We start from the raw sequence: 144179 nt of genomic DNA, 5'->3' as shown, positions 1-144179 counted from the left end.
GAATGGTACTATTGCTATACAGTTCAGTTCAATTCAGATTTGTACTGACTGCCCCTACTAGTAGAGGGGGTGGGAGATGGATAGTCGATGTGACTTTTAGTGTAGAGTTATAGGTGTCCACCGGACAGTCTGGGATAGGGTGTGGCGGGCCCATCGTATTTATAGACATTTTTGACTTGGCAGTGATCGGCCAGCCATTGTCAGGTCCCGTCTTCGGGCTGCACAACCCGTCATAGGGGGTAATACATGACATCAGTTAGCTATTCATCCTGGATAAATTTCAAAATTACTAGTTATATCAAATGATTTTATGAACAGTTAGATACAGTATGATTTAGAAAAATTATGAAATTATATGCTTACTCATTATGATATTATCAGTGTTTTCAAGCATGTGACATGTACTGTATATTTATTATAGCATGCAAATATTCATGTTAACCCACAGCTGTATTTAGTTTATTTCCCTTACTGAGAGGTGTCTCACCGTAGCTTAACCATTTTAGGGAACCTAGGAAGACAGGCGGACCAAGCCTACCGTTGAGACAGTCTATACTACCCCGCTAGGTGGGTGAGTTTTTTAGCTAGGTTAAGTAGGTTTTTGTTGTAAGATCCTAGATGTATATTTTGATGTTTTGGGGATTGTACACATACAGTATTATGGTGGAATGTAGGTAACTCTGGTATAATGTACTTTATGGTTTAGTGAATGAAATTTATAATTACTAGCTGCTTAGGTTTCCGCTGTGTATGACAGGTGTGTCCCCGTTACCCATGGGTTCGGGTAGACTTTATTATGTTTCAAATTAATGATAATTAATATGGTTGATATGTGGTAAATTAAGTAGGTCGTTACACTAGATCCTCCAATACTAGAATAGTGCACCAATGGACATCCACTCAAAACCGAGTAGTCTACTGCAAAACCAACCCACAATTCACTTGCAACTTTCCCATGTAGCGATACTTTTGGCAATCGATCACACAAGAAATGCGTCATACTCACTAACTTCACCAAGAAGTACCTTGCAAACCTTGCATATAGTCTGCACTGCTCACAAACTTCTTGAATGAAACCAATGTACTCAACCTCAATGTAACGCCCCAACCAAGGTCTGCCAGGGAGCACTACGTCTCTCCTCCTCCACCTGGACCAGACAACAGGGGGCGGACCTTATCGAACTAATGACTGGTCCCACAAACCAACACATGTCCTTTTCAGTGTGTTCTTGTCCTCACTCACACACTTCCTAAGAAAACTTCCCAGGAGGTCACCCATCCCAAGATTGCTCCAAGCCAAGCATGCTTAACTATGAAGTTCTTATGAGAAGGCTCCCGAAAAGAAAGGTGCACCTTGTTGATATGGGTAGTAACATCTAATCTTTTAAGTCTTTCATCCATAGGGTATCACATTCTCCCCCACTTATAGAACGCAACATCCTCGTTGCGAACCCACATTTCCAAACCTAGGCGATGTGAATCTCATCACATTTCCAACTGACACCATTTGTAACGCCCCAACCTGGGTCTTCCAGGGAGCACTGCGTCTCTCCTCCTCCACCTGGACCAGACAACAGGGGGCTGACCTTATCGGACTAATGACTGGCCCCACAAACCAACACATGTCCTTTTTAGTATGTTTTTGTCCTTACTCACACACTTCCTGAGAAAACTTCTCAGGTGGTCACTCATCCCAAGATTGCTCCAAACCAAGCACGCTTAACTAATAAGTTCTTATGGGAAGGCTCCCGAAAAGAAAAGTGCACCTTGTTGATATGGGTAGTAACATCTAATCTTTTAATCCTTTCATCCATGGGGTATCCCACTCAATGTTAGACTTGAGAATCTCTTTCTCGGTCTGGTTCTCCGCCTCAGCTATTGCATAAAGTACACCAAGACCCTTCGAGATAAATCCACACAATACATATTTCTATCCTCTAATGCTTTCATCATTTGTTCCAAATATCTAAATAAATGTAGTCACCCATATACTTTAACCACATATGCCAGAGGATACCTGACTCAGATTCAATAGTTGCAACCCCACCTACAACCGTAACACCCTCTAGTGCATAAATATTTACCGCTACTTTTTCCCTTTTTCATCACTATCAAGTTACCTTCACACACTTTCATTTCTCCACATTTAGACTAGTAACAATATCCATTACAGTCTAAAGTTCCCAATGAAATGTCATTCTTCCTTAGACCCAATTCATGCTTTACATCACATACGGTTCTTACGACACCATTATACATTTTTATTTTTGACATTTCCAATAACAAACATTTTGCATGAAATATCATTTTTCCATCAAAATACAATTGGTATAAATTGACTTGTAGATGTCAAACTAATTTTTCTAGGATAAAAGCATCTGATATCTAAGATCCAAGAATCACCCATGAGGCACCCCGAACCTGATGAAACACGTAGCATATCTTTATCACTACATTCTGAGTCTTCCTCCACTACACTTTCTCATTTTGACGAACTCTTTGACATATATCGTCATTCTCGTTTTAGCCAAACTAATGCCAAAGAATTCTTATCCATGACATGATGCAACACGTCCTTAGCCAAATAAAAACAAATGATTGCTCCCAATTCATTCCAAGTCGTTGCATCCATGTTATCCGGTTGAATTCTGTATAAACCTTTCACCAAACCTTATTGCACCACTAGATCCTTTAATTTAGGGGTCATACAACACACGCTCTGATACCAATTTGTTGTGAAAATAATGCCTCTTCCAATAATGCACAGCGAAATAAACGTTGTAAAGGATCAAACAATACCATATGCAACAATCTCAATGGTGAAATACAGAATTATTCCACAACCATAGCAACATAAAGAAAGTAAAGATAAGAGCAACGATACCTAGAATTAAGTGGTTCGGAAAATCCTATATCCACAGAAGCAATTGGTAAGAGATTTCACTATGAAAATCAAAGATACACACTCAATGATCTTCTCTCCTTCTCTTACCTCTCTCTGACTCTCTTACATGTCAAAATATGCCCAAAAGAGCATATATAACAAGCCCTCAAAGGTTTCCCTTTGAATCCCCAACTGTCACAACGTTCAAATTCAAAATTCAAATAACTTCTCGCAGCCCAAATGCACTCGTCGACGAGAACAAGGGATTCATCGACGAGTCCAAGAAGCCCACTCGTCGACTAGTCTATTCTCTCGTTGACGAGTCTTCTACCCAAAGATTTTCTAGCTCTCGGTATCTACTCATCGACAGGCACAGGGCCCTCGTCGACAAGTAGTTGCTGCTGCACCAACATATGTTTTTCTCCCTTTGTTCATAAGCCCCTACGAAGTATAAAAGCCACACCATAAACAACAAAATATAATGCCCCTAGTGACTCCTAATGATGGTTGATTCAAACTAGTAAAGAAACATAATGCAACTTGCTATTTGTAGTTTTAAAACATAAAATAAAGGTTATTTGGTGAGTAATTTGTTGTGGCACATGTCACATCTAGCATCAGTAGTTAGCTCAATTCTTTGTGGAAAAATATTAATTTTATCTTAAAAATAGAAAAAGTCATGTAAGCATTCAAATACTTACGCTTGTGACACAAACAAAAAAAAGGCATGAATCTTACTTACAAGTAGAAACACAAGTATTAGAATGTTTTCCAATCTTTATTCCTAACAACCAGCAATTAAAAACATGATAACCTTTGAGGAAAAAAAACAATATCATATATCGAAGTAGACATTTTACATGGGAATGAAGAAAAGCATAAGATAAAAGCATCTACTATAAGATAAAAGCATCCCCAACTGTCTCACAAATTGTAAGCATGATAGCTAAAGTTTTACAAAATTCAAATGAGTAACACTTAAATCTAAGGGGTTCCTTTGTCAACGATGCTGCCACAATGCAACAATCCATACCTATTTGTTAGGAAATCTTAGGCTTGCTTTTCTCCATAGACTTGAAGCAGTCGATTACATAATAAGTACAGTCAAAAATCCATTAAGCAAAGCATCTCTAAGTTTAATATTCTTCTTAAATAAACATACAAAATTAGCAAAAACTAACACAAAATTATGTCTAGCAACATAAACAATGGCATTTTTTATTATAAAAGAGAGAGAGAGAGAGAGAGAGAGAGAGAGGAAAAGATCCCATCATTTTGATTCCCTAACATATGCAAATGAAGAAAACAAGAACCCCTGCTTGCTTATTGAATTTTCCTATCAAGTTCATTGAAATCGAAAAAAGAGGACTCTCGACAAGTCTAAGAAAAATGGGAAAGTTAAAATGAATAAAATGAATAAGTCCTTTATTGTACTAAACTTGAAGTATAAGGACTAAAAAAAAGTAGAAAACCCCAAAATGAGTGGGTTTTGCCTCAATTTTTGTGTCCAAAGTTAAAATCACTGTCAAACCTCTTCTTACCCTTCTAGAATGTCCCTAATCAGTTGACGCAGTCAGAATTGGTAGAAAGAGGGTAAAAAATCTTAGAATGATTAAAGTTTGTCTCAATTTGCATGCACAAGACCAAAATCGATATTGGACTCTACCTTACATTTAGGAAAGTTTCGGATCACTTGGTGCATTTAACAATAACAAAAATGAAGTAAAAAAAATGTCAAAAAAAGCAAGTAAAAGCTAGAAAAATGCAAAAAAACATGTCAATCTCCATTTTGGTCATTTGGTCAAAATGACCATTGACAGTTACGTTGGATGTTTATCGCCCTTTGTGTTAGATAAGTTTTTAGTATCTCTTAATATTGCAATCCTTTCTGGAATAACTTTGGTTAATAGCATAGTCTTCTAATTTACTATAAAACAAGTTGGTATGCTTTTGATGCTTTTTTTTTTTTTTTTTTTTTGTTTTGAGTAAGTAAGTTTTGTATAACCTAAAGGGTTTGCCCTTAATAAATTTTGAATTAAAAATGTGCTTTTAATGGTCTAAAATTAAGGGACCTAGATTATAAGGCTAACCTATGAATGTCTTTTTAATGCCCTCTAATCAAACTAGCAAATTCCTAATGTTTATTTGGATAAAAAGTGATTTAGAGGTCATTTATGAAAGATTTGCCCTTAAAATAACACAAACTACAAAAAATTTCCATCTACCATGAGGATTTCTTCCTTTTTAAAAAAAATTCCCATGCATCACTTCTTTTCCCTTCTCTTAATCCTTCAAATTCCTCCCATATTAACCATAAGGCTCCGTTAAACTGATTTTTGATGACAACAAACTATTATGTACTAATGACTTTGTGCTTAAGTTATTTTCTATAGGGGTTAAGCCATTGAAGTTTAAGAATTGAGAGAAGATTTGAAGAGCTAAATTCTTATTTATTTGCATTGTTACTCTCAAATGTAATGTTCTTTAACTTGTAAAACTAAAAAAGAATGTAAGGCATAACATAATTGGACTTAAACTTGAAAATTGGAATCAAAGGAAGACTAAACCTGACCTTTGAGCTAGAAGTGGTCGACCGATCTAGGTAGAAGCTAGAGGTAGTCAACCAGTGCATGAACGTGGTTGACCAGTCTAGTAAGCTTTGCCTAAATCGATCATTTCTTTCTCTTAAACAACTAGTAACCGGTTGACCAGGTCCAATAAATCATCGACTGGTCTAACTAAAAAAAAGGCTCCAACTAACAGAAGACAACTAGGTTTTCTCTTTTATATATATATATATATATATATATATATATGTGTGTGTGTGTGTGTGTGTGTGTGTGTGTGAGTGTGTGTGTGTGTGTGTGTGTGTGTGTTAAACGTCGTAGCTCGGGAGTATATACATGTGCTCCGTAGCGGATGTACAATGTAGAGTCAGAGGGGGGGGTGAATGACTCTTTTTGCATATTAAAAATTTCTCTCTACAAAACAATAGTCTTAGCAAGATGGCAAGCCATTATATCACAATGTACAAAATAAATCATGCACAAGACAAATAATAAAGAGTGTAGGGAGAGAAAAACTTAACGCCGGGTTTTAACGTGGTTTGGAACCAAGCCTACGTTCGCGCCTTAACACCAAGCCAAGGATTCCACAATCCACTATAAACTCTCCTTCCCCGGTGGAGCAGGCCTTAAAAATTCGAGAACAAATCCCTACACGCTCACAAAGAGCTTTCACCACGCAGTTCACAAAGAACCTTCCAAAAAATCAGTTCACAAAGAACCTTACAACCAAGAAGATGACATACAACGAAATGCTTCCCAAATGAGCTAGTATGAAATATAATCAAATCCTTACTGTTATCTCTCAAGGAATAATTCACACAAGATCAATGAGCAAGAGAGAATGAGCAATTTTGAATGATTGACTAAGATGCAAAGTGCAAAGTGCATTCACTTGGTCTGTGAGGAAAAATGGCTATTGGAATTGCTGGTCGACCATTCCCTTGTAGTGGTCGACCATTCCCCTGTTTTGGTCAACTGTAACCCTAAATCAAAAGAAGTCATCAACACAAAGTTGTGGGATTTTTTCTTAACTTTCCATAGATATCAAGATTGTCCTATGTGAATTCTTCTAGAAAAAGTTATGCCCCAAATACCGAAAGGTATTTAGGACTCGAGACCACACAACGTTAAACGACGATTGCTCAATTTTTCCTTGTCAAAAAGCCTTTTAATGACTTAAAACATTATTAGACAAAAGTATATGAAATATATTAAGTCTAATAAATTTTAATGCTTGTCCAAATGAGTTTTTCCTTGAATATAAGATATCTTGATAATAAAAACACATTTGAAAATTTGTTTTGATATCTTATATGCTTAATATGTCCTTTATAAAATATTCTTGAATTTCTTAACACTTTAGGACAAAAGCTCATTTTAACACAAATGGGACCAAGTATGAAAATGTTTATAAAACCGAGATGTTTGAAAACTTTTTCCCTTTGAAAACTTATTTGAGTTTAGGATTCATTTGACCCACTCGTAAGTTTAATTTTGAAAATCATGAAAGTTGAGTTTGTGATTTTAGTCTAATCCTACAAACTCATGTGTCCTAGTATGCATGCATTTGCTCAACTCTTACTCGGAAATCAGGCAAGAAACACACCCGCAAGAGTTACAGCATTGACTACCTCAAACACTCCCCAAAAACATATAAGACTACATTAAGCTTCCTTTGGTTATGCTTGGGTCCTTCCGAGTACGTGTTCTTTTGATCTTTCCTATTTGATGTCTAATCGGTCTGATCTTTGCTTCTCATTTGTCACCTCCATGTATTCGACACTTTGTACATGTACTAGATAAGATCTGCAAAGAAGGAAAATACTAGGAACAACAAATAGGTTAATATCATCAAAACATATAAACCAAGATAGTGTAGCTATCAGGACTAACATTCTCCCCCTTTTTGATGATGTCTAACCTATTAAGAATCTACTTAATCTTTGCATTTGTGTTTGTTCTTACTAAAGCTTATTGTTCAAAAATAACCTTTCTTAGAACCACTAATGATTTGTTGTCATCAAAACAAGACAAATGAGATCATGTAGCCACTAAGGCTAACACTCTCCCCCCTTTTGATGATGGCAAACCATTGGTGCTCTATATGGTGTACGTTTTAAAGCTCCCCCTTAATTTATGTATATTGTTAAATTATATTTATAATTTGCTCCCCCTTACCATATGCATATGAGGCATAAAAACAATTCATGTTCATTTGAGCTTTAAACATGCATTCCATAAAATAGAAAATTTATTTAAGATAGACAATTAAATAAACCAAACTTTCATAACATTATATGCATATTTTCCCCCACGCATACATCATGTTTTCCCTCACATATATAACACCATAAATCTTATCCCCCATTAATCATCATCAAAAAGAGAGGTGCTAATCATTTATCTTTAAAATACTGTAAGAGCCTATTAAGACTAGTTTCCATGGTGGTGAGGTGAGTATGTGCTAAATATATAAAGACCAATTTATTGGTGCTAAATTATAATAGTTGAAGTGCCTAGATTGGCTTACTTACTCACTCACGAATGATGATCTCTCAGGTTTATTACCATTTGTTAAAGATTGAGAGTTGATACTTAAGTATGGTAGTATACTCTTATATTAAGGGATAATTCAACAATGGATGAATAAAAGTATTAGAAGAAACTTTCTTCTTTTTCAGTCAACCAAAAAATTTGTGAATGATTGAAACCAAATTGCATATCACAAACACATTGATGCTCATGTTTGGGTGTGGGTTTCTTAAATAAGAATGAATGTTCATTTTGAGAATCCATTATTGCTTTGAGATAATGATAAGATGAATTCCCAGTTTATTCAAAAAAATTCTTTTCATCCTATTGACTTGGATATATATGTAGTTCATATTCTCAAAGCGATGCTTGACCTAATTCAAGTGAGTTAACGATAAGATCTATTCAGTTCATCACTTGTCAATCAGAAGCTTCCATTATTGCCACTGTAGAGGACAAATTTTCCTTTTAAAGGTAAGGGACATTGAATTATGTGGCAATTTAGCAGTTCTAATATATGATATTGAATTTTCCTAAGAATTTTGTTGAGCGCAACTTTTGTTGAGCAAATATCTCAACAAAGTAAATCTAAGATAATAGGTAGATAATTACAATGTCAAGATAACCTCTTCTTGAATTACTTTGGCTTTATTTGCATCCAAAAAATGAGTCATACATTCCTTGGTAGGGGATGCTAATCAAATTTGAGTATAGCTCGAGAGCTATTTTGCCAATTCAGTAAATTGTTCCAAGTAATCAAAATTGACATTTTTCCTATGAAGACTTCATGCTTATGATTTAAGCATGGTAAGTATGTCATTTGGTCCTAGAGTATTTTTCTATGGTAGCATTTTGTCGAGGAAGGGAATGCTCTTGCATTAATAAAGGTTAAGAAGTTTCCCTTAAATCAACCATAAAGGGAATACTCTATCTTCGAGTCAATATAACTAAGAATCCCTAGGTATATATTTCTAAATGATCATGATGGGATATCTTTTGGTAAGCACTAAAGATTATTTCTAGAAACTTTTTACTAGTTTGATTTCTCAGTGATGACTTATATTCAAAGATGAGTTTAGGATTGGATGGTCTGTAGTGCCCATGTTGTTATAATTAATTTTCCTAAGACTCAACTTCTTATGGAGGGATAAACTATGCTTATACTCTAGATGTACTTACTATGTTTCAAAATTTTAAGCATATATCATTAAAAAAATAGATTAATAACTAAGGAATATCTCTTGTCCATAAGAGATGGATCTACCCACCATTGCATGCTCCTAAACCTTTATTTAACACGTAAGTTTTTCATATCAGAAATTAAAAGTTTCTACCTTTTTCCCAAAAATAGGCTTTTTCAGTTCCTTTGCCTTGCATTTTGGAGGAATAATGTCTAATGTTTCACAATAGCAAATATTGTTTCATTCCTTACGAATCCTATAGGACAAGCCTAACTACAGAGCTTGTGAGGGTGTGCATGCTACTTTATCCCAAGTAGAGGTAATTAGTCCTAAGTCCAAGATGACCTCTACGTGAATTACTTTGGCATTGCTCTCTAGATTTAAGAATAGCTATAGAGTTATCTTACAATTAATCAAAAATGGACATTTTCAAAAATAAGCACAAAAAAAAAAAAAAAAATTCATGCTTGTACTTTAAGCAAAACAGGTATGTCCTTACTACTTGGCAAAGAGCATTAGGGGAATACTAGACTTAACTTAATAATGCTCTAGGAGACATATTCTCCTAAATTGCCACTAAAGGGAAGGTATTCAAAATATAATTTATAAAGATATTGCATGTTAGTACTTCATTTGAATACCGCTTCTTGTTATGATGATTTTTACTAAAAATTAATTTCATGAATGCTATGGTCTAGGTATTCTAACTATATATCCAAGCAATCATATATCATCAAAACAAGTTATGTGACTAAGAAAATAACTCTTCTTCATAAGAGATGGACTTATCTAACATGCAAGCTTTAGAAATTTTATATTTAAAACCTTAGTAATTCACATGAGAAGAACAAGGTTTTGTCATTTATCACAAAAAATTTATTTCTAAATAACAAGCTGTGCATGCTATTTCATCCCATAAGCAATAGCCAATATTTAAAAATGAAATAAACCAAACAAATGAGGATATATGCAGTTAAAGCATTATATTGGTTTTCAAATTTGAAGATCAATATTGGCATGGATATCAAAAGTTCCCAGCAAAGTAATTTAAACAGTTTAAAATGCATAAGCTAGGATTTTTAGATTTTAAGCACAAACTTAGTCACCATATCCCTTTTAACTTTTAACTTAGGTCAACTTAAATTCTAATTCCTAATCCTAGGTTCTAAAGAAGCGGTGTTTAATCGGACTAGGTAACTTTGGGTACCCACTCTTCTTTGGGTCTAAATGGGTTTCTTTTCTTGACAACCCATTTCATCTTCCTCTCTTTGCCTCTGTTTCCTCTAAAAGGGCAAAAATACCATATGTGACCCTTTCTCTCACAATATAGACAAATTTTATTTGTATGTGAGGGTTTTGACTTATTTGCACTATTTTTGCTTGTTGAGGCATAAGTATGTGATTTACAATAGGGTTTTAAATTTCTTTTCAAAGGATTATTTTTCTTGATTTCCAAAACATTATTTAAGTTTTCTTTTCCTCTTATCACCATGCCATGATTTTCATTTTGCTTTTTCAATATAGTATTTTCATTTGAAATAGTTGCAATTTGATTTTTCAATTTTCCAACCTCTTCTTGAGAAATCTCATGGTCTTTTTGAGCAATTTTTAAAAGCTTCTCATTTTCCCTTTTAAGGGAAGCATTTTCATCTTTTAAGGAGGAACAAAGACAAGGTTCCTTATCTTTACATTTTAACAATTTTTCCTCCAAGTTTTTTGTTTTTATATGCTCTTTTTGAGAATTTGAAATAAGCTCCTCATTTTCTTCTTTTAATGAGGATTCCCTTTGTTTGACTATGGCAAGCTCTTTCTAAAAAGTTTTGCTCTTTTTCTTTACTAAAACCAATTCATCCATTAATTTAGTACAACTATCCACTAATTGATCATATGAGGGAGCATCATCCTCATCATCATCAAAACTAATTTCTTCTTGTGTTTTTGCTAAGAAGCAAGAATGTGCTTTGCCTAAGGTGACTTGGTGAATAGTACTAGATGTATCTAAGGTGAGGTCTATTTCTTTCTTAGGATCCTTATGGGTGCTTTGAATCAAATTCCACATTTCTTTCGCGATTCTACATCCGCAAATACGACTATTTTCCGTACTATTTAAAGTGCAAAAAATAAAATATTTTGCTTTAAAATTTAATTCAACAAACCTCTTTTCATTTGTTGAGAGCTCCTCTATTTCTATTAGTTCCCCTTCTCCATTTTTGAAGGTGAAGTCCCCTTTTGCAATGACCCACTGATTACGCACTTAAACTGCGTAATTAGGCATTTTAATCCGAGCATTAGGGCTTATATTTTTAATTAAATACTTAATTACTCTCAATATTTTAACAAAGTGTCTTATTTATAATCTCTGGATTTTATTGAGCAATTTATGAATTTTTGGCATTTTTTATCGCAGAAAAATTATCGGGAGCTAAAACCGACATCAATTCGTAATTCACGGATAACTTTTCCGTCCGAGCTCCGATTGAGACAACTCAAAATCTTGGAGAATGATAAAAATATTGCATACAACTTTTATGTTTTTAGCTTTGATAGAAACAGACTCCAGAAGAGTCAAAATGGGGATTAAATAAAAAGAAGAAGAAAGAAAAAAATATATAGTTGATATGACCCGGCCATACAGTCGGGTTGGGTAATCCTGTTCGTAGGTCACAGGTCTCCTTCCCCATCCCTATTTATCCTTCCCCTTTTCTATCAGCAACCCTAGTGCACCCCCACGGCCCTCTCCTTTTCCCCTACTCTCTTTCCCCCTAACTCTCTCTTCTCGGCCTCCCTCTCTTGTTCTTTCCCTCTCCTTCTCTCAAACTCTTTCAGCCCCTTTTCTACTTCTCCCCTTCTCTTTCTCGGCTTCCCCTTCCTTCTACTCTCTCCATCTCCTTTCCTCTCTCTCTCTCTCCCTCGGTCTCTCTCTCCCGTGAGCTCTCCTTCTGCACCACCCGGAAGCTACTGCAACTTAGCACCCTACTACGGCCAGCTGAAGACCTCCACACCAAAAGCTCCACTCCAGACCACCACCAGCACCTGAGAAGCCACTCCAAGGGTTCTCTCTGCACCAGCCACGACCAGATGTCCTGCTATTCTAGCCTCACTAGAAGTCATGTTGTTCGATAGCCCTCTGCTTCGGCCATCGTTCCTACCACCTTGCCGTCGTCAGGAGACCTCCAACACCAAACAGCCACCACTGTGCTGCTCCACAGACCCGAGAATCCTCTCTTCTGCAGAAGCTGCCAAGCACACCCGAACACCAACCATCTCCATGGCCACCACAACACCTTCACCCACAGTTTTTGTTTTATCTCTCTCTCTCTCTCTCTCTCTCTCTCTCTCTCTCTCTCTCTCTCTCTCTCTCTCTCTCTCTCATCTGTTCCTTTTTATTATTATTACTTAGTCGAGTATTGTTAGATTTGTATTGAAATTTATTTTAGACTTTGAATATTGTTTACTTTCTCTCAATTAATTTCGCGATAGATTTAATTAATGCTTTGATTTATTTGATTAGTTAAGTGAGGTCTGGTTTTGTTCTTAAAAAAATAGAATAAAATCCAAAAAGAAAACAAATTGTTTTTGTTTTTAGAAATTAAATTAGTTGTATTTTTAAAAAAAAATTAATTTTTAATTGAAGCTCGATTTAGTTTAGGGTCCATCTTATTAAAGTTCGTATTTTTATCTTGTTCAATTTAGTTTAGGTCGTTAAAGGTTTAATTTTTGTTCGAGTTCTTCGTTGCCTTTTAATTTTGATTTTGGTTTAAGTTTTAAATTTTATTAAAGATTCTAATTTTATCGTTTGCGTTTGTGTTTGTGTGAGTTTCATTATTACGTGTTTCAATTATGTGTTAAACTTACCGTTTTTTCTATTCCAAAATTTAACGCATGTTTCAATGTCTATCTGATTAGACGTAGGGTTTCCGTTCTTACTATTTAATTCAGTGCATGCCAGGATTAGGGTTTAATTTGCGTGTTCATTTAATTTGTCAAAAATAAATTTGAAACAATCCTGAAAACCCCGAATTTGAACTGAGTTCAATAATTGTATAATTTTGATTGGAAAAACATAAAATTTGAGATTAAACTGCATTCCCTTAGGAGATGATCTAGCCTTTGGGTTGAATATTACACAACAGAACTCCTATACCTGGGATAGCTTCCGAACTGCTCATTTTTCGAGTGAGTCGAGTGTTTGGCGCCGTTGCCAGGGAATGTCAGTCTTAGTCTCAAATTAGTGTTTTTCCGGTTATTTTAATTAGTCTCATGAAAAATAAAACAAAGAAGAAAATTAAAAAAAATAAAAAATTTGAGTTTTAAAAAAATAAACAAATAAATATGGCTACACCTGCACCACGCACGCTTATGGACTTTTTGCAGCTTCAATACACCATTGCACCATCTTCCACTGTTTTACCTACTAAAGAACTTGATTTTATGGTGCAGTGCGGAAGGACGTCATTGCTACCTTAGTTCTACGGGACGGAATCTGGGTGCCCTTATCGGCATCTGTCAGAGTTCGAGTTAAATTGCAATATTTTTTTCTCTTGTGCTAGAACTGATGAATTTACTAGACTGCGTTTATTTCTTACCTCTTTGACGGATAGGGTGCAAATGTGGTTTAATTCCTTGAGACCTCACTCTATCACAAATTGGGCTAATATGGAGCGTGAATTTCTACATATGTTTTGTTCCTCACAGAGAACTCAATTTTTGCAAGAACAGATTATTCAGTTTATGCAAAAGGGTGACGAGACTTTTTAGGCTTGTTGGGAGAGATTCAAGGATCTACTAACTACTTGTCCACATCACGTGTTTGAATCATGGAGGTTAGTTAATTGTTTTTATACTGCTCTTACCCCTGATTGCAAGCACTTTGTCCAGACTGTGTGCAATGGAGAACCCTTCAGCGAGGATCCGAATCAAGTACTATCATTCTTTGATTACCTAACTGAAAGTGTCCCACAGTGGAATACACGATATAATCAGGCACCCATGACAGTACACCCTATCAGCACAATCAGTGGTGGAGATGCATATGAGCTAACATATTACCCAGACACTCTGTCGCCTTAGTATCAACCACAATAGACCCCTCAGAGTTGTGCGCCGTTAGGATTTCCTAATGACAGCATGACGCAGATGGCAAATATACTCCAGCAGTTCATGCAAATTCAAATCAATCAGTATACTCAGTATACTCAGGACTTAGATGAATTTCGGGACACCATTAATACGATGAGCAGTCAGTTGGATATCTTAGAAAAAGAGGAATTTCCCGTGGAACCTTAGCCTAGTCCTCAAGAATACCAGTAGCAACAACAAATACATAATGTTTCTCTTGAGATAGTGGAGGCCGCCATGACTTTGAGAAGCGGGGAAGAAGTTTCTCAACCTGAAATGCTCATTGACAGACAACCAGTTGTCTCGGCTCCAAAAGTTACGACTAAAACAGATGAAGTCAAAGAAAAATCAGAGGAATCGGGCCTAGAAGTGGAGTAGACAGTTAATGAGGAGGCTGATACTAATAAGGAATACCAACCTGTGGTACCTTACCCTCAGAGCTTGGTCACCATGGAACCATCACTCCCGACTAGATTAAATGTAAAGGAGCCCAATGCTGAAGCAAATCCCCGCGGTGGTAAGATGATTGGTACACCCGATAAAGAGGGTTTTATCGGGTGTGCAGAATGGTGAATGTTTAATTTCCAAAGAACCAGGTAAAAATTTTAATGCGAATGCTTCTGAAGAACTAAAGGTAACTGTTCCAACAATTTTTTCTCAAACACCAGTTCGTAAAGAAGTAAATTTCCTAGAAAATATGCTGAATAAAGACCCTTTCTTGTTAAAACAAGAAAGTCGATCTGCTCACGTATTGTCTGGTATTTTGACGAGTATTAATTCATTTTAGGCTGATTTTCGTGCAGGTATAAAGACTGATTCATTGTGGCGGCTCAAATTTGGAGACCCACTAGTTCAATTTATAGACCTGCACCCATTAGACGAAATTCCTCCAGAGCCTCCATCAGACAACTGCGATGTTTTTCTTTCCCTTCTTTTCCTTTTTTTTTACCTTATTTTATTTTTAGTTAATTTTTAGGTACATTTTCTTATAGTTCAGTTTTCCTTTTCCATTACTTCTCCACCTAGGTATGCCCTATTTTTCTCGTGCACAGTTTTTCTATTTCCCCTATGCTTTTATATTGAGGACAATGTTTCATTTTAGTTAGGGGGGTGAGCATTTGCATGTGACATTGTACACGTATACTTGCTGAGTTTCATATATTAATTTGGAAAAAAAAATAAAAACAAAAAAATAAAAAAAAAAATTCAAAGAAAGACAGAAAGGAAGAGTAGTGAGGATAAACGATTATGTCATGATTAATACTGACTTATACCCTTCACATACTTGCATATAACCTAAGAATTACACACTTGAGTCATTTATGTGTAATTTCTCCTTATATGACTTTGTAACTCCATGAAGAATTGATTGGTAGTACACTAGTGTTAATCTGGCTATATAATCTCTTGTATTTATACGGCATCTCATGAGGCTGAATAGACACATTTCTTGATTCATTGCACTTAGGGTTCCCTATGAGCACTAAGAGAACACACGTGGCGACTGTGACACCATGTGAGATATCCTTGAGCTATTTATTCTTTGTACACCAGTCTCTGTTTTTTACTTGCTAGCTTAGAGGTGACATCTAGTTGGGAGATAGAAACCTAGGTCTTGTAGCCTACTCAAGATGTGAAGGCTGAGTCACCCCTAGAAATAGACTTAGTTCATGAACCATTATTCGAGCTTAATTCCCATTGATGGTTGAAGATAACAAAAGAAGTGTAATAATTGTCCTAATTGACCAAGAAAATATAGAAATTAAAGAATGAGCAGAAGAAAGAATAAGAAATAGAAATGCACATGAAATAAAATGCTAATGCCTGCTCCACAGAAATATCGCAAAAAAGTCAAGGGCGCGACACATATTCTCCACGTATGAAGATTCTTCAACCGTTTAATACCTCAAATGTATTCATGTCAAGTTTGTGAATAAGTTGATCTAGGGTGGTCTCGATTGGACATGGCGAGTAGGTGAGAATATGCTAAAGTGAAGGACCCGACACCTCATAGATAGGTTAGATTCTTCTCAGACTAGTCCACTCCATATACTTAGCGTTTATTCCTTTCAATATATGGGATGTTTGATCACGACACTCCTCCTCACATATGGCGAGTGAACCCATTATTTTTTACTGTTCTTGAGGACATACCAATTAGGCCGAGTCAAAACAACCGTTCTGTAGGTGATGTAATGAGTCACACACATCACACACACCTCGAGATTTCATCTATTTATACTCAAACTTATATGACCGTATTAACTCTGAATTGTACCGCTGGTTAACTTCATGAGGGTATACTGTTCTTAAATGCTATATAATGATGAAACTGTGACGTGCTTTGGAGTTGCATGTATTAAATATGAACAAGCTTGTGTGAAATTCAGTTATATTCCTGTATGTGAAACGATATGATTTCGTTGCATAGGCATCAATTTCATGTTCGCTAGAATTAGTGTTTGTGGACACCGCCCTGAAATTCATTCACGTTATTTGCTAGAGACTAGAAAAACGTTAGTTGGGGGGGTGTGATTACGCTCTTAAACTGCGTAATTAGGCGTTTTAATCCGAGCATTAGGCTTATATTTTTAATTAAATGCCTAATTACTCTCAATATTTTAACAAAGTGTCCTATTTATAATATCTTGGTTTTATTGAGCAATTTATGAATTTTTGGAATTTTTTTTATCGCAGAAAAATTATCTTGAGCTAAAACTAGCATCAGTTCGTAATTCGCATATAACTTTTTGTCTGTGCTCCGATCGAGACAATTCAAAATCTTGAAGAAAGATGAAAACATTACCTACAACTTTTCTGTTTTTGAGTTTCGAGATAAATGAACTCCAGAAGAGTCAAAATGGGGATCAAATAAAAAGAAGAAGAAAAAAAAATAGAGTTGATGTGACCCGACCATGCAGCCGGGTCGGGTAATCATGTTCGCAAGTCGTAAGTCTCCTTCCCCCTCCCTATTTATCCTTCCCCTTTTCCTTCAGCAACCTTGGCGCACCCCCACAACCCTCTCCTTTTCCCATACTCTCTCTCTCTCCCTAACTCTCTCTTCTCGTCCTCCCTCTCTTGTTCTCTCCCTCTCTTTCTCTCAAACTCTCTCAGCCCCTTTTCTGCTTTTCCCCTTCTCTTTCTTGGCTTCCCCTTCCTCCTGCTCTCTCCCTCTCTCTCTCCCTCAGTATCTCTCTCCTGTGAGCTCTCCTTCTACACCACCCAAAAGCTGTTGCAGCTCAGCACCTTGCTACGGTCAACCGAAGACCTCCACACTAGAAGCTCCACTCCAGACCACCAGCAGCACATGAGAAGCCACCCCGAGGGTTCTCTCTACACCAGCCACAGCCGGATGTCCTGCTATTCAAGCCTCACCAAAAGCCGCTGCTGTTCCACAGCCCTCTGCTCCGGCCACTATTCTAGCCACCTTGCCATCGTGAAGAGACCTCCAACACCAGACAACCACCACCGTGCTGCTCCACAAACCCGAGAATCCTCCGTTCTACAGAAGCTACCAAGCACACCCGAACACCAACCATCTCCACGGCCACCGCAGCACCTTTACCCACAATTTCTGTTTTATCTCTTTCTCTCTCTCTCTCATTTGTTCCTTTTTTTTATTATTACTTAGTCGAGTATTGTTAGATTTGTATTGAAATTTATTTTAGAATTTGAATATTGTTTACTTTCTCTCAATTAATTTCACGATAGATTTAATTAATGCTTCAATTTATTTTATTAGTTAAGTAAGGTCTGATTTTTTTCTAAAAAAAAAAAAGAAAAAAAATTGTTTTTATTTTTAGAAATTAAATTTATTATTTTTTTTAAAATTTAATTTTTGATTGAAGCTCGATTTAGTTTAGGGTCCATCTTATTAAGGTTCGTATTTTTATCGTGTTCAGTTTAGTTTAGGTCATTAAAGGTTTAATTTTTGTTCGAGTTCTAGGTTGCCTTTTAATTTTGATTTTGGTTTAAGTTTTTAATTTTGTTAAAGATTCGGTTTTTATCATTTGCATTTGTGTTTGTGTGAGTTTCATTATTGCGTGTTTCAATTATGTGTTAAAGTTATCGTCTTTTCTATTCCGAAGTTTAACGCATGTTTCAATGTCTGTCTGATTAGACATAGGGTTTCCGTTCTTGCTATTTAATTCAATGCATGCTAGGATTAGGGTTTAATTTGCGTGTTCATTTAATTTGTCAAAAGTAAATCTGAAACAATCATGAAATGCCCGAATCTAAGCTGAGTTCAGTAACTGTTTAATTTCGATTGGAAAAACGTAAAATTTGAGATTAAATTGCATTCTCTGAGGAGACGATCTAGCCTTTTGACTGAATATTACATGATAAAACTCCCATACTTGGGATAGCTTCCAAGTTGCTCATTTTTTAAGTGAGTCACCCACCACAAATTCAGGTCGCACGATTGAATGAACGTCGCCATATGATTTTTCCATGTCGGGTAGTCCCCATCAAATTTGGGTGGTTGATAGATGGATTGTCCTAGGGTGGTGGATGCCGAAAATGTCAATGGATCTTTGCGCTCTAGAAATTACTCCGAAATAATGCAAACGACCCCCTCTGATACCACTTGTTAAACATCATAGCACAGGAGTATATACGTGTGGCCTACAGAGGATATACAGTGTAAAGTCATAGGGGGAATGAATGACTCTTTTCGCGTATTAAAATTTTCTCTCTACAAAACAATAGTCTTGGCAAGATGGCAAGCAATTGTATCACAATATACAAAATAAATTATGCACAAGACAAATAATAAAGAGTGTAAGGAGAGAAAAACTTAACACCGAGTTTTAACGTGGTTTGCCACCAAGCCTACGTCCACGCCTTAGCACTAAGCAGAGGATTCCACAATCCACTATAAATTCTCCTTCCCTGGTGGAGCAAGCCTTACAACTTCGGGAACAAATCCCTACACTCGAGAACAAATCCCTACACGCTCACAAAGAGCCTTCACCACGCGGTTCACAAAGAACCTTAAAACCAAGAAGATAATATACAACGAAATACTCCTCAAATGAGCTAATATGAAATACAATCAAATCCTCACTATTATCTCTCAAGGAATGATTCACTCAAGATCAATGAGCAAAAGAGAATGAGCACTTTTGAATGATTGACTAAGATGCAAAGTGCAAAGTGTTTGGTTTTTGGATTCAAGGATATTTTTCACAAATATGATAAAAAACAATCAAAAACCATGCTAAACAAGTTTAGGAATTTGTATAAATAGCCCAAAGACCCAACTAGCCGTTGGGAGCAATCCCCAAACAGAAATGGTCGTTTTCTGCTCGTTGGGACACTGAGCTCGAGGTCTCTAGACGACCATTCACTTTCTATGGTCGACCATTCCCCCAATGGTCAACCATTGCTTTGCACCAGTCGACCATTCACCTGGTCTATGAAGAAAAATGGCTACTGGAATTGCTAGTTGACCATTCCCCTGTAGTGGTCGATCATTCCCCTGTTTTGGTTAAATGTAACCCTAAATCAGAAAAAGTCATCAACAAAAAAGTTATGGGATTTTTTCTTAACTTTTCATATACATCAAGATCGTCCTATTTGGATTCTTCTAGTGAAAGTTATGCCCCAAATACCGAAAGGTGTTTAGAACTCGAGACCACACTACATTAAACGACGATTGCTCGATTTTTCCTTGTCAAAAAGCCTTTTGATGACTTAAAACATTCTTAGACAAAAGTATATGAAATATATTAAGTCTAATAAAGTTTAATACTTATCCAAATGAGTTTTCCCTTGAATATAAGATATCTTGATAATAAAAACACATTTGAAAAATTGTTTTGATACCTTATATGCTTAACATGTCTTTTATAAAATATTCTTGACTTTCTTAACACTTTAGGACAAAAGCTCATTTTGACACAAATGGGAACAAGCATGAAAATGTTTATAAAACTGAGATGTTTGAAAATTTTGTCCCTTTGAAAATGTATTTGAGTTTAGGATTCATTTGACCCACTCTTAAGTTTAACTTTGAAAACCAGGAAAGTTGAGTCTGTGATTTTAGTGCAATTCTATAAACTTATGTGTCCTAGTATGCATGCATCTGCTCAACTCTTGCTCAAAAATCATTCCAGAAACACACCCGCAAGAGTTACAACATTGATTATCTCAAACACTCCCCAAAAACATATAAGACTACATTAAGCTTCCTTTGGTCATGCTTGGGTCCGTCCAAGTACGTGTTCTTTTGATCTTTCCTATTTGACGTCTAATCGGTCCGATCTTTGCTTCTCATTTGGTACCTCCGTGTATTCGACACTTTGTACCATTACAAGATAAGATCTACAAAGAAGGAAAATATTAGGAACAACAAATAGGTTAATATCATTAAAACATAAAAACCAAGATAGTGTAGCTGTTAGGGCTAACAATATGCCATCTAAAGCATAGACAATGTTAGAGACGATATCCATACTGAATATCTAAATGTTCTTACTTTCAATTCTCTCTCAATCTAGCTTTATGCTCTAATTGCTCGTCTTTAAGAGATACATTTAGAAAACTTTTGAGCCATAATTTTGATTGTTTTTAAAGAGTTTCTTATGTGAGCATTAAATTGTATATCCTTCCCTGTGAGGAAATTTTCTATTGTAAGCTCTCTTGTATTATTTCCTTGGTCTCTAAAAAACAAGGATTGTATTTTGGTTGCCTTTCCTCATAAGAAAAGGGGTGTAAATGAGTTGTCTTGATCTCCTTTAAAATAAAGGGAATAGGGGAACCTCAATGCGATTAGCCTTGTGGGAGTGCATGTAGGTGGGGACAGTTTGTGATGACCTAAAAATTTGCCTTGACACCAACTATAGTAACCCGAACCTGCAATTAATTTTATACTACAGAAGGCCTCAAATTCATTATACCAGAGTACTAAATAACCTCATTATCACAATATTTCCAATATCAAATTTAACACATCCCTAGAAATTCTAAAATATACAAAAATAACAAATTTACTATTTAATCTAAACTGCGCTTTCTAACCCCACCCACGCATCCGCTATGCTACTCTGATTTTCGACTATGCTCCTCAAGGTATCTAAAATGTTTGATAAAAATTGGGATAAGACACCTCTCAGTAAGTAAGGATTATATTATTATCAGTGTGTGGTTAATATGAGCTTCAGTGTAAAAATAATTTAATAATTTCTCTTTAAAAATTGCATTATTAACCTGTAGGTCACATATATAATGGAATATACGTACTTTTCCCCTAACATCGTTTAAGCCTATTAAATGTCCATAGTCACATAAATATATAAATATGTATAAAAGACTCCATTTTGGCCTATGCATGTCATGTTTAACCCCCATGATCGAATTATGCAGTCCAAAGACTGGACTTAGTATGGCTGGCCGACCAGACTAAATCAAGTTATTATGTCTATAAGTATGATTTTCCTATCACATCTCATACTCATACCCAGGCCAAATCCACTATTCACCACCAACACTTCCACAACAATGTGGCTGCACTAATATTTATCTATAGTTACATTCAGGCCATCAGGGTTTTTAACACATAATTAAAATTTATGCAAATAAACAGTATTATAACTTGATCAATTTCCCAACATAAAATTCATAATAAAATAAACTCATCACTTTTCCTAATATAAAATTTGTACATAAATATCATCATTATTCACAATAAATCAAGTAATAAGCATAACATCGCAAAACTCCCAAATTCACTCAATTATGCAATAAAATAAAATAAACCCATGCCACAAAATTCGTATAATAATTATAATTTCATAAATTATTTGAGAAATTCTGATAAATATATATTTGGTAAATTTAAATAAAAACTTGATATGATCAAATCCACGCAATTTAATCTAACCCAGGCATATATTTAAATAACATGGATATAAATAAATTCACGTACACAAATTTTATCAGAATTATTTTAAAATAAGACCAGACATAATCAAGTCCACTTATTGTTGACCCTATGGGTCATTCCTTGTTTTGATTATGACAAATACTCTGGTATTAATGTCTATCTAGTTTATGTGCAGGTTTATGCAATTAAACAATATTATAACCTGATCAATTCCCAACATAAAATTCATAATAAAATAAACTCATCACTTTTCCTAATATAAAATTTGTACATAAATATCATCGTTATTCACAATAAATCAAGTAATAAGCATAACATCGCAAAACTCCCAAATTCGTTTAATTATGCAATAAAATAAAATAAACTCATGCCACACAATTCGTATAATAATTATAATTTCATAAATTACCTAAGAAATTATGATAAATATATATTTGGTAAATTTAAATAAAAACCCGATATGATCAAATCCACGCAATTTAATCTAACCCAGGCATATATTTAAATAACATGGATATAAATAAATTCACGTACACAAATTTTATCGGAATTATTTTAAAATAAGACCAGACATAATCAAGTCCACTTACTGTTGACCCTATGGGTCATTCCCTGTTTTGATTATGACAAATACTCTGGTATTAATGTCTATCTAGTTTGTGTGCATGTTTATATTAACAAACCACTTGATGGCACATGAAGAGTTGAAGACTAAAGACCCTAAAGACTTATTGTAATTTATATTTTGTGTAATTTAGGTCTGTAATAGTAACTAGGTATATCGGTCTGTAATAATCTCTGCATGTCATGCATATAGGTTTTGTAAGCTCAAAATGATCCTAGAATGACCATAGGGGCTGAATGACCTTAGGGCACGATTGACCGACACCAGGTTTTTGGCGTACTTAGTAAGACCTTAGAAAAGACCGTAGGTCACAGCACTTGCACAAAAAAAAGTCCCCAATATCACTTATAATATTTGGGAAATCAATTGAAGTGAAAATAAACCTAATAGGTATCAAATGAGAGAGGTCGGGCGACCGAACCCCAATAGTTCAAAACTCCTTGGGCGCCCGAACCGCAGGGAAGTTAGCGGATTGACTTGGTTTCGAGCGACCGAACCTTTTTGAACGTATCTTCCTCGGGTACCCAAACCCATGCCAGAGTGCTTTTCACCAACCCAGGTGACCGAACTATACAGTTCAAAATGAGTTCGGGCGACCGAACCTAAGATCAAGCACCCGAAGTCACGAACAAAGCCTACTGACTTTGTTTCGGGTTGTCGAAGCATGACACGAGCGACCAAACTTATTTAAATAACTTTTAAAGTTGTGTCTATTCAGGCGACCGAACCACGGTTCAGCCACCCGAACCTCGATAGGTTAAAATTATTTTAACTACAGTAAATCGGGTTAAGTTGGGTTAATTATGTTTAAACATTTTGAATCTTTTCTAATAATACCCAAACGGTTATATTTTTTACCTTGTCTATAAATATGGGTTCATTTGTGAGGATTTGTGTGAGATTAGCCAAAATATTTAGCAAAAATCCTCTCAATCTCAAAATCTCATTTTGCCCAAAATACTCTCAAATATTTATTGCCTTGATACATTTTAGCATTGTGAGAGCATATTAGTTGTGCTAGTGTATATTAAGTATTGCTCATACTCCCATTGTTTTGCTTGATTGTTTGATATTATTTTTGGGGAGTCAAGTAAGAGTTTTCCCACAAATTTTTATTTTATAAATTTAGTGTTGGGAAAAACTCATTAGCTTAAGGATCTTTGCATTGTCATTGCAAAGATTCCTATAACTTGATTTTGTTGTGCAAAAACATTTTCTACAAGTTATAATATTTTTCAAACTACTATTGAGCATATTACATTGAAGAAAATATTTTGAATTGTTTTGAATATTTGCAGCATCTTTGAAACCCTGATTATTATTGAGACTTGATATATACTATTTCAAAGAAATAGCTTGATTAGAAAACTCTTGAGCATATTAATGATCATATCTTGTTGAGTGTAGCTTGCACAAAAAAAAATACACATCACTGAGCTTACATGACCTACATTGTCGATGTGTATGTGATTGATTGAGTATACTGTGCGTATTGGGGTACATATCTTCTTTACTTGAGAAGCATAATCACTGTACCAGTCATATTGTGAAAAATACTGTTGTATTTCCAGGTGTGGCCTGAGGGGGTTTGATCTAGCCCGAAAGGATTAGGTTGGGGTCAGCCCTGTGAATTTGACCTAGGGTCTTCTCCGCCCTGCAAGGAGAATTTGTAAAGGTTGAGGTCAGCCCTGTGTTAATTGACCTGGTTGTATTAGGTACCGCTCCACTTGTTAAGTGAGCATTAGTGGAATCCTCAGACTTGCGAGCTAGAGGCAGGGACGTAGGCATAGTTGGCCGAACCCCGATAACATATCGTGTGTCTGTTTATATTTCCGCACTTTATATTTATTGTAAATGTATTTTGTAGTGTGAATGATGCGCATGATTTAAATTTCAATATATTATATTTATCGATGCATTTGGGATTGCATAGAAAGACCCTAAGTTGTGATATTCCGCTGACATCTGATTTAACCTAGGAATAAGTTTTAAAAATTCCAATTCACCCCCCTCTTGTGAATACATCAAAGCTAACACTTACCCTAACCCTAAAAAAGTGCCTACGGCGTTCAAAAGTCAAAATCTCCCTGGTCAAATCTTTGAAGATTATAATTGAGATCCGGGAATGATGTTCGCTTTTTAATTTGGCCGAGAAATGGCAGAGAAATTAAAAAAGAGAGAGAGAGAGAGAGAGAGAGAGAGAGAGAGAGAGAGAGAGAGAGAGAGAGAGAGAGCGTGAAATTGCTTAGGGTGGGTTGAAATGTTTCCTAAAGCTTTCTGAAGCTTTAGGAACATATATATATATATATATATATATATATATAATATTATATTATTATATTACATTATATATTTATTTAATAATTATTATTTTTTATTTTTTTATTTTTTATTTTTTTATTTTTTATTTTTTTATTTTTTATTTTTTTTACACTTACATGCATATTATTTTTGGGGTTGTTACATTCTCCCCTCCTTATAAAATTTTTTTCCTCGAAATTCGCTAAATATCTAGGAGCGAAGAATTTCCCTAACGAGAGTCTACTAATAAGTAGAGGACTAAGAGTACTTGTGCTTTAAAGTAGAACAAGAGATTAGGAGGTAATACACTATAACCCTAAATAAAATATATTGTTAGCGCATAACACTAGAATATGTTTAAAATATCCTAACCTATCCATTCCTACCCTTATCCTAAATAATGCATATACTCTGGTAAAAATCATTCTTAAAGTCTATAGAATTTATATCTTGGTGCTCTGATTCCAACTGTGATGACCCAAAAATTTGTTTTGATACTAACTGTAGTAACCCAAACCTGCAATTAATTTTATACTGCGGAAGACCTCAAATTAATTATACCAGAGTACTAAATAACCTCATTATCACAATATTTCCAATATCAAATTTAATACATCCCTAGAAATTCTAAAATATACAAAAATAACAAATTTACTATTTAATCTAAATTGCGCTTTCTAACCCCACCCAAGCTTTCGCTATGCTACTCTGATTTTTGGTTATGCTCCTCAAGGTATCTGAAATGTTCGATAAAAATTGGGATAAGACACCTTCCAGTAAGTAAAGATTAGATTATTATCAGCGTGTGGCTAAAATAAGTTTCAGTGTAAAAAAAAATTTAATAATTTCTCTTTAATAAAAATTGCATTATTAACCTGATGGGGATCAACATGCCTTATGTATCCCTTTTACTGATATGATGACACATAGACGGTCTCCTAATGTCCAGTCCTTTTCAGACATGGTGACACGTGGACGACCTCCAGATGTCCACTATTGTTTATATCGGTTTTGCAAGAACACATGGGATCAATTGAAGATCTTCTACTTCTTTGATAGAAAACTTTTTTTTTTATGTGAAGACTTTGTTATTGTGTTAATTTATATTTTTCGTGGATATGTTATTTCAAGATTATTAGGTGCTTAAAGACCATGCTTGAAGACCCAAGTGAAGTATTGAAGCAAAGTTCAACTCAAAACCCGTATGGGCCCTACATGGCTTCTGGGCCCCACATGGCTCCAATGGGCCCCACACGAATTTGGCCTTCCTTTTGGAATATGTTTAAATTTCAAATTTGAATTGTAATAATGCAAGACAATTAAGCTTGACTTGTGTGCTTATAAGTTGGAGTTCCTTATTTTTTAGTAAGTATTGATTGTGTTGAGTTAATAGTTGTTGAAAGTTGTTGAGAGTTGTTGTTGAAAGTTGTTGAGAGTTATTAAGTGTTTAATGTTTTGTCTCCAAGGCTATGCCTATAAATGGCCTTCTTATTGTATGAACGTGATATGAAGTTGAAGTTGAATATAGAAAAAATATTTCTTTACTTAAGCTTGTAAAGCTTGTCCCTCTCCTTGTGAGTGAGTAGTGTGAGACTACGACGTTCTCTCCAGAGATCAAGTGGTGAGAGACCACTAAACTATCCAATGACTCCATCAACCCCTCCTCCATCTAATACTCTCACAGCCCCCATCAACACCACACGGCTAGCACCTTCATACACCCACACGACGATCATCATCTACACTTCATTGCTGCGTTCATCTTGTGATTCAAAGCTTTTACGAAGGACTTACGATGTGACCTAACTACGTGTGGAACAATGTCAAGTCATCCAAATCAATCTCTTGGTAACTTCAGTACTTGTGTTTGAATCATTTGCTATATCTTGTGAACCCTTGCTAGTAGATTAAAATCGCATCTTTGAATAACTCATTTGATCCATAGATTGTAATATTGGTACTTGATAGTTAATGTTAATTGTATGAATATTAGTTTGCTAACATAGAACTTATATTCTTGAATCTTTGAAATAGAAACTTTTTAGCATATAACTTGATTCATTTGTGAAAGAACCAATTGAGACTTAATTACTATACAAGTCATACACCTTTTCAAGATCCTTGAACATGTGAAATAAAACATGATTTATTGTGTTTATGTTCGGATAATTAAATTCTTAATTTAAAGTGTTTAAGTATATGTGTTTGTGTGAGGGTTGAATCATAGGACATAGGTCGACCATTCCCGTCCTACATCATAACCTGTAGGTCATATATAAAAATGAATATACGTACTTTTCCCTAAACATCATTTAAGCCTATTAAATGTCCACAGTCACATAAATATATAAATATGTATAAAAGACTCCCTTTTGGCCTATACATGTCATGTGTAACTCCCATGACTAGGTTGTGCGGTCCGAAGATTGGACTTAGCTTGGCTAGCCGAACAGACTAAATCAAAGTACCATGTTTGTAAGTACGATTTGCCTATCACATCTCATACTCGTACCCATGCCAAATCCACTATTTACCGCCAACACTTCAACAACAGTGTGATTGCACTAATATTCAGTTGTAGTTTCATTCGGGCAATCAAGGTTCTTAACAATTAATTAAAATTTATGCAATTAAACAATATTATAACCTGATCAATTTCCCAACATAAAATTCATAATAAAATAAACTCATCACTTTTCCCAATATAAAATTTGTCAATAAATTTCATCATTATTCACAATAAATCAGTTAGGGCGCTAAGTTTGCCAGGGAGTACATCGTAAAACTCCCAAATTTTCTCAATTATGCAATAAAATAAAATAAACTCATACCACACAATTCGTATAATAATTATAAGTTCATAAATTACCTGAGAAATACTAATAAATATATATTCGGTAAATTTAAATAAAACCCCGATATGATCAAATCCACGTGATTTAATCCAACCCAAACATAAAGAACATAGATATAAATAAATGCACGTACTCAAATTTAATCGAGAATATTTTAAAATAAAACCTGACATAATCAAATCCACCTACCCTAACCTTGGAATGGTGTTTATAGTGTGCAGAAATCGAAATCTCCCGAGTCAAATCTTTGAAGATCAGAATTGGGACCCGAGAATGATGTTCTTTTTTCAATTTGGCCGAGAAATGGCATAGAAATTGTGTGTGTGTGTGTGTGAGAGAGAGAGAGAGAGAGAACAGAGAGAGAGAGAGAACAGAGAGAGAAATTGTGAAATTGCTTTGGGAGGGTTGAAATGTTTCCTGAAGCTTAGAAAGCTTTAGGAACACACACACACACACACACGTAGGGGGTGAGCAAACGGTCGGTTCAGCCAAATTCAAGTAATTAACCGAATTAACTGAAAATTTTAGTTAATAGATGTTGTTAACCGAACCAAGCAAACTAATGAACCGAACCAAATCGAACCCAACCGAATTACCTTTTTCGAGTAATTCGGTTAACCGAAATTATTTGTAATTAATTGCTAAAAAACATAATACAATTACAAATTTTTTATTACCAAATCTAGCTTAATTAAACACCTTCTTTTGGTTGTCTACTCTCCCCTCTCCAGTCTGCCCCCATCTTTTTCCCATATATGTTTTGTGAAATTTGTGGTTCACCAAAAATATCAAGCAACTATGGTGTGGACACTAGACTTAGAGTAGGTTCTTCCATGACCAAAACAGAGCACCTCTGCAGTAAAAGGAATTTAGATTCTTTATGGCTTTATCTAGACTGAAATGAGGGAAGAGGAGAAGGTCGTCGAAGGTACCAAAGTGGCTGAGTCACTGAGTGAAGAGTCGTTGCCACGCCCACGCAAGGGAAGAGCCGAAAAGGGATTCGCGAAACCAGGAGAGCCGAAGAGGGGATTCGCCATCCGCGAAGAACTGAGGTCTAAGAGTGAGAACTTAGAAGTGAGAAGTGGAGAATGGAGTTATAGAGATGGTCCGATGGAGAGTTGTGGCGTAGAGGAACAGTGAAGTCACTGAAGTGTGAACAAATGAAACCCTAGCCCTCCACTAAGTCCACTCCGCCCTTTTCCCCCCCTAAGCTGAGCGTCATCCCTAACAAATTAACATATCATAACTTATATTTAAATTTTAATTAAATAATAAATTAGTTAACCGAATTAATATTTACTGTTAACCGAATCGAAATCTGATTCACCGAATTTTGGTGAAGCCCAACCGAACCGACCAAACTGGTTTTTTTACTCGAACCGAACCGACAAATTTCGGCCAGTTAAATTGGTTAATTCGATTTTCCCTAAATTATGCTCACCCCTACACACACACATGCACGCACGCACGTGCACACACACACACACACACACACACACACACACATATATATAATTATATTATATTAATATATTATTAATTAATTATATTATTTATTTAATAATTATTATTTAATTAATTGTTTTTTATTTTATTTTTTTATTTTTTATTGTTATTTTTTATTAATTAATTAATTTTATTATTTAATTAATTTCTTGACCTCAAAAATATTTTTTCTAATTTTTCCCTAATTTTTCTGATTTTTTCATATTTTCCAAAATTTTCAAATAAATAAAATAATAAGAAAATACAAGATACCGATTCGAAACTGGTTCAATGGGTCAACTGATTCACAGAGCAACAAACCGTGTTTGCCTTTCAAATATATAGATGCAAATGATATTATACAAAGGATATTAATAGGCATTTCAAACAGCTCAACATGAAAATAAGAACAAAAAGGGAGCAATGAAATAAAATGATAACCACCTCTTCAAAGCTCTAAATAACAATCCAATCGGTCATAATTGAGATGAATGTGTCATGAAGTATTTTCAAAAATTTCAGTGTGATCAGACGAGTAATGGTCGTCCGATCATCTACATCAAGAGGACTGCGCAGGCGCCGGTAAACCTGCTGCTGCAACGTCGAGACGACTATCCAATAAATTAAAATAAAGTTGTAAAGCTCAAAATCATGATATGAATTGTGAAATTTAAGAAAAAGGGGTCAGAAATGACCTAGTGAAATTTTAGCATCATCTGACAAGAAATTGCTCTTCGATTGGCTTCATCAAATTGATTGCACAGGCGTCAATGACTCCACTGCTGCAGTGGTGAGACGGCTGTCCAAGAAATTAAAATGAAGCTATAAAGTCTAAAATCATAATCTGAATGGTTAAAATTAAGACGAAAGGTTCAAAAACGACTTGGTAAAATTTTGCCTTGATCGGATAAGAAATCATTGTTCGATTGACTTCATCAAATTGATTGCGCAGGCGCCAACAACTCCACTGCTGCAGTGGTGAGACGACTTAAAACTGTCCTCTTTTCCTGGCAACTCTCAACTCATCTACTAATGAGACAAGTTTTGAAACTTCTAAGGCATCAAATAACCCTTCATACAATTTCAGTCCATCAACCACATTAACCGCTTTTCGGTCAAATATCTCATTAGCAACAAAGGTTTTTGGAATACAAGTGAGATTCAGCTTCCAATTCTAATTTTGGATGGAATGTGAATCTTTCCCAACAGGCATATTACTGGATCCTTTAGAGCCCGTGGTGCATCCATCATTTGCCTCCTTGGCCCTAGTATCTGAATTGCCATTCATAGTTCCTTTAGCACTCCCTGAATTCTTCAAGCAGCTATCAGAATGAGCTTTTGCAGCATCATCTACTTTAGTGCCTTTAACAGTAGGTGTTAAAGGAGTGTGTAACAGTGTGTGAATGAGGTGTATGAGTTAGTGTGTGTTAAGGTGTGTGATTTAGTGTGTGTAATAGTAGGTGTTAAAGATGTGTGCATGAGTGTGTGTAACAATGCATACATAAGTGTGTGTGTGTGTGTTTAAAGTGCATGCATGGGTGTGTGTGTGTGTTTTTAAAGTGTGTGTAAATGTGCGTGTTGCCGTGTGTGTGTGTAACGACCTGCTTATCTTGTCATATAATAAAACATATTTAGTAATAAAGTCAACTTGAACCCATGGGTAACAGGGACACACTTGACATTCACAACGGAAACCTAAGCAGTAGTAAATAAAAATCACATTCTCCAAACCATAAAATACATAATACCAGAGTCAATAACATTCCCAAAATACTTTGTTTATATGCAATCTCCAAAAACACAAAATATTTACATATCTAGAAACCCACAACATAAATTTCTAGTCCCTAGATCAAAACTTACCCTCCTATCAGGGTAATATCACACTATCTCAGTGGCAGCCTCGATTCATTGGTCTTTCTAGGTTTCCTAAAAATTAATTAATGTTAGGGGTGAGACACCTCTCAGTAAGGGAAAATAAACTAAATACAGTTGTGTGACAACATGAATATTTAGTGTTATAACACATATATAGTACATTTCATATGCTAGAAAACATTCATCATAACATACTGAATAATCATATACTTTTATAATTTGCAATAATTCATACTGATCATGAAATGTCTTATATAACTGATAATACTGAAATTTACCCAAAATAGAGCCAACAATGGCTGGCCGACCACTGTTGAGTCAAAAATGTCTGTAAGTACGATGGGTCTGCCACACCCTGGTCCAGATTATCAGGTGGACGTCTACAACTCTACACTAAAAGCCACATCGACTATCCATCTCCCACTCCCTCTACTTACAGGGGCGGTTAGCACAAGTCTGAACATAATAATCTGATATGTATAATTACGGTACCGTGCTCCTGTAACTGAACTAAACTAATATCTGGGTTATGATAACATATAATACATGATAATATATTGTTTAACGTAAATAGATTGATAGCATTTTTTATAATAACATAAATACATATGTACATACGACCTTGTGTCGATTTCTTTTATATCTGTGGCCTTGCGCCGAATATTTCATAAATACGGCCTTGCGCCAAAATCATACATAATACACAGTCTTGCGCCGGCTATCAATCACGGCCTTGCGCGAACATTTCATACATATCATTCTAAATAAATAATTCATTTATCATGTATTTTGAAATTGTAATGTATTGCATTATTCCATAATTTCTAAAACATGTTTTATTCGTAAAATTGTCATAACATAATACTTTCCACATAAAATAATATTCATGCCACACAATACTGAATAAAACTATACATTTCACTCTGAAATCATATTTCCTGTATATCAGCAATATTTTCCCAAATATGCATTTTTACTGATCTACTCATATATATATATATATATATATATATATAATACATGCTTCCTAAAAATTAATTTGCTGATAAATAATAATAATTTGCATGAAAAATGACTGCTTTAGTTTATTCCCTTACCTATTTTCTGAAAGGAAACCCCCTTAAAATTCACTGGTCCTGTACTCGCAGGGTTCCCCACTTAACAGCCTGAAAATGATATCTCCTAAAACTAAATTTCAATATTTTTCTGTGAATAACATTTCCTATAACCATGGGAAGACCAAATTTTGAATAAAAAGCTTTACCTCGACTCTGGGATGAATTTCAAACTAAGCCTACCGACGATCCACTCTAGCAGATATGCAGAGAACTTCCCTAAGAGTGTCGTGGTGGCTTTAGATAATCGAATCGACGTAAATTTAGCCCATAAATTTAGAGAGAAGGGATGAAAACCGAAGAGGAGAGAGAAGGGAGGGTTTTTGTGCGAGAAATGACCTAAAAATCGCATTTAGGGCTATTTATACACTGGTCTTCGTCGACGAGCCACGTCATCTCATCGATGAGGTCAAAAAGGCAACGCGTCGATGAATGTTACTCCTCTTTGACGAAATTCAGAGCTGCGATATATATCCTTTCGGTATCTTCTTGTCGACGAAGCACACCCTCATCGACATGCCCAAAATGCCATGTCTGTTGCTGCCATTTTTTTTTATTTCCATTTTCCTCTCTCTTTATTATTTAAATACCATTATTCTTAGGGTCATTACAGTGTGAGTGTGTAAATTTGTGTGCAAATGGTGTGTGCAAACAGTGTGTGTGGAGTGTGTGTGAGTTAGTGTGTGTGCAGGTGCGTGTGAGTGTTGTGTTAACAGTGGGCACAAATGTGTGTGTGATAGCATGTGTAGGTGTGTGTGTTTTGGTACTGTGTGAGGGGAGAGTTGTTTGGCTCGCATGTACTTGGATTTTCTCCACAATGGCCAGGGCATTCTCTCTTCTTCAAGCTTTATTTCGAACCCATCACTCTATGCACTTCTGCCTTGACTGCTGCCTAATTACACTCAACTAAAGCACGCCGTCAGTTCTACTCCATTTTCAGAGCTTAAACCGAACACTTGCTGAAGGTCACAGATTCAAATTGACAAATCAAAAAAATAATGAACTGAAACAAGCAATCAATGTTGCACATGCCAGATTAACAAAACACAGGAGTACAAATTCCCGCACATCTTATCTACTCCCCGCTTCAACTACGAAAGCTTTTCAAAAGTGAACAAAAACCATTCACGCAATCTCCACCATTAGTCACGATGATCACCACATCCGATCACACAGATACTAATTCAAATAAACCCTACCAAAATCTACACATGAACAAAACTAGATACCTACCTCTCCCTCAACAATGTCTATAGCTTCGAAAATCTGCAATAGAATCGCTCCTGGTTATGGATTTTCGTGTAAAATGTGACGGCGATGGCCAGTGACACGACCATTGCATTTTCCAGAAGCAGTAGAATTCTTACCAGCCGGAATCTTCATATCTACGACCTATGATCGCCAGCGGCTTTGTGGTGGTCTGTTGTAAACTTGCGAATTCGATGAGGGAGAAAATACTGAAACTGCTACGGTGGATTGGTTGCGTGTACCTAGTTTAGTTTATCAGCTTTGAGACCTCATTGGAGCTTGCGTGAGGTGGTTGTTGGACGAAGGAACTACTGAAGAACTATCTACGAGAGAGAGGCAACAAGGATGGTGGTCAGAGGGAGCGTGAGAGTGGGAGGGTTAGTGAGACCTAGTGTGTGAGTGATAGACATCTACGAGTATTAGAGAAATATCTACACTTTCCATTTTTCAATTATTGTGTAACTATTATAGAGCAGATATTTAGGAGTAATTTGGGATCTTGTCTCCCATCTCTATCTGTTTTTTTTTTTCAATGGTATCTTGTCTTCTTCGGCGTGTTATCGTCGTAGCTCTCATATGCACGTAGTCCTCGACTACATCTCTATTTTTCGGCATCTCTCTTGGCTCTCAGTATCTCAGTCGCCAACCATCATTCATCCCTCTGATGGATTCCCATCTCTCTCAGTTTGCAACACTCGTTGTCTCTTAGTCATGGCCCTCATATATCTGGCTCATCAGTTCATCTTCTCCGATTGTCTCTCTTAGCTCACCAATTTCTCATCTCCGGCGCTTGCTATTTTTCAGTCTATATTTTTTGGTCATATTTTCCAGTTTCTCTAGCTCATTCCATTCCAGTGTCGCTCCCTACTCTCTCTGCTCTCTATCTTTTGACTCCCTATTTTTTTTCGACATCTCTCGGAGTTGTCTCAGTCCGGTTGTCTTCTCCGGCTAAACCCCTTCGCTCGACATCTTCCACCTTCTCCGACCTCATCTCACTGCACCATTAAGTCACCGGCGTCACATCTCTCCTCCCAGCTCAGTTGCAGCTCTCAGTTTTGGTACCCACAGCAGCTTTGGCATCGTCTCCATCGTACCTCAGTTATCTGGTAGTTCTTCCCTATCTTTGGTGCAGTCTCTCTCAGTTCCAGTTCGTCGTCTCAGCTAGATCTGTTCATAGTTTTTCCGACGATCCATTTTAGCTCTGTTTTTCTAATGATCTAGCCATCTCAGATCCTGCGGCAATTTTTTGGTTGATTATCTCCGGGTATCCCTCAAGCCTTGGGTTGCCTTCTCCGATGACATCTTTGCTTGTTGCTCCAACTCCGGCATCATTCTTTTTCTCGGATAGTTTTTCGGCAGCAGATCCTCAAGCTCACAGCCTCTCTGTTTCTCCGCATCTCCACCTAGAAAAGAGATCAGATCTAACCCGATTCGATGGTTTGCTTCGCCTCAACTAATTTGTAATATGACTAACATCACATTTGGTTCTTCAATGGCTGCAAATACTGTTACAGTTTCTTCAACTTCTTCTGAGATTGCTATCCCTAGAATCATCAGCAAACAATACCGTCAACTCTTGGATCTTTTATCGCCCTTGAACAACAATTCTGCCAATTTTTCTAGTAACCTTGGCTCTTTTCACTCTACTTCTTTTTCTATTACTAAATGGATTGTTGATTCAGGTGTGTCCGATCATATGACTTCCAATTTGTCTTCTCTTGATAATATTAAACTTCTTAATCAGTTATGCCCCATTAAGCTTTCAAATGGTGACATTGTTCCTGTAACTCATACCGACACTATGCATTTTTCTCCTAATTTCTCTCTTTCTAATGTTCTTTATGTGCCTTCATTTAAATTTAATTTATTGTCCATCAGCAAACTTACCACTGATCTCAATTGTGTTGCTATATTTTTTCCTACCTTTTTTTTTTTCAAGACCTATCAACGAGGAGGTTAATTGGAACGTGTGAAGTACTTTACCATTATAAACCTCCCTCCGCCTCAATTTTACACTCTCAACGCATTTCTAACACTACTCTTTGGCATCAACATCTTGGTCACCCTTCTATCTCATGCATTCCGAAAACCTTATATATTTCTTCTCCTCATTTGCCTTATGATGTTTGTGCTAGAGCAAAGCACACTCGTTTACCTTTTTCTTTGAATACAAATAAGAGCACATTTTGTTTTAATCGGATTTATTATGACATATGGGGTGGTTATCCTACAGCTTCACTTTCTGGTGCACATTATTTTTTAACAATCGTGGATGACTACTCACGTGTACATGGGTCTATGTTATGCGCATGAAATCTGATACTTTCTTTTGCCTTAAAATTTTTTGCACCATGGTTAAAAATCAATTCAATTGCACCATTAAACACGTGCGCACTGATAATGGAAGATAATTTCTATTCACTCGACTTCAAACTTTTTTCCATGATCAAGACATTTTTCATAAGCGCACATGTGTGGATACATCTCAACAGAATGGTGTTGCCAAGCGTAAACATTGTCATGTTCTTAATGTGGCTCAGTGTTTATATTTTCAAGTTAATCTTCTCATCTCCTTTTGGGGTGAATGCATTTTCACAGCCACTTATTTAATTAACTACACTCCTTCACCCAACCGTAATCATAAGTCCCCTTATGAACTTCTTTTTCATAAACCACCATCGTATAAACACTTGCGAGTGTTTGGGTGCTTGTGCTATGCCCAAACCGCTCACCACATCGTGATAAATTCTCTCATTGTGCTCTTTGATGTGTTTTCTTAGGTTATCCTACTCATCATTAGGCTTATCGTGTATACGATCTTGACAACAAAAAAATTTTCATCTCCCATGATGTCAGTTTTGAAGAAAATGTTTTTCCTTATCATCTCATACCTCCAACTTCTACATCCTCTCCAGTCTTTCCCCTTCCTATTCCTGATATACACCCTTCCTACCTTTTACCTACCCAACCATCCACACCTATACCCTCACCCTCACCCCTTTCCCCACCACCCCCTCCACCCATCTCTTCACGGCCCAAATGAGCTATCACACATCCCTCTTACTTGGATGATTATATCTGCCATGTTTTACCAAAGTCTTCCATGGGTTCACACGTTTCATGATCTTCCTCAGGTACAGTTCATTGTCTCTGCTCCTTTTTATCTTATCATCGTTTTTCTTATAAGCATTTGGTTTTTCTTTCTATTATGTCCCAACATCCCGAACTCGCCTCATATTCTCAAGTTGTGCTACACCTATATTGGCGTGATGTCATGGCTTCTAAAATCCAAGACTTAGAAGCCAATCATACATGAGTTCTTCAACACCTTCCACCTGGAAAAAAAAACCAATTGGCTGTAAATGAGTGTTGAAAACAAAAATTTGGGTCGATGGATCCATAGAGCGACACAAAGCTTGCTTGGTGGCCAAGGGCTACACTAAGGTAGAAGGTTTGGATTATCATGACACTTTTGCTCATGTTGCTAAACTAGTTACTGTTAGGTGTGTTCTTGCAGTGGCTGCAGCTCGAAATTAGCATCTCCTTCAATTGGACGTCAATAACGCTTCTGTCCATGGTGACCTCGATGAAGAGGTTTATATGATCCCTCCACCGGGTTATTACAAATTGGGGGAGACTCGTGTTTGTCATCTTCAGAAATCCCTTTGTGGCCTTAAACAAGTCTCTCGCAATTGGTTCTCTAAATTATCTTCTGTTTTATTTGCTGAGGAATTTTAAAATTTCTTTGCTTCTTTGTATTACAAAATCCTTAATTGAGTTTTAACTTCAGCAAAATTTACTTTAAGTAATTAATCAACCTTCAACAATTACTTGAATAATGTAATATTGATTAATCAACCAAGTTTAGTCAATATTCAATCCAAATTCAATTCATTGATGTTAAAGCCCAACTGATAAATTCTGAGTATCAATTTAGAATTGTTAGAAACAAATCTCATAATCTTTTGAATTAAAATTCAGATTTAATGAAATATAATTTTAGAGATTTGATTTTAAACTTGCAACTTAAAATACCTTTTAGCAGTTGATATTCAAAATCATAATTTTAATTGAATATATCAAATCAACCAACAACCAATATTATAGTATACTGATTTCAAATATGGATTAAAATCAAAAGTCCAGCAATTCCCAAAATCCAACAAGAGTTAAAGATCATACACGCAGAGTATATTCTTGCAGAAAATTAAAGAAACTAGGGAGAAGAACTGAGAACCAGATTTTTTACAAGGTTTGACTAGTAGCGTACGTCGTTGCCCTAAGCAACCGCTGTGAGGATTTTTCTTTCCAATTTTATTTAATGGGCAAAGTTACAACCTCTCTCATTCTTAGGTGGAGACCCCTCTCTAACAAGAATACCCCTTCTTGCTAGGCAACGGTCCAATACCCCTGCATCGTCAAAAATAATAACAAAGAAACAAACTTTGTGTCGTACAAAAAAACTCTCTGTTAGAGCATATTTGTGCGATTTAAAGAACAATATACTTCAACAATATAACAATATAAAGATTAAAGCTTAAGTAAATATTACCGTGGTTCTATCTTAGATGAAAAATCTCAGTGAAAGATCAAAGAACCGTGAGCTTTTATCAGCAAGAACACATCAGGTACTTCAGCAAAAGTATTAGCAAGATAGTTTTGAAGAATAGAATAATTTGCTTGAATGCTGATTGTTATTGTTTAATTCTTGGGATTAACATGTATTTATAGATATAAAAAGTAAGTTTTCGTATTCCCAAGTTACTTGCAGTGTTTCACAAGTTTTCTCGAAGTTTGGGGGCCAAGCAATCAATTTTGGAAACTCTCCCTCGCTGTTTTAAAATTTAAAATACGATAGTTAGTTGACTGTGACTTGAGGTTAGTCGCCTATGCCTCTTAGGTTCGGAACATTTTTCAAACACAGAATGAGGTCAATCGCCTGTCTCAATTTTGTTTGTTCAGTTTTTAATAGTACAAAAATGTTAGTCGCCTGTACTGGTTCATTTGCTCAATTTTATTAGCATAATTATGTCAGTCGCCTGATGATAACGCATCAGCCACCTGTCCTTATAACTTGTATGCTTTCAAGAAATTTGTTTCCAAAACTCTATTAACTTTTAAAGTTGAAATATTGAAATGAGACTTTAAGTCTCAAATGGAGGCTTTAAGTCTTCCACACTTCTCTTTCTTATTCCCCATTCTCCTTGCCCTAGACAAATAATAAATAGGTACTGTTTTATTTTTTTTTAATTTTAACTTATATTTTTTAGGAAAAATAATAAATAGCCAAATAGATATATATATATATATATATAAAATAAAATTCTAACTCACATTTATTGAAAAAATGAAAAAAAAATTAATAATACGTGTTGTATTTTTAAATTTTAGTTCATATTTGTTGGAATATTAAAGAGAAAATTTGTAGAGTGTAAAAATTACATATTATTTTTTTTAAAAAAATAAATCTAATTCACATTTGTTAAATTATTAAAAGGAAAAACGATTAAATTCATTATATATTTATTATGGACTATAAATTATTTATAACATATATTATATTAGAAGGAGTTTGAATTCATGTTTATTCATCCTGTCGGGATGAAATTAATATAACCCATTTAAATTGTACCCATTAAACATTATGAAATCATGATCCAAGTCATGCGTGAGACTTGTTTTCCCATCCGTAATTTGTCCCAAAAATAATTATACCATTCACAATTTTATATAATGCAGAGATAGATATGAAATTCACATAATTACTTACACCGACATTTGGTTTGGAGGAGTAGGACAGGTGGTATAATCTCCAACACAGAAGGTTCCTATCGCGAAGACAATTCAATATGAGCGAAAGGTATAAGCGATCACACCGTAGCCTCCCTCTCCTAAAGCTCTTCACGTTCGAGCTTCACCCCCTGCCCTGTTTCTGTTCCCGTCTCCTCACTGCAACATTCCATTCTATTCAAAATCATCATTAATTGTAATCATCACTCGCCAGATCTGAACTCCCAATTACCCAACCAAAAAGAAAAGTGTAATCAACAAGAAATTTGAACATATTCAATTGAGAAATGTCGAGCGACAGCGACGACATGGACGAGGACGAGCTCCTCCAGATCGCGTTGAGAGAGCAAGCGCAGCGCGATCTGAACTACCACAAGCCCCAGTCTTCGCGGCCGTCGAAGCCGGTGGTCAACTACGTCCAGCCGCCTCCGCCGCCTCCGTCGCAGTCTCGCTTCGCTAAAGAGCATCAGAGGGGCAGTGCAGCGCAGAAGAACCCTAGCTCCATGCAGAAAGCGCGGCGTGTTGTGGATGAGGACGATGATTCGGAAGTGGAGATGCTCAGCATTTCTTCTGGGGACGACGACGACTCGTCCAAGGACCGAGGGTATGCGGGGAAGAGTAGACCCGGGAGGGCAGGGAGGGAGGACAGTATCGGGGATAAGGGGTGGGATGGGGACGAGCCGAATTGTTGGAAGCGGGTTGATGAAGCTGAGGTACGTCTGCGGGCTGGTTTAACTTTTTGTTGATTTTCTATTTTGCGGATTTTTTTTGTTGCTCAGATTTTGAGATTAATTGCTGGATTGATCCGAGGATTAGGGACTTACCGAATCTGATTAATTGCTCCTAAGTTTGAATAGCAAAATGGTACATAATTGGAAAGGGTGTGCTTGGTTTTTTGTATATCTTAAGGTGGATGTTTATTTGTATTTTCTTTTTTACTTGTGAAATCTGCGTGCAGCTTTATGTTCAAAATGTTTACTTTTAAGTTAGTGTGTTCAGTCTTCAGGGCTTTTGTTGGCAGAATATAATTGGGAACTTTAAATTTGGTAACTGTCTGTTGAAATTTTCAGTTAGAGCTGAGAACATAGAATAACAGTTCAGGTTAGTTTATCAAGCTCAAAAATGACCTCGAAGAAGCATTTAGTTTGGAATTATATTGCCCAATTCGAACTTTAAATTTTTCCCGGTAGTAACTTGGATGCTTTCCTCTTTTTTGTTTTTGATCTGAAAATTATAATTATATTAGACCAAATGGATATGTTCAGATACTCTGGGCATTCCAGGAGAAGGATCCCAAAGCTCACACACAACCAGAAAAAAGTGTGTACACCTCAAAGACTAAATACATCAAACCTGGGCATTACCAGGGGCCAAGTAACCCAAATAACTACACCTCAAGTACAAAGAAAGGGGAATTTGTCAAAAATTATTCTAAAAGTGTGCGTTTGGATCACTTTTATAATAGCTTGAGGTTGATTAACAATTCCTTCAAACCTCTTTTTGTTCCAAAAGTGCCATATCTAGTAGACACTAAATGCAAAACATGCCCGCTTAGCCACAGCCTGCATACCTGTGCCCTTTACCTCTTTAATCAGCCACTTGATGCTAGCCTTGATGGTATACATCAACCTGAACTGGCCAAGCCATCCCTTTAGGAACTCCTAGACAGTGCTAGAAAATCTACACTTGAAGAATAAGTGATCTGCAGTTTCTCTTTCAACCCCACACAACACACAAGTTTCATCTAGGTCCTCCATATTATATCTATCACAAGTTAGTAATTTGCCCTTTAGCTGCCAACCAAAGCAGAAAACAATATGTTGAATAAACTTACACTATGCAGTTTGTATTACAAACTGGCCCCAACCAAAAGCTTGAGACTACGGGAAATGACAATACATGTTTCAAATATCTTGGCTTTGTTTCCTTCTGTATTCAGCGAAATAATTAAAATACAAATCCTCCACATTGTATTGCATTGTCTCCTTTTCTGTTTTTTTGGTTTAATGTCCCTTGATTCAGCAGAAAATGAACCAAGTGGAACAAGAAAACTCACAGGTGTTTCTCATCTGTTATGCAATTCATGGTTCTTTGTTTAGTTTGATTTGTGTCCATTTAGGAGTTAGGTCGACCATCTGTTAGAAATGATTTCATAGTGCGAAATCTTGTCTAGGCTAGCCTTCAATAAAGCAGCTGCTGAATCATGTTTTGGGAGCTGGCTAGCAAAGCAACTTTGCTGCAAATATTTACTTCCCGTGTTCTATTTTCTCCGTTTGGTGTTATTTTTATTCTGTATATTTTTTTTATCATTATTGCTCTATTTTTATTATTATTATTTATGTTCAGCTTGTTCTATTTTCAGAAGTAAGTGTTTATGGATGAAATACTCATTTATTGTAGTTTTGCTTTTCTGATAGCTTGGTCGTAGGGTTCGTGAGATGCGGGAGACAAAGGCAGTGCCTGTGGCTCAAAAGTTTGAGCGTAAGACATCTTTGCCTGGTAGAAAGGGCCTTAACAATTTACAGTCCTTCCCTCGGGGTATGGAGTGCGTCGATCCACTAGGATTGGGGTAATTTTCTCTTTGTTTGTATTGACTGTATAAAATATCTTGCTCATGGATATTTTGTTACAGTGATCAAACAAACTTGTTTATTTGATACTGTCATTGTTTACCATGCTATTTCAGTTACTAACTGATTCTTATATTTATAGATGGATTTTGTGAGTTAACCCCTTTGATGTCTTGATAAGAGACATAACTATCTTTTTGTTGCTGAAATTGCTGCTTATTTATTCTTGTTTTCATGACAAGAAAGCTTTAGATTTGGCACTTCTTACTTGTGGAAGAATTATGTGCTGATATTTAGATTTGACACTTAATATTTTGCTTGAAGTAATAATTATGTATTAATATTATAGAAGTGTGAAGTCAATGTTCATTGTTCATTCTTTCTAAATTGATCATCTCTCATTATCCTTTACACTGTTTTGTGGAAACAGGATAATAGACAACAAATCATTAAGGTTGATCACTGATACATCTGAAAGCTCTCCATCTAAGCTTGATAGAGATGTTCAAGATAGCAATCTTCGCGGTATCCCTTTTCCTTATTTTATTGAATTTATTTAGTGGATGTCATGAATTTCCTCATTTTTTTTTTTTGGGGTCCACATTGAAGGAATGTTTTCTTTGTTGACATTTGTTGCTAGTCCTTATAATATTGCTATTTTTTCTGACTGAGTTAATGAAAAAAACTTAGAAATGCTTAAGTGGCTCTATTTTTTTAAAAAAAAATTTTAATTTTAATTTTTTTTTTTAAGTTAGCAGCTCTCAAAAACAGTTAATGATGGATATAATTAAGAATTGGCCTTGAAATATGTAGAATGTTTTTCCCATTTTTTTATTTGCTTGTTAAATGTCCTTATTTGATGTTTAGCTGACAGAATTAATCAGACGAGACCGAGGACTATTCCACTTTTTTTTTTTCCCTAGGTAAATATGTGAGAGCAATTGTTAAGAGGCTGTATAAATAAAAAAAAAAGAAAAAGATGCTAGAGGGTTGTGAACTATAATTTTCAGAAACTATTAGGTGGTTGCCAGTTGTGGGATCCTTCAGCATTGAATTTGTGAGCGTGCAATTTTTAAATACAAAGTGAAAGAGCTTTCAATATGTTGTTTCTAGTGAGGTAAAATGTATTATCACTGAGAAGAAATTAATGTGATCGTTGATGCTGCCATGCAGTTGCCTTTTTGATTTTTCATGGTACTTCAGATTTTCCAGAATATTTCTGCTTGTAAATTTTCCTGTTGGTTCGTATGTTGAATTCATACAGGCATTCTTAGAATCCTCAAGGTTCTCTTTTGAAGTGTTTAAATTTGATTTGGTTGATAAAGGTTGTAGACTTTTGAAGAAAATATATGTTTTGCTGTTCTTCATGGCTAACAACAATCTTTATGTGCTTTTTCATAGAGAAATTGATATATTTCTCGGAGAAATTTGATGCGAAGCTATTTCTGTCCCGAATACACCAAGATACAACTGCAGCAGACCTGGAGGCTGGTGCTCTTGCTTTGAAAACTGATCTTAAAGGGCGAACACAGCAGAAAAAACAATTGGTGAAAGAAAACTTTGATTGCTTTGTCTCTTGCAAAACTACAATTGATGGTATGCAACCATCACATTTAATGTGCTTTTGCAGTGTATTTTATTTTTACAAGCTTGCTAGCTTTTCTCTGGTTGATAATTGATACGTGGCTTCTTTTTTGTTAAAATCTTGCTAGACATCTTTCTGTGGTGATTTTTTTTTTCCCCATAGAAAGAAAATCGCTAGAGAGGAAAGAAGTACATGAGGGGGCAAGAAGTCCTAAAAAAAATAAAAATATAAAAAAAAATTAAGAAATTACAAACCCCATCATGTAAATCTCTTCTGTAATAATTAAATTGAACTCTTTAAACTATCTCCCTGTGCCAGTTACTCTTCCTAGAGTTATTCTCCAGCCACTGCCTAATTAAGCTTCCTGCCTACTGCAAGCTGTCAATTTCAGTTGCATCTTAGCTAAGAGATCTCTAGTATATTCATCATGAGTAGGCTTCCTCAAAGACACCTCTTCTTATCACATGGTTAATATCTGATCCCCTTAATAACAATTCTGCTCACCCCAGTTGCCCACAGTATCATAACTGGAGCTGACACCTTTTTACCTTTCTTGTGCTTCACCTCCATTCCCCTACCCCCCTCCCCCTCGCCCTCCCCCACCATTTGGTTTCTTCTAAGTCAATGGTAGTAGTCTCTAGAACATTTATCTCATCTATTTGTAGATTTAAGCCCGTATTTTTAATTATGATGGATAATATTGATATTGATGTTTTGTGCAGATATTGAATCGAAGTTGAGACGAATTGAAGAGGACCCTGAAGGTTCAGGAACTTCTCACTTGTTCAACTGTATTCAAGAAGTTAGTTCCTTGGCAAATCGTGCTTTTGAGCCTTTATTTGAGAGACAGGTTGGTAAGATCCTAATTTCTGATAAGTTATAAAGTTCATGCCTATTGGAAATGCATTGGTCATGTTGGTTTATCTCTTCAATCATGCCTTGTAGGCTCAAGCTGAGAAGATCCGGTCTGTCCAAGGAATGCTTCAGAGGTTCCGAACACTATTTAACTTGCCTAGCACAATTCGTGGGAGCATTAGCAAGGGCGAGTACGATTTGGCTGTTAGGGAGTACAGAAAAGCAAAATCAATTGCCTTGCCTTCTCATGTGAGCAGCAGTTTACTTTTGCCGTTTAATGTTTGGTTGGATTACATCATTTCCAGCCTTACTTTTAAGCATTGAATGATGTATTGATTAACAAATTGACAGTTACACACAATCATACTTGAGGGATGTTTTAATTAATTAATTATATTTATTTATTTATTTCGGTGGGGAGGAGGTTTGGTATCAAGAACTTGCTCTACCACAATTTGAAGTTATTTGTTTTTAGCCATGGTATTGTCAAAGGGATTTATGTTCTGTTTATGTAAGCTTTTTTGTTTTTGGGTGATTTTAGTGGTTCCCATTGCCTCCATATTGTGTTAAGCATAGGTGCAGACACCAGGGAATGAGTTATACATGACATAGGCATGGGTACAATGAATTCCAAAAACGCCAAGCGCAACATTGCAGGACACACATAAATATTAGGTTTATACCATTTGTATAGTGCATTATTTCCAATTAGTGTCAAACAAAATTTTTGAGATGCAGCGAGGTGCCAATATTAAATTTAAATTATAGTAATAAATTTCTAGGGTGAGGGAGGCGAATCACATTTTCTGTCCTTCATAAAGATTTTAGATTTTGAATAATTAAATAATTTGCTTGTTAGCTTTAAATTTTATCCATAAAACTTTATGAGATGATGTGTTTCATATTTTTCTCAAAAAAAAAAGTTGTATAACATGAATTTCAAGATATATATATATATAAACAACTTAAAAATAACAAAGTAATGCTATTTGTTATGTTATGTAAACGTTGAAATTTTTTGACCCAAGGGTGCAATTGACTCCAATGGAATCCCCTATAGTTGATTGCTGTACCTGAAGAAATTCGCAATATATGACTTTATGTATTTAAATGTGCTAAGTTTATTATTGTTTCATAGAGGCACTCATTATAACTTATTTTATGAATAAACTAAAATAGAAGTCTAGTTACAATATGCTATCATTGTCTTGGGTGTGTTCAAGATATACTAGGAGGTGTAGGAGGATTGACCTATGTCTAACATTGACATGGCTCCCTTATGCAAGTGTCCATGCCACATGGCACGCCTCATGTCTTTCACCAAAATTATTAAGTTAAAAAATGTATTGGAATGGAATTCTGATTTTCTCTGAAATAGGTGGCTCATATTTGGCTTTTTTCACCCATAAAGGTTTTGCCAGTATTTATCAGTGTTATGCTCGGTTTTTTTCCACTGGCATGTTGAGTGTTTAAATTAATGAATGGGTACCTTATTCACTAATCTTTGCTCAAATTGGGTTTTTTGCATTGAATATTTCTTTCTTTGTCCCATGGTCTTTAATTTCCATGAAATTGTTGAAATTTCCGTTGAAATTTCTGATTTCTGTCACCCTCGAAATCGAAATGACAGTCGATTTCCATCTTGCATAATTTCTGTCGAAATCTCAACGAATCATCCGAAATTCATCAAAATCTCGAAATTTTAGCGAAACTTGTCGAAATTTTAACTATACAATGAAATTTCGTAGGAATTCAAATGAGAGATTTAGGAGTGAAGTGAAATTTCTCTCTTAATTTATTTTATCGAAACAAAAGATTATTACAAGTGCTTTTGAAATTATATGAAAAAATAAACTTATAGTAACATTTTATTTAACCATTCATGTCTAAATTATCATTATTTGTATAATAAATAATATTTAAATAATTTATGGATTTCATTTGTATTAACTGAATATGTTTAATGTACATTATCTTACAAATATGTTTGATACACATACTACTATTTTACAGCTTTTCCACCTTGTACAAAACATAGATCTATTTAATTTGTAATATATTAGTCCTAAAACTTATATTATTATGTTTGTTGACCATTTCTAAAGTTTCACAAAGAACTGCATGCTTTACTACTAATTTCTGTTTTTTTTGTTCAAATCAAAATCGAAATTGACATTGAAATCGAAATTTCCGTTCTTTTAGAGCTTCGAAATTTGAGTCAAAATCGAAATTTAAGACCTTGCTTTGTCCTATGTGTTGTTCAACTATTCATCTGTACATATGGACGTCTCATCTTAGACCATCATTCATTTAATTTCACATTGTTTCTTTTGATTTTTCCTTCTTCTTCTTCTTCTTCTTCTTATGACGACTTCTTCTTTTTATTTTATTCTATTACTATACCTAGATCTGTTGTATAGGTAGCTACCTTTATTTGTGGGGTAGATTAGTGTTCAATAAAATAATTAGGTTTTAGTATTTTTTAAAATTTATTTCCAGTATTTAATGATTGCATTTTGAGTATACTTCTAAGTAATTTGCAGTATGTAGTGATTACATTTTAAATGCTAGATTGTGGAACAAATTTCTAGATTTGAAGTTCTGTAGTTTCATTAAGTACAGCTGTTGGTTCTTGCTTTCTTAAGCAAATGAACTAATTGTAAAACGTCACTTCCAGGTGGGAATATTGAAACGTGTTCTTGAGGAGGTTGAAAAAGTAATGCACGAGTTCAAAGGCACGCTTTACAAGTCTATGGAAGATCCTCAAATAGATCTTACTAGTGTAAGCTTGTTATATGCTTCTTTAATACTTCAAGTCAGTGAGCTATCATGCTAAACCAGAATTCATATAACCAATGTTGAACCACAACATATTATTGTGACTATTTTCATTTTTCCCTTTGTAGAGTTATAGATATTATAACTTAAAAGTATAAATTTATGGTAGCAAGAGTTTACCTAGCAAAGTGTCAGTAACTGCCTTGGAATTTTTTTTAAAAAATAAAATAGGAGAAATATAAGTACAGCATTAATAGAACAATAGCATTTCTGAATGTTTGTTTTTGTTTTTTATTTTTTTAATCTTTCAAATGGTTAGAGAAAAGTGATCATATAATAAAGTCCTGAAGTTACCTAGCAAAAATGTCGGTAGATGAGAATAAACAATGTTTGCCTTGGAAAAGAATTAGAAAAAGAGTTCATAACATGGTTTCTTCTGAAGTGACTGTTGCAGTGATGTTTGGAAATTTCTTTTTATTTATTGCAGTGTTGTTTGGGAGCTGCTTCTTTCACTGCCAATAGTTTGCTTTTTGTTGAACTTTTGAGTGATATGGCTTTCTATATGTATTAATAATTTATGTGTGTATAAGAATGTTTTTTGCTGTTCAAATTTTTGGAGAAAAGAAAGATATTATTTTTTGGAGGATATGTATGCAAAACCATGTGCTTTGTGTATTTGTGTGCATGTGCAGCTGTGTGAACACACACATGCGCGCTGCTCGGTAAATATTTTGTGTGCGCAAATTCTGGATAAAAAAAAGGTGCTCCATAAATTAAAATATGTGAAAGAAAAGCTAAAAGTGTTGAATGCTAAAATCTTTGGGGATCTGTGGGTTTGGAAGAGGGATATTTTACACTTTACAGGAAGTTGATACCTAAGAGGGATATTTTATCGGAGGTGGGTACTTAAGATTGGTTGGTTGAGGAGGGCTCTCTCTTGGAGGACTTTGCTAGGAGAAGAATCACTTGCCAAATGAGTTTGAAGTTATGAGGAAGGGCACTTGGCTGGAGACAAAAGATTAGGGTTGAGGGGAGTAGTTGTACTAGATTCTTCGATGAGTGGCTAGTGGCAGGAAATGGATTAGTTATATTAAAAAGCTGGATAACATGGGCGTGGTTAATGGTTATTAAAAATCCAGAGTTGATTGCAAAGTTCTGTGGGGTTCTTTTCTGAGGGAGGTTAAGGAGAAAGCATCATGGTTGAGGAGATTGATGCTCAATTCCTGAAGATAGAGCTTTATGGTTACGGTTAGAGTTGAGGGCTGTGTTTAAGATGGAGAAAGATAAGGCCCTAGGCCTGATGATTTCACTAGGGCTTTTCTTAGTGTTACCAGGATATTTTAAAATCTGATTTCTTTATAAGGAATTTCCTGAATTCTTTAGAAAATTGTGTGTTAGTCCACTTTCATAGACCCTTGTTCCTAAGAAAGATGAACACTTTAAGATTATGGATTTTGTTCCCATTAGCTTGGTGATTAGTGTCAATAAAATTTGATGTTCCCATTAGCTTGGTGATTAGTGTCAATAAAATTTGACTAAGGTTCTTTCTTGAGTGGAGAGTTGGTGGATACAATTTTCTCATATTTGAGCACTTTGATTCAGGTGGATGGTGTTAGATTTTGAATGTAATGTTGGTGGCTAATGAGGTTATTTAGTATGCTAGAAGTCAGGAGGAAATTGTTTTCTAATTAGCTATTGAGTGGAAATATGATTGAGTTTGTTGGATTTTTCTTGATGAAATTCTAGTTCTAGAGGTGAAACATTTTGGGCGAAGTGAAGAAATGGATTAGAGATTTTCTTTCTTTTGTGATTGCGACTGGGAAGTGTTAAGGCTTGATATACATTGTTGGTCCACAACCTAACAGCTTAAGCTTTTAGGTAAAGTGGTAATCTGACATAGTATTAGAGCTATGGTTGCCAGGAGGTCTTGGGTTCTAGTCTTATTTCCCGTGTTTATTGATAAATTGTTAAGAATTATCTTATGCTCTGTAATGGGTGTTCTTTATTGTTTGTTCATCTCTCCATGTGCAATTTTGGCTGCACGTGTGGGGAGTGTTAAGACTTGATATACATTGTTGCCCCACAACCTAACAGCTTAAGTTCTAAGGTAAAGTGTTAATCTAACAGGAAGCAAAATCATGGATTAAATCATCTAGGGGATGTTAAATAGGGGATCCTTCTTCACTGTTTCTTTTCATGCTTGTATTTGATATTATGATAGAACAAGAAAAAATTATATTGAAGATAAGGGAAAATACACTAAGGAGCATAGGAAATCTTCCTTTTAAGATGATAAAAGCAGAAGGTAAAAACATAAAAAACATCAAAACAGTGCTGCCACCAATTACGCTGAAAATTAGAAAAGCTAACTCTTTAAAGCCCACAACAAAGCCAAAAGATTCCTATCCTAGATCATAGGACAAGATTTCCTTGAGAAAATATGGGCATTCCTCTTCAACCAAATGCTCCACGAGACAGCAAAAAACCTGCACCTCCACAAAGCTGAATCATCTTTACTCCTTCAAAAACCTTTAAACAAAATAGATAACAACTCCTCAATTGAATCTGGACAAGCTCAATTCTCTCCAAAACCTCCAAGTAATCCATTCCAAAACACTCCAAAAGATAGTGATGGATTAACTCTTGTGATAGTTCTCATCCTCACCTTTGTCTGCCTCCCTTCACCAAGCTTGTGATCGTTGCTGCTCTCTCCTTGAACTCTAAACTAAACTTCGTCCAGGTTTTCCACACAACCTTGTCTCCTTTCCTCGTTTTCTTTTGCCCTTTCGCCGTGTTGCAGAAAACCCTAAACCTCATCCAAAATCTTTCATCTCCTCCCCTCATTCCCTTCTCCCTCTCTCCTACTCACAGAAAACCTAAATTTTACCCAAAAATTTTCACTAATTCTCGTCAAGCAGACATCCCTTCTTCCCCTTAGTTTCATACACAGAAAGCTTTTTGCCCTTAACTGAACTTTCTCTCTGCTCATCTCTAGCTCCCTTATAGACCTCATTATCTTGATCCATAAAAAATGATTTTCCTTCAAGGAGAAAGGAGGTACTTGTCTTGTCATGAAGACAATTCTCAATCTCCATCTTTGAAGATGATCGAAGATGGCTGCAGCAGGAACTTCATCTTTTCCTCTTCATGATGGGCGAGAATTTGGAGAGCTCCAAACCCTATTGTGCTGCTTCAACTAAGGGTGAATGCCTGCAGGAGATTCATCTTGCTAGAGAAAATACCTCACAAAGGGGCAATGAGTTCAATTTGGATTCCAGATGGTGAGGAGTCCTTCGGATGGGTAGTTTTCTTGGAAACAGCAAAAAGAAAGGTGTTCAAAGGCTGAGAATAACAACCTAGAGACCACAGAATGAGTGCCTAGCCTGTGGTTCTACCAACATTGGCTACACCACAAATTTACCCACCATAAAATATGTGTTCTCTAGGCTGAAACCATTGGAAATTCCTTAGGGAAAATCTTCCAACGAGACTAATTGGATGTGTTTTGGGTACGTTGTAAGGTCAAGGGAGACATGAGGCTTGGATTTTCTATATGAGGGAAAAATTCAAGTTTGAATGGAGAAGAAGTTTCAAGGAAAGGGCCATCTTTTGGACCATTCGTTGAACCCAAGGCAACCAAAGAGTGGTGCGAAGCTAGAACATACCAAAATATTGGGTCCATTTCAAGACAAAGCCCACAAAGCCCTTGCCTAGTTCGAAAATTGTTTCCCACTTTCAAGTGTTTCAGTTCTACAAGGAATTGCTTGCTTGAGGCCAATGAATGACTCTTTTGTGTGTTGCTAAAAACACCAACGCAGATGGTCACACATCAGTGTTTGAGGGGAGCTAGTTGCCCTTTCCTCAACCAGAATTAGCTTGAAAGGGGATGTTTTGATGAGGCTTTCGGCAGCTTGCAAAAAGATTAGGTCTCAATAGGAGTGGGAGGACGAGGGTAAATAGATTGCCCTATTAGAGGAAGAAGATTTGGAGGTTGAAGAAGAGGATTCAGCCTTATTTCGTCAGTGTACAAAGAGCTCCTTATCGATTGCCTTCATAGGAAAAGCGATTTCAAGGACCACCATCAATACCCCAATTTTGAGATCCCACTTGGGGCTGTCTTTTGATAGAGCTTGCATTTCTTTCTTCCAAGGAGAAGTGAGTTCAGACTAGGTTCATCTTCCCAAGTGCCAAAGCCCTAGACCCCACCTTAACCCATACTATCTCTATTGACAACTTATAGTATCCTTTGGTACCAAGCTCATTCCCAATTCATCCACCTTTCGACCTAGGACACGAGGCTCAAGAAGATATGCAAGTCAAGCATGTTGTTGATGATTGTATCCTTCCTGTTCTATTGGAATCAACTTGGATACACCTCTGTGCCATTGGGGCCTATTGGAGGAGGGATCATCCTTGTCCTTACCTATTAGAAGATCAGACTCGGAAGTTCATGAACTCTTGGAAGAGATGAATTTAGCCTTGGTTAGCTCTCGAAGTGAGAGAAACAGGTTGAGGAAAGCAGATTCAAGGGATGGTTAAATGCCTAAGAAACTTAGGAGAGTTTGGGAAGTTGAATTTTTTTCTTAAAATGACAAAGGTGGTAGGTCCTCTAGGGCCCTTTTGTGTGCAAAATGAAGATCCTTTCTTGGAACGTTAGAGGTCTAGGTAGTTGAGCCAAGGGCAGAGTGATTAAGGAACTTGTATTAAAGGCCACCCTTGATATTTTGTTCCTCTAGGAAACTAAGCTAAGGGAAGTTGACTTCTTTATAATTAGAAGTTTCTGGGATAGAAGACATAAAAATTGGGGTTGTCTTTCGTTGTCAAGGGTATCTTGGGTTCAAATTATCATTTGCGATACTAGGGTAGCATCTTTTAAGAAAATCCTTGAGGAGTCCTATTCTCTATCTATCCTCCTTGACATTAAAATATTAGAGGTGTAGGAGGTTGGTGGTTCACTTTTGTGTATGGACTGAATGGGGGGAGGGCTTTAATGTGTTTCACATTTCTTGAAAGATCCAAGGAACCCTAGGACCTCCATGAGTATGAAAAATAATTGATGTCTTTATTGAGGATTGTGGGCTTAGAGATGTCCCTATTGATAATGGCATTTTCACTTGGGGGCTTTTGGGTTAAGACGGGTATGCTCCCGCATTGATAGATTTTGCTTTACAAATGAGTGGGAGGACAAGTTCTCTCATCTTATTTAGCGAATTCTCCCTAGACCTATGTCCAATTGTTGCCCTCTCCTTTTAGAGTCTAACCATATGAAGTGGGGGCCCAACCCCTCCCGTTTTAAGAACATGTGGTTAGCTCATCCTCCCTTTAAGGAGAGGGTTAGAGGTTGGTGGAGCTAGCATAGGGGTAGGAAGGCTTTAAATTCATGAAAGCTGAAACTACTGAAGTCTAAGTTGAAAGAGTAAAGAAATTTTTGGAAATGCTAGAGATGCTAAAAACATTATCCTCTTTGAAAATTGCTGGACTGGATGGGTTAGAAGAGTGCGGACTTCACGAGGACGAGGATATGAGTAGGAGGGTCAATCTTAGTAACAAGTTAGAAGTCTAGTTATTGAGATAGAACATCTGTTGGCGTCAAAATCGAGGGCGAAATGGGTGAAAGAGTGGGACTGTTATTCTGGTTATTTTCACAAGGTGGTGAATGGGAGAAGGAAAGGATACATCAAGGAGCTAGTCTTTCTTAGACTCAAGCCAAGTGGTGAGGGGCCAATCTCATATTGGAGTTGAGATTACAAACTTCTGTAAAACTCTATTTTTTGAGAACCCAAATAGATTGATGGTGGAAGGCGCCTGGATTGGAGTCCGATACGAGAGAGTTTTTTTTGGTGGATGGAAAGGCCTTTTGAGGTTGAAAAAATTAGAAATTTTGTTTTTGACATGTGCAAAGATAAGGCTCCCAGCCTAAATGGTTTCTTGATGTTATTTTTTAGGATAATTGGGGAGTGTTGGAAGTTGATATCATAGTAGTCGAAGGCACAAGGCACACTGAGGCGCATAGGGTACTTGGAGCCGAGGCGTGAGGTGAAGGCGCACGCCTCACGAAGGTGAGGCACACAATTATTAAAATTGTGTACAATGCCTATTTGGTGGGTAATTGATATAAAAACACATCAATAGTAATATTAGAATTTAAAATTCCAAAATATTCAATAGTAATTATGACAACCAAGTTCCAAGTGAAACAAACATAGTTCAACATAAGTAATTAGGCATGCAAGATTTCAAGCGTCAAATTTGAAATGAAATAAAATAAAATTGCTAGGCTGAAGGCCCAAAAGCATCTTCAATATCAAAAGAAAAGAGTACAATAAAACAATAGCTAAATTCAGTAAAAGATACAACAAAAACAAAAAAACCAAGCCTTAGTCCCACTAGGTGGTGTTGGCTATATGAATCATTTTCTGCCAATTTATGCGACCATGTACCATTTCTTTTGATAGATTCAGGGATATTAAATCCTTACTCACTATCTCCTTCCAAGTTATTTTAGGTCTACCCCTACCCCTTCTACTGCCCCTCCACGCTAACTAATTCACTCTCTCACTGGTGCACTATGCAGCCTATGTTGCAAGTGTCCATACCATTTGAGTCGTTACTCCTTTATCTCATCTTCTATAGGAGCTACACCCTACACTTAACTTACCGCGAATATGTTCAGTCCTTAATTTATCTTTCAATGTTATACCACTCATCCATCTAAGCATTCTCATTTACTTTTTGGATATTTTGTTTCTTCGTCGCCCAACATGCTGATCCATATAGCATAGTTGGTCTTACAGCTGTCCTATAAAACTTCTCTTTCAATTTTAAGGGAAGATGTTATATATTAATATATTTCAGAGAAATGTAAAAGATTTTATATATTAATATATTTTAGAAATATGTATAATTTGTATATTGCATTTCCAAACAAATTACAAAGCAACAACAAAATTCAGTAAAAAAATGTTATATATTAATTATAAAGTATAAACTTGCATTAAACTACATAATTAATTACACATTATATAACATTAACTTAGAGGCTTCATGCAACTTAATATTATAAGAGGAAGCAGTCGGCAGGAGGCAGCAAAACTGAAGAAGAACTAAAGAAGAAGAAGTAGGAGAAGAAGAAGAAGGACTGAAGAACTGAAAAAAAAAGAAGAAGTGAAGAAGAAGAAGACTACTTACTAGTTTGAAAATTGAAGCAGCTTGACGACTCACGAAGGCTCGATCCTCGAAGACGAAGGGCTCTTGCTGGTTTGAAGGCTCGAAGACGAACTGAGGAAGGGCTCCTACTAGTTCAAAGGCTTGAAGGTGAGCTCGCGAAGGGCTCTAGCTGGTTTGAAGGCTGGAAGACGAGCTTGCGTAGGGCTCCTGTTGGTTCGAAGGCTCGAAGACAAACTCACGAAGGGCTCCTGCTGGCTTGAAGGCTTGAAGACGAGCTTGTGAAGGGCTCCAGCTGGTTCGAAGGCTGGAAGACGAGCTCGCGTAGGGCTCTTGTTGGTACGAAGGCTCGAAGACAAACTTACAAAGGGCTCTTGCTGGCGAAGCAGAAGGGTTCCGGATGGTGTCGTGTTGGCTCGAAGAGTTGCGGATGAATCCTGTTGGTTCGAGTCAAATGAGGGTTAGGGCTCGTTCTGGCCTTTTTTCTTTATTAATAGGCTAACAGCATTAAAACTTTCAAGGCGCAACTCACGGTGCCAAGCGCATCAATGCGCCCCTATGCGCCTTTTAAAGGTAGCCTTGCCTCACCAGTGATGAGGCGCTGGCCTTGTCACCCCTATGCGCCTTGCACCTGCAGGCGCGCTTTTGGCTACTATGGTTGATATTCTAAATTTTTTGATGAATTCCATCGCAAGGGTGTGGTCAAATCAGTGCAAAGTCCGCTTTTCATCACCCTCATTACCAAAAAAAGAGAGAGCTAGGAGAGTCAATGACTTTAGATCGATAAGCCTGGTTACTAGCCTGCCAAAGTCCTATCTTAAGTTCTTGCCAACATACTTAAAATTGTCTTGGAGGACACTATAATCATGGCACACTTTGCATTTCTTGAGATTTTGATAAAAATGAGTGACCTAACTGGAGGATAGGTCTCTCTATTTATATACAAATCGAATACAATCTAATGATAATAATACCCTTACTAACTCTCACTAATAAACATACTAACACATTTAATAAATAATACTAAAAGACATAAATAACCTCTTAACACTTACCCTCAAGCTGGAGCATAAATGTCATATGCTCATAGCTTGTTACAAATAAATTTAACGCGAGCACCCCCCTCCTCCCAAATGCTTTGGTAAACAAATCAGCAAGCTGTATATTTGACTTCGCATAAGCGGTAGTAGTGAGCTTCTACACAAGTCTCTCCAAAACAAGTAGCAATCAACTTCAATGTGCTTTGTCCACTCATGAAAGACCGGGTTGGAGGCAATATGAAGAGCAACTTGATTGTCACACATCAACTTCATAGATTGAGAATGCAAAATACCCAATTTGTCCAACATGTTCTTCACCCAGACAAGTTCACAAGTAGTGTGAACCATAGCTCTATATTCTAATTCAACACTTGACTTGACCACCAAAATTTGTTTCTTACTTTTCCAAGAAACCAAATTACCACCAACCAAGATATAGTACCCGATTGTGGATCTCGGTCGGAAGGCGACCCAACCCAATCTACATCAGTATATTCATGGATATAAGTGACCCTGATCATGATATAAAAGACCTCTCCTAGATGCATCTTTGAGATATCTCAAGATGCAAATTATTGCATGCCAATGACTTGTCCTTGGAGAATCTAGAAATTGACTCACAACACTTATTGCAAAAGATATATCTGGTTGAGTGACTATGAGATAATTCAACTTTTCAATAAGTCTCCGGTACTGTCCAAGATTAGGTTGCAAATCACCCATATCCGACACTAGCTTGCTGTTAGGATCCATGGGTGTATCAACTAGTTTATATCTCAGCAATAAAATTTTATCCAACAGATGAAGAACATACTTCCTTTTTGTGACAAAACAATTCCCATACGAGATCTAGATACTTCTATACCCAAGACGTATTTTAACAGTCCCAAATCTTTGGTTTGAAATTTAGTCTGTAGAAAAATTTTGAGACTCTTAATGCCTTTATCATCACCTATAATAACAATATCATCCATATAAACCACAAGAAGGATCTTACCCGATGAAATATGATGATAAAACACGAAATGATTCACTACACACAATCGAAGTCTAAACTCAAGTACTGAAGCATTGAAATGACCAAACCATGCTTTGGGAGATTGTTTTAAACCATATAGAGCCTTCTTGAGCCGACACACTAAGCCTGACTTCCCCCTAGCAACCCATGTGACTGCTCCATATAGCCCTCCTCCTCTAGGTCAACATGCAGGAAGGCGTTCTTCACATCTAAATGATGCAGAGGCTAGTGACTAGTAGTAGCCAAGGAGATGAGTAGATGCACTAATGTAAGTTCTGAAACTAGAGAAAAAGTATCAGAATAATCTAGACCATACACCTGAGTACATCCCTTAGCAACAAAAAAGTCCTTTAGATGAGCCACATAATCATTAGGGTTGACTTTCACAATGTAAACCTAGCGACAACCAACCATAGACTTGTTTGGAGGAAGAGGTACCAAGTCCCAAGTGCCATTGTCATGTAAAGCATTCATCCCTTCAACCATAGCATTCCTCCACCTAGAGTGGGCTAAGGCTTCCAAAATAGATTTAGGAAGGGTAGTAGATGATAGAGCAATAACAAAACAATAATAGGAGGGTGATAAGAAGTCATAACAAACATAGTTGGAAATGGGATGTTGAGTACATGTGCATTTAACTTTCTGAACAATAATGAGAGGATCAACATCATAGGGAATATAATCATTAGACGAGAAAACCAAAGACGTGGTAGTATAAGTTGGAGGAGACTCTCTTCCTTGGAGCCACCGTTGTGAATACACCTGCAAATTAGGATGATCAAGGCGATGAGAAGGACTCGAACTACATGGGGACTTAGATGGTTGGTTGGGCAAGGACAACAAAGTTGAATTTGGAAGATTAGGCAAAGGAAGAGACTCATTGAGCTTAGAAGCACTTAGGGATTGGGTTTAGCTAGGTGTAGACTCAAAGAAGGTAACATCGGCAGAAACAAAGAAGCGATGCAACACAAGACTATAACAACGATATCCCTTTTAAGTATTTGAGTAGCCTAGAAATACACATTTTATAGCATGATGATCCAACTTGTCCACCCCAAGAGTTAGTTGATGAACAAAAGACACACACCCAAATATATAAGGAGGGAGAGAGAATAAAGGTGAATTAGGAGAAAGAATGGAGTAGGGAATTTTACCACTAAGAACAGAGGGCATCATGTTCATTAGATAACAAGAAATGAGTACAACATCACTCCAAAACACTTTAGGTACATGCATTTGATAAAGTAAGGTGCGAGTGGTTTCAAGAATATGTCTATTTTTCCTCTTTGCAACTCCATTTCGTTGAGTGTGGGCATAGGATGATTGGTGGACAATACCAAATTGAGTCATATAAGTAGTGAATTGTGCACTGAAATACTCTTTAGCATTATTACTTCAAAGTATTCGAATTGGCAGGCCAAATTGAGTCATTATTTTAGAACAAAAGGCACAAAGTACATGAAATAACTTGGAACAATCTTTTGTTAAATATAACCAGGTACTTGAATACTCATCCACAAAGGTTACAAAGTATTGGAAACCCAACTTGGACACAACTCTACTAGGACTCTAAACTTCAAAATGAACTAACATAAAAGGGCTTGCAGGCCGTTTATTAACTTGGGAAGCGAAATGGACCCGATGGTGCTTCTCTGATTGACAATACTCACAATCTAGACTAGGCACAAAATTCAAACTAAGAACAAGACATTTTAACTTTTCCAGTGAAGGATGACCAGGGTGACAATGAACAAGAAAGATAAAAACAAATCAAGAACACAGCAATACCACTGTTTCAGGCCTCAATGAACTCTATAAGCATTGACCAACAGCTTCAGGCATTAGCAAGCAGTCATTCTTGAAATGCCGCACATGGACAACTAAAAAAGGTAATATCTTTGGACAATAAAGATGACAAACAGCTTGGTATAATGGTGGTCAATACATTTGGGAGGAAATCGGAGCAAAATGGCTGCTCAAAAATGTATCGTGCGCCGGTGAGTGGGGTCAGCACTGCCGGATTTTGGCTGGCATGTGCCTGCTTGTGAAGGCTCCTTTGTTTATGAAATTTTGAGGGCTGGCAGATCGGCAGGTTCTGTGGCTTGCTATGTGGTTAGTTGTGCAAAATATGAGGTATTTCTTGAGGTGTTGAAGAGGACAGCAGCGTCCAGGATTTTTCCGGCAACTGCAGCTTTTTCTGGCAACTGCTGACCTGCTCCTGGACTTTGGTGATGCTGATGACCCTTCTACTGCAGCAGGTTGCATGGTATTAAGATGCTTAGGGTTTGATTTAGCAGCAATCATGCAATTAGGGTATAGGTCGGATCTTGCTCTGATTTCATGTTGAAGAATTGGGAAAATGGAAGACCTTACCTCGATAATAGGTCTCTACCTCTATTTATAATATATGTCAAATACTATGCCAATGACCAAAATACCCTTACTAACTCCCACTTACTAACATAACTCTTAACACATGCTAATAATGCTAAATGGCTAAATAGACATTAGCACTTGCAATGCAAGAAAAGATGAGAAATAGATTCTGAACAATCAAAACAAAGCATACCTATATCAGAAGAGAGAGCCTTTATAGGTCCCCATATATGTGGCAACTCATCAGTATTTATCCTATTAAGCACAACCAACCAAAGAGACACTTTGATTTTAGGGGGGATTTTGACCTTCCATATTACTTTGTAGAGTGGAAGGGAGAAATTGGTACCAACCAAGAAATCACAAAAAAATTTACAAGAAAAAAACACTTGAGGAATCCAACAACCAAGATCGACTATCATCCTTGGAAGATACCCTACAATTGTTCAACATAACCAACAAAGAAGTTAATTCAATAGTTTCCTTATCATTCAAGGCTCTCCTAAAATGAAAATCCCAAGAAGGTAATGGACCGCCTGAATCAGCACTAAAGGAAGAAATAGGATCATTTTTCCGTTGACCTTGAACAAAATAGGCAAGGACAAAAGGTGGCTAGAGCAACATTCCCGAACCAATGGCCTTTCCAAAAAAAGGATATTATAGTCCTAACCCATAACTAATTTTGTATAGGGAATAAAGAAAGGTTAAATCTTGGAAATACCTTTCCACAGGCTTTGAGGAGAATATCTAGAACCCACCCATTCCCATCAAGTTCAAATTTACTTTGGATAACTTTATGCCACGAGGAAGAAACCTCTAATGGGAACTGCCAAAGCCATTTAGCCAAAAGAGTCATATTCTTAGACATGAAATTTCCAAGACCCAAACCACCCTCCCTTTTGGTCCTACAAACCACTTCCACCTCAAAAAATGATCCTTAAAACCCCCTACCCTTGACCAAAGAAAATCTCACATAATCCTCTCAATCTTACTAGCAACTCCCGTTGGAACTTTAAAAATAAACAAAAAATACAATGGAATACTAGAAAGACAAGCCTGAATTAGAGTAATCCTCCCTACCAAAGAAAAAGGGCTCCCTTCCACTCATCTAAATGCTTGGACACTCTCTCCACCAGCAGATCCCAAAAGCTAGCTACTCTAGGATTGCCTCCCAAAGGAATCCCTAGATAGGACATCGCCCATCGCAACTCAGCACACCCAACTTCTAAGGCTAATTCCCTAACACTCTCTGCAGGCATGTTAATAGCCACGATACCACTCTTTCCCATATTAATCTTAAACCCTGAGACTCTTTCAAAAATTTAAAATTGAAGAAGCCCCACTATATTTAGGAAAAAAGGCCAATGTTGCTCCAGGTAAAAAGATAGTATCATCTGCAAATTGAAGGTGTGACACCATGATCTACTCCTTGCTCACTTTAAGACCTTTCACTAAATCTCTATCCACTGCCCTATCAACCAACCTGCTCAAAACATCAGTCACTAACATGAAAAAAATAAAAAATTAAAAAAACAACAGCAACTACAAAACCCCGCCTTAAGTCCCACTTGGTGGGGTGGGCTTATTGATTCCTTTTTTGTCAATTTATGTGATCATGGACTATTTCCTTTGACCAAAAAAAAAAAAAAAAACAATGGAGGATCTCCTTGTCTAATTCCCCTCGTGGCCCTAAACCAAGATTTAGCCTTGTTATTCACTATTGCCACAAAATTCATGTTAGACATACAACCTTTCATCCATCTATGCCATCTTTCTCCAAACCCCTTCCTCACTAAAATCTTATCCAAAAAGTTTCGGCTCACCCTATTATAAGCTTTTCCAAAGTCCAACTTAAAAACAAGCCTATTCTTCTCCTCCTCCTAGTATCCTCAACAGTTTCATTGCAATCAGGATTGCATCCACGATTTATCTCTCCCCCCAAAAATGCACTTTGGGCCTTAGAAATAGTCTTATCGAGCACCACTTTTATTCTGTTAGCTCGCATTTTAGTGATTATTTTATAAACACTAGAAACTAAGCTAATCAGTCTATAGTTGGAAACCTTGATAGACCTACTTTTCTTTGGCACCAAAACAATAAAAGTAGAATTAATACTCCATTCCAATAGAATTAATTTAAAACTTTCATTAGGTCATTCTTCACCACCATCCAACAATCTTGATAAAAGTTTAAATTAAAACCATCGGGCCTAAGAGCTTTATCCCTCTTCATCTCAAAAAACTGTAGTCCTAACTTCCTCTTCCTCAAAAGGTCTCTCTTACTAGGCCATTCTATCAACAAGCAGAGGATCCTACTCTAATCCTTCCACCATTGGTCTACTCTCATCCTCCTCAGAATATAGATTATAATAACAATCAGTGATCTTAGAGGCAATTCTACTAGAATCCATCATAATAACCCCTTATCCACCTCCATCTCCTTTATCAAATTCTTTCTCATTTTTCCATTGGCTATTCTACAAAAAAATTTAGAATTACAATCACCATCTCTAACCTATTTAAACTTTGTATTTTGTCTCTAGCTTCTCATTTCCTTAAAGATTAGCTCTTCACGGATAGAGTGACAATTGACTTCAATATGCTTCGTGCGCTCATGATAGATAGGATTGGCCGTGATTTGGATAGCACTTGTATTATCCGCATGTAGAGGTGTAGGATCGGTCTCAGAAAAATCTAGCTCAGCAAGCAAGCCTCGAAGCCAAATAATTTTAGAACAAGCAAGAGACATCGCTTGGTATTCAGATTCCGTTGATGACTTAGAATCTCTGTCTTGCTTCTTACTCTTCCAAGAGATCAATGCATCACCTAAGAACGCACACCAACCAGTGATGGAGCGACGTGTATCCTCACAACCAGCCCAATCAACATCGTTATAAGTAGCAAGGCGAGTGGAATTGCCTACAGGGAAGAATAAACCACGGGTAGAAATGCCCTAAACATAGCGTATGATCCTATAGACAGCAGCCAAATGAAGATGACGAGGAGTCTAAAGAAATAGGCTGACTTGCTGTACAACAAAAGAAATGTCTAGTCTAGTAATGGTGAGATAGACAAGACCCTTCTGAAGGCCAGCTGTGGCCACCAAGTCACTAGCATACTTATGTTGATTGAGTGAAATACCCGAGGGGCTACGATTCACCTCAAGACCAAGAAAATATGTGAGAGACCCAAGATCTTTCATATGAAATGACTTTGAGAGATGAGTCTTAAGTTGAGCAAGTAAAGCACAATCGGAACCAATAATCACAATATCATCAACATAAGCCAAAAGAACAACAATACCCATGTATGATTTCCGAAGAAACAATGAAGTGTCATACTTGCTCTGCTTGAATGAAAATTGTAATAAAGTGGTGCGGAATTTATCAAACCAGGCCCTCAGAGCTTGTTTGAGACCATAAAGAGAACAACGAAGCTTACACACATGTGAAGTCGGAGAGGGAAACAAGCTCGGGGGTGGCTTCATATTAAAACACTCTTTAAGATCCCCGTGAAGAGAAGCATTCTTGACATCCATTTGATGTAGTGGCCACTCACTAGAAGCAGCAATAGCCAGAATCGTACGAACAATAGTCATCTTAGCCATAGGAGCAAAGGTCTCTTCGTAATTGACACCATATTCTTGATTATTCCCAAGTGCAACAAGGAGATCTTTGTAACGATCCAGACTTCCATCAGATTGGACCTTGACTGAATAAACCCATTTACAACCTAGAGGAGCAATGGTGGGAGGACAAGGCTCAATGTCTCAGGTGTGATTGGCCTCTAGAGTGGCAATTTCTTCCTGCATAGCTAGTCGCCAACAATCATGCTTGGTAGCGTGTGAGTAGGAAGTGGGAATATCTAAATTGGACAATGCAACAGTAAGAGCTGAAACAAAGTTACCACAACTTGAAGAGGGAAACCCATAACTGTCTGGGGGTATAAACACTCAAGAAGTGTGATGTACCAAAGGCTCTAGAGGTGCTGCAACTTACTGAATCTAGAGCGTGGTAAGATTAGATATTGGATGAGCTATCGGAAGAGACTGTGGGCGGGGGCGCCGCGTATACACAATACTTGGTTTAAAACAAGAACTGATTGGATGAGGATCTGAGAACTGCTCTTCAAAGGAGGGGAGAATCACAGTAGGAGAGGAGGGTATAGAGGACACATGAAAGAAATGTTGATTTTCAAAGAAAATAACATTTCTAGAAATGCGTGTACGATGTAATGTAGGATCATGGCAGTAAAATCCCTTTTGACACAATGTATCCTAAGAATGCACATCAAATAGATTGACCAGATAATTTATGTCGCTCATGAGGAGGTAAATGAACAAAACATACACAACCAAAGGTACGGAGGTTATCGTAACTAGGTTGCTTAGCAAATAAATGGAAATAGGGAGACTCCATGAGTAGGACTTGAGAAGGTAAACGATTAATAAAGTAGCAGTTTTTAGAGCCTCAACCCAAAACAAGGATGGAACAGAAAATTCTAGCAGGAGAGTATGGACCACATCTAGGAGATGATGATTTTTTCGTTTGGCTACTCCATTCTGTTAGGGAGTAGCTAGACATGAACGTTGATGAATAATGCTTTTAGAAGCCAAAAAATGCTTGAAACTCAGTAGACACATGTTCACCACTAGAATTTGTGCATAGTGTCTTAATAAAAGCAGAAAATTGATTGTCATCATACGCTAAAAACTCCGTGAGAGTACGAACAACCTCAGATTTAGAGCGAAGAAAGTAGACCCAAGTAAATCTACTATGACCATCAATGAAAGTCACATAGTATTTAAATTTTTCATGTGAACTAATCGGGGAAGGTGCCCAAACATCACTATGGATAAGCTCAAAACACTGAGAAGCTCTACTACCATGCAAAGGGAAGGGAAGAGTTTTGCTTTTATCAAGTTTGCAAGAGGCACACTCAAGAGATAAAGAAGAACATTCTTTATTACCAATTAAACCAGAGTTCAATACATGAGATATGATCTGAGTATTGGGATGGCCTAAACGATGATGCCACACCATACTAAGATTTGAAACATTATTACAAGCAAAAGACTTAATAGAAGAAACTGGAGAACGTGCTGGAATAGGAAAAAGTAGTGGAAACAAGTGCCTCATTTTAGGTCCCTTCGCGATCGGCTCCCCCGTTACCTAGTCCTGCACGATATAACCATTACTAGAAAAATTAACAGCACGATCGTTATCAACTAATTGACCAACAGAAATAAGATTCGTGGAAAGCTGAGGAGCAAGAAACACATTAGTGAGGTTAGAACTTAGAAGAGGCATCTCCGATAGTAGCTATTGGCAAAGAATTGCCATTGGCAGTTTGAATAGCGAATTGACCAGCGTTGGGCCGAACATGACACAAGGTAGTGGGATTATTCGTCATGTGATTTGAGGCACCCAAGTCCACATACCAGAGATTAGTAGAATTGTTACCTTGGAGCCCCATTGTTGATAATGCCGAAATTAGCATCTGTTGCACCATTTTGGGTGTGCAATAATTCGCTTGAGGAGGTGTAGGAACAGAGAAGTCACCTGAAGAAGAACCAGGAGCTGCAACTGTCACTGTGGGGGGTGCACTAACAGAAGTCTGGAATGCCTAGGCCTGACGATTCTACGGGCGGATACGACATTCTTTGATAATGTGACCCTTCTTCTTGCAATAAAAGTAGGATTTATTGGAACAATTAGCAGCGATATTTCCAAATTCTTTGTAGCAAAAACACTGCAAAGTGCTAGAATGCGCAGGCGGTCCTCGTCATTGAGTAGCATAAGCCACAGGGACAGACTCGGAACTATTATGAGATTGTGCCAGAGTAACTTGAGTACTAAGCCGTTGTTCTTCACGAAGTAAATCACCAAAACAAACATCCAGAGAAGGAACAGGAGATCGATTTAGCAGAGACGAGTGAACAAATTCGTACTAAGGGCAGTGTTTCATAAGCGACTGATCACGACGACTAGTCTTGTGAAGACGTTGAATAATGGGAAGAGAAGCCACAGGAACATCCGCAATAACCAGATCAGAATATTCATTCCAAAGAGTCAGAAACCCCGAATAATAGTCTTGGATGGAAAGATTGTCATGTTGAAACATGGCAATCACATGCTCTAACTGAAAACGACGGACACTGGTATCTTGATGATATACTGTTTTTAAATAAGTCCACATGGATTGAGCGGTGCGATAAGGTCGCAAGTTGGGGACAATATGTGGCTTAACCGAGCCAAGAAGCCAAGACATAATCCGAGCATCAAGCACAACCCATGATGGACAAGCTGTGGACTCCTTGGATTTATCAGGATTGGGTGCACAATTTGGGTCATCAATATGACCCCAAAGATCTTTTCCCTTCAGGAAAAGTTCAAACTGAAAAGCCCACGTAGAATAATTGTTGCCCGTAAACTTGGCACACACAGGTGCGGAGTCCATTCTAAATAATGGAGAAAATCGAGAAGACCCAAAAAAAAAAAAAAAAAAGAAAAAAAAAACTGTGCCGAAAGAAACAGACCACCAGAAAATCTTGAAGCCCAAAATAAACAATGCAGGTACAAATTAAAACCAATAACAACCTCCCTGCACTAAAAAATTAAATCTTGAACCATAAAACTGCACTAAAAATTAAATCTTGAACCAAAAGCCTGCTCTGCCGAGAAGATAAGTGCCAGAAACAGCAACAGAAAGCTGTTGCCTGCTTGCCGAGAGTCACAAACAGGAACAGAAACTGGAGAAATAAGTGGCAAACCAGAAACTTGCTGTGCCTGCTTGCCGAGAGTAACAAACAGCAACAGAAATTGGAGAAATAAGTGGCAAACCAGAAACCTACTGTGCCTACTTGCCGAAAGTCACACAAAGCAACAGAAAACTGTTGCCTGCTTGCTGAGAATCACAAGGACATAAACTGGAGGAATAAATGACAGCCCAGAAACCTGTTGTGTCGACAGCCACGCAGCCACAGAAGTACCGAAAGAACAGAGAAAAAATTCTGGAAGAGAAAACAAAGCCCCAGCAGCCACGAAACTGTGAAGACCAAAAATAGAAGGGGGAAAAAAAAAAATCCTAGCATTCGGCTGGCTCTGATACCATGTCAAATATTTTGTAAATGGCCGAATCAATTGGCCTTGAGTTCTGTATATTATATAGACTTTACAAGAATGCTATACATGGAAAGTATATAAGGTCTAGCATGATTCTAGCCCTATACAAGTAAACTATATTCTGTCAGGCCCTATGCATGTAAACTAAATATATGCTAACTGTACAAAATAATGAATTGAAATAGAAGGAAATAAATGCAGGCTGAAGAAAGGAAAGAAATCTTTTGCTTTGCTGTTTGCTGTTTGCTGTTCGGTTGACAATTTCATGTGGAAAGGCTTTGTTATAAGTAGTGTGTGAAAGCCATGTAATAGAAATTTGATGCTTTCTTATAAATAGTGTGTGAAAGACATGTAATAGACATTTGATGTTGAATTTGGATTGAGTTGTGAATGTGAATTCCCCCCCTCGTATCTCCTCTCTCCACCCTTCCCCTTCCTCTCTTCAATCTCTTCTAATTTCTCCCATGGCTTCAAATCCTTGATGCTGTACCTACATCATTACTCTCCCCTAGTTAGACGACATTTAGCTTTGAATTTTGAAATGTTGGACGATCAGAAGTAAGAAGCAAACTCGGACTCCTTGAAAGCTAGCAGTTGAATGAGACAAGAAACCACGTTCCACTGGCAATACCATAGAATTGACTTGAGAATTTGCATCAATGAACATATTGATGATGACAAACTCAACTATAGGAATGTCTGAATGACTTTGGAGGCCGTTAGACACTTGCATTTCCTTGCTTGTAGTGTCTTCAGATTGTTACTGTGGCTGATTCTTTGTGTTGGTTGATTGGTTGAGCGGGCTTCAAAATGATTTTCTTTCCATTATGGTGGAAGACGTGTGTTCTCAAATCCTTGAGTCATAGCCAAACCATCCAATCAAGGGGAACCAAGGAGTCCATGGCCAATGTTCATGGGTATGATATCACACCAAATATTGTCTAAGTAGTCACCCATTTGGATGGGAGCCACACATCTTTCACAAACATATAAGGTAGTGTTATCAGTCCAAGATATGTTATAAGGCTTTAGATGGGGTTCCATATGAAGTTGCATAAGAATGATGCCATTTCTAGAAATCACATTCATAGGACATCTTCCTTAAAAAATGAATTTGCATACTTTTTCCCCAATCTTGAAAATGGTGTGGAATGGCTTAATAGTATGCTCAGAGTATGATAAATCCACGCTCCAAAGTGCTGATGGGTACAATAATTCTTCAATTGCTAGTGTTTCATGTCAAATTATTGCGCTTGCTTGCAATATGTTGTGTCAGCAATCAAGATATCTCCTTTAGGTCAAAATATTGCGGAAGAAAACCCAAAATATTGTGGCTGGGCAATTTCTCTCGAGATTGGAAATAGGAGGAGATTCTAGTAAGTTTTCATTCCTCGTCTTTGGTGCGAGCGGTAGACTTGGCAAAGTGGATTGGTTCGGATAATCTATAGCAGACTAGACGGATTATTAGATGAGGAAGTTACAATCCATATCCGACTTAATTAAATGGTGGATTGATAACAGTTTGGATCGGATACTATGTAGCATATGGTGGATAATCCATCATTCCCATCCAAGTATACCTTTTTTTTTACCATCCAATGAATAATTCATTTCGTAACATAACAAACGAAGTTATTTTTAAAATTATAATTTGGTAAATTGTTAAACATTTAATTACCCACAAAAGTAGAAACCTCTATTACCTAATGACTGTCAAATTGTTAAAAAATAACCAATGGCAAAATTATAATCTTTTTTTTTTTTTTTTCAAATGAAGAATTGAAGGCTTTTGTTTTGATCACGAGAATTGGGCATTTGGGCTTGCGTTTAAGTGCGGTGTGGGGCAAATTAAGAGGCGCAAACATTAGTTTGGGAGTCACAGACGAGGTGAACAACTCACCGATGGATATAGCACTGCCACAGCATCACAACTGAACATATGAGTGCTGCCATGGCTCCAAAAAAACTCACAAAGAAGCCTTCACTAGCCTTGAACAGACATTAACAGAAAGCCGCAAGTGCATAGTTGGAAAAAGGTTGAATTTTTGAGCAAAAAACTGACCTAACAGCTTGATAATATAGTCTAGTGAAGGAATCAGAGCATGGCAGAGGGTAAAAAAGAAAAAAGATGGCCTGAAATTCACTTGCATGCCAGCATGTGGGGTCGACCCTGCTGGAATTTGGCTGGTTAATGGGGGCACGTCGGGGCTCCTCCGACGATGGGGTTTTGTGGGGTGAGTCGTTGGCGGGGTCTGTTTATGGGTCTATGGTTGGTTTTGTGAAATAATATGGGATTGAGGTGAATCTAGGAAGGACAGCTGCGGGAATGGTATTTTCCGGCGACTGCTGAGGAGAGTAGGGTTTAATTTGAATCATGCTCTGATACCATGTTAAGTAATTGGGTAAAATGAGAGACCTAAAATCAATGATAGGTCCCTCCCTCTATTTATAATGTATGCAAGTACAAAAGGAACTTACTAATTCACTCTTATTACTAACAAAACTCTTAACACATAATAATAATAATGCTAAAAGACTAAATAACCATTAACATATATTGGTGAAAAACATTCACTTCACAGCCTTTTCCTATTAAAAAAAAAATTACTTCACTTGCATATTTTTGGGAGGATGTTGAAGTGTTTTGAAATCCAAAAGATATTTTCTTTTGTGAAATAGGTTAATAATGACTGAAAATAGAAATATATTGCAATAATTCTTTAACTAATAAAACATATGTTTTGTGAAAAATATTGGATTAAAACTTTGGATTGTTTGATTTAGCGTTCCAAAACAAAATTGTATCATATTTTGGAATGTTTGTACCAATATTTGGTTTTCTTAGTGTTAGCGTTTTATGTAACTATGGGTAGCACTAATGTTAAATTCCCATGCATATCAGATGAATTAGGAACATACCCGTAGTATTCCCCTATATTGTCAAAAGCAATTTCAGCTCACAATGAAAATCACTATAACCCACACTATCATTGTTCCAAGATATCCCCCCAATTCTTTTTTTCCTTGCAAATACTAACCCTCTCCCCTATATCATCCTCTAGACAATTGTCTCTATTTTAATTCTTGAACTTTCTCCTAGAACTTTATTTTTTATTATCTCACTGTAATAAACTCGCTTGTCTTCAAACTTTTTCCTTATTTCAACCCTCCATTGTCTTTCATGACATTAAGCCTTTGACTCCTTAGCTTATCATAATTAGCTACCTTATTAGTCGAGCTTCTAGGTGTTATCGACGCCCTTGCTTGGTTTGCCTTTTGAGCTGGGATGAGTCAACATTCACATGCCTATAACGAAGCAATCAGCCGGGTGTGGGCGAGATTTTCCACAACAAGAATATTTCCCTGAATCTCATCCTGGCAAGAATTTTATTTCTTTTTAGAAACCCTACTTTATCATCTAATGCAAAAGGCCCACTGAAAGTCCTCTCCTCTACATGAATTTCATTCCTAGTAAAATAATAAAATCATCAACTAAACCTTAGGATTTAATTGAGACGTGCCATTCTTTTTGTTAAAGAGTATTATGCTAATTGGAGGATTTAATCACAATGATAGGCCTATCTCTCTATTTATAATATAAAAATCAAGTGCATGACAATGACTATACTATCCTTACTAATACAATAACTCACGCGTACTGACATTGCAATAACACGCCAATAATACTAAAGTAACATGTAATACTCTTTGCAGCATAGATATCATATCCTTGGAGCTTGTTACAAATCGATTTAACGCGAGCAATGAGCATACCCCAAGGCTTTAGTGAGTAAATCCATGTTCTTAAATTTCCACGAAACTGTCAAAATTTTCGTTGACATTTGGGATTTCCGTCACCCTCGAAATCGAAATGGCAGTCGATTTCCGTCTTGCATAATTTCCGTCAAAATCTCAACGAATCATCCGAAATTTATCGAAACCTCGAAATTTTAGCGAAATTTATCGAAACCTCGAGAGTGAAGTGAAATTTCTATTTTAATTTATTTTATTGAAACAAAAGGTAATCACAAGTGCTTTTGAAATTATATGAAAAAAATAAACTTATAGTAATATTTTATTTAACCATTCATGTCTAAATTATCAATATTTGTATAATAAATAATATTTAAATGATTTATGAATTTCATTTGCATTAACTGAATATGTTTAATGTACATTGTCTTACAAACATGTTTGATACACGTATTATTTTACAACTTTTCCACCTCATACAAAACATAGATGTATTTAAATTGTAATATATTAGTCTTAAAACTTATATTTTTATGTTTCTTAACCATTTCTAAAGTTTCACAAAGAATTCCATGCTTTACTACTAGTTTCCGTTATTTTTTCAAATTGAAATCGAAATTTCCGTCGAAATTTCTGTACTTTTGGAGCTTCAAATTTGAGTCGAAATCGAAATTTAAGGCCTTGAGTAAATCTGCAAGTTGGAATTTAGATTTCTCATTCGTGGTTGTAATGAGCTTATCCACAAGTTTCTCCCAAACAAAGTGACAATCAATTTCAATGTGTTTCATCTTCTCATGGAAGATTGGTTTGGAGGCAATATGGATAGATTATCATTTATCATACATTAACTCTGTAGGTTGAGAATGCAGTATACCAAGTTCTTCCAACATGTTCTTTAGCCAAACTAGCTCACATGTAGTGTGGGCTATGGCCTGATACTCTAACTTAGCACTTGACCAGCTTTGTTTTTCACTCTTCCAGGAAACAAGTGTTTTTTTTTTTTTGGATAAAAAAAAACTATATTAGATAGAAAGAAGGGAAGATACAATATGCAGGGACAAAAAAAAAAAAAAAAAACTTCCAAACAAAAATAAAAATGAAAAAACAAAGACAAAAAACACTAGAAAACCCCTTTTCACATGACATTAGAAAATGCTAACCAATGAGAGCCCTTTTCAACCCCTTCTCGTCACAATTTACCGATTAAAATTTGCTAATCCCCTTTGTCCCTTCAACTTTCAACTTTTGCCACCATCCATTTCCTCCAAAATCAGTCAACTTTAAGGCCATGTTAGTAAAAAGATTTGGAGCTTTTAAATCCTCCTTAGGAACCTCGTCCACCGGGGTGGGCAAAATTCCAGCCCTTCTTTATAAATTGTTAAGCAAACCATAATTATCGAAAATAGAAACTCTCTCAAGTCCTAATGGGGGTGGATGGACAGATAAACCCCATATCTATTCACAAGAATTTGAAGCGTACCTATATTTTTCTCGAATCTCATCCAAAAATAGCCCCCCGCCACTATCAAACTCACTAATATCATCACTTTCTGAATTTGATAAGTTCCCCATTTCTTTTCCTCCTTTTCTTTACTTTCCTTTACTAAACCCAACCTCCTTCTTTGCATGGGAATTTGCCACTATACTAAGCTCTCCTTTAGAATCTCTCTTTAATATCTTTGCCTCTGACTCGCCAGATTTTTCTCTCTTATCTTACACCGTCCTCATTTCAACACCCATACAAGCCGTACTTCGGTGAACATAAATCTTATTTCCCCCAAATTTGTTATAATTTAGACAAAAAACATTGGACTTCCACCCTCACAGAGCACCTTCTAATTTTTATTCTTTTCCACATAATTTTCTAATCCCTTCTCAAAACTTGTTGCATTTTTCTCACCACAATCTTGTTTCAAATATTCTCTGCTGCTATTTTGAGTTTGTTCCAAAACTTGAGCAATTCAACTCGTAGCTTGGAAATCTATTGACTTGGAATGGAATATACTATCAAGGGGTATAATGTTCTCCTTCAAAGTACTCGGGTTCTGGGTTTTAGGTACGTTATTTTGGGCCTGCTCATTTTTGGTTTCCAACAAGGAAGTACTTGATCACTATTATCCAAACCATAAGCTGGGCTACCACCTTGGCCCATCTACATGGAACCCAAAGGATGAGAACCTCCCTTTAACTGCTTCTGTGAAGATTGTTGCTCTTGCTGAAACCCTAGCTTCCTTGCCATTCTAATCTAACGATTCTGGTTAGTCTACAATGGATCCTAACTTTGAAACCCTGGATCCTTCGATTGCATCACACCTCCACACCGACAACACTGGTATTCTCGACTAACCACCAGACCCTAATTTCCTTAACAAAATTGACTACCACACCTATGCCTTCGCCCTTTTTACCTTCTAGCATCACTTGACTCCACAATCGGGGGCGTGACGAGTCATCTGCAACTACAACTTCATATTCCTTCCAAAATTCCTTCACAATATTGTAGAATTCGCTCGCAAAGTTTCACCACTCCTCCCCCTTTGCACCGCTGGGAATGAACACTAAAAATTTCTTTCCTTTCCATCCGAATCCTTACTCCATTAACTTTCCCACCTTCATTCACCTAACTGACATCCAATATTGCGTGATACCCTTATGAGTATTCTAATACCGCTTTTCCATACGGCCTGACAACCCATTATTAAATCAAGAAACTTCCTTTTTAGAAAACCTAACCCATATGTTATGCACCATGTTAGTCTCGACCTTGAGCAAAGAAGAGAACTCCTTGACCTTGTTTGAGCACAAATTGAAGGATTTTCCTTTGTTTTGGAAAGGTCAATTCAACATAGCTTATTGCGTAAGACTCCATATCTCTGTAAATTTGAGAGTGAGATAGGATCTTAGAGAGAAAGGGGAGAAGTTAGTGTGTGTGTGAGAGAAAGTGAGACATTTTGTAGATTTTTAAATTTATTAATGTGCAAAAGGACTCCGGGAAACAAGTTATAATAAAAAAAAACACAGTGCCGATTGTGGATCTTCTGTTGAAAGGTGACCTAGCCCAATCTGCATTTGTATATCCTTGAATGTGAATATGACCCCGATCTTAATTTAAGAGACCTTTCCTAGGTGCGCCTTTAAGGTATCTTAAGATACTGACTGCATCATGGTAACTTGTTGTCGAAGAAACAAGAAGTTGACTCACAAAACTTCTTGTGAAAGGTGTATTTGGTTGAGTGACTGTGAGATAGTTCAACTTTTCAATAAATATTACTGCATCATAGTGACTTGTTGTCAAAGAAACAAGAAGTTGACTCACAAAACTTGTTGTGAAAGGTATATTTGGTTGAGTGACTGTGAGATGGTTCAAATATTCAATAAATATTGGGTATTGTATAGGGTCAGCCAACAAAATACCAGCATTTGGCACTAATTTTCTGTTAGGATTCTTGAGTGACAAGTTTGGATCCTAATGGCCCAATGTCATCTAAAAGGTCCAAAACATGCCTTCTCTATGACAAAACGGTCATGATAGGAGATTTGGAAACTTTATACCCAAGAAATATTTAAATGATCCGAAATATTTGATTTGAAAATTAGTTAGAAAATGCTTCAAGCTCCGGATACCTTGATCATCATCACTGGTGATCACAACATCATCCTCATACACAATGAGAAAAATCCTACTACAAGCAATTACAATTATAGAGTGATGGGTGATCTACCAAATTCAAGTATTATGGCATTGAAATCGACTAAGCCATGCTCTTGAGATATCTTCATACCATACTAGGATTTCATGAGTTGACACACTAATCTTGATTTCCACTGAGCAATAAACCCTGGTAGTTGCTCCATATAGACCTCCTATCAAAGATCACTGTTAGAATACCACTTCACTTAAAAGCTTAAGCTATTAGGTTGTGGCCAACAATGTATATGGAGCCTAACACTTCCCGCATGTGCAGCCCAACAGCACGTGGGAAGATAAAACACGACGGGCAGTACAATAATTTTTTAAACACCACACAATAAACACGGGCAACGATACTAAAACCAAAGACCTCTTCGTAACCTGGATACTACGTTATAATACCACTTCACCTAAAAGACTAAGCTATTAGGTTGTGGGTGAGCAATTTATATGAACGTTTAACCATCACCATGAAAGAAGGCATTCTTCACATCTTATTAATGCAGTGGCCAATGAGATGTGGTGGCTAAGCAGATGAAAACAAATGAACTGAGGTGATTTTGGAAATCGAGGGGAATGTGTCAAAATATTCCAAATTGTACACTTGAGTATATCCTTTAGCAACATGACAGGCTTTCAAACAAGCCACGAAACCACTAGGATTGACCTTCATCGTGTACAGCCATCGACAGCCAACTTTATACTTATTAGGAGGTACCATTACCCAAGCGTCATTATCCTGTAATGCACATTTCTCTTCAAGCATTGAAATCCTCCATCTAGAATGGGATAAGACCTCAAAGATAGACTCAGGAAAAGCAACGTTTGATAGAGTACTAACCAAACAAAAAATATATGATTTATTTATTTGTATAAAAAAATTTTTTTTTTCCTTAAAGCATTGTTTTCTGTATTGCCATCCAGGCCCTCCAAAAAGGAGTCACCAAACTTGGTGACATTTAAGTTTTATGAGCACTAAATTGTATTTATCACATTATATTTTAGTACTTCTGTATTTTTCCTTGCATCATGGAGTCTCCATGCTTTACCCTTTGGCCATTTTCTTTGTCAAGTGAATATGAACTGTGCTGTACAGTCCAACAATGTTGTTTAGTCACCTGGTGCTACATGGGGTTGTGTGCTTTCCTGGCTACACAACTTAGGCAAAAAATGTTTCTTATATATTTTTCTTTTATAGACATATGAACGTAGTTCTATAACAAAATTCCATAAGAATTGCTTTATGTGAAAATATATGTGGCAGACATTAAATATGTCCATTATAATTAAGGGCTTGCATGACATTAGATCATGGGTTTTATACCATTACAAGGAACAAATGGTTATGGTGTTTTAAAATGGAACATATGTACATTTGTGCATGTGGACACGTTTATATAACGCATTGCATTGTTTTGATGTTCTTGTTTATGGGCCTCATCACTTAGTTTACCAAAAGAAGGGTCTCACCAACAAATCTCGATGACTAATTTACAAGTCTAGCTTGGTTTATTATTACATTAGTCATTCAAATCTTCAAATGCAGTGCCTTGTGGAATCGATAGTTCAGATGATATGAGTTGTCTGATAGAACTGTCCTCAGTTTACATTTTCTTGGTAAGGATGTGCTTGAATAGAGTGTTTAAAGGTCTCTAGAACAAATAACATGTCAAGGAAATAACTTTAGAAATATGTCATTTTTCAGGACTTTTGTGGAGAAGTGAGCTTTTGAGTATTTCTTTTGTTGGTTTTGGGAAGGGTAAGGATGTTGGGAAGCTGTAGAGATGTGATCTCTGTGCTATTTTGTGGGGAATTTGGATGGAAATGAATGCTAGAATACTTCTTGTAAAGGCTTCATTTCAGGCTTATGGTGCTGGCTGTTTTAAGGGCTGCTGTTTTCCAAATGTTTAACCGAGACTGAGTGGCATTGCTTTTATTTTTTCTCTTCTTTTGTTTGACGATTTCTTGTTCCTCCTTAATTTTAATTGTTCCTCTTTTCTTGCCTTATAAAGCTTCTTTTTTTATCCCAAAAAATTAAGAAAAAAGAAATTGTCATTTTTTTCACTGGTTGTTGACTAATTGTCATCTAGTTATCACCACCACCTAGTACTTGATTCTTTGTTGCGAGTTTGTTAGCAAGCGAGGTGATACCTAGTCAGTCTTGTAGGCAACACTTGTTCCCAATATCTAATTCATTTGTCTTTCTCCTCACCACACCCACCCACACCCCCCCCCCCCCCCAAAAAAAAAAAAATCTTTAATGTCTAGTGTTCTTATGCGACCATCAATATTCATGAGCAGCTTTCTTTGACTGCATATTTGGGAATTACTTGTACATACTAATTAAAATTCTTATGCTTCATGTAGCTTGAAAACACCGTGAGGCTGTTGTTGGAGCTGGAGCCTGAATCTGATCCTGTGTGGCACTATTTAAATATACAGGTTAGAAATTTGATACACACACACACTGTAGTTGTGTTTTGATATTAGCCACTTTGGTAATAGATCTGTTGGAGGTTGTGCCATGATCTATTGTTAACTTTTTCCTTCATTCTGAGCATCATCACCCTTTGACTTTTGTAACCATCATAAAACCTCACATTTTTTGCTTTCCTACCAAAATTGGAGAAAGGCTTTATGATTTTATTTTTATCCAATCAACGTTAACCACTAATGGAAGTCACCTTGTTGTCACTTGCCACAAAATTCAAATTGTTGAGTTCATCAGGCTTGTCTCTTTGACAGAATCACAGAATCCGAGGTTTGCTCGAAAAATGCACCTTGGATCATGAGGCAAGGATGGAAACCTTGCATAATGAAATACATGAAAAAGCCTTGTCTGATGCAAAGTGGAGGCAAATTCAACAAGATTCAAGTCAATCTGTAAGTCCTACAATTAAGAAGGATCATTTTTTACTGTGAGATCTGATTGATAGATTAGTAATTAATAATGCATTGAACCCTTGTTCTTATGTGTTACCTTGGCAGTCAGATGCTGACTATTCTACACTTGGGAACTCCCATCTGCTGGTAGATTCACAGCCAGTAGACTTGACTGGTGAAGATGTTGATGCTCTTCGGGGAAGGTATATCCGGAGGTTGACTTCTGTTATTATCCATCACATACCAGCCTTCTGGAAAGTAGCGTTGTCTGTTTTCAGTGGGAAATTTGCCAAGGTACTTTAAACAATTTGTCTAATCTAAATTTTATGCTATAGTGAACATTAGGCATATTCTAAAGATAGGTTGGAATTATTGCACATGGATAAAATCCTTTATAATGCTCATAAATTTTGGTTACTTATGCTTGCTTCTTTGCGCTTTTGAATATCTTTTCAATATTCATAGACATGGTACTGTAGGAAAGCCATTCTCATATCTTCAATATGGTCTCAATCTCTCTGCATGCGTGTACGCCTGTCTTTTTCTGTTTGTGGCTGTGTGCGTATGGGTGTGTTTTTTAAAAAAAACACTTGCTTGTGTGGGTTTATAATGCTTCTCAAGATGAAAAATTGGTTCATGCGTTGGATTGACCATGCAATGGGAGAAAAAGAAAACGAACTCTTTATGATGCATGGAAATTGTGGACATTTTTTTACCATGCAATTATAAATGCAAAGAATAAAAATATAAAATTCGTTGTTGCAGTTGGTAAATCCAGTAGAACAGTCAATGAGTAATATAGGTTCTTTAACAAATTAAATAAAACTATAAATTTGTGAAATGGGTTCATTTTTTTTCCCCTTCTCTTTTTTTTGGGGCCAGTAAAGAAAGATTTAAAGGAACCATGGAGGCACTGCCACCTAGGACAAGAAAAAGAGATGGATAGATACAAAAAGAATGAAGGTTTTTAGTTGTGTGACAGAGTACCCAAAAGATAAAGAATAGTGTTGGCTTCAAGCATTTACATTTGACTAAACCAGCTAGTAAGACTTGTAAGCCATCAATTCGTGAGGGTTGTGAGAGAAGTAGCTATTCCTTAGAAGGCTTTTGTGTTTCTCTACCCCCACATGCCAAAACACTGGCAAGAGGGATCAAAGATGAGGCTCTTATCCTTTCACTGTTCATAGGGTGAAATGGATTCTCTGTCACTGCCCAGCCTGCCCCCTATTTTCTGACTGATTTGATTTGGAATCAATTATTCTAATGGGATTGAGAGTTTATCCAGTGCCGTTGCTAGTATGATTGTGCTAAAGATAATGGAAAGCAAAATCATCTGGCTGGATGGCTGTTGGTTGTGTGGCTGTAGCAGGTCGACGGTGGTTCTGTATTAATGCAGAACTGAATATTATCTGCACTTTCAATGGATCCACCTATATTTACCACATATGAAATAAACAATTATGCAAATACTTGCCCTTGAATTTAAGAACCTGTAAGGATATTTGAGGCTTTATTTTTTTGTGTGGGAGGCAACTCTTGGGAAGATTCTCTCAAAAGACAACCTGCAGAAATGCGGACTGCCACTTGTCAACAGGTGTTTTTCATGCAAGGAAAATGCTGTGACATTCGAGCATATTTTCTTGTGTTGTTCTTGGACCAAAATTTTTTAGGTCTGGCCACTACTCTGATTTGGTAGCAGCAAGTTATTTCCAGAATAGTGGAGGGAGAAGTATGGGCTTTGGAAAGGCATTCACTCAAGTAAGGAAAGAAGGAGATCTTTGGTTCTTATTCCCCTTGCTGTTTTCGGATTGTGTGGAGGGGAGGAATTAAAGAAATAAAAGAGCATTCAAATGACCAACTACATCTTTACATATTATCAAAGACTGTTGGAGTACTATCGTGACTAGTTGGCATAATAGCTTGTCCATGAAGGCACTATTACAGTTCCTTATTTGTTTTTAACACCCTTTATTACAGGTGATTTTTCTTGTCACTGTTTTGCACATGGGCAGCACCCCCTTGGTGATCTGTATGAATCTTAGCTTTGCTGATATAAAATATTAATTGTTGCTTGTTTTAAATAAACATTATTAGCTGTTTTTTGAATTTATAGTTTGACTTAGCAAAATAAATTTGAAAGTGTTAGTATCCTCCTTTTGCACGCACTGTGGATTCTCTTTAGTTAAAAATAATTTATGATTGCATTTATTTGTGCCCAGTACTATGGGTGGACATCATTCTTCATCTCGTTTAGTTAAAAGCTACAAATGCAAGCATATATAATAATTGCACTTGTATTAACAGGCCTGTTGATTCAGTTACTTCATGTGTTAATATCACTCAAACCAGTTGAAACAATTTATTAGATTGAGGAAGCTTCTGTATTGATTTACAGTTAAGGTTCAAAACTGAAGCTTCTATAACATTTTGGTGTTCAGTTTTAGGAAACCAAACTGGAGAGCAAGGTATTGTTACCCATTCATATGTATGCTTCACAAAATTAGAGTTTTCCGTAACATGTTGGTCTAGGTACTCATTTGCACCTGGGCACATTCAGGACATTGGCTTGCTTGTGCTACTTGAATTTACAGATCTAGCCTGTTTCCTTAGAAAATCGGTCTCTATTTTGGTTTCATATTAGTTTATTTTTTATTATCTTGTTCAAACTATGATTTTGTTACTTATGTCTATCATTGATTCTGGCTTTGAATTTGAACTAGATCTTCCTGTGTCTCAGTCTTCCCAGGTCTCTGCTGAACCAAATACCAATATTTCTGCAAATAAACCTGATGAAAAAATTGGGGATGGAAAGTACTCCAGTCATTCACTTGATGAAGTTGCTGGAATGATTCGCAGTACTTTATCTGCATATGAAGTTAAGGTAAACTATGTTTTTCTGCATTACTTGATTTTAGAACTGAGTTATGATGATGAATGAACCATCTTATTGACTTTTGTTTTTGATATAAAATTGGTGGAATATGCTTTGTAACAGTTCACTTATTGGATATTGGTCAGTTGAGACTGAACTCTCCAATGCTGATTTTTTTTCCCAGTTACTTTATTTATTTATTTATTTATTTATTTTTAGGGTCAACAATGTAGGATTAGCAAGAAAAATGGAGAGGGAGAGATGATAGATGAAACAAAATGTGCCACCATGGGCAGCCCAAAAGTCAATACAACTCTTTATCTACTCTTCTAAATCCCTGCAAGTAGAAATGCCTTTATTTATAGACCTTATAAAACTTACTAAAAACTACCATGATATTGCACTTAGGACTAACCTACTAGATAAGCGGCCGTTCGGTATCATTTTCAAAAATTACAAAAATGAAAACCAGAAATGAAAATTTAAAACTAGAAACAGATACTAAAAACTGAAAACCAGCAACATGTTTGGTTAATATTTCTAAAACTAAAACAAATCAAAAACTTGATTGACAAATGCTCATTTTTGTCCTTGAATCAATTAACAATTAAAATATATTATTAAAATAATAAAAGTACAAAATAATACAAAATAAGCATATTATAATAAAAAAAAAAAAATTTATAACTATCTTTCTTAGTTATTATATTTTAGAATCCACTTTAAAAGAACAATCTTGTTTTACATGAACTTTTGGAAAATAGTATTTTAAATAGTTATTATTATTTTTTAAGCCTTTTTTGTTGTTTATGGATATTTTTAGTTTAGTTATATTTTAAATTCTTATGATCATTTTATGCTTTTTTTAATGTTAATTTAAATAAGAATTATGTATAAAATGATTGATTTAATCCATATCATTTTTGGATATGAAAATATTCTGGTTGCCAAAACAACTGAAAATCGGAAACAGATCATAATTATTAGCAGAAACACAAAATTGACAATGTAACCAAACATATTTGCATAATCTATTTTTTGCTGTACAGGAATCAAAACAGAAAACAGAAAGCAGAATTGACACCATACAGACTTTAGTTAAGTAACTAACTGTTACAATTCTAACCCTGTATAAAAACAGAATTTGGATATCCTATGAGTCTAGTTTTGCTGTCTTATCCTTGCAGTGCCTGAATCATTCACCTTTGCTTTTTCATTCTCATTCATGGCATTCTTTGTGAGCATTGTGTAGACTCTTCAATCCTTGGATATTCCTCTTTAGCATCAATTTGATTTTGGAAGTTTTTCTTTTCAGCTAATGTATCTGTGACTTCATCAACATACTTCTGTCTTTGATGTTTTTTTTTTAAATAACAATGTTTTAAAAGGCAAAGGTGTTTTAACCCTTAAGAGGCGCAGCATAAGCCTCAAGGATTGGGGCGTAAGCATTTTGAGAAATTTATTTTTAAGATAAAAATATGTACATAATTTTCATATCTTTGAAAAATAAAGAAAAAAATAAAATCACAAATATACTGTAAAAAAAAAAAATCAATTATAATTTGCAAACTACTTGTTGGCCATTCAAAAACTGCTAACTTGAATTCATTATGTAAATCATAACAATAGATCGCTATAACATAAAGTTGAAATTATTTTCAATATCTTAGGTACAACTCTTAATTATTTTGGAGTGATTTGAGGTTCAGGAGTTTATAAGTCAACTCATATTATGACATTCCTTTTATATAAGCATGGAGTTAAAATTTTTTAGCCAAATCTAACTAGAGAATCACACACCCAAAATGCATAAGCCTCAACTAAAAAAGTGCAAAAGGCATGCCTTCCATACAAATGTGTAGCACATTCTAAATAAGAAAACCCCTCTTTAATCCCTCTCTACTGCAGTTAACAGAACACTGCAAATTTGCTAATTCGTGCTAGCTTTTCTTTGCCTTACTTTTACCACCATTTAACAGGACTTCTTTTCCTCGAGGATCAAAAAGGCACAATCATCTTATCCATCAGATGTTGAGTTTTTGATATTCTTCCCCCTAACTTCCTTCCCAAGGATGGGCAAAATTCCTTCCTTACGATGCTGGCTCACCAGAGACTCTTTAACCAATCTATCCTCCTTAACATAAAAAGCCTTCAAACCCTCAAGCAAAGATGGTAGCAAATAAGAAATTTCACCAGTAAATCAGATGAATTGGCAACATACCCAGATTGAACTCCATTCTATGGTAAAATACCATCACAGAGAAAATCACTATCAAACTCTCTCCTTTTCTAATACATCGCCCCATTTCTTTTTCTCTTTAATATGATTTGCTTCTTTTTTCTTCTTATCTGAACCTTCATTCAAATAATCCTGAATTTCCTCAATATGAAAACTCCCATCAATATATTTTTTTGAAAAATTACTCAGCTGCACATCAGAAGCAGTTCTATTATTTATCAACAAGACAGTTTTCCTCAATTAATGCCATTTACTGTATTCTGAGCCTTAAAAGTCTCTCTCTCTCTCTCTCTCTCTCTCCCCCTCACGTGAGGCAATGCAAAGATGACAATGGTTGTTGAAAGGAAGTGCTTAGATTGGCTTTTAATGGAGAATATGTTGACCTGCTCAAAATCATGGAATACTGAAGGGCCAGAAGGATTTCTATCTTCTTTGAAGTTGAACAGATTGATTGGTCCTTCACCACTTGTAATGAGTTCTAGGATTTCAGCAAAGGTCCTGTTTAGTTCTGGAGAACAGTTCTCCTTTTCTAATTTTAGATTTCCAAATAATTTCAAAAATGCCACCTTATTTTTCAGTTAAAGATTTATATGAGAAATCTTGAAAACAATAACGAGATGTTTCTAAATTTCCTATACAGATTTGGAAAACTGGAAACAAGGTGACTTTTTGTAATTATTGGGAAAATTGGTAATGGAAAATAACATTGTTTCCCACAAGTGAATAGGGCTGAAGGATTTCTATCTTCTTCTTGGCTTTGTAAGAAAAGGAAAAGAGAGAAAAGCTTAAGGATCCAACTTTAAAAAATGGATTTGGCCCTAACAATGATTAACACGCAGGGTTGGAGTTGGAGGTATATTGCCTTTCCAGAAGGCTTCAACTTGAAGGGATGGTGCATGATCTCCACCGTGGCGGTTGAGTTGGCTCCTAGCCCCAAGAGAAAGTCCTGCAGTCTTGCTCCATAGTAGGGAGCTTTGATAGACTTACCTTTTTCCGAGGCTTTGAAAATGATCCCATCCTTTGAGGATACCAAGAATTGACTCTGCCGGAGGTAGTCTGCCCCCACTGTAGCCACTTCAACAGCCTCAACCCTTAACTCTGATGGAAGACTTATATGTCCTTGAGGGAATTTTCAAATCAGTTGTTGGGGCAAGATGAGTAAAAGCACATGCTCCTTCGAAGGCATTGTGAAGTGGGGATTTGGTTTAGGGAGACGACTGTCCTCTAACAATTAGTGTTTCAAAAAATCTAGGCCAGGCTCTTGAAAGCCCAAACCTCTTAAGTGTTCTCCGAACTTTGGATGGGCTTTGTTTGAGCTCTTCAAGTTCAGGAAACAGAGAACATCCCATCCCACACAACAACCACCCCCGCCACCCCCCCCCCCCCCGCGCGGCGGGCGGGATTTGCCCAACTCCATTGCTCCTTTCTCAGCCCTGAAAAATCCTCGAAAGCTTCGATTTACTTTGGGACTCCCTCTTGTTCAATCCTGGAACTGCCACCTGTGCAGGAGCAGCTCATGCAGCCTGAGAGAACCATCTTGCAAGTTAAATTGGACTCTTCAAGGGCCCGGAAAAAGAAGGATGCCTTGTCTTATTTCCATCTTTTGACAAATGCTTTTATGACACTCAGGAGGTCTTCTCTCCCCATAAATTGAGGAGCTCAAAAGGATGGGTATTGACAGTGTCTGTTTCAAAGAGTAGGTCTTTGATTGGGTCATCTTTAAGATGATGATGGTTAGTAAGATTATCAGTGCATCCCTCAAAGGCTTCAAAGAAAAGGCCAGGAGTTTTTTTTTTTTTTTTTGAAGAAATAGAGAGAAAACAAAGAGATGGAAGGCTTATTGTTAAAAGAACCACATGGCTGCAACAAAAAGGATGCTAATTGGGAGAACTTAAACAACTGGGGGTATGATAATATTGGAGGAATTTTTTGCATTTGGAGAAAGCTGACTGCAGCTGTGGATATTTGGTGAAAGTATGTTGAGAAAATTGATATCTTGGATTTTTAGGGAAAAAAGGGGCATTGAGTGAATTTTTCTTAGAGATTGGAGAGGTGACATAGTATGCTTATCGGAAAACTAAAACTGAAACTATTTATAGGCTTATGATCAGCAGCCTATGGAGGCATAAGCATGGGCTGAGCTGCTGGAAACATGGGAGGGTTCATCTTGTTTTATGGGAAGATGACATTGGGGAATTGTTGAATCACTCAATAAATCCATTCTCAGTTACTTGACATTTCAGGATCTTGGAGTACAACTTCAAGTGGATTTTCAACAGCGTCTATGTCCAGTCGAGGCAACTTCTGTGGAATCAGCTTCTTGAGGTCAAAATCAAATAGGATGCCTCTTGGCTCATTAGGGAGACTTCTGCATGGTTTTGTATCCTCATGAAAGGAGTGTAGGAACCTTGAAGAATAAAATCATGGAGTTTCTTGATTTCATCAATGTGAATACCCTATTAGTCTTCCATTCGATGGTGGCTCTTTCGCATGGTCCAACTTTTGAGCCCTTCTACTGGAAGATTGATGGATTTTTAACCTCTTCATATTGGGATTGGGGTGGACTCTCTGTGGTTATGTCAAATCTTTTCCCAAGGCCTATCTCAGATCACATCCCTATTGTTCTTGATACATGAGGAATTAAATGGATGCTAACTCCCTTCTAGTTTGAAAATATGTGGCTCAGACACGAAGGTCCTGGTGACGAAGTTTAGGGCCTGTTTAGTTTTGGAAAGCAGTTCATTTTCCATTTCAGTTTTCCAAAAAATTTACAAAAAAGTTAGCTAATTTTTTTTATGATATTTGTATGAAATAAATGAACAACAATAAACATTTTTGGATTTCTTGTGAAATTAGTTTTATTTTTTGTTTCTATTTTTTTTTTTCAAATAATTACAAAGTGCCACCTTGTTTTTCAGTTTCTCAAATTCATATAGAAAATTTGAAAAACATCTTTTCATTATTTTGCATATGGAAGCATGGAATTCGGATCTTGGACTTTAATTTGTGTGGATTATGTATAACGTTTTTTCTAAATCCACACAAACCCAAATTCAAGCCCCAAAATCCATGATTCCAAGTATTTCCTTACATAAAATTTGGAAAATTGGAAAACAAGTTGTTTTTTGTGATTATTTTAAAATATAAGATTAAAAAAAAAAAAAAAACGACAAATTGTTCTGCACATTTAGACAAGCTTTTTATTTTCTACCTTTTTAATATGGATCTTAAAAAAAAAAAAAAATTTGAAAAACTAAAAATTGGAAAACAGAAAATGTTTTCCACAACTAAACAGGCCCTGAGTTATGGTGATCTTCACTTCATTTTTTGGGGAAAGCTATTTTGCGGGTGCATCAAAATTGAAGGGACTGAAAGATGAGTTGAAATGGTGGATAAGAACATTTGGGATTATTCACCTAGAAAAGAATGAGATCCTTAATAAACTCAAGAAGCTTGATGACAAAGAATTATCTCAAGGCCTCAAGAGAATAAAGCAGTCAGAATTTTGCTTATACGAGCCTCTGATACCATGAAGGATTTTTGAGAAGAAGAATAACCATTCTTATTGAATTTTTAGAGACACGATTACAAGATAAATAGTAGAGGAAGGCCACAAAATCAGCATATCTCTAGGCTAGAAAACTGGAAACTGAAACTACTAAAATCTGAAATAGTAATTTCAGATTTTATTAAAAAAGTAGAATTTCCTAATTTATTCCCTATAAATCCGACAAAAATCAACTTGGTTTTTTGTCTAGTAGATCAACAAGAGAAGCTAGTTATCTTTTAAGAAGTTTAATGGAAAATTTTGGGAAAAGAAGAAGGGCTTGCATATGGTTTTTATTGACCTATAGAAAACTTATGATAGAGTACCTAGGGAAGTACTTTTGTGGTTATACAGAGGTCTTTTAAGGATTTGTATGGTCAAGTAGTGACTAGTCTTAAGATTGTAAGAGGGGATTCTAGAGAGTTTCTAATCACAATAGGTGTACATCAAGGTTCAACTTTGAGTCCTTATATTTTTACTTTAGTAATTGATGAAATTACTAGAAATATCCAAAATGAGATACCTTGGTGTATCATGTATGTTGTTTGCAGATGATGTCATGTTGATTGATGATAGTAGGAGCGAACTGAAGTCTAAGCTAGAACTTTGGAGAGCCACATTAGAGTCTAAAGGATTTAGGATAAGTAGGAATAAGACAAAATTTATGAAATGTAATTCCAATAATGTAAGTAGTAGCAACAGAGAGAAGATTAAATTGGATAATCAAGAGGTAAATAGCACTAATAGATTTTGATTTCTTGGATCTATTATGCAAGGCGAAGGGGAAATTGATCAAGATGTAGTACATAGAATTAAGACAGTTTGGGTATAATGGAGTGCATCAGGTGTGTTGTCTAATCGTAGAATACCCTTAAAATTAAAAGGAAAGTTTTATAAGACTTATATAAGGTCAGCTGTGCTTTATGGTTTAGAATGATGGGCAACTAAGAAACAACATGCACAAAAAATGAAAGGTGCTGAGATGAGTATATTAAGGTGGGTGAGTGGTTTAACATTAAAAGATAAAGTAAGAAATGAACATATACGGAATAATTTAGGCGTAGCACCGGTTGAAAACAAGATAGGGGCGACTTAGATGGTTTGGACATTTGAAACGTAGACCCAGTAGAGCACCTGTGTGGAGGAGTAAATTAGTTATGGTTTTTGGGATGAATAGGGGTACGGGTAGGCCTAAAATAACTTGGAATGAGGTAGTGAAGAAGGACTTAATAGCTCTTAATCTAATAGAAGAAAGTACCTTGGATCAGGTGAATTGGCGGAAAAGAATTCATGTAGCCGACCCCACCTAGTGGGACTTAAGGCTTGTTATTGTATTCTGTGATGAGTGTCTTTGGACAAAGCATTGGGTAAGCCAATCTATATTTGAGATTTATCATGTTTCTGATTAAGTGGAACAATGTTTTTTGACCTGCTTCTTAATATGCCAAGCAGAAATTTTGTTCAACCTGCCTTCCCATATCAAATTTATGTTTAGCATGATTCTATCTCTGCTGCATTTTAGTCTGAGAAATACACTTTATATCTTCTGTTTGGTGGATGGAGAAAATGAGTTTACTGTTTTTCTGCAGGTCCAAAATACATTTCGCGATCTTGAAGAATCAAATATTCTTTGCCCATACATGAGCAATGCCATTAAAGATATATCTAGAGCATGCCAAGCTTTTGAAGCAAAGGAATCAGCTCCTTCTATAGCTGGTATCCACTTCTCTTAAGAGTGTTTTTTTTTTCTCCTTTAAAGCATGCAAAGCTTTTGAAGCCACAGAATCAGCTCCTTCTATAGCTGGCATCCACATTTCTTTAAAGAGTGTTTTTGTTTCCTCCTATTATTCTGACTTTTTGGTTTCTGTATCCACCAGTTATGGCTCTGCGGATGCTTCATTCTGAGGTTACAAAGGTTTACATACTCAGGCTTTGCTCATGGATGCGAGCATCTACAGAGGAGATATCAAAAGATGAATCATGGGTCCCAGTATCTATCCTTGAAAGAAACAAATCTCCATACACTATCTCTTTCTTGCCATTAGCATTCCGTTCAGTTATGACTTCAGCAATGGATCAGATCAATCTGTAAGTCTCTAATAGCCCCATACTAGAGAAATGTTAAAAATTATAGAAGAATGCTGGCTTTAGTTTACTTGATTGTGTATTCGAGGTAGATTAGCTTAGACCATATCAACTCAAATGATAAGTAAATAATGCGATTTTTAAAATGCAGCCATCAGTTTTTATGGATTTTCTAATTCAACTAAAATGCAGCCATCAGATTTTGATGGATTTTCTAATTCATTTTGAGCTCGTTGTGCTTTCATTGTGCCATAATTGATTATGGCCTTATCATATTGTGCTTTTTGATTTTCACTCCTGGAAAAGAATATCATCCATTTCCATGCAAGGGATTCTGTAAGTCTTTGATTTTGGAAATTTGAACTCAAATTAAAACATGGAAGCCTTGAGTACTCTCACTTTTAGGCACATTGAGGATTATAACTTTTCATACATGCAAGGTTAAGGGTATGGTAATGATAGTAGGTGTGTGTCTGTCTGAGTGCATATGCATGCATACATTTTGGACTCTGATTCTTTGGGAAATATCCTCTTCTATCTGTCCTTTTCTTGCGTAACTAAATTTGCGTGTCAGAAATGAGGATTTTATTCAAAGGGAGACTAAAGATATACAAGGACAAAGAGTACTTATAAAAGAAGCATCTAGCACAGAAAATCTAGGGAAGAAACATAGAAAATGAGGATATGAATATTAGAAAGAAAGAAAAATCTGACGTGTGGAAAACAGCTTTGAGACTAGCTATGCTATATGGATCAGAATGTTGGGCAACTAAGAAACAACGTTGCCAAAGAGTAAAGTTGCTGAAATGAAAATGCTAAGACAGATGAGTGGTGGCAGTAAGTTAGGCATAGCACCTGTAGAAGATAAGGGAGGTGTAGCTTAGATGGTTTGGGCCAAGGCCTTAAATTTCGATTTCGACTCAAATTTCGAAGCTCCAAAAGTACAGAAATTTTGACGGAAATTTCGATTTTGATGTCGATTTGAAAAAATAACGGAAACTAGTAGTAAAGCATGAAATTCTTTGCGAAACTTTAGAAATGGTTAAGAAACATAAAAATATAAGTTTTAAGACTAATATATTACAAATTAAATACATCTATGTTTTGTATGAGGTGGAAAAGTTGTAAAATAGTACGTGTATCAAACATGTTTGTAAGATAATGTACATTAAACATATTCATTTAATGCAAATGAAATTCATAAATCATTTAAATATTATTTATTATACAAATATTGATAATTTAGACATGAATGGTAAAATAAAATATTATTATAAGTTTATTTTTTTCATATAATTTCAAAAGCACTTGTGATTACCTTTTGTTTCAATAAAATAAATTAAAATAGAAATTTCACTTCACTCTCGAGGTTTCGATAAATTTCGACAAATTTCGCTAAAATTTCGAGGTTTCGATAAATTTCGGAAGATTCGTTGAGATTTCGACGGAAATTATGCAAGACGGAAATCGACTGCCATTTCGATTTCGAGGGTGACGGAAATCGGAAATTTTGACCAAAATTTCGACAGTTTTGTGGAAATTTAAGACCATGGTTTGGGCATATGCAACATAGGCCAAATAGTAGGGCTGTAATTGGTTCCATTCGGTTCGGTTGTTGGAAAAACCGACAACCGAACCAAACCATTCTGTTTTCAAAAAATACATACCGAAACTGAATTGTAAACCGTCGGTTAATATAAGAACTAAACCGCAGATTTCCTGGTTTGGTTCGGTTTATTTTGGTTTTCAAAGTTTTGAACTAATAGTAAAAAAAATGTTTAGTGTTCCAAGGATTTAGATGTGCTGTACCCAAATTTCCATTGCCTTAATTTGGCCAACTCTACTACTCGTAAGTTCAATACATGAGATAGGTGAGAAATAAGGATGTAATTGGTTTTCCCCTTTCCAATTCCAACCGATGTGGGATTTGGGAATACAAAGGAAGGCTGGACATGCAATTGCATTTTGCAGGTGCCAGGCAGGGCAGCACTCCTTTTCTGCTGTGGTTGTGTGGAGTGGGAGCCAGAGGGGCAATTCACTATTGTCCCACGTTGGAAACTGAAAGGATGGGGGAGCCTCACCACTTTTAAAATGCCACCTCCATTTCTTATAGCTTCATATATTTTCATTTATAAAATAAAATTTATTCAGAAACGGAATAAATTATTTTATTACTGATTGTGTAGAATTAAAAATTATTATAAAAATGATTAAACATTTATGAATATGAATACATAATTTTAACATTAATATTATATAAAATTACAACATGCATAATTTATTTAATCGGTTTTTCAGTTTGGTTTTCAGCCTCAAATGGAAACTGAGACCAAAATTTTTTATTTTTGAAAACTGAAAACCTTCAACCAAAAAACCAAACCGGACATATTTCAGTTCGGTTTCAGTCCATTTTTCTGTATTTTGGTTAAATTTATAAACCTCTACCAAATAGTGCACCAATGAGGAGTAATAGTAGTAGGGGTAGGGGTAGACTTAAAATAACTTGGAATGAGATAGTGATAAGGGTTTAATAGCCCTCAAGTTGCTAGAGAAAATTGCCCATGATTATGTAATTTGGCAGAAAAGGATTAATGTAGCCAACCGCACCTAGTGGGACTTAAGGCTTGATTTGTTTTTGTTGTTGTTGTTGTTGTAGTAGTAGTATCTATTAAGAGTGTTCTTATGCCAAATGAGCTTGGTTAGGGTACTGCAAATATTTAAATAGCATGCATAGAAGTAGAAATATTTTTTGCCAAAATAAAACATTGTATTAGCTAAAAATAACTTTGAATTCTTTCAACAGTTAGGACTTTTGGTAATCTGGATTGCACATTTCACTGGTTGGAACTTTTTTATGAATGTGTTTTCTTGGTGAAAGACTTTGCATTAGTCAAAATCACAGCTAACATTTTAAAAATTCCTCTGCCTAAACATGACTATCACATAACATCTAATTTTTTAAGTGTCTTTTAAAATACCTAGGTACAATCACGTAAATGATCTACTACATCTATGCTACCAAGATGCATGATAGCTTTACCCTAGCCTCCCTTGGGTCTCCATATGAATTTTCCGTTGAAATATTAGATGTTGGTGAGGTATCATATTTTAGGAACTTGTTAGATGATATATGGTACATACCATGTGATTGCCCTCCATTTGGAGCTACAGGAATGTTTTAAGTCTCATGAAACTCGACCCCATGGAAATCTTAGTATGCTTATAATGGGGCATTCTTTCCTATTTGGAACAATTCAAATATGAGTTGCATCGTTATTCTTTCTATATATATTTTTTTTCAGTACACTTTTGTTTCTTTAACAGACGTTGTAGCTGCGTAATGCTATTTAACATTTACAGTGATATCTTTGGTTCATTTAACAACTTGGAGATATAGTATTTATAGTTATGTTGCATTGAGATTTTAGGAATTTAAACTAATGCTTATAAATCATTAGCACAAACTCAAGTATATGGGTTCTTTTAGCATCTATTTAAGACTTTTTGTTTTGTGGTTTTTTGGGTTTGTTTTTTGATTTATTTAGGATAACATGTAGGTCAATTGTTTCATTAAAGGATGAAATACGAAGAATGATGAGAGTTTCCTTCTCAAAAGGGGAGACATGAACAACCTTGGTAAAATAACTCAAGAAAGGAGTCCCATTAGCAACCAATTTGCAATAAATCAGGGTAAAACTCACTCTAGATTCAGAGGAAGGTAGAAAAATTGAATGTTGAAGCAAATGAGTATCGTGTTCTGTTTTGGGAAGACATTTGGGTGAGAGATTCTTTGCTTTGTTCATATTTTTCCTGTTTGTTTAGATTGCCCTCTTTGCACAATAAACCAATTTATTCTTTATTTCTAATGGGGCTGGCTTCTATTGGGATTTCCAATTTCATAGGGCTCTAAATTAAAGGGAGGTTTGGGAGCTTGCCTCATTATTAGTTTTGTTGGATGGTAGGCTCCTTTCGCAAAGGAGAGACTAGTGTTCCCACTTCATAGATCCATTTGGAAGGCTAAATTCCCCTCTAAGATTAAGGCTTTTATTTGGTTGGTCGTTCTTAATAGAGTTAACACTAGCAATCTGCTGCAGAGTGGGAGGCCTTTTAAGGCTTTATCAGTGGATCTTTGTTCTCTTTGTTTTCAAAAATTCAGACTCTGCTTCTCACCTTTTCCTGCATTGCTCCTAAAGGGAACAACTGTTTTGGTTTATTTGGACAGAATTGGGTGTATTCGATGCCCATGTAAGTTTTGTTGGCTATCCATTATTCAGGTTTTGGAATGCCTCGGCCTTCTGGAGATATGCAATTTTTGCAGTTTTGGTTGGTTGGAACAGACTGCTTGTATTTTTTTTTTTTGTGGAAGAAGATGTCTTCGGTTATGCTTTGGGAAAGGATCATGGTTTTAAATAAAGGCCGTGACCGTTACGTAATGCCGTTACGTAACGGTTTTTTGGGTTACCGATACCGTTACACACCGCGAAATCGATGAGAAGAAAAATCACAGTTGTAGCGGTTGTTACAGACCGCAACTGTTAGGTAAAGGCTGCTACAGCCGTTACATAACCGCTACAGGACTGTTACACCAAAAATTTTAATTTATTTATTGCTTTTTCTTCTCACTTTTTCCCTCTCTTTCATAAATCATTCTCAATATACCATGGGGTGAGAAGGGGAAAAGATTATAATGAGGATGACAATGATACAAAATTTACTATTTCTTTAAATACTCCACAATAGATGCATTAATTAATAATTTGAAAATACTAGTTAGGAAAATATTTTATTTTGATAATATTAATAATGTGATATTTATGTTCTATATTTTTCAACTTCAACCATCTTTCTTTTCTAGCTATTTTATATTTGTGTTATTTGTACGTCTTATTTGTCTAATAGATTTATAGAGTGTATAATGTATTTTGTTCTTTTAATTAATTAAGCACACATAAAAATTTATCATAGATAAGAACAATGAGAAGTATAAATACACACATGCACGTAATTTTTCTATCAATGGTGGTTTAAAACAAATGTAAACTTGCTGCCCTTACCAAATAATTCAGTTACTCGAACTAAAGGATCCAAAATACACTAAACTCTTTCTAAGAAGGGCTAAAAACTGAAAACAAGTAAGTACACTAATATGCACAAGGTTGTGCGTGTTTCAAAAAAATTCATGGCAGTTACACTCGCTTCCCATTATGTAACATGTGCTACTCCTGCTTCCCGTTACCCCGGTTACTGTTACGTTACGCTACCCACAACCGCAATTTAAAACTATGGAAAGGATTCAGTATTTGGCCTCTTTGTGGGTTTTTACAACTGGGTGTTTCAAAGGGTTTTCATTTTCTCATTTACAGCATGATTGGTTGGCTGTAAGGTCTTAAATTGCAATTTCAACTAAAATTTCGAAGCTCCAAGTACAGAAATTTCTATTTCGATTTCAATTTCGATTTGAAAGAATGATGGAAATTAGTAGTAAAGCATGAAATTTTTTATAAAAATTTAGAAATGATTAATAGACATAATGATCTAAGTTCTAGGACTAATATATTACAAATTAAAAACGTTTATGTGGTGTATGAGGCGCAATGGTTGTAATTTAATATGTGTATTAAACATATTTGTTATATAATGTGTATTAAACATGTTCATAATACAATATGCGTATTAAACATATTAGGCTAATATAAATGAAATCTATAAATAAATTAAAAATATTATTTATTATAAAAAAAGGATAATTTGGACATGTATGTTCCAACAAAATGTTGTTGAAAGTTTAATTTTTCATCTAATCTCAGAAGCCCTTGTAATAATCTTTTGTTTCAATAAAAAAAAAAAGGATAAATTAAAAGAGGAATTTCACTTTGCATCTGAATCTCAAATTTGAATTCTATAGTTAAAATTTTGAAAATTTCACTAAAATTTCGAGATTTTGATAAATTTTGGATGATTCGTTGAAATTTAGATGGAAATTATGCAATATGGAAATCGACTGCCATTTTGATTTTGAGGGTCATGGAAAGTGGAAATTTTGATGGAAATTTCGTTCATTTTGTGGAAATTTAAGACCATGGTTGGCTGTGCTGTGTTGATTTATTTTGATTTTGTTTTTTATTTTTAAGGAGGATTACTTATGCTCCTTGTTGTGCTTCTTCTTAATAAAATATTCTTTTACAATTAAAAAAATGAATGTTGAAGCATTTCAATATGTACTCTATAGGTTAAGAAATCTGCCTCCTAATTAGCCAAATGAATGTGCAAATTATGGCCTGGAAATAAGGCATCAAGTTCTTTTTTTGTTTTTTTTTTTTTTTGTGAGAACAAAGAAGAAATTTTGTTAAAGAGGAGAACAATACAACAAATGTCTTAAGAAATCCTCTTTTGAAGAGCAAAAAACCAAAAAAGAAGAAGCAAGAAAATAGCAAAACAATATAGCTGACCGATCATGCTGAAGATCAGAAAAGGATGATACCCTTAAAAAAATCAGCTGTGAAAGGCGACAACAATGCCAAATAGTGAATCCTATCCTACAGCATGGGATAATACATTTTCTTTCCCAAGAAAAGATGAGCATTCTTCCCCAACCAAATACCCTATGAGACCGCAAAGAAGGGAACCTCCACAATGCGGAACCATCTCTACTCCTTCAAAAAACTTTAAAAGAAATAGTGAACAAATCCTGTGACTCCAGTTGGACTCAACTCTCTCCAGATACTTCAAATTATTTGTTCCAAACCGTCCAAGAAAATGAACAATGAAGAAACAAGTGACAAGAAGATTCTGAACTTTCAAAACATAAAGAACAAACATCAGGCAATCCTCTTCCCCAATGCCAATTAGTGGAATACCCCTGAGCATGGGACAATACATCCTCTTCCCCGAGAAAATACCTACAAGACAGAAAAAAATCTGCACTTCCACTGCACAGAATCATCTCTACTCCTTCCAAAATCTTTAGAAGAAATCGTAAACAAATCCTCCAACTTGGGACAGATCCAATTCTCCTCATATACTACAAATAATTTGTTGCAGACTCTCCAAGAAAATGAACAATGGAGAAACAGGCGAGGATTCTGAACTTCCAAAACGTTAAAAAACAAATATCAGTAGATAATGCTTTAAAAGGTCTCCTACTCTATAACATATTGTTATGTTTTTAACTCTATTAAGAACAACTAACAAAATACAAGCTCCCAGCAAGAAAATAAAAATAAAAAAGCTTTAATCTTAGAGGGGACTTTGGCCTACCAAGTAAGTTGTTCAATCTCTGTCCAGTGATTGCCAAATATTACTACGCTATTCTCAATTATAACCCAATAATTAACCGTGCATCTTGTGTCATCAAGGGATCTTGAAAATCTGATCCGTAGCATAACATAAATCATGTTAAAAGGCATTAAATTTTTCCTTGACCGAATTTGTCATGGTCCTCGTTTGTTGAAATGCATGCGAATCTCATTGAATTACTATTTACATAATTTTAATGTAAAATGTACAGTATGTTATTTGTCTTGTATCTAGTGCAATGTAATTGTTAATTTGATGGGAGCAGAATGTGTTGGATTCTTTTATTGATTTTCTCTGAAAAAAAAAAAAAAAAATCTAGGGCCAAACTTATAAAATTTAAAGCTCCAACACTCCTTAGATCCTTTTATGTGTTCAAATCTACTATTTTCTGTTCAAACATGGACCTCTCCCCCATCCAAAAAAAAAAGAAAAAACCCACCATATCATAAATTTGTTTATTTGTTCTTTCCAGGATGATTCAATGTTTAAAGAGTGAGGTTACAAAGTCAGAAGATATATTTATGCAGCTTCAAGAAATTCAAGAATCTGTCAGACTTGCATTTTTGAACTGTTTCCTGGATTTTGCTGGTATGATGATTGAGCCACCAAGTGTTATGTGTTTGACTGTCTTTCAGTTCAGCGCTCTATGTTCATGCCATGTACATTAATCTCAGGTCATCTAGAGCGTCTTGGAGGTGAGCTTGCTCAAAACAGATCAAGCAAAGAAAATTCACATTTGCAAAATGGATTTTCTCATGAGGCAGAAGAAAAATCATCTGATCTTTTCCTGGGAAGTGTTACTGATCCACATCAACAATTGTTGATGGTATTAAGTAATATTGGATATTGTAAAGATGAACTTTCTCATGATTTATACAAGAAGTACAGACATATCTGGCTGCATTCTAGGTACGCAATGGGTTCTTTTTCCCTTCTTTCATTTGGAGAAATATACTAAAGCTGTGAATGCATGTTAACTACTGTCCCTTCTTGCATGCTGAAACTGTATCAAATGTATCTTATGGTTGCAATGCAGTGTGTGGACCAGTTAAACTTGTCCTTGCTCTGGCTTTATTGATCTGCTTGGATATTGTTAAAGCTTGATATACATTGTTGGCTCACAACCTAACTTTTCGGTGAAGTGGTAATCTAACCTGGTATCAAAGCTGGTTACCAGGAGGTCCTGGGTTCTAGTATTGTTGCCTGCGTTTATTATATGGTGTTTAAAAATTATTGTATTACCCGTAATGGGTGTTATTTATCGATTGTTTTATCTCACATGCTGTTGGGCTGCATGTGGGGGGGGGGGGGGGGAGTATTAAAGCTCGATATACATTGTTGGCCCGCAACCTAATAGCTTAAGCTTTTAGGGGAAGTGATAATCTAACAGATATGACTTAAACCAGTGCCTCATGATGCTAGCACATCACTGACTGTTGTTGTTATTGTCTTTATTTCTTGTTATTGTTAAGAGAAGAAATGTAATTAAAGGACAAGACAATATATGGAACAGAGGACCAGAAATCCTGGCATCAAAGAAAAACAAAAATAAGAAGGACCACAATAGAGGTCATAACATAATCAATGAAGCAAAGATCTCCATCCATTCTGAATATGAGACAATAGAACTCCTGGACAAGCACCCACCACTGACGCCCATAGAGAGGCATAGAGGACCACCCTCTCCCAGAGCAGTCTCACGGAGAGTATTATCTTGAAAAATCCTTGAACTCCTTTCTAACTAAATGCACCACATCATGGCCAATAAAGCACAAACCCATAAAATTATAGCATCTTCCCTTCTGCCGAAACCTTTAAATCTAATAAGAAACAGCTCTTCCACAGTGCTTGGACTAACCCAACATTGTTCCTCAAAAATATTAATAAGATGATTCCATAATCTCTAAGTAAATGAGCAGTTCAGGAAAAAAAGTGAGAACTGCAGGAAAAAAAAATGGGAATCTGTCTCAATACTCTGCTTGCATAGCATGCAAATATCAGTTATGAAAGCCTTATTAGGTGTCCTTTGAAAACTGTCGATGTATTTTCCTTCTTCGTGATTATGCAGAAAATAAGTCTTAACCTTAAAAGGGACCTGGGCCTTCCAAAATAAAATTATTCAAGAGGAAAGGCTGATCACTTACTTGGGAATAAGTGAATCACAGAGACATGCAAAGTGCAGCTTGGGCGTGTGCACTATTTGCTCCAAGTTTGATGAGATATGGTAACTGTCCAAGTATTTAAGCTATGGTGCTTGATTTTGCAGTGCCAATAAAAGAAAAAAAAGGGCAGCCCAATGCACAAAGCTCCCGCTTATGCGGGGTCCAGGGAAGGGCCGGACCACAATGGGTCATAGTATGCAGCCTTACCTTGCATTTTTGCAAGAGGCTGTTTCCACGCCTCGAACCCGTGACCTCCAGGTCACATGGCGACAACCTTACCGTTGCGCCTAAGCTTCCCTTGGTAGTGCCAATACAATCTCTAAATTGGAGTGTCATGAGTTCATTATACCGTCCACAGAATTGGCTTTTAACTCACTAAGTTGATGTGATATGAGAGCTTCAGTTCATCAGTTGACATATATTTGTTGTGCTACTCCAAAATAATGTTGTAGTCATATTATTTTTCATGCTATTGCATTTCTTTGAGCTTGGCTTTCTGATCGGGCGCAATGGTGCATTATGCTGTGTTCTTTATGCTTGTCAACTCAATGTGTTGTTAATTTAGCTGCTGAATGCCAATGTAGATCATGACATATGCTCACTGCTTCAGGGTAAAAGATGAAGAAGATAGCGATATACGAGATTTAGTATTGTCTTTCACTGGGCTTGAAGAGAAGGTCCTTGGCCAGTATACATTTGCAAAGGTACATTAAAACCTGTTTCATCAATTTACTTGGAAATAATGTGGCCACCTCACTGCCTCCTCTCCCTCCCTCGCCCTCTCTCTCTCATTTAGCTGTTGAAATGTGAGAGATGCAGTTTTGGAGGTGCAATTTTGTTGTCTCATAAAATACTGTGGATAAATTTTTATTGGACTTAATTCCATCTTGGGTAGAAAAATATAGCTAATCTGCTGGAAATTATTAAATCTTGTGTCAGATCTCTGTGTAAGCTGGCTTTTGTGCTCTCAACTTATTCAAGTTGCATCAAAGGTATAAAATTTTATAGACTAGCCAAGTTAGTCTTTCTGATGTCATTTTTCGGCTAGATATAGGCTGAATATGACCTCAAAGGCCTAGATTTCATTCATCTTTTTGCCAGGGCTAATCTGTTAGGCAGTGGAATGGACACACCAGGTTAAAATTGATTTTATGCTATCAATTTAGTGGCAATTGAAGAGTGGGAACCTTGACCTAACAGTAAGGGTGTTGCAAGTCAACCTGAAGGTCACATGTCCAAAAAGTCTATAATATACCACACCAGTCCCCACCCCACCGCGGGGTGGAGAGGGGGGGGGGGGGGGGGGATGGGGGACAAAAAGAGAGAGATAAAGGAATTTCTGTTTAAAACTTGTACTTCAATGTCAAAGATAACTAATTTCCATTGTGACAGCCATAAAAGAATCTGGAAGACAAGAATTAGACATTAAACTCCCAAGAAAAATCATAGTCTTGAAGGTTCCTAATCAGTAAAGAAAAGATTCAGTGCCCCGAGTGAGTTCTAATTTAAGAAAAATAATTTTAAAATGTGTTTTTTGTTGAAAATGAACAATGACAAAAAGAATAGTGTAGTGAATACGTTAGTAATTCAAGGTATCTTTTCAATCTAAAAGTCAGTTCTTGTCTCTTTGTAGTGTACCAACTTCCAAGTATATTTCGGGATCTTGTCTGTGAATCTCATAGTAACTATATTGCTCCTGTGGTCAGCTTTGCACCAGTCATTCTTGTTATCTGCACTTTCTTAGTGTCTGCTACATCAACCAAGGCTTGAGCGTCCCCACACTGACTAGCATCAGTGTCCACCCCAAGGACAGAGTATTATCACTCATTGAATAGGCATTGGTGTCCACCCACCAATGAAAGCATCAGTGTCTGTCTCATTGAGTAGGCATTACTGTCTGTTCTGTTCCTCTAAACCAAGGGACAATCAAAAGAAAAAAAAAAACTCAATATTTCTCAAAAATATTTATGTAACTTTTTTAGTAGAACCCTGATTATGCAGCTCCAATATCCTTTTTGAATTCATAGGTAATCCAAAGATTTTTAGTTTGGTTCTCAGAATGATTCCAGTTGCAATTGTAGTTTCTACTACAAAATAGATATCAAAGCATTTCAAGAAGCTTTTAAATGTTGCAGTCAGTAATTTTGCTGTTTAAACACTTGTTAATCCATAGTGCTTAGCAAATATTAAATTATTTTTTCCCTAAGTGTTCAGTATTGGTTTTACCTTTGCTGTGCTTGCCAAAAATCAATTGTTGGAAAAATTCCAAACTGTAGCTTTTTTTAACCATAATCTCCAATGACTACACCAGCAGTAATTGCGAATTGCAAAAGCAACTGCCAACTGCAAACACAATACTGAACCAGTACCGAGCGTAAAATTTGTAATTTATCAAAAGATGTTTAAAATAAGTATTGTTTGTAAGATAAGGAAGGAAGAAGTCGCTTTTAGAAGCACAGCTGAGCTCAATTCCAACCATGAGTACATATCCCTTTAAATGTACAATTGATATGGAGCAATCATCAAAGACGATGTTCTGAAGCACAATGCTACAATCATGCAAGAAGACTGATTGATTAGACTGAAGTATGAATTGGTTAATTAGACAAACTATTAAGTTGGTAATTTACATATTTCTTGAACTTGTGAAAAACTTGACCACCTAAGGAGCTGTTTGGTATCACTCTCAAAAAATTATGAAAAGGAAAACTAGAAACCAAAAACAACAACTAGTTTGGTTAACATTTCTAAAGCTAATACAATGTAAAAACTTGATCAAACGAATGCTCATTTGCCCTTGAATCAAATAACAATTAAAAAACTATGATTAAAATAATAAAAATATAAAATAATTAAAATTAAAAATACTATAAAAAAGATTAAAATTATTAGAATTATTTTACTTAATTATTATATTTCAAAATTCAATTTACTATAACAATATAATTGTACATGACAATTGAAAATAATAAAAAATTTAATAAATAAATTATTATTTTTAATATTTTTTGAAATTTTATGGGCATTTAATTGTATTTTAAATTCATACGATCATTTTTTTAAAATTTAAATTAACAAGTACGCACAAAGTGAATGATTTAATCCAAAAAAGTTAATTCTAGATATTAAAATATTCTGACAAGTTGCCAAAATAGCTGAAAGCCATAAAATCTGGTTTTCAGTTTTTCTGCAAACAGCTGAAAACCGACAATAGAAATAGAAAACTGTCAACTCAAAGAAACGTGTTTTGATAAATTGTTTCTTCACTGTAGAGAAACAAAAATAGAAAACAGGAAACAGAAACGATAGCAAACAACAATTTAATGACATGGAAAAATCATCCAAAGGTATCCAAACAAGTCTGGATATTATTCATACTACTTCTGTTTAGAATGTCAAAACTCAAAATCCATGCAAACTTGATTTTAAACTTGTGGAACATAATTCAGAATTCCAATCAGCATTCAAAGACTATCAAACAAATAAATTCGTCAACCTTTCCCTTGGCTGTACTGGCTGTACTTCTTCGAAAGATTTGTCTGAATTATCTCGACTCCCTTGGAAAAATTCCATTAAAATATTATAATGCAGTGTCTACATGGTTTCTTTAGTGCAGTGGACCTGCATAAAAATCATTAGAAGCTCAGCTTAACTGGTTCCGGAGCACAGAATTTCCCAAGAGAAAAATTAGCAAACCCTATGGAATCATCTACTATAATTGATGTAAAAAATTCTGGATGAACGCTCATCCAGAAAATCTTTGTAAGAGAATTTCAATTGCAAATTATGCTTGAATCAAATAAAACAAGCCCAAGATATTAAAATTTACAGTACCTTTTCTCGGTGTCTTGGAACCTTTGGATTTTGTGCTTATTGCTTGTAGAAAACTAATGGACCTTGATGATGGTTATTCTTCATTGGTTTTGTTGATGCATCCATCTCGATCTCTCCAACTCAAATCCTCAATTTAGGCTATGTATGGTTCACAATGTAGAATAGGGTGAGTAATGAATGTAATGATTTATGAAAAGGTCACTTACGCAAAAATTTGTCTTATTTTATTCAACTGCCAACTTGGAGCACATGGAATAGGATGGGATTGGACATTCCATGGTGAAACTTGGGCATAGTCATTTATCTAATCCATGTTTTGGAGTCATGGACTAATAAAAACTTTTGCATTGTCATTTGCTTTATGATGAAAATACATTTCTTTTGTAAGCTATTATGTCCTTGTATTACAGCCATTTCTATTTGTAGCCCATTTTGGGTTTTCCTGCACAAGGAATAGAGAGGAGACTGGAGAAAATGGTAGACTGTCCATTAGAATCACAACAAAACCCTTGCATGGTTCGTCCAGGGAAAGGACACTATTTGAAATATTTCTCTTCTTTAGTCTAGTGATGAGTACTAAAATAGCTCAACTCCCAGTGGTTTGGGCTAGCTTCTCTTTATTAGCTGGGCATCAACACTAAAGGCCCCAGTCCACAATATTAATAGCACAAAATTATTATTTCTTAAGGTGTTAAACTCATCTTACACATCCTTTTGCAGCCCCCGACACCATCCTGTTGTCTAGCTAGGGGTGTAATCAGCTCTATATGGTGTATTTTTGTCCAGTTTATCAGTTTGGTTTGGTTTAGAACAGGTTTTAAACTTTTTTATTAACTCCAATGTCTTTTGAGTCCCCATCACCCATAAATGTGAGAGAAACTCAATGCATAGAAGCCAACAAAACCCCAAAAGTAGGCCACTCTAGTCAATCATAGTTGGCTGCAGCCCGCAGGCTTGATGAACTGCTGTGGGTTGGGATTTTATAAAAGGGAGAGGACTTCCCCCCTTCATTGGAGTCAATGTGGAACACAAGAACAACTCACAAGAGAGGGCTGTGCTGGCAAGGGGGAAGGCAGTGCTGTTTGCTGAGATTTACTAAGAAAGAGATAGAATGGCCTTTCCTTTGTCCGACTTTGTCTTGGAAATAAGCAGGTGGGTTCTCTTCCTTTTCTATAAAATGCCTCCATCCTCTTAATTGAAGGTTGAATATAATTTTAATTTGTATTTGACCTTAATATATTATTATTTATACATCAGAAATTATTTAAAATTTAAAATAATTAACAAAGAGAATAAACATAATATTTAAGATATAAATAAAGAAACATAAATCATTTTTTTGGTTTGGTTTACTTGTACAATCGAAATAGAAACTGAAGACTGACTTCTAAAAGAATGAAAAACCGAAACCAAAATTTGTAACTAAAATGCATCCTCGGGCCACAAGTAGGACTGTACACCGTTCGGTGCGGTTCGGTTTTGGCCAGAACCAAAAACCAAACCGAAATTTTTGGTTTTGGGATTTCCGAACCAAAACCGAAATCGAACCGAAATTATGCTTTAATTGAAAACCGAAAATGTGGCGGTTCGGTTGCAGTTTTTTGGTTTCAAACTGGTTTTTTTTTACAAAAAAAATAACCTTTATTTTTCATGAAGTTGTTGAAAATTTATTGAGCATTTTAATTTTTTATAGGGACTCATAATTTTAAGAAAATAAAATCTGGGCACTTTTAACAAAAATAACCTTTATTTTTCATAAAGTTCTTAAAAATTTATTGAGCATTTTTATTTTTTATAATGGTTATATGGCTATATTGCATGCTATATTTTTACTAACCATATATATATATATATATATATAAATCGGTTTTTCGGTTTTTTCGGTTTGGTTTCAACATAAAACCGAAACCAAAACTGAACATTTTTATTTTTGGAAACCGAAAACCAAACCATTTATGGTTTCGGTTCGGTTCGGTTCGGTTTCGGTCCGGTTTTCGGTTTTTCGGTAATTTTTGTACACCCCTTAGCCACAAGGCTCCCCTCTTTGCAAAGGTAGGTGGAGGATAGTCACAGTGTACACAGCCTTACACCTGCTTTAATGCAGAGAGGCTGTTTCCTTGGACTCAAATCCATGTCCAACCAATCATGAAGCAGCAATCTTACCATTGATCCAAGGCTTGCTCTAAAAACTGTAACTGAAAAAACAAATCTAAATGACATGCATATATTGATATATGAACAATGAGCAAAATAGTAAAATACATTTAAATTTTGAGTTTTTGACAATAAAAAAATCGTATTTCATGTGTATGCTTTCCCTAAACAAATGAAAAGTAAGGGAATGAGTCAGGAAATATTGATAAAAAAATGATCTTTACGCTGTTTAAGGGAAGGAATCAAGAAAAATTAGTAAAAAACTAACTTTTGGTTTTTATCAACAATTAAAAAAAAATGGTTCATGCATATTCTATCTCAAATTAGAAAAGGAAAAAATTAACTTAAAAAATGATAATAATTAAACAAACTACTAAAAACCAACTTTTGAATCTTAAAAGCACAATGAAACATGAGTACCACTTTAACTGAGTCCAAGAGTGAAGAATAGTTTTATGAAGGCAAAATAAGACCTAAAGTTCTATTTTCTTCTCTTTTTTAGCAGAAAACTGGCGTAGACAAGGAATGGAAGTTAATTGTGTAAAAATTAAAGCCAAAAAAAAAAAAAAAGTGTTGTTTTTGGGGTTCTAAACTAGTTGGATTTGCCACGATAGGATGGGTCCAGAATCTTGGGAAAATTGATAGATTTAGATCGATTCATTAGATTCATGGGGTGAATCAATAGATTCGGGAATGATTCAGTTGTTTTTAGATTTGCTGGTATGATTCGAATCATATGAATCGAATCACAGATCGTAAGATTCCAACAGCTGTGGGTAGTTACCAAAAAATACTAATACCCGAGCGAACTGTGAGCTGGTATGCACATTCTGTGGTACATTTTTGTTCTGAAATGCTAAATTCAAGGATTGGGAGGTTTTTTTTTCCCTAATTAATAGAAAAAGAAGAGATTTCTTGAAAATAATTTACAAAAAAGGAGAGAAAATATCCTCCTTTATAAAAAAAAAAATTGAGAAAAAAGAAAAAAGGAACTACTATCAATAAATAAGTCATCCAATCTTGCTGAACATCTGAGGACACTCCTTTGCAACTGCCTATTGGTTAAGGATCAGAGAGAATCCGAGTACTGAATCCTTTCCCAAAGCAAAGGGCAAGTGGTCTTCTTCACTGAAAACATCTTAGCATTCTTTTCCATCCAATTCCCCATAAGACTGCAAAGATCCCACCAGTCTCCAAAACTGATTCATCTCCCCCCTTCCCAAAGCCTGTAGATGAAATATTCAACAACACCTCAACTGACCGCTGAGTTCTGACAGACCTAGTTCTCCCTAAATAAGCCAAATAACTTATTCCAATGCCTCGAAGAAAACAGGTAATTCAAAGTAAGGTGAGATGCAGATTCTTAGCTATCCAGACACAAGGTACAAACATCGGGAAATAACGACTTAAATGGCCGCTTACTGTCGCTGTTAACTCTATTAAGAACAGCAAACAATATAAAAAACTATTGCCTTAGAGGGAACTTTAACTTTGCAGATGGTATGATGAAGAGAAAGGACATTGGTTCTCATCAAATCCTAAAAAAATAGATTTGGAAGAGTAGACTATTGAAGAAACAAAGGCTCAAAAGCTTTAACTTGATATTTTTCATAAAACATTTTTTTTAATCAGTTAAAAGTGGAATTATTGAATTTTAATGCTATTTTCAGTTGTTAATCTATTTCACTAAAGATCTTCTCTTTTGGTTTATGAACAACATCCCTCTACTGAATGTACAAGTGCCATTGCACATTTTTCACCAATATATCTTTGTATACCCCTAACATTCCACATTTTAGAGCATGTGTTGTACCATGACCCCACTCCTGTTCCACAGACTAGAATCAGAGTTCTTGGTAATGTTTCAAGTTTCAACTTAAGCCAATTGATTATTAGCCCAAGCTTATATATGTACTTGTGAAATGGACAAATTGCAGCCAATAACTCATTAATAAAATTCCTATTATTTTTTTGAAAAGTCACATCTATTTCATTTTGAACGCAAATAGGATCAAATTGGTACTTGTTTCAAATGTGCAACCATCTAGTTTCATAAAGAATTGATTAACATGTGTTACTAGTCAGTTTAGTTATTGAGTATTATTTCTGTGCATTATTTCTTTGTTAGTATGCGTTAGTTAATACACTAGTAAGGTCATATGATCATTGATATGTACTTGGCATATATTATAAATTGAGGGAGAGACCTATGATTGTGATTAGGTGTTCCAATTTACACAAAATTCTTAACATGGTATCAGAGCATGGTCTTGAGATCTAAACCCTAAATTCTGTAGTCAAACTAAGCGTAAATCCCTAAATCCTCTGCATGTATACCATTATAGGAGAATTACTAGCACTACCATAGGCTTGAAAAACACCAGCAGCTGCCGAAAGACACAACAGTGACAGGAAATTCCCTGGATGACAGTTCAGGAACACCAATAGCCCTTTAGATCTTGCAAAATCAACACCATAGACACCCACAGACACTGCCAATCTGCCAACCCCAGAAATCCTATTGCCGGAGCTTCCTTCACTTCCCTCACCTGCCGGTTGAAGGCTAGTGGTGCCAACCCTATGCTTTGGCATGTGAAGCTTCATACAGCCATGTATTTTGCCTGAATTGATCCTAATATTGTTGCAATCCCTGTATAAACCACACTTTTGAGTTTTTGGTGAAGGATTCTTGCCCAAAGATCTCACCCTTTAGTTGTTTGTTTGTGACACTTTGGGAATGATTTGTGTGATACTGCTGGAGGCTGTTTCAGTGTGCATTAGTTCATTGGACTTGAAACAGTGTTATGCTGCTGTGTTTATGATCTTTTCGGTTGTTGACTTGTTCATTGTGTGCTTGTGATTTGCTTTGATGGTTGAGGTTGTGTATGTTGGGGTGGAGTCGACGAATCCTAAAGCATCTTTTTCATTGTGTTTTTTATTTGCTCTCGTGGCTGAGACTGCATTTGTTAGGATGGAGTTCATAAATCTTAGAAGTATGTTTCCCTCATTAGTCACTTGTTCAGCCATTGGTAAACAACGTACTATGATTGTCTTAGAAGTGGAGTTTTTGAGGTTCCTACAGTTCAGGTACCCCAGCAAGCATTTCCTCACATTGCATCTTTTGCTTGCACCCTATAACATGCATGTCATCTAGTATCTTTCCCACTAGTTCTTGAGTCATCGATTTTGTCACCACTGACCATATGACACGTGTAACCAACTTTTTTTTTTGTCCTCTGTTATTATGAAAACCTAACTCAATTTAACCATTGATGGGTCACTACTATAGTTTAGGGGATAAGAAACAATAAATCCTACCCCATCAATATCTCTTTTGTCCATTTTGTATATTTATTAATCTCCATTAAATCTCATGTTTGTTAGGAATATTATGAGGTTGCTAAATTGTTTTATAGCCTTCTTTCCTAATGTTGTCGTTATTGAGGATCGGAGCATGAGGAAGACGTTTGGGACAAGATGTTGAGGCAGGTGGACTCTACTACTTTGAGCCACTCTTTGCCCTTATTGCTTGCACTGTTGCTGCTACACGACTTCAAATCCACTATCGTTGGACTGAAAAAAACAATTAGTTCCTACTTTGAGTTTTGTGCCTAATCTGATTGTGAATCTTGTTAGTTGGGAAAGCACCATCATGTACCCTTTGCCTCTTGAGTCAATAAACAGACAGTAAGCCCTTCATTTTAGTTCATTTAAATGTTTTAGGGTGCTAGTCTTGGTATGTTAAAGTGGGATTTCCAATATTTTGTTACATTTAGCGATGACTACAGATGACTTGGTTCTATTTAATGAAAAATCATTTTAGGTTTTTTTATATCTTTTGTGCCTTCTACTCTCAAAAGAAGGATCTAGTTTGATGTATCTTTTAGGATACTTCATAGTGATAATGGTAAGGAGTATTCCAGTACTTATATGACTAACACAGTAATCATCTTGTGCCCACACTACACAAAAAGTGGAGTGACAGAGAGGAAAAATAGATTATTGAAGTCACTAGTACCCCATGTATCAATTGAATGTCTACAAAGCCTTTTGGAGTGATTCCATGCTCACTACTTGCTCTTTTATCAGCAAAATGTAGACTTTAATCCTTGGTGGTAAATTACCCTATTAAGTTCTCTTCCTAAAAGCTTCTTTGTTTTAACTTCTTCCCAGTATATTTGGCTATTTTTTTCCCTTAAGTTCGGTAATAGATAAATTGGATCCTTGTGCTATCAATTGCATTTTTTTGGGCTACTCTTGTATACAAAACGGATACAATGTCATAGCCTAATTTACATTGATGATGTTTCCTTTTAGTCTACACCATACTATCTAACTTGTTGAGCCTTGTTAACCTCAATGGGTCTCTTCCTCTGCCTATCCTTCCATTATCTTAACTTGCTATCTCTGCTCAATCTTCTTTCATCTTCATCCAATTTGAGTCTTCATCACTTGGATGATCTTGATTTACAGGTTTATGCATGACATCGACCGAAGGAAGGAGAGCCTTTCCAACTTCTACTTCTATGCCTTTGGTTTCCTTGCATGTTGATCCTATTTCTCAAGATGTTGATCTTCCTATTGCTATTTGGAAAGATAAATGCATTTCTATACCCAATATCCAATCTCTAATTTTGTTTCGAACATTGTAAGTAATCTATGTTAATTCTATGATTTATTGTCACCTTCATATTATTGTTTTGAACATTGGAAGTAATCTATCAGCTCTGTAACCATGGTCTTAAATTTTGACTTCCACTAAAATTTCAAAGCTCCAAAACTATGAAGTTTTGATGGAAATTTCGATTTGATTTCAATTTGAAAAAACCATGGAAATTAGAAGTAAAGAATGAAATTCTTTCATGAAACTTTAGAAATGGTTGATAAATACAATAATGTAAGTTTATGACTAATATATTATAAATTAAATATATCAGTATTGTGTGTGAGGTGCAATAGTTGTAAGTTTGTAACATAACTTGTGTATTAAACATATTTGATTAATGCAAATGAAATTCATAAATCAATTAAATATTATTTGTTATACAAATAAAGATAATTTAGACATGAGTGGTTAAATAAAATGTTATAATTTTAATTTTTCATATAATTTCAAAAGTGTTTACAATAATCTTTTTTTTCAATAAAAAAATTAAAAGAGAAAATTTTCTTTGCATCTATCCTAGGAAATATGATTTTACTGTTAAAATTTCGCTAAAATTTTGCGATTTTGATAAATTTAAGATGATTCGTTGAAATTTTGAAAGAAATTATGTTTTAGACAGAAATCCACTGCTGCTTCTATTTCTTGGGTGATGGAAAGCAGAAAGTGCGACAACTTTTTGAAAATTAATACCATGTCTGTAACTAGGAAGAGTAGGAAATGAATTGTGGTGGCCAAATAGAGTATTGAGTCGGAGTATTGGGCCATGACCCACACTACATGTGATCTTGTTTGGCTAAAGAACATGTTGGAACTGGAAGAACTTGGTTTTATACATTCTCCGCCTATGGAGTTGATATATGATAACCAAGTTGCTATTCATATTACCTCCAACCCATTCTTCCATAAGCGGATGAAGCACATTGAAGTTAATTGTCATTTTGTTGAAGGGAAACTTGTACAAAAGCGCATTACAACCACTCAGCTAAAGTCTGTATTCCAGCTTCCTGATTTATTCACTCAAGAGTTGGTAATGATCGTGTCAAACTCATTTGTAACAAGCTAGGAGCATATGATATCTATGTCCCATCTTCAAGGGGAGTCTTACTGCTTTAGCGATTTAGCATTATTGTTATGTGTTATTACTATGTTTGTAAGTGTGAGTTAGTACGTTCTTGAAGTGTTACTGCTTACTTTAGTGATTTAGCATTATTGTTATGTGTTATTACTATGTTTGTAAGTGTGAGTTAGTGTGTGAATTAGTAAAGGTATTATGCTCATTGTTATGTACTTTGATATATATTATAAACAGAGGGAGAGACTGTCATTATGCTTAGGTCTTCCAATTTACAGAATACTCTTAACAACATGAAAATTCAGTGCTGTTTAAAATCATCTCGGACCTCGCATTGACCACCCACTGCTGTCTTGCTCTTCTTTTCACCCATTCAATTACACCAAAAGACCATGTATGCTAAAATTTGGGGTCAAGGTGGTAATTGATTATTTTAAGTGGTCTAATAACACAAGGATTAATCTAGGACTCATTGACAATGTTAGAAATAGTTCTGTCCATATCATTTGGTTAAAATTCCTATCTCGCCCTTGATTTCAATTTGTGATTGTTACAAATATTTAATGCTACAAGCTGATTTATGCCTCCCTTGAATGTTTATGAATTGCATGAGTTTACTGAAGTGGGTGCTACAACATTAGCTGTTAACTGTTATTATGTGTGCATGTGCACACATGTATAAACCAGTAGAAAATGTTTAAAGCTGTGTTTGCTACCCATTCCTGCAACAGAAAGTACTTAGTGGTAATGTGGTATCTAGGCTGAGATACTTTTTAGAAGGGACTTCTTGCAAAAGCACAGAAGGGGGATGGGTAGCAGAATCAGAGGTAGTATGTTTGTGCTAGGTAAAGAGCTGCTGTAATTGCTTTCATACGTGGCCACAAGCAGGGAGTAACAGCTGTATTAAAAGTGGATGTTACAATCTTGCTCAATGCTCGGACTTTTCTCTCCAAAATTCAAATTGAGATCCTTTTTTGATTAGACAAATTTGGATGGATATTTGGGTGAATTGAGTTGGAAAAAGAAGAGAGCAACTCTGATAAAATCAAAATGCTCAATTTAGTTTTAGCTCCATCCAATCAATTCTATTATAGACGCTGAGGACGTTCTATATTCAAATTTGTTACAACAATAACGACATCATGATCATCAACAACAATAACAACTCTTAAGTCCCACTAGGTAAGGTTAGCTACATGAATCCTTTTTTTTCCAATTTACCCATTAGGAGCAATTTCCTCAAACTTAAAAGCTATTAAATTCTTCACTATCTCATTTCAGGTTATTTTAGGTCTTACTCTACCCATTTTACTACCAGAAACAATAATTAACTCACTTCTCCTCACAGGTGCACTACTAGGCTTGCGTTCCAAATGCCCAAACCACCTAAGTTGTCTCTCTGTTATCTTGTCTTCAACCGATTCTATGCTATTTATTGTGTATCTGTTCGTTCCTTAATTTATCTTTATATTATATCACTCATACACCTTAACATTCGCATTTCGACAACTTTCACTTTTTGTACTTGTTATTTCCTAGTTGTCTAACATGATGATCCATAAAGCATGACTAGCCTTATAGCCGTCTTATAGAACTTTCTTTTAATTTGAAGGGTATTTTACAATCACAAAACACTTCTAACACACTCCTTCATTTTACCTAACTTGCTTTAACTGTATCCATTACATCCTTTTCAATTTTCCATTTGCATAATAAATTCAAGATATTGAAATCTATGAGTGCTATTAGTTTTTTGATTATCTAGTTTAATCTTCTCTCTAATACTCCTCCTTTTGTTACTAAAATTACATTTCATAAAGTATGTTTTATTCCTACTTATCTTAAAACCTTTAGACTCTAATACAGTTCTCCAAAGTTCTAACTTAGATTCCACACCACTCCTACTTTCATCAATCAAGACAATATCATCTGCAAATAATATACACCAAGGGATCTCATTTTGGATATTCCTAGTGAGTTTATCAATTACTAGAGCAGAATGATTAATGACTCAACTAGAACTTTGATGCATACCTATTGTGATTGGAAATTCTCTGGATTCCCCTCCTATAGGTCTAATGCTAGTTGTTACTCTATCATACATGTCCCCTTAATGACCTTGGTATATCTACTGCAGACTCCCTTATTTTCTAGAACCCACCAAAACACTTCCCTACATACTCTATTATAGGCTTTCTCTAGGTCAATAAAAACCATATGCAAGTCCCCCTTCTTTTCCATGAACTTTTCCATTAATCTTCTTAAAGATAAATAGCTTCTATTGTTGATCTCCTCGGCATAAAACCAAATTGATTCTTTGAAACTCTCGTTTCTAGTCTTATTCTTTATTCAATTACCCTTTCTTATAGTTTGGTCGTATGACTCATAATCTTAATTTTGCGATTGTTATTACAATTTTGAATATCATCATTTTTTTTTTTTTTGTATAAAGGTACATGTTTTTCCTCCATTCCTCGGGTATTTTCTTGGTTTCTATAATAATGTTGAATAAATTAATTAACCATATACCTAAACATTTCCAAACTTTAATTAGTATGTTATCTACTCCTTTAGATTTTCCACCTTTCATCTTTTTTAAGGCCTTTAACTTCAAGAACATTAATTCTGCTAATAAATCTCCTATTTTTAGTATTTTCCTCATTTGTCACTTCCAAGCTTAAGCTTTTAGTTTGGTTTTCATTAAACAACTTATTAAAGTATCTTTGTCACATCTCTTTTATGTCTTCTTTGGAGTAAGATATTATCATTCTCGTCTATCATACATTTTATATTACCTAAATCTTTGCATTTTCTTTCTTTAGCTCTAGCAAGTTATAAATGTCTCTTTCTCCTTTAGTAACTAGTTTAGTATATAAAGTACCATACACTTTATATTTAGTCTCACTAATAGCCTTTTTTGCTTTTTTTTTCTTGCCTCTTTAGATTTTCTATATTTCTCCAACCTTGCCATGTTTTATACCAGTTTCTTTTTGTCTTTACAACTTTTTTGACATCTTAATCACACTACCAACTTTCTTTACTGTCCAAGTATCTTTCTCTAGATTCACCTAAAATTTCTTACTATCTTTATGAATTGGACATTCTATTCCGCATAATGTTCGCATCTATCTCATCCCCTATTGCCCAATCACTCTTTTTAATCATTTTATCTTTAAATTTTACTATATTTTTTTTCCTTCAAGCTTCACTACCTTATCTTCTTGCATTGATTTATGGTGCTCTTTCTCTTCCATTTTTCATATATAATACTAGGACTCTATGTTGTGTAATCAAACTTTCACCTAGGATAACTTTACAAACTCTACATGATAGATGACCCCCCTTCCTCGTTAAGAAGAAATCTCTTTGGCTTTGATTTTGCCAACTTTTGAAAGTTATTAAATATTCTTCTCTTTTTATAAAGTAGGTGTTCAATATAACCAAATTGTAGAAACATGGCAAGATCTGAAATTGTATCACCGATCTCATTTTTATCTTCATATCCATGACGTCCATGCATCCTTTCCAAACCTATATTGCCCTTTGTGTCCATTTAAAGAAGCTACTATAAATGTCTTTTTAGACATTGGTATATCTTGTATAATATTATCCATATCTTCCCAAATTTTCCTTTGAAGGTTTTTGCTAAGCCTATTTAGGGAGCATATGCACTAATGGTATTTACTACCTCTAGGCCTAGAGTTATCTTGATTTTTATGATCCTATCGATATTCTTTTAAAATCTACTGCATTATCTTTTAGGTTTTTTGTCCACAATGATTCCCACCCTGTTTTTATGTTTCTCTTTTACAGTGTACCAAAGTTTAAATCTTGATTTCTTAATTTCACTAGGTTTCTCCTTTACCCATTTTGTCTCTTGAAGATAGATTAAGTTAATTTTTATTCTAATCGTTGTATCCACTATCTCCATGCTTTTTCCTTGCAAGTGTCCTTATATTCCAAGTTGCTAATCTAATCCTTGTTTCCTAAGCTAACGTCTTTGCCTTCTCTCGTCTAGACTGATCCAGTCTACTCCACCCTTGTCTATTTCCCACTATACTCAGGTGGTATAATTGCAAAACATCGCTTGTAAAGAACACCTCAGTGAATATTTGGTAAGGATTCATGTTATAAAGATCTAACAAGTTTTACACTAATGTTAAACTACTTAATGTAACACTACTCCTATTTAGGTTTGGGACTAGCTGTGTGTACAAAGATAATTTGTGTTATGTAGTTGAAGTACAAGAATCAACAGTTTCATGCTATACAGAAACTAAAAAACCGCGACCTACCCTAAGCAGTTTAAACTAAAATGAAACTAATCTAAACTATATTAAATAATAATAAATAAATAAAAACACTACTAAAATCTTACCATGCGCAGCCTAGAACCAGTCTACCAGATCTAGCAAACATCACAATGAACTTAAATCTAAAGCATGCAATTTCGGCTTGTGAAAGAAAGCTTGACTTAAAAAAAAATACTTAGTGTAATAATACTTTTCAAAATTTTTGTATAATCCAAGAGTTCAAAGGTTTTTGTCTTGAGATCCTAAAAATGAGAAATTAAATGCATATGTTAAGCCTACAAATTGAAAAACACAAAATTTACTCTATTGACCAGCAATTAGAAAGAATATGAGAAAAAAATTTAAAAATAATAAAAATAAAACAGATCAAGAGAGAAGAGCTCACCAGTGGCCAAAAAGAAGCTAAAACAAATTTGATAGCGACAAGTTAAAGAAATGCTTAAATTGAAAATCTTAGATAGCCTTTGCAAAATCCAAAAACCTGGATCCTGAGCAGAAGAGTCGTTGGGCTGATGTACGAAACCCTTGGGGTCAATTTCAGGCGTCCCAATATAACACCAATGACGGCTTGCTGTGAAATACAGCAGGAAGTAACCTTTGATGCCGGAAAAGTTAATGCCAGCAGCGGGAAAAAAAATTTCCATGCCAAAATCAATCGATTGGGAAATATGGAAAGCGACGAGGGATTGCAAGAGTTCTTCAACCAAAATTCAAGATTCGCGATGGAGTTGAGGAATCCCTACTGCAGATGTTTGCTGGTGATGCTCGCTAAACCGATGATGGCCTGCTGTGAAATACAGCAAGAAGTAACCTTTGATGCCAGAAAAGTTAATGCCAACAGCAAAAGAAAAATTCCATGCCAAAATCAATCAATTGAAAAATATGGAAAGAAACAAGGGATTGCAAGAATCTTCAATCGGAATTCAAGATTCAGCAATGGAGTTGAGAAATTGCTGCTGCAGATGCTTATTGGTGATGCTTGCTGAACCGACGACGGTTTGGAAGTAACCTTTGACCCTGGAAAATTTAATGCCAACAGCGAAACAATTCCATGCCAAAATCAATCAATCAGAAAATATAGAAAGCAACGAGGGATTGCAAGAATTCTTCAATCGAAATTCAAGACTTGGCAGTGGGTCGACTGTGATGCTCGTTGAACCGATCGAATAAGAGGGGGGGAGAGAGAAAGAGAGAGCATTCAAATTTGTTCTCACCCAAAAAGGAAAAAAAGAACACTCTTTTAAAAGGATGTAGGAATATGGATTATAGTGTAATTATGTATATGATTTCCTTGGCACGAAACCTTGCAAACATTACTTCATGAAAATTTGACAGAAACACTACTTTTCCCTTGGTATATTTCTTGGCATTGACACTGTGTTTATGTCTTGCTAACAGGCTAATTTGATTAGAACAGCTGCTATGAACTATTTGTTGGATGCTGGAGTTCAATGGGGAGGAGCACCTGCTGTCAAGGTGGGAATTCAGCGTTTCAGGTGGTTTATGTCTTTTTTATTTTTTATTTTTTAAATCTCTCCTTCCATGACCTTTTCAGGTAGTTTTTGTCCAACTAGCCCCCAACACCTCCTCTCCCCCCACAAAATAAATAAACAAATAAATTCAATAAAATGTCTATGGCTTGCAGGGTGTGCGTGATGCTGCTGTGGAGTTACTGCACACATTAGTAGCTGTACATGCTGAGGTATTTGGGGGATGGATGCTTATAAATTCCATGTTTTTGTGCATGCGATATTTTGTTTTTCATTAGTTAGCTTGATCCTACTAGCTGAAAGTATTTTATGTACATGTGTTATATGCAGGTCAGTTTATGATAAGGGTGTTTTTCATTTGGTTCTAACCTGAAAATTGAATTGAATTAAGTGTACTCTATTTCTGGGACCCCAAACCACACCAAAAAACCAATGGTTTACTGATTTTTCCCAGTTTGTCTTCCTTTTTTTCTTTGCTTTTTCATAACCCACTATTGAGATGCAACAACAATATCCAAACTACTTAAATCACAATAAGAAACAACAAATTTAGTGCAGAGCATCTAACCAGATGAATGGTTGTATTATTGCTCTGGAACTCATGGAAGAAATTAAGGCATGTTTGAAAAAACAAGCTTCATAATTATAGCAAGACTTGATTCTGCGATAATTAGATTCTCGCTCATATGCGCAAATCTGAGGCTATCACAAGTGGAAGTTATTGAAGAAGAGAGGATGATATCCTCAGCAACGAACCCGAGCATGATTTAGAAGGGCTCTTGAAATCAATGTCGAACAGCAGTGATTAATCGTCATGGTTGAACTGATTGATGCAGAAAGATGGAATGTACGGTGGCTGGTTTGCTTGTGCAGGACGACATTTCTGCTTGCTTTGAGTGTTTTTTTTTTTTTTTCTTTTTTTTTTTAGCATTTGCCTGCTTGTGTGCTTGGTACTTGTAGGGGTTGGGAATTTAAGATGAGATGGGGGAAATGAGTGAGCCTGAACCTAGTTCTTTAATTGTTGGTCGTGCTTCCCTGTGATGCAGTATGCTGAAAGAAATGAAGGCCCCAAACCATGTAAACACATTTGTAAATTTTATGTACTTCAATATACATATCTTATATTCAACTTTTATGTTTTGATTTGTACTCAACTGAAATTTGAAACTAGATATTAGAAGAGTTTGGTTTTGTTGTGGTTTGGGTTTTCTGGTAATATTTGTACACTCTTAGTACAATAACAATGTAGGGCAATCTGTCGCACATGATGAAAGCTGCATATATATATTGTTTTTACTTATGTTTTCTCCTAATTAAACTTCAAAGAATTTGTGCTCAACAGCATCTCTTCTAGCTGGTGAGGTTTAACCATTTTCCTAGTTCATCTGCTCAATCAAATTTACGGAGAGATGAAGTAAATTCCTGATTGCAGGTCTTTGCTGGAGCTAAGCCCTTGCTTGACAGAACGCTCGGTATCCTCGTGGAAGCCCTGATTGATACTTTTCTGAGTCTTTTCCATGAAAACAAAACCAAGGATCTTAGATCATTGGATGCAAATGGTTTCTGTCAGCTGATGCTTGAGGTAAATTGGGGGGTTAATTTTCCTTTTTAATCTAAAGGAACTTTGTTGGGAATTTCCCTTGCTGAATACATTAATAAAAAATGAACTTTGTGCGCCTTACAGAGACTGCATTTTGTTTTCTCTTGGTACAGCTGGTCAACTATATGCTGACTGAAATTCTCGACTTGTTCACTTAGGGTTTCCCTATTAACTCGTTTATGTATCTTCTGCAGCTTGAATATTTTGAAACCATATTAAATCCATATTTTACACCTGATGCAAGAGAGTCACTGAAATCTTTACAAGGGGTTCTGTTGGAGAAAGCCACAGAGGGTGTGTCAGAGTCTGTTGAGAGTATGGGGCATCAGCGGCGGTCAACTCGAGGGAGTGAAGACGCACTTACAGATGAAAGACAGCAAGGAATGACCATCTCACCAGATGACTTGATTGTGAGTAACTTATTATATCACTCTTTACCCAAACCATCTGGCCTATTTCAGCAGAAAGAAATGCTGAAGTTTGCTGAAACTTGTATTCTTATTTTTTTCCTCAACTTTTTCCATTATTCATTCAGTGATCCAAATGGTTGCCAAGGATGTCTTCAATGGATTGATTAGGTTTATATGCATAATTGCTGCTGGTTGTCAGATTCCAAAATGAGTATAGAATTGGCAAAGCTATGCAGTTGCAGTTGTAAAAATATTTCAAATTTATCTGGTCACCATTTTTTTGGTTTTAGATAAGAAGCCACACAGATTAGGCTGCTTAATTTTCACCGCAAATTCTAACCAGTTGATATTATGTACATTTACGCTTTTCTTTGTATAAGCATATAGTACATTTCATCAGGGTTGTACTTCCAAATTTTACCTGGACTGCAGACTTTTTGCTTGACTATAGACGTAGAACACTTGACACAATAATATATATATATATATATATATATACGGTAGAAGCATGCGATAATAGCTGTTTTAATCCTACTTTTATGTGTGTTTGTGTGTCTATATATATTGACTGTGTTTATGTTTTTGGCCCCTTAATAATGTTAACGTGGCATTGCCTTTCTCAGGCTCTTGCGCAGCAGTGTAGCTCTGAGATACTTCAAGGAGAGCTTGAAAGGACTCGAGTCAACACAGCATGTTTTATGGAGTCAATTGTACTAGACTCGGTTCCCGAATTTGCAAAGGCTGCTTATACGTCCTTTAGAAGTCCGATGGACTCTCCCAGCCGAAATTATAGGGGCACACAATCCATCAGTTCCCCAAGTTTTTCCAGGCATAGACGTAGATGAATTTAGTAATCAGATGCGTGCTTGTTGACTTGGCCCCATATTTGTTTGTGCAGTTGTATTGTGTTAATAATTTCCAATTTTGATTAGTGAGGTTCTTGTAATCATAATTATTTTTCATCACAATCTGTGTCCCTTGTTTGTGCTGCCCCGCTGTGTGCGCTCCGGAACTCTGTTTGCTGATTCATTAAACTTGGAACTCCTGGGATATTTTAGGATCAATTCTTAAAGTGTAAATGTTGGCTTTTATAAATTATTACAAAGACACGCAGTTAATTGTTTGATGGTTGCTGCTTGCTAACATGAGGGCAACTAGACCCCAAGAAATCCGTCGTTTAATCGTCTGAGATCATGCTGATGAAACTCCGCCCCCCTTCAATGCCAAATGGTTGCCATCAACTTCTTCCCAATCCATGGTTCAAGATTTTATTTGGGAAAAAGAAAAGCAAAAAGATGACAAGTTATTATTTTTTGTACTTGTTAATTATATATTAAATTGTTGGCTTAACATGACTTATTAATCTTATTTTAGTGATAATAAATCTAGATAATTTAACATGTTTTGTTGAAAGTGATGATATTTCAATAATCAGGTTTTTTAAACTCAAGTTCAAGTAATCATGAAATTCATTGTAGAATCATGTGAAAAGGAAATGAAAGTTTAAAAGACATGAAAGCATAAATTTCAAAGATTACTTGATGAAAGCTTAGAAAATTGAAGCTTAAAGACAAGATGGATTCAGCAAATAACAAAACATGAAGACTCTAAGCTTAGAATATGTTTAAAGTCTTCGGAGAATCTCTATGTAAGTACGATCATATGATTGGATTTGAAACTTATTAAGAAAATCATTGACTTAGAGATACATTTTGCAAAACCTTGGAAAATATTTTTCAAAACTTTTAAATAACTTTGGGAAAAACAAAAGAGCAAAAAAATTTTTGAAATAAAATGGAAACTCAACTTTCTTTTTTTTGTCAAGTTTGTCCATGTGCTTGATTGAGATGGCCCAGGTGATTGACAAATAAAGAGAAGGAATTTGAGAGAACCGGAGAGGATCCAAGCGACTTAATCATAACAACCTAGCTGGTTGATACCCTACCGCCTTTGAAATTCTTAGTGTTTTTAATGATCCAGGCGACATAATCTTTGTACCCAGTCGATTAATTCTTCGAGAAGTCAAATTTTAAAAATAACGTTAAGTTTTCAAAAATTGAATTTTTGAATTCTAAACGTTATGAAAACTTGGAAAACACTTCAAGTCATTTGGGGAATACGAAATACTCTTTCTAAACATCTATAAATACCCTTCAAGACAAAAGATTCAATACACAAAAGCAATGCACAGCAATCAAAACTTCCTTGCTTACAATACTCTCAAAAGCTCTCTTGCTCACATACATTCTGAAATTCTCTACTGAGTTTTGTTGTGAAACTCTCGCAAATTTCTAAGCATATTCTGAATTCTTTCCATCAAGAAAGAAGCTCACGATGATATACTTTTAAAGTTTCAAATTCTTTCTATTGCTATTTTGAATTGAAGTATATAGAATTTTGCCTTATTGTTGTTGTACTAATCGGCTCTTGTAGAGAGTGTCTTTGTACACCAAATTTGTTCTTGTTTTTGTAGACGGATCAGGTTTTGAATTGTTGTTGGACCAAGCGTGGGGTATCATTTAGAGAGGCGAACTCTAGCCTATTAAAGGAGGAATTGTAAAAGGTTGCTCCTACCCGTAAACAAGTGGTATAGTGGAATCCTTAGTTGTGTTGCCTAAGGCAAGGACGTAGGCGGGGATAGCCGCACCTCGTAAAACTCGCAGTGTCACTCTCTTCCCTACTCTCATTTAATTTCCTGCTCATATAAATTGCGTGGTTGGATATTTAATTTTCTGCTCATATAAATTACGTGGATTAGATATTAAATAAACTAAAAATTAATTTGATTTTGAAATTGCGGAAATCAAAAGGGAGTACGTTAATTGATCAATACTAATTGCGAAAACCATAAGGGAGTACGTTGATTGATTAATACCCAAGACTCATTAATTAATTGAAAGTTTGTTTAAATTCTGAGTTTTGTATGATTGATTGGAAATTTCTATTGTGCTTCTTATTGAGCAATCATGTCTATTAATACAGGGCATTTATCGGCTACATACTTAAACTCTACTTTGACTTACTAAATTGCTGAATCTTGGAATCATTGCTGGAATTATTCTTTATTGTGAATCTCGTCTTGATTATCTTGGTTGGTTGAATTAAATTGCTGAAAGAAGTATTCAAATTGGAATCCTCATTCATAAAGGTTTATAACTAAATTAATTTTCCGCTAAACTTGTGATCGTAAACCAACTTTAGATGTATGTTTATTGAAACCAAAAAGAATTAAGAAAGAATTAATTAAAAGGGTAAAAAGAATTTTTAAAATCCCAATTCACCCCCTCCCTCTTCGGAGTACACCTTACTTTTTAATTGGTACCAGAGCCCAGTTGTAACAAATCTTAATCTAGAAGCTACATAAAGATTTAAATGGCACACCTAGGTGCATCCCCTTTTGCCAAAGGTCAATCCTCAACTGGACCTCCTATTTTTTGTGGTGTAAACTACACTTTTTGGAAACAACGAATGAAAATCTACCTTCAAACCATGGATTGGAAGACATGAAAAGTTGTCACACATGGTGACCACATCCTTACTAAATTAGTAGATGGTAGAGAAGTGCCTAAAAAAGAAAAAGATATGACTGATAATGACTTTAAAATGTTGTAAGTTAATTCAAGTGCCATGAACGCACTATATTGTGCCTTGGATGTAAATGAGTTTAATAGGGTCATGGCATGTAAATCATCCAAAGAAATTTGGGATAAGTTAGAGGTAACTTATGAAGGAACGGTCGATGTTAGAGAAAGTAGAATTGACATGCTCACAAGTGAGTATGAGGCATTTATGATGATCTTGGAAGAAACTATCACTAGCATGTATACTAGGTTTACCCACATAATAAACTCCTTAAATATTTTAGGGAAAAATTACTCAACATATGAAATGATTCAAAAAATTCTTAGGGGACTTCCTCTGATATGGGAACCTAAAGTCACAGCAATCACGGAAGGAAGAAACTTGAAAAATACTTCTCTTGATGAGTTAATCAGATTCCTTCTCACATATGAGATGACAATGAATGAAAGAAATTCTGATAATAATAATAAAAATAAGAAACCAATAGCCCTTAAGGCTGCCAAAGAAAGCTCTAGTGATGAAAACGAAGAAAAGGAATTAGATGATGAAGAATTAGCCTTCATTACTAGAAGACTTGGAAATTTTTTTAGAAAGAATAGGAAGTTCCCTTGAAAGTTTAAAGAATCAAAAACTGACAAAGGAGAAACAAACAAAAGGAAAACTAAAAATGAACCTCTTATGTGTTATAACTGCAAAAAGGTTGGACATATTAAACCTAATTGTTTACAGCTGAAGAAAGGCAAGAAAAAAGAAAAAGAAGGCAATGAATGCTAAATGAGATGATACAAGCTCAAGCGAATCGGAGAATGAATCAAGTGAACAAGAAGTTGCCAACATATGCTTCATAGCTCACAATGCTAAGGTAAACTCCTACTATAGTTCATTAGAAGAATCAGTGAAGAGTCATGTAATGATTCATGTGATAGTATGCCTTCATACAAAAAAATCCAGGCTGAATTATTTGTCTTACACAATAGGTTCATAAAAGTAACTAAAAAGAATATAACTTTGAAAGAACAAAATGAAAATCTGAAAAATCAGTTAGAAACTTCTAAATCAGCTAAAATAGAAAAGGACTCTCATATTGATGATCTTATGAAGAAAATAAACAACATGCCTCAAGATGTGGTAAAACTACAAAGTAAATGGTGAAAGTGAGAAATACTTAGAAATAAGTAACCTGAAAAGTAAAATCGAAGATAAAGACAAGATCATCCACAATTTTACTAGTGGAAAAGAAAATTTTGAAAAATGGTTGGACAACAAAGGATGATTAGTGATAAAGAAGGAATTGGATATAGTGGAATTGAAAGCAAATAGAAGAAGAACCTATTTATGGGATATTTCGTAAAAGAAGCAAAATACTATTCTAGTACATCTTCTACAAATATTTAGGCACACACTATTTGCATCTTGTGTAGGAATAAGGGACACATAAAGTTTAATAGTTCACTCAAAAAGAAATATGTCAAAATAAAAAATGAATGGAAAGTAAACACTAAAAATAGGTATGACTTAAAATAATTAAGAAGGTTTGGGTTCCAAAAGTAACATCTTGAATCCTTCCTTGTAGGTTTGTTTTAGGACCACTCTATCAAAGGAAAAATGGTACTTGGACAGCAAGTATTCAAGACACATGACCGAAGAAAAAACCAAGTTCACCACCCTAGCTCAAAAAGATGGAGGGTATGTCACCTTCGGCGACAACGCTAAAGGTAAAATCATCGGAATAGGAAAAATAGGTAAAGAACCTTCCTTAACCATAGATGATGTTTTACTAGTGGATGGGTTAAAACATAATCTTTTAAGCATAAGTCAACTTAGTGATAAGGGGTTTGACATAGTCTTTAAGCAAGATAAATGCATAGTTCAAAATCCAATAAAACAAGAAATTTTATTTACAGTTTATAGAGTCAATAACGTATATTAATAATGTATATTGTATAAACCTTGAAAATATAATCTCTCAAGAAGTAACATGCTTGACTGCCATGAATGAAGCCAGTTGGCTTTGGCATAGAAGACTAGAACATGTAAGCATGGGTTTGATATCCAACTTATCTAAAAAGAAGTTAGTCAAAGGTTTACCAAGCATGAAATTCATAAAAGACAAAATTTGTAATGCTTGCCAACTTGGGAAGCAAATTAAGACAAGTTTTAAAAAGAAGAAACATATTTCTACTAGTAGACCTATAGAACTTATTCATTTAAATTTGTTTGGTCCTACTAGAATACAAACTATAAGAGGAGAGCAATATGCTTTTGTCATAGTTGATGACTACTCCACGTTTACTTGGGTACTCTTTTTAGCCTTCAAGGATAAAGCTTGTTATGTTAATAAATTTGTGCAAGAGACTTCAAAATGAAAAAGGATATGGTGTCTCAAATATTATGAGTGATCACGGAAGAGAATTTAACAATAAAGAAGTTGAAAAATTTTGTAATGAACATGGAATAAGTCATAATTTTTCAGCACCTATAACTCCCCAACAAAATAGTGTTGTTGAAAGAAAGAATATAACTCTTCAAGAAATGGAAAGAACAATGCTCAATGAGCATAAGCTACCTAAGTACTTTTGGGCTAAGGCAATAAATACTGCGTGCTATACAATAAATAGAGTATCCATAAGATTAAATCTAAACAAGACTCCCTATGAATTATGGAAAGGCAAAAGGCCTACCATATCTTACTTTCATGTATTTGGATGCAAATGTTTTGTACTAAATGATAAAGATGATTTAGGCAAATTTGATGCAAAAGCTAATGAAGGAATATTCCTACGATATGCATTGAAGAGTAAAACATTTAGAATCTATGATAAAAGAACTCTTACAATTATGGAATCAATTCATGTAACATTTGGTGAAGAAAATCCATTTAATAAAACAATAAATGTTGAAGAAGTTCAAACCACTCAAAAATCAGAAGACTTAGAAATTATAGAAGTGAAAGAAGAGAAAAAATGAATTAACTTCAAATGATGATACTACAAAAAATTCTGAGTTACCCAAAGAATGGAAATTTGTAAGAAATCATCTTAGAGATCAAATCAGAGGAGAACCATCACGAGGTGTATCTACTAGATCTTCATTGAAAAATCTATACAATCATTATGCATTCTTATCTCAAGATGAGCCTAAGAACGTTGAAGAAGCTCTAAGTTATGATTCATGGATAGTGGCTATGCAAGAAGAATTAAATCAATTTGAAAGAAATAAAGTATGGAAATTAGTTCCTAGACCAGATGACCATTCAATTAATGGAACAAAGTTGGAAATTTAGGAATAAAAAGGATGAAAATGAAATTGTGGTAAAAAATAAAGTTAAAGACTTGTGGCTCAAGGATATAACCAAGAAGAAGGAATAGACTATGATGAGACTTTTGCTCCCGTAACTAGAATGGAAGTCATAAGAATGCTATTAGCCTATGCATCTCACAAAGAATTCAAACTTTATCAAATGGATGTGAAGAGTGCATTTCTAAATGGTTTTATAAATGAAGAAGTATATGTAGCACAACCTCCAGGCTTTGAGGATATTTAAAATCTTGATTATGTGTTTAAGTTAACAAAGGTCTTGTATGGATTAAAACAATCCCCTAGGGCTTGGTATGAAAGGTTAAGTGGATTCTTACTAGAAAAGGGATTTTCTAGAGGAAAGGTAGATAGCACATTATTTATCAAAACTAAGAAGGAAGACATGCTCATCTATGTGGATGATATCATATTTGGTGCAACAAATAATGATTTATGTAAGGAATTTGCTAAGTGTATGCAAGAGGAATTTGAAATGAGCATGATGGGAGAATTGAACTACTTGCTAAGACTACAAATTAAGCGAGCCAAGAATAGAACTTTTATAAATCAATCTAAATATATAAAAGACATGCTTAAGAAATTTGACATGGAAAGTAGCAAGCCTATAAGAACTCCAATGAGTACTTCTATAAGTCTTGATAAGGATGAAAAAGGAAAACCAGTAGATATGAAAAACTATTGAGGTATGATAGGAAGTTTATTATACTTGACAGCTAGTAGACTGGATATAATGTTTAGCGTATGCATGTGTGCACGATTTCAATAAGCTCCTAAAGAATCTCATCAAATAGTTGTAAATAGGATTTTAAGATACTTAATAGGTACTATTGACTTAAGACTTTGGTATCCTAAGGACACTAGATTCGGAATGATTAGTTATTCTGATGTCGATAACGCCGGATGTAAAATTGATAGAAAAAGTATAAGTGGTACATGCCATTTTCTAAGACGATCTCTAGTATCTTGGTTCTCTAAGAAACAAAACTCTGTAGCCTTATCTACTGTTGAAGTTGGGTATGTGGCAGCAGGGAGTTGTTATGCACAAACACTCTACATGAAGCAACAATTAAAGGACTATAATCTAAAATATTACGCCATACCAATAAAGTGTGACAATACAAGTGCTATAAACATTTCTAAAAAATCCAATATCACACTCAAGAACCAACCATATAAACATTAGACATCACTTTCTAAGAGATCATGTGCAAAAAGAAGATATCACACTAGAATTTGTAAATACAAGTGATCAATGGATAGATATTTTTACCAGACCTCTTTCAAAAGAAAGGTTTATATCAATAAGAAGAGAACTTGGCCTATTACACAATAGGGAAGTGGTTTATAAAGAATACAAGAAAAGAAAAGAAGAAAATTTGAATTTTTTGGGAAGTCAGGTGACCGAGTTTAGTGGTATCAGAGCATTAGGTTGTTAAGTTCTACAGACTCTAGGACAAATTAATACCAGAGTATAGTTTAAGTTAGGATGAGGATAGGAACGGGTAGATTAAGATACTAATATAAAATTTAAAGTTTTGTTTCGTGGCCTGGAAGCAAAAACCCCTTGATGGTCTTCGGTAGTTTTCTGAATTAGTCGCGAGTTTCAAAAAATCATGGTAAATCCATCAACGGTGATGTTTCTGAGCAAGGAGACTAGAACTTGAAATTAGAACTCGAAGATTAGGATGGTTGAAATATAGGTATAAGCCTCTGAAAAGAATTTTGATAATTTAAATGTTTTGATTTGATGATTGAGGTTAATTGGATGTTTGATGTTTACATTGAGGATTTGAATGTTAAACTGGTTTCTTTTCCATATAACTATACCAGTTATGTTAAGATATGGAAATTCTAAACTCGCCTCTGTCCTATCTTCAGGATGAAACCTAGAGGTAAAAACGTGGACACGGGAGGGAATAATGATTTAGGGGCTTCCAGCGGAGATGAGATTGAACCTCTAAACTGCTATGAGGTATAGCTCGGCAGGTCAAGGAAAAGATTAGGTAGGACCCCGAGGGACAGAGCTGCCTATCTATGAACTAGGGCTATTCGATTGAGCAATTTATTCACTTGAAACCCTCTACATTTGCGGGTGGGGCCGACCCAATCATGGCTGAGAATTGGGTACAAGAGATGGAGAAGTAACTGACAGTGCTAAGTTGCACCGAGGAGCAGAAGGTTCTCTTCGCTACTTTCAAGTTGACAAGAGAGGCTGAGCGGTGGTGGCTGGCGATGAAGCTACTGGAAGAGTAGCGGGTAGTACCCACGGTTATGTCATGGAGGCATTTCAAGGAGGTCTTCTACGACCAATACTTCCCCGCCACCACCAGGGATGCAAAGGCGGAGGAATTTTTCAACCTAACCTAGGGGCACCTCACCGTTCAGTAGTACGCTAATAGGTTCGTGGAGCTTTCTCACTTTGCCCCCTTTATGGTCCTAGATGATTACCAAAAAGTGAGGAGGTTTGAAAGGGGCCTGAAATAGAGGATCCATGAGCAGGTGGCAGTCTTGCAGGTACAGAAGTTCTTAGAGCTGGTGGATAAGGCCACTGTAGCAGAGTTGAGCCTGTAGAGAGGTGTAGAGATGTCAGAGTAAAGGAAGAGACCCATGCCTCCCAACTCCCACACAGATGTTAGATAGGGTCCATGGAGAGGAGACATAGATACTATGGGTCAGAGGTCAAATAGGGCTGATTGAGACTATAGGAAAAATTCATCACGCCCCCATTGTACTAGATGTAATCGGAGGCATTGGGGAGAATGTCGAGGTGGGAGTATTATGTGTTACCGGTGCGGTAGATACGACCATAAAGCCCGAGATTGTTGGGGATCGCCGATCAATGCACCCACTTTTGATTAGAACTGGAGGAATAATCCAGTATCTCGTGGCGGCCCGACGCGTGTCTACACGCTTACCCCGACTAAGGCAGACATTTTTAGAGGTGTAGGTAACATGTTTATGTTTGAGATGAGCGATAGTATTATTTGATTCTAGGTGATGCAATTGTTCAGATGTTAGAGTAGATTGAAATATGTGAAATGTGGTTAGGAAACAGACTTCTAAGTTCATGAAAAATGATTGGTTAGCGAATTTTGAGGATGAATTTTATAAGGAGGGAAGAATGTAATAAATCGAACTCAGAAAATAAAAGAAAAATAAATAAAATAAAAAGAAAATAAATAAAGGAAAGGGTGAATAAGAAAAAGGATGGAGATTGTTTAGTTCAGCACCAAACCGTCAACGGTTTCAGGTCCTCTCAGAAAACCGTTAATTGTTTAATCTACTAAAAGTTTTTAAAAAGGGGGAAACAAGGCAAACTGTCGACGGTTTCACACGGGGACAGCTTACCTATAAATAAATGTTAGGTCATTTTTTTAAAAATTTACTCCTCTATCTCTAAGTTTTGAATCTCTCTCTCTCTCTCTCTCTCTCTCTCTCTCATTTCTATGCTTACCTGAAACCGCTCTTGCTCTCTGATCATCTTTCTCGGGTTATTGGATCAGTTTCGGCAGCGGTTCCATAAAGCTAGGGTTTCCATCCTCCGCTCGTCTTAGGCATATTTCCAGGATCAAGTAAGGGGAATAAATTATACCAGTTTTTTTTTTATTAAATTTGAACTTGTTAATTTCAAATTTATAAACCTGTGTATATATTTATGATTTCTGAATGGATTAGTCATTTGGAAATAATGGTTTTTTATTATAATTTATATTTGGGGAAAAACCAATGTGAGTAGCGTATATTAAATATTTATAGTATGTAACAGTATGATTCACATCCAAATCGGGTGGCATGGGAATAACTCTTCATAATAAACTGGTTGTGATTATAGTGATGAATGAATTGATATGTTTTGGATGAATTTTTTGGTGTGGTTATTCGTATGTATCACGATATAACGTTTGTAACGACCCCGACCCGCCACATGTGCCCAAGGTGCTACTTTAGTGATATATGTATACCTGATAACTTATTCATCAAATATAATACACATATACTCGAAGGAAATAAAATACAAAATCCTCAAATTACATTACGAGAGTTCTAACTATCTTTATACACAAATATGTTCATTTTCATATCATTACAACCCCTAAAATTCCACAAAAATAAACTCTCTATCCATACACACTACCTACATAAATTTACACCGCTAGCCCAGCTCCTCTAACTTGCTAGACTCAATCTTTGGGATTTCTTGAAAAGTTAGTTTGTAAAGTAGGGGTGAGGCATAGCTCAGTAATGGAAAGACTAAGTTAATGTCAGTGTATGGCCAGTATGCACTTAGTGTACTAAAAATAGCCAATTCACTAAATAGATAAACACACTTATGAAATCATTCTTATTTTACACTCACACACACCATTAGTCGAGGATAAGGAAGATTACCAGCCCATACAAGTAGCTTCCCTCTGCTCTAATACTATTACTGCTATTAGAGCACTCAATTTTCTTAGCAAACTCTCGAAATTATCTTATTAATTATTCGTATTCACATAAATTAACAGATATGCATATAAGATACTCCTGGTGACAAACACGCCATTTACTTTCCCCATGGCATGAGTTGTGTGGCTCGAAGGTTGGACTAAACCTAGGTGATCAGCCCAAACAAAGTCAAAAACAACATCCTTTGCAAACACGTTTGCAGGCATCTATAGCAAAGCTGCAGGTCCGACGCCCTTACTTCAACCTCACACAGGAAATCGACTAGGACCCCCTACACTTCTATCCAGAACAGTGTGGGTGCACATGGTCAAACTAGCAACGGTACCGTGCTCATAATACACTAGTCTTCAGGGTTCTTAAAGCATATCATGCAATTTAAATAGTAGAAATCACCATTTAAAACATCAATTCACATATATTTCCTATTATTTCAAAAACCTAGCCCCCAGCCACAAATACAATCCGGCTCAAAGCCATTTAAACAAAACCCCGGCCCTCGGCCATCAAATCAAAGTCCTGCATTATTCACAAGTAGTTCTAGAATTTTTCACAAGCATTTCTAGTATTTCTCAAACAATTCAGTATTTCAAAAACAATTCAGTATTTCAAAATCCCAAATCCAGATATATAATAATTCATACGAATTAAATCATCTACCACACAATTTTTCACATTTTAACATATCCATATAAACAAACAAGCTTTCCCCCATTCATTTAATTCAAAAATACCATACTATATATCCTAGGTTTGTAAAATTCATTTCGAACGGTTGGTTTTCAAAATAGTCTTTAAATTCTCAAATGAATAAATAAAATAAATAAATAAATATATTTATATAAACATAACAATTACATTGATTCAAATTTCATAAAATTACTGACTTAACTTAATCCCCTTACCTGATTTCTGAAAAGTCCGATAAAACCCCGGCCTATGCCCCAGGTGTTCAAAAACCCCTAAAACCCTGAAATTCAAACTTAATCACATTATTCATCACAATCCTCAGAATGACTTTCCCTAAAATCCCCCAAACTCTAAATACCCTAAATAGCCTAATAAAGCCTAAATTATTAAACTTACCCCCGATTTAGGATTGGTATCCCAGAACTCTAATTCGAAAACCCTCTCTAACTAGATTGTAGAGAATCTCCCCACGAATCTCCTAACAATTTCTGATCATTAATTGGGCTTATGATTTAAGAAAATTTGAGGTAAGTTTGAGAATTGGCCTTACCCTAAGAGATATGCCTACACCGCTCCTACGACAAATCTGCTCCAGTAGGATTGTCGGTGGCAGTGATAGAAACCTAGCAATATTTTTGGATTTCCGATCAGCTGAATATTGGAGACGAGATTGAGGAGAGTGAGAGAGAGGAGATAGGGAGACTGCTGTCTCTGCTTTTCTTCTTTAGTAAGCTAAATTACTTCCTGAAGCCAGAGCTTCAGGAAAGCTTATATTATATATATACTTTATTATAACATTATATTATTATTATATTATATTATTTAATTACTAATAATAATTTATTTATTTATTTTAAATTTTTTTAAAATTTTAAATTTTTTTTAATAATAATTTTAAAATTTTTTTTAAAAAAAAAATTAGGATCACTACATTCTTCCTTCCTTACAAAAATTTTGTCCTCGAAATTTGTTAACTATTACCAATCACATTCTTAACTCACTATCCCTATCTGCAGAAGAGTCAGTAGCCACCCACATAGTAGCCTCGTCTCACGTTTATTATCTACCCTCACTCATGATGAAAGAATACCGTGATTACAATATTGCCTTTGGGAAATTACAATATCCATAAAAAATTTTCCCAAAGACTATCCATAGTTAAAACTACAAACAACTAGCTACACAACCTACTCTAATCTATCCATATACAACCATACCTTTACCCGTCTAGCACTAGCCCTCGCTAAACAGCTGTGGGTACTTCTGGCGTATTTATGTCTCTAATTCCCAAGAAACTTCCTCAACCGCATGATTATGCCACAGTACTTTCACTAATGGTATATCCTTGATACGCAATTCTTGTACCTTCTGATCTAGAATCTAAACTGGCACCTCTTCGTATGCCAAAGCATCCCCGATCTCTAATGACTCATAACTAATCCCATGTGAGGGGTCTGGAACGTACCTCCTCAACATAGACATGTGGAACGCGTCGTGTATCCTAGACAGCACTGGGGGTAATACTATCATGTACGCTGCCGAACCAATCCTTTCTAGAATCTCGAACAGCCTAATGTATCTAGGGCTCAACTTGCCCTTCTTCCCATACCTCATCACCCCCTTCATCGGAGCAATTCTCAAGAATACCATATCACCTATCTCAAATTCTAGCTCCCTTTGGCGAGTATCCACTATTGACGCTATGGGCCATATCCCGATTTCGATAATGACAAATACTCAAGTATTTAATGGCTATCTAGTTCATGTGCAGGTTTATATTAGCAGATACACTAATGGCAGATGAAGTAAAGTTTGAAGACCTTGAAGATCATTTTTATTGTATTTCATCATTATTTAATTCGGGTCTTTACTAGGAATTAGGAGAAAAAGGTTTGTAGTATTTTATGCATATCATGCATGTAAGAACTACAAAACTCAAAGGCCTTAGAATGACTCTAGGTCCCTACACATCACTTGAAAATCAAATGACCTTAGGGATCACCCTTAAAAATATGTCCCATCTTCTTAAATTTAATCATCATATGAATAGGGTGAATATATAAGGGAGTTGGAACCGAAATGCATTAAATATGTATGTTCGGTTGACCGTACTTGACAGGTATAAATATGTCGGTCAGCCGAACCGATCACCGAGTCAACTGTTTGACCACTGCACGGTCGACCGAACACGGCTCAGTTCATTCTACCAGGTCGACCGAACTTCCTCCTAGTCAACCATTTGACCATATGGTTGACCGAGCCCAAATCCTATGCCAACCACTTGGTCGACCGAGTTCCCATGTGTGAGAACTCAACGGTCTAGTCGACCGAACTACTTAGTTCAAAAGCTCCCGGTTGACCGAACTGCACAGAAAAGAAAAATTGTCTTGGAACCTCTTTGACCGGTCGACCAAAATTTTAGTTCAAATCATGCCCGATCGACAGAACTTGCACAATTCGGTCAACCAAACCTTGCCTTCGGTCGACCGGTGCTCTCGGGTCACCCCAATTTTTTTACTGCAGTTAAAATAATAAAACGGGGTTAATTTGGTTAAAATGTTTTAAAACATTTATAATAATTTCCTATATGTCCTGGACGGTTTTAGTCAAGGGGATGTCTATATATACCCCCTCATTTAGAATAATTAGCAACAGATTAGCAAAAGTGATTAGGAAAATTTCTCTCAAATATTTTATACCCCTTTTGCTACATACTCAACATTCCAAGCAAATTTTTTCACTCTCTTTGATTTTTCTTTGCAAAACCATCTTTGATAAAGAGAGTGTTTATTGTATCCTCTTCATTTGCATTATTGTTGCAACTTGAAGAGTGAATATACTTGTGTGTTTTCATACATTATTTTAAAGCTAGTATACTCTCTTATTTATTATTGTTGAAATTATTTTTAGAGAGTTAGCCTGAGTTAATCCTAGATTATTTCATTGATAAATACTATCTTGGGATGACTTGTTTGAGCTTGTGAATCTTGCATTATTGTTGCAAGTATTCAAGTGCTTGTTTTTGTGCTTTGTGAAATATTTTTCAAACAAGCTTGATTTCAAATATCTCTTGTGTTAGAATATTGAGAAAATCATCTTAGAGATATTTTGATTACATTCTCTAAAAATCTTTGAAACCCTATTTGTGATTGATATATATCTATATACAGTTTCAAAGATAGGTTGCGAACGCACTCTCACACTTTGATTGCTTAGTGACATCATCTTGAGAGTTGTAGTATTATCTACACTGAGCTTATAGTTCTTATCATATTGATGTGCATTGATTATTGCTTGTGCTTAATGGTACATATTTGCTTAGTGTAAGAAGCATTTATGTGTACGCAAAATTATATACAAATTTGTTGTATTCTAGGCACGGACCTGAAGAGGGAGACTAGCCCTATTGAATAGTCCCAGACTGGCTTAAATTCGGTTAGGAAAGTTAGGTGCGCCATCCTGGTAAGGCATGTTGGTTGAGGTCAACCCCTCGAATTGAAATGGTTGTAACCGGTGGCGCTCCACCCATTAAGTGAGCATTAGTGGAATCCTCGGGCTTGCAAGCTAGAGGCAGGGACGTAGGCATAGTTGGTCGAACCCCGATAACATATCATGTGTGCACTTTATTTTATCGCAATTTATTTACTACACGTGTATGTTGTTCTTTGATTGTCGGTGAATACTGCGCATGATTTAAATTTCCGCTTATTATATTTATCTGCGCATTTGGAATTGCATAGAAAGACCCTAGGTTGTGAAAAATTGTTAACATCTGGTTTAACCTAAGAATAAGTTTTAAAATTTCCAATTCACCCCCTCTTGGGAATACACCAAAGCTAACAATTGGTATCAGAGACTCTTTGCACTAGGCTTAACAACTTTTATAAAAGATCGCAATGGCTCTCATTAGTGTCTCCCCATTCGAAGAGGGACAGTCACATTCTAGGCCTCTTGTATTTTTATGGTGTCAACTACACCACCTGGAAAATTAGAATGAGTGTTTTTATAAAATCCATGGATTGGATGGCCTAGCGGGTGATTGTTAATGGAATTCGTATGCCCTTGGATGAAAATGATATTAGGTTAATGCATGCGAATTCATATGTCATGGACATGTTACGTCTTGCATTAGATTCTAATATTTTTGTTGAGTTTGTAGCATGTTATAGTGCACAGGAAATCTGGGACGGACTTGAAAAGAAATATGGAGAATCCAAGGAAAAAAAGATCATCACTCTAGAGGTGTCATGCTCAGATGGTCAGGGAGTGGTAAGTGATAGGGAAATGGCATTAATAGAAGAAGAGGTATATGATTGTAACTCAAACTCAATTGATGATTTTTACATTAACTGTTGTGATATGTCAAATGTTGAATCATCTGTTAAATACCATGATAATTCTATTGATGATGCATGTGATGATTCTTATGCTGAATGCAATGTTGTGTCATATGATGAATCATCTAATATTCCCTGTGATAATACTGTTGAAATTGCATGCAATAACAACTATGATATATCTTATGATGAATCATGGGTTGAAGTGATAAATGAAAGCATGCCCTCGTATGAAAAGTTAGATAAAACTTTATTGAAAATGAATAAATTTATAGTGAAGTTATCTAAGTAGAAATTCATTTTGAAAAAGGAAAATAAAAGCATGGCAAAGCATTTAGGAAAAATAAAAGATTATTATGCCATATTAGAAAAGAGAAAGATTAAGAAGATCTTAAAAATTACCTGCTTAGAAGAAAAAATGGATGATTATTCTAGAGTTACACTCAAAGTTATAAATGAAAAGAACAATCATAATAAATCCTTACAGATTAAAAAGAAAAATCTTTTCAAAAAGGACTTAGGATTATCATATAATTCCCACTATCATGTCTCAACAAGTAATCATAAGAATTGTAAGCATATCCTTTCACGTATTTACAAAACTTACTTACATTATAAAAGAAAAGAGCACAACCGATTTACTTTTTCATCTAAAAGTGTCCAAGGGTTAGAAAAAGAAATGATGTGGGTAATCATGAAAGCAAACCCTGTACGGTCTAAGGAAGATCGGATTCCAGTAGAAATTGTATGAATATTTTAATCTTCCCTTAGGTCCTAGGTTTAGGGGTTGTGATGACTGTAGGCTTAGGGAGTGGTTCGGGGTTAAAATATATAAACCTTGCATCTACATCCACTTCCAAATGGACATGACGTTTTTGCTAGGTAATTAATTTCAAATGCTTAACTCATGCTTAAGTATAACACCTTAAGTTAAGCCACCGTTGTCCATTGCACAAGATTGAGTTTTAGGGATTCATCTTATATCATATATCATTATACCCTATACTCATTTTTGAATATGAAAATCCTAAATCAAAATCTAAGTCATCATTCAGGTCATAAGCACTGATTTTCAAATATCCCTATTCTATGAGTGCTTATTTAAAAGTTTTTTTTGTTAATCAAATTAGAGGTCATCCACTAAGGGATTTAAGCTTTTCACTTAGTTAAACTTGAATTATCCCTTCAAACCTTAAACATAAAAATTCCTCTAATCTTGGTTCGCCTATCTCCTCCATAAGAACTCTTTACACACCACAATCACATTCAATAAAGAGTCACCTATCCCCTGGTTTGTATCATTGCTCACAATTATAATCATGTTTAAAGGACACGTTCCATCGTTCAAAGGGCATTGTTCATGAAATTTTTATACTCCTAAATGATCTTTGGCAAGATGAGTTGGACATATTCACTAGCACGAAAACACTTTTAAATTATGTCCTGCTTCTTCATGAATACTCTTCTGAACTTATAGAAATTTAATTGTTAAGAGTATTTATTCTTTACTTCTCTTAGAGATGAATTGAATGGTTAATTTGGTTGCACTAGGTCTTAATCTAGATGAATGCAAATATTTCAAGGAGACCTATGCACATGAGATTAACATTGAAAGTCATTCCAACTTGTGCCTCTCACACGTATTGAAATTCACATCAATAGAGGCAATATAGGCTTATCACACTTAAACAAATATACGTTGTGACTCTTTGGTCAAATAAGCCTAAAACATTCACGCCAAGATTAAACCATTGAAAATCTTATAACTCTTGGCTAAAGAAATTAGAAATTGAAAAAGGCATTAAAATGAGTTAAGTGCATAACTCAGGGGGAGCTTTTACCTTCATATCCATATAAATGAAAATGCTCTCATATTCTTATATCATTTATGTCTTTATGCCTTAATGAATAATCACATTGTACTGAACTCAAATCTATCCTCTGCTCTCTATATTCTTTAATGGATAGATTATATTTTATGAATTGTTGATTACTATTGGATTGCATGCTTGTATTGAAAGTCTCCTGCATAGCAGATGCAGTTGATGTATAATTGCATGCTGGTAGTGGATATAGGTTCTCGCGTGCCTTGAACTAATTATAAATTGCTTAATTGAACCTATCAGGTACGTGTTTTATGAGAAAATGTCTGATTTACAGACGGCATGCTGCTGAAATTACGACAGAAATTTTCTCAAAATAAAACCTTGTGCTAAAGATGATTATGATAAAATTAATATTAAAACATTTTTGAAAGGATGAGTGAAACCAAATAGATAATTAAACATCATCCTAGCATAACCATCAACCGTTTAGAAAGGCTCAGATCCATCCCTATAGGAAGTGCATAAATGATCCATATGCATCACTTTGGTCTACTGAATATCGAGGCTCTTGAGAATACCCTAAATATTATATTCAGTGCTTAAAGGCTTATGATTTGATATAGAATGTTCTTGGGTCATGAACATTATTGCACGCCTTAATATATACTCTCTGATGCATCTATGATCTATAGGGACAACTATACTAATCAAGTAACAAATGCAATTGACAAATACTCAGTATAGTTGATTAGTAATATTTGGATTGATGGCTTATGCTACTAAGCATAATGAAATTAATCTTTGGTTAGTATAAGTAGTTAAAGAATCTAAGCTTGTACTCAAATTGACAGGGGGAGCATCTAAAATAAATTCCTATTTTGTTTTGCTCACAAATATGTTTCGCTTAGATTTGTTGTTGAATCAAGTGTGGCATGTGTTTAAATGAAATGCTTTATTAAAAATCATAAATTTGAAATATATTGTTGTTGCCACAGTCACTTGATTTGCCATATGATCTTACATGTGATTGTTAAATTTTTATGATCATTATGGTTGTGATTTTTTGGTTATATTTCAGTTTGTGTGCTTAATTAACAAACTAGAAAATGTTGCTTGCTTGCATTAAATTAAAGTTTCTTTTTCAGCAAGCACCCCGAGTATTTTTTTTTTTGCAAATATCAAAGGGGGATGTATATTTATTTTATATATATATATATATATATATATATCTATTTTTTTTAAAAAAATTGCATAACTAGTTAGGTAATTTCATATGCAAATGCATGCAAACTTGTTAGATTGTTTTTATGCTCAAACCTCCCTTTTAGTATCATATGTTGTGTGCATTTAACTCAAATCTTCCACGGATCTTATGATATGTTTTAATTGCAAATTTTTTGTATATGCTTATGGTCTAACCTTGTTTTCATGACATTTAAACCATTTAAATAACAAGTTATATTGTTTGTGTACTTAATTTGTGAGGTTATCTTTGTTATTCTTTTTGCATTGTATAGCTATTATATTTCTTGAATGACTGAAAAATTATACATCTATTTTATGTTTTGAGAATACTGGACTATTTAAGTAAGTAGTTTTGGATATAATGTCAATATATTACTCAATCAGGTCACTTGTATACAAGTATTTTTGGGAAAAATGTTATGTTTTCAAACGACATGCTGCAGAATTTTCTAAAAACCTTTTCCCAAACATATCTTGTATTCAGATGATTATTTGTCTACATACTTAAATGTTTATTTATACCCTTTTTGTTATTGCTCAAAGGGGGAGAAGTAGGCAAGTATTTATCATCATCAAAAAGGGGGAGATTGTTGACCCTATGGGTCATATCTCGATTTTGATAATGACAAATACTCAAGTATTTAATGGCTATCTAGTTCATGTGCAGGTTTATATTAGTAGATACACTAATGGCACATGAAGTAAAGCTTGAAAACCTTGAAGATCATTTTTATTGTATTTCATTATTATTTAATTCGGGTCTGTAATAGTAATTAGGAGAAAAATGTCTATAATATTTAATGCATATCATGCATGTGGGAACTACAAAACTCAAAGGCCTTAGAACAACTTTAGGTCCCTACACATCACTTGAAAATCAAATGACCTTAGGGATCACCCTTAAAAATATGCCCTATCTTATTAAATTTAATCATCATATGAATAGTGTGAATATATAAGGGAGTTGGAACCGAAATGCATTAAATATGCATGTTCAGTCGACCGTACTTGACAGGTATAAATATGTCGGTCGACCGAATCGGTCACCGGGTCAATTGTTTGACCACTGCACGGTCGACCGAACATGGCTTAGTTTATTCTACCTGGTCAACCATTTGACCATATGGTCGACCGAGCCCAAATCGTATGCCAACCACCTGGTCGACCGAGTTCCCATGTGTGAGAACTCAACGGTCTGGTCGATCGAACTACTTAGTTCAATAGCTCCCGGTCAACTGAACCGCACAGAAAAGAAAAATTATCCTGGAACCTCTTTGACTGGTCGACCGAACTTTTAGTTCAAATCATGCCCGGTCGACCGAACTTGCACAACTCGGTCAACTGAACCTTGCCTTCGGTCGACCGGTGCTCTCGGGTCGCCCCAATTTTTTTACCGCGGTTAAAATAATAAAACGGGGTTAATTTGGTTAAAATGTTTTAAAACATTTATAATAATTTCCTATATGTCCTGGACGGTTTTAATCAAGGGGATGTCTATATATACCCCCTCATTTAGAATAATTAGCAAAAGTGATTAGGAAATTTCTCTCAAATATTTTATACCCCTTTTGCTACATACTCAACATTCCAAGCAAATTTTTTCACTCTCTTTGATTTTTCTTTGCAAAACCATCTTTGATAAAGAGAGTGTTTATTGTATCCTCTTCATTTGCATTATTGTTGCAACTTGAAGAGTGAATATACTTGTGTGTTTTCATACATTATTTTAAAGCTAGTATACTCTCTCATTTATTATTGTTGAAATTATTTTTAGAGAGTTAGCTTGAATTAATCCTAGATTATTTCATTGATAAATACTATCTTGGGATGACTTGTTTGAGCTTGTGAATCTTGCATTATTGTTGCAAGTATTCAAATGCTTGTTTTTGTGCTTTGTGAAATTTTTTTCGAACAAGCTTGATTTCAAATATCTCTTGTGTTAGAATATTGAGAAAATCATCTTAGAGATATTTTGATTACATTCTCTAAAAATCTTTGAAACCTTATTTGTGATTGATATATATCTATATATAGTTTCAAAGATAGGTTGCAAACATACTCTTACACTTTGATTGCTTAGCGACATTATCTTGAGAGTTGTAGTATTATCTGCACTGAGCTTATAGTTCTTATCATATTGATGTGCATTGATTTTTGCTTGTGCTTAACAGTACATATTTGCTTAGTGTAAGAAGCATTTCTGTGTATGCAAAATTGTATAAAAATTTGTTGTATTCCAGGAACGGACCTGAAGAGGGAGACTAGCCCTATTGAATAGTCCCGGAATGGCTTAGACACAGTTAGGAAAGTTAGATGCGCCATCCTGGTAAGACATGTTGGTTGAGGTCAGCCCCTTGAATTGACCTGGTTTTAACCGGTGGTGCTCCTCCCGTTAAGTGAGTATTAGTGGAATCCTTAGGCTTGCGAGCTAGAGGCGAGGACGTAGGCACAGTTGGTTGAATCCCGATAACATATCGTGTGTGCACTTTATTCTACCGCAATTTATTTACTGCATATGTATATTATTCTTCGATTGTCAGTGAATGTTGCGCATGATTTAAATTTCCACATATTATATTTATCTGCGCATTTAGAATTGCATAGAAAGACTTTAGGTTGTGAAAAACTACATCTGGTTTAACCTAGGAATAAGTTTTAAAATTTTCAATTCACCCTCCCTCTTGGGAATACACCAAAGCTTACATCCGCATAACTCTTCTGCAGACTCTAGGCGGCTTTAATCCTTTCCCTGATAAAATCGACCTTTGCGGAGGCCTATTGAACAAGTTCTGACTCCAAAATCTGCTACTCGCCTACTTCATCCCAATACAGCAGAGATTGGCACCGGCGACCATACAAAGCCTCATATGGTGCCATACCAATGCTGGCCTGGTGACTGTTATTGTATGCAAACTCAACCAATGGTAGATATCAGATCCAACTACCCCCAAAATCTAACACACATGCCCGTAGCATATCCTCAAGAATCTGAATGGTTCGTTCAGACTATCCATCCATCTGAAGAGTTCATTATAACGTCATTTATATAAATGGGGTAAACATTGGCAGGCCTGAGGAGTTTGTTTTACTGATATACTATGAATAGGTCATTGGGAAATGAGGTAGTGAAGGTTGATTGTGGGGAAACTTGTGCATTTTTCCTGTGTGGATGTGAACTTGTGTAGTATCCTGTGTGGATATGAACTTATGCAGTATCTTGTGTGGATGTGACTGGAATGTGTGTGTGGATAAATGCATGTGAATTTAAATGCATGAATATTTAGAGCAAAGTAAAACTCTCTGCCCGAGAGCTTACTGAGTAAGGTGAGTGCCTTAATAAGTATCAGTTTTAGCCTCACCTAACTTAAAATAGTAAAGTTACAAACGGTATCAAAGCAAAGGGGCGTTACATGTATGAGCGTGTAATCTCCCCAACCCTCGAGAACTTTCTCTATAAATACTAGTTATGTATGTGTGGTTATAGTATTTATGTGCATTAACAGTTGTTGTTGTTGATTAATGAATAAATATATTTTGGGTACACTAAAACTCATCTGCCACACACCGTTATCATTTATTTTATCCTTACTGAGAAGTGTCTCACCCCAGCAAATTATTAACCTTTCAGGTCCTTCAGGTGATTGAGGTTAGCAAGCGGGGGTTTAGTTTTTGATATTGTGAGTAGTTGTAAGATATGAAATATATAAAGGTTTTTTTTAAATTTTTGGTTATGTAATATAAAGTAAATGGATATACTTTTTGGGTTGTATAGAATAGAACTCTGGTATTTTAATGGAGAATGTTTAATTATTTTGCTGCGTGAATGGTATTTTAGTATCAAGGATAGGTGAATGGATCACAATACAACCTGGGCTCATTCAACGGGTTCAGGGCGTTACAATAATATAGAGGCAGATGTTCAGAATGATGATGTGGTGGAAGATCATAAAACTTTTTATAAGGAAGGTACTTCGACTATTGAACCACCTACAACTTCACTCAGGAGGTCTACCAAAGACTGATAACCCTCCACGAGATATCCTATAGATGAGTATGTTCTTCTAACTGATGAGGGAGAATGAGAGTGTTATGAAGAAGCCATTGAAAGTAAGCAGAAGCAATAATGGTTTAGTGTAATGGAAGATGAAATGAAATCTCTGTAACGACCTACCTATTTTTACCATTTTTTTCTATAATAACATACAATATAATAATTCTGTACCACCGAATAACAAAATCAACCTGGACCCATGGGTACTAGGAGTATACCTGAAATACAACATTGATACCTAAGTAGCGGGAAACGTAAAATCATATGCATATCAATTCATCCATCCAACACAATACCAAAGTTTTACTACAACTGTCATATACATACACACACCCCAAAATATCCAAAAAGTACCCTAGGGTCACCACCCTAAAATCCGTCAGACCCTAGCAAAATGACTTACCCTTCAGATAGGGTAGAACAGTCGAACTCTAACGTTGCGGATCTCTATACGCTCTTCTATCTAGGGCTCCTAAAATGTTTATATAACTATGGTGAGACACCTCTCAGTAAGGGAAATAAACTAATATCAGTGTGTGACAACATGTGTATTTTCGTGTCATACGTATAACAATACATAAATCATATTTGATCAAACTGTTTGTATCATATCTAGGAAAAACATAATTTAACATAACATGGTATAACATACTGAATTTCTATACATATAACTCATCTCATATAATTGTACATGTAAAACACCCTGGATGGATAGCTGGCTAGTGTCATGTCTTACCCCCAGATGACTGAGTTGTGCGGCCCGAAGGTGGGACCTAACAATGGCTGGCTGACCACGTTAGATCAACATAAGTCTATAAGTATGATGGGTCTACCCCTCCTGGTCCGGACACCAGAGGGATGCCTACACTACCATAAAACCACATCAATTGTCGTTCTCCCACTGCCCCTTACGACAAGTGGTAGCACTAACATATACATGATCGTGATCATATAGCTACGGTACTGTGCTTCGTGAAAGCCTAAACCAAGCCAACCAAATTTTGATAGCATATAGTATATTTCTAAATAACGATACAAGGCTATTTCATAATAATATTTGTCATGTTAATATTTTCATAAAACCTTGCATAACATATTATATAAAATTCACAGCCCTTACGCCGACATAGCATATCATATAAAACCACGGTCCTTACGCCAACGTATTATATAAAATCCTTGGAAATGGCCTTAAACAAACTCCTAGACAATGGTATAAGAAGTTCGAGTCTGTCATGGTTCAACAAGGCTATAGGAAGACGACTTCAGACCATTGTGTATTTGTTCACAAATTCTCTAATGACGATTTCATTATTTTGTTGTTTTATGTTGATGACATGCTCATTATTAGTCATAATGCTTCTAGAATTGATAGGTTAAAGCACGTGTTGAACAAGTTTTTTCCCATGAAAGACTTGGGACCAGCGAAACAAATTCTTGGCATGAGAATCTCACGTGACAGAAGTGCTAAAAAGTTATGGATATCTCAGAAAAAGTATATTGAGAAGGTACTTCAATGGTTTCATATGGAGAAAGCCAAAGTGGTAGGTACTCCTCTTACTACACATTTCAAGTTAAGTAGTAACCAATATCCTTCTAATGATGAAGAAAAGAGAGACATGGAAAGTGTTCCATATGTATTTGCAGTTGGTAGCTTAATATACGTCATCATTTGCACAAGGCCATATTTAGCCCATGCAGTTGGTATAGTTGTTAGATTTCTCTCTAATCCAAGTAGAGAGCATTGGAATGCTGTGAAATAGATTATGAGGTATCTCCGTGGTATAGCTGATTTAAAACTCAGTTTTGGTTCTAAAAAACTTGTTCTGGTTACTTATACAAATTCAGACATGGTTGGAGATTTATACTCAAGGAAATCTACTTTAGGTTATTTAATTACCTTTGCAGGGGGAGCTGTGTCTTGGAAATCCAGGTTGTAGAAATGTGTTACTTTGTCCACTACAGAAGTTGAGTTCATTGCAGCTACCGCGACATGTAAAGAGTTATTGTGGATGAAGAAATTGGTTCGTGAACTTGGATTCACTCAGAAGAGGTATGTGTTATTTTGTGATAACCAAAGTGCTATTCATCTCAGTAAGAATTCTACCTTTCATGGAAAATCAAAAGCATATTGATATGAGGTATCATTGGATTCGAGATGTTTTGGATTCTAGGTTGCTTGAACTTGAGAAGATCCACATTGATAAGAATACAGCTGATATGATGACAAAGGTGGTGCCTCGTGCAAAGTATGAGTTGTGTGTCGAGGCAGCTGGTATCAAAATTGTTTGATAATCTTAATGAATGTCTCCTTCCTCTTATAGGCTGGAGGGGGGGATTTGTTGGGTCCAACCCACATTAAATAAAAAAAATAAGGAAGCCCATTGGGGCAAACTATATTGGTGCGGCAGATTGGAGTGTCGCCACACACACACACAGAAAAAAAAAGGAAAATAGAGGAGGGAGTAAGCATCAGCAGCACGGCTTCACAGCAAAAACCATCTCTCTCTCTCTCTCTCTCTCTCTCTCTTTTATACGTTAACTTGACGATCAGAAGGTCTTTTGTGATCCGATTTTGTTAAAATTTGGAGAGCATGTTTTGGATTTGTTGACATTTGATCTAGATGGTGGAGATCTGTTCAGAGCTTTGAAGAACCTGATTTTGTAGTATTGACTGTAACTGTGTTCGAGTGACTTCTTTTCGCTTATTCTTATTTTATCGCAATTCTTTTGGGAATCTTTTTGCTTTAAGTTTGTGAGCATTTTTTTCTTGGTGATTGTACTATTGTAATATTTGTTTCTATTATAGTAAAAATTTTATTGGGTCTCATAGGTCCAGTGGTTTTTTCCCTTCACATTGGAGAGGTTTTCCACGTTAAAAATTGTGGTGTTCCTATTGTGGTGTGTGATTCATTATTATTGTTGGTTGGTTATTTTTGTTCATCATAGATTTAATTTTTGGGAAAGAGATATCCGCTTTGCTAGTTGTCTTGTTACTTTCTCTACAAAATAAAAATGAAGAAATTCAAATTGCATAAGATTTGACAGTCCTGAACCCAACTAGAGTTTGCTAGGAATTTGAAGGGAGTTGACCAAAGGGGATCTTGTAGTTGTTAAGGCTCCATGAAAAAAAAAAAGGACTTGGGAGTCTAACCAGCCTATAGGGTGCCCTTGAAATACATAGATTTATTTGAATCAAGTCGATGAAGCCCTTTTGTGGGATGCAAAGATTCAAAAATATACCAAATTTAAAAAGTTGTGAGCAAAACAAAGGATGTCCTTCAAGCTTAAATATACTATATGAGAGTTCCCTAGTGTCAACAAAGGCTTCAATCTCATCAATGAGAAGAAAGCCACTTCAAAAAAGTCAAGAGGCTTTGTGAGCTTTGTTAGATGAATGCCTTGACCTTAAAAGGAATCCTCCAATGAGGTGGAATAGGTACATTATCAAACACTAGGTGGTAAACCACAACACATCCTATAGAAGTGAGGAGAACAAAAGAGCCCAAGACCCCATTAAGAGCCATGAGGCCATTATATATAGGTGAACACTAATAAGGGCATGGCATCCATCTTATATTGTTAGAACATTGAGACGTTAACTCACTTGAACTATTCATTGGCGGGTGATGGAGAAGAGCAATTAACAGAGGATAATATTCCGAGGTATACATGTTTAGAGGCCTTAAAGAGTCCATTAAGGTAACATCTAACGAATGACATGTTTGGTTTCAAAAAATGGAAAGGTGTAGGAAAAGAATAAAATGACATTTTGAAAGGGGCATGATGAATCGAGTGAGAAATTCAATTCAATTCCATTATTACATACCAAACATGCATAAAAAAAGATTGCTTCATTGGAAAATAAATTGTGTACTAAAAAATGGTGGGAGACAATTGGAACATTCTAGAAATCACAAAAGAAGCCCACGAGAGAAGAAGAAAACTATGATAAGAGAACATTGGAAAACAATTAGGGCCTTTTGTGATCTTATCTTGCATTTCTTACTAACTCAGTGCCTGTTTGGTGTTGTTTCCGCTCTCTATTTTTTCTTTCCATTTTTATATAGTAAATAAATAAATTACAAAATGAGTTTGTTTATGTTGTTAGAATTTCGCTTTTGTAATTAGTTTTTAGTTGTTTGAGAAAAAAAAATTGAAAATTAGATTTTATAGTTTTTGATTGTATTGACAACATGTTGTCAGAATATTTTAATATCCCAAATTAAATTTTTTTTGGATCAAGTTATTCATTTTGTACTTACTTTTAAATTGAAGTAAATAAATCATCATATGAGTTGAAAAGATAATTTAATTTTTTTTAAAAAATAAAATGATAAAATCTATTTACCATATATTTTCATTATCTTAAGTTTGATAATAAAGTGAAATTTGAAATATAATAATTAATTAAAATAATTATAATAATTTTATTTTTATTATAGTATTTTCAATTTTATTATTTTTAATTGTATTTTTAATATTTATTTGATTCAAGAACAAAAATGAGCTTTTGTTCAATCAAGTTTTTAATTTGTTTTTATTTTATAAATATTTAATAAACCGGTTTGGTTTTCAATTTTTGTTTCTAGTTTTTAGTTTTCATGATTTTTTATTTTCATAATTTTGACAATGATAACA

The 144179-nt window shown here is 35.6% G+C and overlaps 1 protein-coding gene across 1 annotated transcript; it reads left to right on the top strand.

Annotated features, from left to right (window-relative positions):
• The first annotated feature begins 39475 nt into the window (after nt 1-39475).
• Nucleotides 39476-117169, top strand: LOC131156527 (exocyst complex component SEC5A-like). Its single transcript, XM_058110292.1, has 21 exons — nt 39476-40180; nt 41885-42036; nt 42468-42562; nt 43439-43633; nt 44345-44472; nt 44568-44726; nt 47155-47259; nt 75788-75862; nt 76166-76303; nt 76409-76597; nt 79041-79184; nt 86551-86677; nt 86839-87049; nt 94815-94930; nt 95017-95251; nt 97115-97208; nt 113942-114019; nt 114189-114245; nt 115466-115615; nt 115828-116043; nt 116667-117169. Exons 1-21 carry the CDS (start codon nt 39755-39757, stop codon nt 116886-116888), a joined length of 3312 nt encoding a protein of 1103 aa, XP_057966275.1. The 5' UTR covers nt 39476-39754; the 3' UTR covers nt 116889-117169.
• The last annotated feature ends 27010 nt before the right edge of the window (nt 117170-144179 follow it).

Source organism: Malania oleifera, chromosome 5 (genome assembly GCF_029873635.1).
Source record: "Malania oleifera isolate guangnan ecotype guangnan chromosome 5, ASM2987363v1, whole genome shotgun sequence".
Taxonomy (NCBI): domain Eukaryota; kingdom Viridiplantae; phylum Streptophyta; class Magnoliopsida; order Santalales; family Ximeniaceae; genus Malania; species Malania oleifera.
Note: the sequence above shows the minus strand (reverse complement) of the source record. Positions and strands in the feature narration are given on the sequence as shown.

What these genes read in the sequence shown, in the direction of transcription:
- LOC131156527 (XM_058110292.1), top strand. Translation starts at nt 39,755, where the DNA reads ATGTCGAGCGACAGCGACGACATGGACGAGGACGAGCTCCTCCAGATC. An exon ending in GTCGATCCACTAGGATTGGG is followed by an intron (nt 42,037 to 42,467) that starts GTAATTTTCTCT and finishes TTGTGGAAACAG; the next exon opens with GATAATAGACAACAAATCAT. An exon ending in TATCTGCATATGAAGTTAAG is followed by an intron (nt 79,185 to 86,550) that starts GTAAACTATGTT and finishes GTTTTTCTGCAG; the next exon opens with GTCCAAAATACATTTCGCGA.